Source organism: Carassius gibelio, chromosome A6 (genome assembly GCF_023724105.1).
Source record: "Carassius gibelio isolate Cgi1373 ecotype wild population from Czech Republic chromosome A6, carGib1.2-hapl.c, whole genome shotgun sequence".
Taxonomy (NCBI): domain Eukaryota; kingdom Metazoa; phylum Chordata; class Actinopteri; order Cypriniformes; family Cyprinidae; genus Carassius; species Carassius gibelio.
In genome coordinates, this window is record NC_068376.1 from 25,975,051 (window position 1) to 26,114,371 (window position 139,321).

The 139,321-nt window shown below is 36.1% G+C and overlaps 5 protein-coding genes, 1 long non-coding RNA gene and 2 pseudogenes across 13 annotated transcripts; 4 read left to right on the forward strand and 4 right to left on the reverse strand.

Moving 5' to 3' along the window:
* Positions 1-310: 310 nt before the first annotated feature.
* LOC128015163 (protein FAM107B-like) lies at positions 311-8,003 on the forward strand (annotated as a pseudogene).
* A 1,236-nt stretch (positions 8,004-9,239) lies between these two features.
* LOC128015876 (calcium/calmodulin-dependent protein kinase type 1-like) lies at positions 9,240-29,150 on the reverse strand. The gene is made up of 12 exons (XM_052600089.1): positions 29,028-29,150; positions 27,190-27,300; positions 19,459-19,590; positions 17,954-18,028; positions 17,676-17,814; positions 16,571-16,697; positions 16,276-16,351; positions 15,632-15,744; positions 15,337-15,415; positions 15,147-15,234; positions 13,775-13,946; positions 9,240-12,298 (listed from the first exon to the last, which is right to left on the reverse strand). The coding sequence occupies exons 2-12, from the start codon at positions 27,273-27,275 to the stop codon at positions 12,207-12,209; spliced, it is 1,179 nt and encodes a 392-aa protein (XP_052456049.1). The 5' UTR covers positions 27,276-27,300; positions 29,028-29,150; the 3' UTR covers positions 9,240-12,206.
* Positions 29,151-30,041: 891 nt separating this feature from the next.
* On the forward strand, positions 30,042-45,509 carry LOC128015877 (protein polybromo-1). 7 transcript variants are annotated; one of them, XM_052600090.1, is made up of 30 exons: positions 30,042-30,175; positions 31,015-31,160; positions 31,292-31,389; positions 32,163-32,310; positions 32,507-32,659; positions 32,811-32,927; positions 33,561-33,629; positions 33,970-34,068; positions 34,155-34,240; positions 34,317-34,408; positions 34,571-34,778; positions 34,877-35,018; positions 35,139-35,221; positions 35,320-35,599; positions 36,171-36,276; positions 36,391-37,054; positions 37,912-38,123; positions 38,270-38,464; positions 38,570-38,727; positions 38,838-39,080; positions 39,163-39,308; positions 39,432-39,589; positions 40,111-40,294; positions 40,488-40,695; positions 40,999-41,197; positions 42,030-42,194; positions 42,644-42,808; positions 43,468-43,535; positions 43,629-43,830; positions 44,738-45,509. In XM_052600090.1, exons 2-30 carry the CDS (start codon positions 31,026-31,028, stop codon positions 44,899-44,901), a joined length of 4,947 nt encoding a protein of 1,648 aa, XP_052456050.1. In that variant the 5' UTR covers positions 30,042-30,175; positions 31,015-31,025; the 3' UTR covers positions 44,902-45,509. The 7 variants fall into 7 exon arrangements, with proteins under 7 accessions (XP_052456050.1, XP_052456052.1, XP_052456054.1 ...); XM_052600092.1 differs by having other exon boundaries at positions 42,030-42,110; XM_052600093.1 differs by having other exon boundaries at positions 30,136-30,381; positions 42,030-42,110.
* A 264-nt stretch (positions 45,510-45,773) lies between these two features.
* LOC128015879 (double-stranded RNA-binding protein Staufen homolog 1) lies at positions 45,774-55,956 on the forward strand. Of its 2 annotated transcripts, none has more exons than XM_052600097.1 (15): positions 45,774-45,951; positions 46,989-47,334; positions 48,255-48,376; positions 48,470-48,650; positions 49,889-50,039; positions 50,172-50,343; positions 50,512-50,607; positions 50,753-50,965; positions 51,228-51,371; positions 51,562-51,708; positions 53,450-53,525; positions 53,668-53,990; positions 54,080-54,202; positions 54,792-54,871; positions 55,040-55,956. In XM_052600097.1, the coding sequence occupies exons 2-15, from the start codon at positions 47,145-47,147 to the stop codon at positions 55,125-55,127; spliced, it is 2,106 nt and encodes a 701-aa protein (XP_052456057.1). In that variant the 5' UTR covers positions 45,774-45,951; positions 46,989-47,144; the 3' UTR covers positions 55,128-55,956. The 2 variants fall into 2 exon arrangements, with proteins under 2 accessions (XP_052456057.1, XP_052456058.1); XM_052600098.1 differs by having other exon boundaries at positions 48,470-48,626.
* A 2,185-nt stretch (positions 55,957-58,141) lies between these two features.
* LOC128015182 (uncharacterized) lies at positions 58,142-60,397 on the reverse strand. The gene is made up of 3 exons (XR_008183816.1): positions 60,306-60,397; positions 58,616-58,740; positions 58,142-58,400 (listed from the first exon to the last, which is right to left on the reverse strand). It is a non-coding gene; the product is annotated as an uncharacterized LOC128015182 (long non-coding RNA).
* Positions 60,398-62,080: 1,683 nt separating this feature from the next.
* On the forward strand, positions 62,081-65,667 carry LOC128015196 (somatomedin-B and thrombospondin type-1 domain-containing protein-like; annotated as a pseudogene).
* A 3,580-nt stretch (positions 65,668-69,247) lies between these two features.
* On the reverse strand, positions 69,248-101,606 carry LOC128015880 (potassium voltage-gated channel subfamily B member 1-like). The gene is made up of 2 exons (XM_052600099.1): positions 101,024-101,606; positions 69,248-73,647 (listed from the first exon to the last, which is right to left on the reverse strand). The coding sequence occupies exons 1-2, from the start codon at positions 101,597-101,599 to the stop codon at positions 71,719-71,721; spliced, it is 2,505 nt and encodes an 834-aa protein (XP_052456059.1). The 5' UTR covers positions 101,600-101,606; the 3' UTR covers positions 69,248-71,718.
* A 2,899-nt stretch (positions 101,607-104,505) lies between these two features.
* LOC128015881 (prostacyclin synthase-like) lies at positions 104,506-112,765 on the reverse strand. Its single transcript, XM_052600100.1, has 10 exons — positions 112,599-112,765; positions 112,372-112,495; positions 111,093-111,268; positions 110,798-110,944; positions 110,062-110,186; positions 109,766-109,947; positions 106,908-107,046; positions 106,532-106,713; positions 105,287-105,438; positions 104,506-104,752 (listed from the first exon to the last, which is right to left on the reverse strand). The coding sequence occupies exons 1-10, from the start codon at positions 112,658-112,660 to the stop codon at positions 104,608-104,610; spliced, it is 1,434 nt and encodes a 477-aa protein (XP_052456060.1). The 5' UTR covers positions 112,661-112,765; the 3' UTR covers positions 104,506-104,607.
* Positions 112,766-139,321: the final 26,556 nt, after the last annotated feature.

Consider the following 139,321-nt stretch of genomic DNA (forward strand, 5'->3'; position numbering starts at 1 on the left):
TATAATAAATTACATAAATTGAAGTAAAGGCTGATGAAATATATACATTTATACACACACACACATACATTGCATACATTTTATCTATATATCTAAATAAAAATAGGCTCAGTATATATGACCCAAAGTAACTAGTAACTAACTACTTGAGTAGATTGTTTTATCCGATACTCTTTTACTCTTACTCAAGTAACTATTCAAGACTAGTACTTTTACTTTTACTTGAGTAAATATTTCTAGAAGTACTTTTGCTTTTACTTGAGTACAGTCTTTGGGTACTCTACCCACCTCTTGAGGCACTCATGGAATCATGGGTGTGACCCACGGAAAGAAAGTAAGGATATTTTTATCCAGTTTGAAGAACCTGTTTGTTGCTACTTTAGCAGTGTAAGTCATACACCTACTCTAAAGGTCTGACAAATGGATGATTGTAAATGGAAGTTATTCAAAAGTGTTGTAAGCTTAAAATTCTTGAATTTAACAGGTGAGAATGTTTCTTTTGTTTGATGCTATTTTCCTGTTTGTGTGACTTCAAATCAATGTTTGATCATGAAATAATTATTCTAAAATTAAATATACTTATGTATATGTATATGCTTAAAAGCGCACATTAAATTATGAGTTGAGTGTCTTTTAAGTTAATTTGGTTTCAGTTATTAGAAATATGTGTGAAATCAAGGTGCATCAGCAGTGTTGTTTTAGTATTATTTACATCATAGTTTTTATTAATTAGAATGAGCGTGAGTTTTTTTTTCATTTTGTTATGTGCCTTTTACATTATAATAATTGATTATATTTTAAATTAAAGTAATGTTATTGTTTCAACATTTCTTTGCCAGTTTTTCATAATATTTATAGTTTTATGTATTTTATAATTTTTATAGCATTTTATTTATATTGCAGCTTTATTTGAGTTAACAAAAATGTTTTTTAAATAGTTGTAGTTTTGTTAAAAAAAAATTATAATGCATATTTTATAAATATGTGGTTATTAAAAATAACCCTGTATTATAAAAGCTAAACTTAGATTCTTCTCAACTCTAGATGTCTCAATCTGTAGCTTTCATACCTTTTGAATTCTTTCAGTGTAAAAAAAAAGTATATATTTAGTTGCAATTTGTGACATTAACCTCATTTGAATACTTCCTTTCTGATTTTCTTTCCCGTGGTGATTTAGTCCAAGGACTCCTCGTGACATTCCTGACACAATCACATTCTAGAAAGCATACAGATTATAAAGGGAAAATTTGTTTGGGAGGGCCAGTAATGAGGTGGCTAAATGCCAGCTGGTCCCAAAATGATTTTAGTCCAATATGATCAACCCAGCATGGTGTTAACGTGTGCATACACACACACACACACACACACACACACACACACTCACACTCAATACCTCCCTTGTGTTAGTTTAAATATCTCTAAACACACAGGGCTATTGTCCTCTTCATCAAAAGCTTTAGAGATTTAGTTTGGATGGATGGATGGAAACAATAATAGTGATATTATGGTTTTTGTAAACTACTATGATGGTAATATGTTAATCATATACAGTGCCATGATAATATGCTGTCACTATAGCACATCACTATGAAAAGCAGAGGAAATATGCTAAAGTAAAATAAAGATTTTGTTTTAAGATTAGTTTTTTTGTATTTTGCCTTGTGGTGAAAATACAATGACTCGTATCCATTTCCTTTCACAGGCAGATCATAATCATCAAAGTCATAATTCCACTTGTGGTCAGCCACTTATTGGACCCGGTGAATCAGGTTTTCTATGTTCCTTTCATATTATTTGATGTAGTTACATTGATTAATTGTGCTTTTCATTATTATTACTCATGCTTTTTTGAACAAAGGTGCATCTGTTGCTACAGTCATGTGAGGTGTCCTATGATTTTTCTATGTGAATGAACTTCCTGGTGGATGCTATTATCTGTTTTTATGTTTTAAGTCCACCTAAAATTTTAATTTGCTGAAAGATTCACCCCCAGGCCATCAAATAAGTTTGTTTTCTACACTGAAAGAGATTTGGAGAATTACATCACTTGCTCACAAATGGATCCTCTGCAGTGAATGGGTGCCCTTGTCAGTTGAAGTGAAATTTTATATCCAGTGAAAAACGAAATCTTGTCTGAATCAGGAGAGAAATATGCACAGATCAAGCACAATTTATAAGCAAAAACAGTTTTTTAAAGTCCAGTGACTACAGGGAAATTACATTTTCACTGGAGGAAGCATCATTATGGATTATGGACTGGTATTTTGGATCAAAAGTGATTCATTATAGAATTTTTCAATACAAACATGCTTCTTTTTGCTTCACAAGATATTAATTGATGGACTGGAGTCGTGTGTGTTCCTTTAATAGAATGCTCTCTCTTGCTCTTCTCCATTTCTTAGATTCAGTCTCTGTGATAGACCCTGAGCAGAGGTGGGGCAGAGAAGAGGATTTAGACCAGAGCAAGCTACTTCCTGAGCAAACGGACAGCGGTTACTATGAAGAGCTCATCCGGCCTAAAAAGCTCCACAATCCCATCAAAACATCCAAGAGCCACCGGGAACTCCAGAGAGAGCTGATTATTACACACAAAAGGTGCACACTGGCAAAGAATTTGAGTTTGAAACAATTTTAAACCACGAACAATTTTAGTTGCAGCCTTAATTTATCACCTGACCCAATTCCTAATCTCACTTCAAACACGGTTTAAATCTCCATTGTATGTACAAGTTTTGTCCAACAGAGGGCAGTAAAGCCAAAGTTGTGTATATTCAGATTGTATAAAGAGCCCCTGGCGGAGTTTTCCTCTTGTGGATACATTAAATAATAATAATAATAATAATAATAATGATAATAATAATAATAATAATAATAATAAAAGTCCCAATGTATTTTCTTATGAATTATCTGTTGCTAGATATGGTGTTTTTGAAGTGAGACAACTGAAATCAAAATCTACCCTATTTGCTTTCGTAAATACACTCCCCTTGTAGTGAACTATCCATCAATGCATATGGTTAAAACACACACACACACACACACGTTTGTTTTTGTGAAAAGTGGGGACATCCCTTAGACGTAACGGTTTTTATACTGTAGAAACTGTATTTTCTATCGTCCTACATCAACCCTACCCCTAACCCTAACCCTCACAGGAAACTTTGTGCATTTTTACTTTCTCAAAAAAACTCATTCTGTATGATTTATAAGCATTTTGAAAAAAGGAGACATGGGTTATGTCCTCATAAATCACCCTCTCCCTGTAATACCTGTGTCATACCCATGTCATTATACAGAGTTGTGTCCTGATATGTCAAAAAAACATGTCACAATTTCTATTATATGTGATACAAAGACACTTATCTCATCTATCAGAGGAGCAGTGCTGGAGGAGAAGCCAGAGCTGCAGAGAGTTCTGCAACAGAGAAACAGATCTCAAGCTCTGAGACGAGACAGAAAACAGGACGAAGAGAAATCACCACTGGAGCAGGAGTTACTGAAGAGATAGATGAGGTTAGAGAAGGTAAAACCTGACATACCTTTCCTTAAACCATATAGAAATTAGTATTTATATACAATGTCAGTTTTGGATGGACAATATTGTTTTATTGTTCAAATTACACAAAATGCTCCCTTATTTTGGTTATTTTTACATCTCAAGACCAGAACACATTGATCTCGGGTTCCAAAAAATGTGCCGTCAACCATAATGTAGGGAAGATCAGGGGCACTTGTAACATTTTTTACATTTTCCTTCATAAATCACAGACTACTTGAGATACTATCATCTTTTGATACAAGAAACAAATATAGGTACACTTGTCACAGTGTCTGGGTTGTTGTTCCCTGGGGTTCCACTAGATGTCCTTCTTGCTCACGGTGTCTGTCACCAGATCACTTCCTCCTCCCTTATTTGGTCACCTTCCTCCTTGTTGTGTAATTGATTGTCCCCCACCATTCTCTTGTTCCCTCATTATCCTTCTGTCTATTTATACCCAGTCTGTCTTAGTCAGTGTTACGGAGTCCTTGATTAATGTCAGAGTATTATTCATGTTCGTCAATTCTTGCCTTGTCTTGCCTTGTGTTCGTGTCTTGTTTATGTGGATTGATGTTTTGGTTTCGACCCCTGCCTGGACTGTTACCCCTCTGGATTATCCCTTAAATAAATCATACTTATGAGCCAGCGCCTCAGCACAAGATGGCCGTCAACCCAGTGCCACAGCTCAAGATGGCCACCAACCCAGCGCCACAGCACAAGATGGCTGCTGAGCCAGCGCCTCAGCACAAAATGGCCGCCAGCCCAGCGCCACAGCACAAGTTGGCCGCCAGCCCAGCGCCACAGCACAAGATGGTTGCTGAGCCAGCGCCTCAGCACAAGATGGCCGCCAACCCAGCGCCACAGCACAAGAGGACCGCCAGCCCAGTGCCACAGCACAAGATGGCCGCCAGCCCAGCGCCACAGCACAAGATGGCCGCTAGCCCAGTGCCACAGCACAAGATGGCCGCCAGCCCAGCGCCACAGCACAAGATGGCCGCCAGCTTAGAGCCACAGCACAAGATGGCCGCCTGCCCAGTGCCACAGCACAAGATGGCCAACTCAACGCCTGAGTCGCCAGTCCAGGTGCCACCGACTCGCCATCATAGAGGACGGAGGACGAGGAGACGGGCGCCTACCGTTCCTCAAGGCCTGGAGAACGTTCCCGACCGGGCCGCTGTCGTCCAGAAGGACGTTCCCAAGCGGGCCGCTGCCGTCCAGGAGGACATTCCCGAGCGGACCGCTGCCGTCCCCGAGACGGTGCCCGAGGTGGTGCCCGATGCTTTTCCGGTGACCGAGGTGGTGTCCGATGCCGAGACGGTGCCCGAGGCTGTTCCTGAGGCCGAGGTGGTGCCTGATGCCGAGGCGGAACCCAATGCTGTTCCAGAGGTCGAGGTGGTGCCCGATGCGGTGCCCGATGCTGTTCTGGAGGCCGAGACGCTGACCGATGCTGTTCTGGAGGCCGAGAAGGTGACCGATGCTGTTCCGAAGGCCGAAGTGGTGCTCGATACCGAGGCGGTGCCTGAGGCCGTTCCCGATGCAGTGTCCGAGGTCGCTCACGATGCCTTGACCGAGGCGGTGCTCGAGACCGTTCCAGAGACAGTGCCCGAAGCCAAGGCACCTCGGGTCTTCACAGACAGTCTAGAGTGTAGTCAGATTCCCGTGGACTCTCCGGAGTCGGGTCAGGTTCCGGTGGACTCTCCGGAGTCAGGTCAGGGTCCGGTGGACTCTCCGGAGTCGAGTCAGGTTTCGGTGGACTCTCCGGAGTCGAGTCAGGTTCCGGTGGACTCTCCGGAGTCGAGTCAGGTTCCGGTGGACTCTCCGGAGTCGAGTCATGTTCCAGTGGACTCTCCGGAGGCGAGTCAGACTCCCATGGACTCTCCGGAGTCGGGTCAAGTTCCGGTGGACTCTCCGGAGTCGAGTCATGATCCAGTGGAATCTCAGGAGTCGAGTCAGGTTCCGGTGGACTCTCACGAGTCGAGTCAGGTTCCCGTAGACTCTCAGGAGTCGAGTCAGGTTCCCGCAGACTCTCAGGAGTCGAGTCAGGTTCCCGTAGACTCTCAGGAGTCGAGTCAGGTTCCGGTGGACTCTCAGGAGTCGAGTCAGGTTCCGGTGGACCCTCCGGAGTCGAGTCAGGTGCCGGTGGACCCTCCGGAGTCGAGTCAGGTGCCGGTGGACCCTCCGGAGTCGAGTCAGGTGCCGGTGGACCCTCCGGAGTCGAGTCAGGTGCCAGTGGACCCTCCGGAGTCGAGTCAGGTGCCGGTGGACCCTCCGGAGCCGAGTCAGGAGTACGATGATCCTCCGGAGCCGAGTCAGGAGTACGATGATCCTCCGGAGCCAGGGCTAGTCACCGCTGACTCTCCAGAGTCAGGTCAAGTCACCGATCTTCTCTGGGGATGACCGGCTACTATAGAGGTTTTTGTAAAAACTTTGCCTCTGTAGTTTCCCCACTTACAGACCTTCTTAGTACCTCTAAGAAATTTGCTTGGACTCCAGAATGTCCTCATGCTTTTAATGCTGCCAAGGATATTTTGTGTAATGCACCAGTGTTGTCTGCTCCAAATTTTGCCCTCCCGTTTAAACTACAGGTGGATGCAAGCGCTGTTGGAGCTGGAGCAGTGCTGTTACAGGAGGACCGTGATGGAATTGACCACCCCGTGTGCTATTACTCAAAGAAGTTTTCAAAGTGCCAGCAGAGGTATAGCACTATTGAAAAGGAGGCATTGGCACTGTTACTAGCCTTGCAGCACTTTGAAGTGTACTTGGGAGATCACAGTAACCCAGTCATCGTTTACACTGACCATAACCCCCTGGTTTTCCTGTCCCAAATGGCTAATTCCAACCAGATGTTGATGCGGTGGTCCTTGATGGTGCAGGGATACCATCTGGATATTCGCCATAAGAAAGGCTCAGAGAATGTTGTGGCCGATGCCCTGTCCAGGGTCCATTCAGTGGAAAACTAAGTGTACTAATGGGTTGGGGGGGTTGTTTACAAACTTTTTGTTAGTTTGAAATCTCGTGGTGGGGGTGTTACGTCCCAGGGCTTACTTAATTGGGACTGTCTCTTGTGTATGTGCCTTGTGTTCTTTTCTCTCGCCCTCTCAAGTGCTGACAAGGACTAACAGGTGAAGACCAATTAGTGGATGATTCTTCTGATGATTGGCCCACAAGAGGAAATGCTTGAAGATAAAAGACAGAGTTGCGATGTCTGGAGGGTGGGAATTTGGAGCGAGAGTACCTTCTGCTGATGTCACCAGAGTTTGTAGCTGATTTTGTTGTGATTAGAAGTTTGTTGATGAATTTCTAGTGGTCCTCTTGTGGGAGGATTTATTCAGCCCAAACGTGAGTTATTTTCTTTTGTTGTTAGAACTAAGGTTTATTTTTGTTTTCCTTTGTTTTCATGGGAAGCTGTAGGGAAGTGGTTGCTATTTATTTTGATTATGCTTTTTCTCCTGTTTAAGATCAGTTAGGGAGTTAGGGTAATCTTTTGTATTTTGTTTTCTTTTTATTTTGTAGGTTAGTTAGGTTTGTTTTTGGGAGTTAGTAGGTTTTGTTTGTTATGTTGGCCTGGACCCCTCCTGAAGTTATATTTGCTTCCTTGTGTTTAATAAATTCTATTCTGTTTTCACGTTACTTGCGTGGCTGTGTGAGTCAGTAGAAGGAAAAAACTCCCTCCATTTTTCCTCCATTTTCTTTATTACTCCCTCCCATCCCCTAGACTGGGGAGGTATGTAATACTATTTATACCCAGTCTGTCTTAGTCTGTGTTACGGAGTCCTTGTTTAATGTCAGAGTATTATTCATGTCCGTCAATTCCTGCCTTGTCTTGCCTTGTGTTCGTGTCTTGTTTATGTGGATTGATGTTTTGGTTTCGACCCCTGCCTGGACTGTTACCCCTCTGGATTATCCCTTAAATAAATCATACTTACCTGCAATTGGTTCCTTCTCTCGTTCCTGTAACACCGTACGTGACAGCACTAATGAATAATATAATTTTCACTAATAAGGATAAGACTATTTAATTGAATGCAATAAGTCAGATTGTTACAACTGCCCCTTGGTGGGGGCGATTAAGTGTTTATTTTTTAAGATGTAGTCATATATGTTCAAAAAGCAAAAGTCTGTACATCCGAAGTAACTTTCATACCTCAAAATCAGTATTTTGTTATAAACTTCTGCCGAGTTAAAATGATTGTGCTCTTTTTCACAGGCAGAGAGAGAATCCTGCTGAGCGTGTGTAGATTTATTGTTATCATTTAGCTCCCGTCTCTTCTGCACACTAGGTACTATAACTTATAAACCAACACCTCCATTCAGAACTGATTTAGCCCTAATAATTTCTTTTTCTCAGTCTGAGAGAGAGACCGAAGAGCAGAGAGAAAGGTCAAAGTGTGCACCTGAGTTCATCAGGGTCAAAGAGAGCCTGAAGAGGACAGTGATCACAAGTGCTGTGGAGAAAGAGCTGTAATCATGCATCACCTTACAACACTGATCTACAGAAGTGTTGATACTCCTCCAGCTGCTGATTTGATCAGTTCTTTAGTTGTATTTAGAAAGCTTGGGGTTTGGATTTTGAATAATGCTATGTCAGTGTTAAGACATGTAAAGCACTTGAAATGGTCTAATAAGAGTTCACTTTAATTGCTGATTAAGTGGCTGTAATTTGCAGCAGTGAGAGAAACACACAAAAACAGAATAACTCTAATGTACTGGAACTGTTTCTAATATTTTTGAACTTGGTATATGAACATGGTTCAAATCATTTGATGGTATCAAATATGCATACTAGTTTTGGATACAGTGCACTAGTATATTTAACAAAATGTGCAGTGTGAAAAGAAAATAGGGAACACTGTATCCCATAATGCAGTTTCAGATTAGATTTTTCATTTAGTTTGACAAATGAACTGACAAATTGTAGCATCTCTTTTCCTTGACTTATTTGATTCGACAGACAATCTGAATTATTTAAAATAACATACATAATGCATACTTTCCCTACAAATTGTTTTTAAACAAAATCAATTATCACACAGTATGATAAAATTATCCTTTACAGATAAGATATTAATGTATACTGCCTCTGCCTGTGTAAGTGGCTTTTTTACTTAAAGGAATAGTTTGTTTTTTAAACAGACTTTATGAAATTTAGCATTACATCACTTGCTCATCAGTGGATCCTCTGCAGTGAATGGGTGCCATCAGAAAGAGAGTCCAAACAGCTGATAAAAACGTCTCAATAGTCCACACCACTCCAGTCCACCATTTAACATCTGGTGAAGTGAAAAGCTGCATGTTCTAATAAACAAATCCGCCATTAAGGAGTTTTCACTTAAAACAGACTAAAGTCATGTGGATTATTGTTACTGTTTGGACTCTTATTCTGACGGCACCCATTCACTGCAGAGGATCTATTGGTGAGAAAGCGATGTAATGCTAAATATTTTTTCAAATCTTTTCTTATGAAGAAACAATCTATGTCTTGGATGACCTGACGGTGAGTACATTTCAGCCAGTTTACATTTTTGAGTGAACTATTCCTTTAAGAGCATTTCCACTTATACAGTGTTAACATAATGAATTTGATCTCATATTTCAGCTAACATTTCAGCTTAGTGTTTTGTAAATATCTTTTGTACATAAAGGGATGTTGACATTTTACAGTTAAGAGTATATCATTTGAAAATATCAACCACAGTCTGCCTTTGCATAGCACTCTGATGTGAACTTTATTTGCACTGTACACAAAGATTTTACTGCACACACAATGCATAGACAAGGAGTGTTTATTCATAACGTGCTACTAACTGTATATTTGAAGGGTATAAATCATTGGCTCTTCATAACTCCATTAATAACACATGATGCATTGCATCCATACATTTGTAGCTTTTACAAAAAAGATATACAATATATGTATACATCATGTTTATGTATAATACACATACTGTATTTGTGTCTCCTCTTCACTTTCTGAAGTGTGCACATTTCCATGTGAAAAAAAATGTCATAATTGATTGAACTACTACTAAAGGGAGGAATTAACTACCCAATAACAGAGGTGTAACTTCCTATAGTACTTTTCAAAGCCAAAGTAAGTCATAGATGACTCTTAATGATATTTAATCCGACCTTCTGAAGCAGTTTGCATAATTACCATAATGAACTGATTGCTGAACTGCTCGTTAGACTGTTGCATTTTTACACGAATTACATCATTGATTGCACTTGGGTTTGACTCAGTTCTAAAATGAAATATTTTAATTATATATGTACTTAATATTTTAGAATTTAATTTAATTTAATATATATATCAAAAAAAGAAAGAAAAGATTTTACATAAAAATTAAAATGCTGTTACATTGACCACACTTATAAATAAATGATAAATAATCAATAAATAATAAAGACACAAGACTAATCATTCATATGTTTAAAAGGAAAAAGTATTTAGTATTAGGGGTCCATTAGCAAAACAAAATACTTGATATTTTATATATTGTTGGCTTCAAGTAAGCAATGTGCTCAAATTGGCACTGATATGATATACTGATGAAACAAGGTGATAAATGTTCTTGCATTGTTCTTTTTGCATTAATCAAAAAGGCCAGTACTGAGGTCTCAGCAATCAGCAATTTTGACTTAAAACATAACATCTATATTTTATAAAGAAAAAGAAACAGATTAATTGTCAAAATTTCTTGTGCCTCCGATCTCACAATGACATTTTGACACAGTTTGCAATTAGTATTGTAGTAAAGATATGAATTTGATCATCGCTCTTGTAAACATATTTTTACGAGGTTATGCAAACATTAGATGTCTTCTGCACAGAAGAACAGTAAAGATTATGGCCAGCGACCCAAACAAAAGAATCTTAACAATCAACCAATCAGCTCACACAACATGCACAACATTAAAAAATTGATTTCTTTTACGGTTGCAAAACTTAACCAGCGTTGCGACACAAAGTAGTTAATCAGCATTTGTTCCAGTAAGCTTAAATAATGCCTCTCGTGTGAAGCACATACGAAACTCGACTCACAATTGATTGCAACAGAATTTGATGCAGGCATACTTGAAAAAGCATAAATCTAAATAGCTCACACAAATATTGGGTTAAATAGTCAGTATTTTTTCTAATACTTTTAAATATTTAGATAAATATATTTACTAAAGTTGTTGCACTGCATCATGAGATTGCTTTCAAAGTAAAGAATTCACTCTACCATATATTTTTGGCTAAAATAAGGTGTCTTAAAAAGCGGCATGATGTTGCAGCATAGCGGGAGTGTGCCTTCTCACTACACTTAGGCCGAAATTTAAGGTTTATATATTTGAATTGCTCACAATATTTCCATCCATTTGGATTGCACAGTTTTAGTATAAACAAAGTAAACTTAATGTGATGCATATTTGTCTGTCACGCATAAATAAAACATAAGATTTTGCATTGAATTACATATTTTATTGTTAACTATTTGCATATTTCATTTAAATATAATCAAATAATCAAAATGCATTAACTTAAACTGCCTGGAAACAGCATAAATCTGGTAATTGTGAAAACAAGCATATTTATTCAGTTAAAAACAAAAGTATGAACGGTTAAAATATGGCTAGCTGTGGAGCAGGCAATATTAATTTAGATGTATGAGACTGAAACAAATTGGATTTATTGAGGATAAATATACAAACTGGTTATTGTGTATATAAAACACATTTAGTTTATTAGTAATATTGTAGAAATCTTCCCTGTTTCATTAATTCATGGCAGTATGAATGACAAATATGCATTACATTAATTTATTAGTTTAGGTTAAAAACTGTAATTCAAATGGCTGGATATTTTATATGCAATTCAAATATATACATCTTATTATATTCAGTAGCTATAGACTACTTTCGCCCCATAAATTCTAAAACTCAGAAACTTTATTTAAAACGGAGATTATCTAGGTTTGATATTGCATTTAATCTAGGTGTAAAAAGAAAAAAAAAAGCATTGGACTGTGTCTCAAATCTCTTAAACTCATCAGTCACATGCTTCAAATGATGGTTTACACCCACAATGAGATCATGTGATCTCTGTAACAGCTTGGAGATACTCTTCTTTTATACCTGTCTGAACTAGATCACAAAATCAATCACATGGATAATTACCAAACAGAACAAAGCTACAATGGATTAAGGCGTGGAAATGTCTTAAAGATATGACCATCTTGTTTCGTCATGAATTTATTGCCTGAGCAAGTGGGGCTTAAGACATGAATATTTATTAAGACTTTGTATAACTAGTGGCTTTCTGAGACCAAATTGCTACGGGGTACACACCTGAACGTTTTCTTTAAAAAATAATAAAATAAATAAATAAACCTTACATAAAAGTACAAATTAAACATACTGTCATCTTTGGTTGGGGTACAGAAATATTAATCAGACAAAATTAAATGATAGAGAAGTTACATATCTGTCAATGATATACCCAAGTCTGAACGTCTGGAACAATGATGCTCTCCTTCTCAAGTCCGTCCGTCCCACCAGCAGCACTAGCTCCATCTAGTGCATGTTACCAGGAAAGCTCTGTGTTCCGGGTCAGACGGGTGCGGTGGACGTGCATGTGTGGGTTCCCCTGGGTTCCTCTAGGTTCTGCTGGGCTCAGAGTTCTGCTTCAGATCCTGCTGGTTGGACGGCAGCAGTAAGCACAGCTTCTGAGACTGTCCCGATCAGCACTGCCTCGACGGCCGTCCCCACTCGGGGAACCTAAACATTAAAGTTTATGTGAAAATGAACAGCAACAGGATCTTCTAGTATATAAAACAGCATTTGGCCCAGTGTTGTTATTGTTCACTAAAACTAGAACTATAAAAAAATATAAGAAATATTATTTGCACAAAGATTAGAAATGTAGCCTAACTATAACTTCCCACTAAATGTAGTGGCCTAATGGTCAGAGAGTCGGGCTCGCAATTGAAAGGTTGTGAGTTCGAGTCTCGGGCCGGCAGGAATTGTGGGTGGGGGGAGTGCATGTACAGTTCTCTCTCCACCTTCAATACCATGACTTAGGTGCCCATGAGCAAGGCATCGAACCCCCAACTGCTCTATATATATATATATATATATATATATATTATTTATATATATATATATATATATATTTCAAATTTATTTCATAAATAATTATAGTTAAAATCTATTAAAATATTTACTGACATATTGCTTGAGACTTATTGATATAAAATGTATAATTACATTTTTTTTTTAGAATACTAATTATGCACAATGCACATTTCGTATTATGGGGCCTTAATGCCACTATTGAGAAGTACTGTATGGTCTTTGAATAATATTGGTCTTTAAATGCAAGATATTTAAAGTGTACCTAAAGTAAACTTGTAATAGTTCCACTTTAGCACAATCAAATTTACTTCAGAATATCTATGGTTGGACATTGGTGTAGTATACTAAAAAGTTTGGTATACTAAAAGCACAACTGCAGTGTATTTTTATCAAGTACATAAATATGTTAATGTATTTGTTTTATGCTTAGCATGAAATAAATGTATTTCAAATACATTTTAATATATTTTTTATTCAATAGGGTAGCAAAACAACTGAAATAAGTTTAAGTACTAAAATGACTAAAACCAGAATAAAAAAATAAAATAAATTAAATCTAAAAAAAATAAAAATAAATTAAAGCTAAAAATAAATTAAAAATTACCAAAGCCCTTAAAACTTCTAAAAATAACAGCTAACTAAAAATATGAATAAATACACATATATAAAAACACATGGCAAATCTTTTCCTGTATATCAAATAATTTTAAAATAAGAATCATGCTTTAGACATTTTTTTTTATAATAAAACTTTACAGCATTGCAATTAATAATATATAAGAAATTTTCATTTTTATATTTATCAATAATTCTTTACAAAACGACTAAACATTCTAAATAAATAAATGAACAAATGAACAAACATTGAAATCTGAACCCGAAATCGAGACAGTCCAGTAAATAATGCTTCAAACACGTTACTTTACTCATTACCTTATCGATTTTAGGTTCATTCATTTAATACAACAACAAAAAGTCTAATGAAATCCATCACAAACTCCTTCATGCTCATGCTTTCTTAATGGGTTGTATGAACTAAAATTAGGATCCTAATAATTCCTGCATTGTATTTGGGATGGATAATATGTAACTTTCATTTGAGAATGTTCTTAGACATACTGTTGTCATCTTCCTCCTCGTCCTCGTCCTCCTCGTGGTCCAGCTCTTTGGCGGGCAGGAGCAGGTGTCTGTGGTAAGGGCTGGTGCTGGTAATTTGGCTCGGACCCTCAAGGCTGGTGCTCAGCTGCAGTCTCCGCATGTGTCTGACCACTGCTGTCGCATTGAATGCTTGCTACAGGGACGAGAACAAGAAATACCATACCTCTAAAATATGTTTACAACCATCTTTGGGAACATTTCTGAGATTAATGAGAAAACCCTATAACAATCCTAAAATGTCTCTCTCTCTCTCTCTCTCTCTCTCTCTCTCTATATATATATATATATATATATATATATATATATATATATATATATATATATATATAATAGTGGTGGGTCGTTATCAGCGTTAACGTGCTGCATTAACGGGAAACTCTTATCGGGCGATAAAAAAAATATCGCCGTTAATCTATTCTCAAAGTTGGGTTGGGAGCTGGGTCTATACTAGGTGAGCTAAGATGACTTTCACGTTGATATTGTAGCATGGATGTATACCTAGCCAAATCTGTAGGGGGCGAGAATGAGTCTTTAAACCTGTGTGTATGCCTACTGTGAAATTACCACATCAAACATGACGTGCTAACATGGATGCAGCTAAAATGCCGCCGGGTTTGCTTCAGGGAATTTTTTTTTTTTAGAAGCTTCCCAATGGAAACCTCGATAAGACTCATGCCTGTTTCACACATACTCCATCTGCAGTGCATATGCAGTCCGTGTTCGTTACGTATGTGGTGCAGAAGCAGCACGGACTCATACTCATTGTGCTTTCACACAGGACGGCTTTGCAGTCCGCTACTTGGTACGTAAACGATCGCACCATTCCTGGAACGCACTGACGGATCGCAACCGCGTGAACGCTGGAATCCATTAACATGGGTGTGTAAAAAATATGAAACGCATACGCACTGTAGACGGATTATGTGTGAAACAGGCGTAAGGTTGTTTGCACCTTGTGCAATGTGGAATTCGTTTAAAGCTTTCTCAAGCAGTTTGTGATGCATTTTGGAAACAGGAGATGAGCCCCTGGTCTTATGCACCACCTGTCTTGAGAAACCCCTTCTTAACTTAACGTTACTTTTAGTCATTATTTTATTTGGGTAGCACACATATTCTGAATGCCTTTGGCAGAATTCAAATGAGCCATTTTAATCTAGATTAATTCCAAGATTACAGTGAGATTAATCTAGATTTAAAAATATATATATATATATTTAATATATATATATATAGCAAGTTGCTCATGACAGAACAAGTAAGTCATATTTGAAGAACTTCACGCAGATCTGCAAAATGTGAAAAAACAAAAAGGATGATGTAGTGGGATTCTCACCTTCCATTTACTTTTAGCAAAGTTCTTCTTGATCTGAGCGCTGACGGACTCATGAATGTTCCTGTCGAGAGCCGTGTCTCCAGAAATCCTTCAAAATCAGAGATGGGTGATGAGTTACTAATACAATTTTGGTCAAAAGAAGAACAAGATATTAGGACCATAGGATCACTTATTTTTAGGTAACCCCTACCATGGGTGCTGTAAAGCCTGCTCACATGTGTATCTCAGAGACGGATCTTTCTCCATCAAGTGACTGATGAAATCCTTGGCTAGGATGGGATGTGATCAACAATATGTTTGTCAAACAATATTCAAGCATTAAGAAAATATAAATGCCCAGGATAGAGCTCAACAGTGGTTTCAGAAGGTTTTTATTCACTGCATTCCTACTAAGAGACATTATATAAAAATGAACTTGGCTCAACACTGAAACATCACTCACTAGGTGTGGTCTTTTGTATCAAGAACATCTAAAAATTATCTACCTGAGTCAGAGATGTCGTCCCAGTATGGAGAGTCAAACTCATACTCTGCTTTGAGAATCTGCTCGAACAGCTTGGAATCATTTTCATCGTAAAACGGAGGGTAGCCACATAGACTGCAAAAGACAGCTTTGTAATGACCAACTGACTGTTATTTATCCCTCTTATTATTCGGTTCAAGCAAACAAACAAATAAATAAAATATTGATTTTACTCATTTTAAATATTTTAAATAATGCATTTCTTTTAAAATCCTACAAGAATTGACCATAAACAAACAAACAAATAATATAACAAAAATGAAAAACATACCAGAAATGACCAATAAAAAAAATAAATAAAAAAATCCTAAAAAAAAACTGACAAACATAAATAAATATGCACAAACCAAATATTTGACATGACAAATAAAATAAATGAATATTTATATAATCATATATGTGTGTGTGTGTGTGTATATATATATATATATATATATATCGTATATATATATATATATATATACGATATATATATATATATATATATATATATATATATATATATACGATATATATATATAAATTGACAGCGAATTAATAAATAAATAATTACAATTAAATATGCAGAATTTATGACATGACAGATGCAGATCAAGGAATACTTACAGAATATAAGAAATCACTCCTATGGACCAACAGTCTACAGCTTTACTGTATGGTTTTTGTGCCAAGACCTCTGGAGCTGATTGAGAGAGCGAGAGAGCGAGAAGCTTTCAGCGTTTCTTTTTTTCTGTTTAGTTCACTTTCCCTTTGAACTTTGTAGAGAATGAGGACAGCATTAAAGAGGCACGTTAAAGAAGCTAACACTTGACACTGTGCAGCATTTCAAACGACTGAGAGCCTCTAAAAACCTACACATTCCTGACCATAGACAGTGGGGAAGAATAGTCCTCATTCATACCTACATATCCAGGTGTTCCACAGGCAGTTGACATCACACTTCCTGAGTCCTCGATCTTAGACAGGCCAAAGTCGCTGATCATGATATTGGAGTCCTCCTCCATACTGTAGTACAACAGATTCTCTGGCTGCACAGAAAGAAAATAAATTAACATAACGTAATTTCCCCTCAATCACATTAAATCAAGTCATATCTTGCTACATTTTATGGACAGCCATTGGTGAACTTTCTTCATATATGTAACACCATGTTGTAATCAGATCTGACAAATGTTTTTCTCATGACAATCCATGACAAATAGCATGCAACAGGGCATTTTATTGGACATTTGGGCTATGTCTGGAATACAATAGTACTATAAAACTCCAAAATGTGCAATATACACAAAAGTTTAGGGTCAGCAAATTTTTTTAAGATATTAATACTTTGGCAAGGATGCATTAAATCGATCAAAAGTCAGAGTTAAGACATTTAAAATGTCACAAAGATTATATTTCAACTTCTTTTGAAGTTTCTATTTATAAAAGAATCCTAAATTGAAAAATGTAGCACGGTTTCTGCAAGAATCTTAAGAAAAACAATTTTTAACAGTAAAGTCTGTGCAAAGCTATATTTAATGTTTTCTGAGTTTGTCACACCATAGAAAAATCGGTTATTAACTACCAAGCCAAATTTGAATAATAATAATAATAATAATAATAATAATAATTATATATTATATATATATATATATATATATATATATATATATATATATATATATATATATATATATATATATATATATATATATATATATATATATATATATATATATATATATATTAGAAAAACAGGCATCAGTATACCGTGCAGCATGCAGTAATATAAGTAATACACTTGTATTCTATTCCAAACAGCCTATTTCTGTCAAGTTATGTAGCACTGGTCTGATTTTCAGTCCCACACAGCTGAGTATTAAACATTAAATATTTTTGTCAATGATTTTGTCCCTTCGTGGCAGCATTTGGCTTTCAGCGAGGACAGAAAAAAGATTGCACGCTGAATAATTTGTCACATTGCGCCAGGTTAGAAAGGCACAGCGTAATTATAGGGAAGAGCATACCTTCAGGTCTCTGTGCACAATGTTCATATCATGCAGATACTTCACTGCATCTAAAATCTGCCGAATGAGTTTGCTGGCATCTCTCTCGGTGTAGAAGCCCTTTTCTACAATCCTGTCAAAGAGCTCTCCCCCCGATACGCTGGGAAGACCCACACAAACAAACTACAATTAACACTTCTACTACAACGACACAAGAATTAATTTGACACTGCAAATTAAACCAACATTAACCAGTATCTCAGTAAAGTATGTTGTTGTGAATGCTGAGAAAAACTCACAGCTGCATGACCAAATACAAATGCGACTGACTTTCGAAGATGTCTTCCAGTGAAACAATATTCTCATGTTTTATTCTGAAAAAGAAATAAAAACACCAATGATTAGATCATAAATTGGCTATTGGTTAGGGTTATTATTTCCGACTTATTATTTCTGCTGAAGCACAGTAAAATTCCCTTACATTATTTAGGGACAAGAACATCAGAAAGTTTTTCTTGTAGGATTCAACTTGCACAGGCTGCAATTCATACTTTACATTGTGTGTTTGTTGATTTACTTTACTATAAGGCAGTAACTGTACAAATATTTTGAATTAGTTTTAGTAATTTTTTATATGTATTATTTTTTATATTTTTATGTAATTATTTTATTTCAGTTTTGTTTGAGTAATTTTAGTACTTCAGCTTATTTTTTTAATTTCTATTTTTAATTTCAAGTCTTTTAAATGTAAATTTTTTGATAATTGCATTTAATGAATTAATGTGTTTTATGTGCACAAACATTACATTACATTAAATTACACTAATTGTAATTGTATTTAATTTAATTTGGATTTAATTTAACATTTTCTAATCTATTATCAGCTTTATTTCAATTATGAAAACTATTTTTAATCATTTTAATTTTTGCTAACAATAACTAGACTGCTGTTAGGAAATGTAATATGAGTGTTAATGCTATTGCATTGCTGTAAAGTTCTTTTCATGCTCGATTCACGATGGCTTTCCTTCCCTCTTTCCTATTTTTAATGCACTTTCTCAGTCTGTACACCAGCTATACTCAAATCAAACATTAATAACATTTTGCTCCATCTCCATTTGACTTCCACTCTTTTGGTTTCCTGCTACAGTTTTTCACACCAGCGGTGGGATTCTCTCTCTCTATAATCTATTCCTATTCCTCCTCTTTGGTCCCTTCCTTCCTCTCTTTCACTGCTACAGGGAACCTCCATACCATCTCAGCCTCCGTGTGTGTGTGTGTGCTGTTGCCCAGGCAACAGAGACACTAAAAATAGGACGATCTCCAGTACTCTTGACATTTCCGGTGCACACTTCTACAATTTCTAAAGCTATAGCACATTTTTTATGGCACAGCTCATTTACAAGAGCTTTTCTTCTCTCAAAGAGCAATCTGGTTTTCAAGAGGAAAAGGAAGAGAGCTTTCAGCATCTTGACTGCCATTTATTCTTAACACAACCTCACAAAGAGTAAGGCTCTTATATCTCTATATCTGAACACAAATCATGACATGGTTTCGCTTGATCTCAAACAGTGTCATCTGTTATTGGTCCTGTAATCAAGGAGTTCAGTACCCTGCAGACTATAGGTTTCCTCTGTTTGGCTTTCTCCATGAAAAACATATCCTGTCCTGTATAAAAAATTAACAGCTTAATCCAGCCTAAGGCCAAGTTGGTCCTTAGCTGGTTTAGATGGTTGATCCGCTGGCTCCATCCTGACTAGCCAGTTTAGGCAGTATTTTTAATCATTAGAGAGTCAGTTCTGACCTGTGTAGCACAGCAATCTCATTCTCAATGCTGTTTTCCTTGCCCTCCAATGCTTTCTTAGGGATGCATTTGATGGCCACGAGTCGCTGGGTCTTCTTCTCCTCAGCCAGGAACACCTCAGAGAACGCCCCCCTGGAGGAGAGGAAAGGTGGAGTTAGTGCTATACTGGATATTTAACTTCCCCGCTTTTGCTTAGACATTAACCAGTATATTGACCAGACCTGGAAGTACCCCAAAGTAAATACACCCACCATCTCTATGACCTACTTGGGCTAATTAATTGACCACTAACTTAAGATAATTAACATTAGCCAGTAAGCTGTAATTATAATATATATATATATATATATATATATCTGTAAGATGTTTTTTCAAAGAAGTTTCTTATTATTGCTTATATATAATAAAATAAATGAAGCCTTAATATATATATATATATATATATATATATATATATATATATATATATCTTTTGATGAGTTTAATTCATCCTTGCTGAATAAAAGTATTATTTCATTTAAAAATCAAAAAAATCTTGGTAGGCCTAGTGTAACTCTGCACAGCTTGAAAAGTTAATGTACTTATATTTGGAGTGGAAAAACTGATGGAGAAACTAAAAAAGGTGATTTTTTTCCCCCTTCAGTGTTAATTCAACCCTGACTGTAGTGTAACACAACACAGAAGGTAAATAAACAGTGACACCTTTTCCAGAGTATTTTTCTTTTTGTGCAATAGAATTATTGTGAACGGCTGATATTTTATCAGGTCAGGCAGGGAAAGATGAAACAGTGTGCTGCAAGTCTGCCAGAAAAAGACAAACAGCACAAGCTGTTTAATCATCCAAGGAATGTTTCCATGTGTTTAGGCATCTGGGTGTCTGTTTGTCCTATTTCCAGCATCCTTTAAGGTTTTTACAGGTTTGTAGACAAAAAACATTAATTCTCGTTCTCTTTCTTAAACACGAAGCCTGTGTGTTAAATCGAGCACTGTCATGTATAATCTAGCTGTCCCAAACACACACTCCCTAAACTGCCTTCTTAATCACAGAGGGAGCAATTAAAAACATACAATTTGCCACTAAGGAAAAGAGAAATAAACAAGTCAGAGAATAAATGACATTAGAGGAAATTTATTTTCCTTACATCCGAGACTAAATTTCTTATAGTGTTAAAAGGCTAATTATCATTTCAAACACTTCATTCTACTTTTAGATGTTTCTTAAACTATTTAAAAATAGCATTTAAATATGAATACAGATACAGAAAAAAGAAATTTTGTACCCATTAAGATATGGAAATGTTATTTCTGAGGTTCTTTGTACATTCAAAAAGTCCTATTTTTTAAATGTAAAAAAAAAAAAAAAAAAAATGGTTGAATGATTGTTAAAGGAATATTCCATTAAATCATTTCACAAACATCATTGGATTATTACTGATGAACGTTCTCTGAATGTTCTGAAATGAGTAGAAACATAAAAAAACTGACAGACAAACATCAAAATGAAACATATCTGAAAATAAGTTCCATGAATGATGTATAAATAACGTTTTTGTTGTAATGTTTTGAGAACATTATAACTTTGAATGACATTCTAATCATGTTACTGGAAGAACATTGGTTCATAACTTTGAGAGAACATTTAAAAAATAATAATAATATTAAAATTTGACTTAATATTTAAAACTCTTTCAAAACATGTGTCAAACAAGTGAACATGCAAGTAGAGAATAACAGGAAATTTGGGCTCAGCCATTATGTTTGTATACAATTTTCTGAAATCAAAGAAGGCAGTTTTTTATATATGTATTCTTGCAAGCGTGTCTGTTTGCATGAGCACAATTTCAATTAAAATGACCTTATGATATGTTGTTGTTGAGATAATAATAATGAAACAGAAATCTCCAATGACCTGGAAGCCATGCTAGTGAGTCATGATCACAGCAGGGTTGTTCAGTGAGAGAGAACAGCTCATACAGTGCTGCAGCTGTCAACAAACTTTCTTCTGGACTCGTATCACAGAATTATAAGACTGCCTTAAGTGGAAAGGGGGAGGTGCGGGGGCAAAATGGAGGTCGGGAAGAAAGAATGAAGGAAAGAAAGAGTGACAGAGAGGAAATGAAGAGAGCAAGAGCTGTGCTGTTGCCGTGAGACGTGGTGTAATTAAGGCCTCCCATGGCTTCCTGTGGGTAAAGGAGGAGGAAGAAGAAAGAGAGAATGAAGATTAGGAAATGATACAAGACAGCCATGTGGGTGTTTGGGTCTGTAAATAAGAAAATTGTTTCGCAGAGACATATTACAAGGCCAATCATTTCCCAACAGCAGCTCTGTGCACTTAAATAGATTAACAAAATGCTCATGGTGTGTTTCTCTAGTGAGGGGTTCAGAATCAATATGACAGGAAAAATTGCAAACATATACATTCATGTTTATATTACATTACACTGTTTATGTTACATAAAATGTTTAAATGTCGTACAGTGGTGCTGAGAGACTTTTACTGGTCTCTGAAAGCATTATTAGATTAGCTAAAAATATTTACATTTTACCTAAAATTTATTTAAAACTCAAAATATGTTCAAAACCATGAGGAGGGACAATAAAGTAACATGCAAGTGTATTTTGAGAAATATAGGAAATGTGTTTGAATGTGTGGGCTTGGCCATTATGTCAATTTTCCGATATTATAAAAGAAAGTATTTTAAAAATGTTTTTGCTGTTGCATTATACTTACTGTTAATCCCCTGTTTTAATAACTTTAATAAGTCATTTAACAATAATTTAATTAACAAAAGTTTAAGATTCTCTCTCTGAACTCTCTCTCTCTCTCTCAGACACACACACACACACACAAACACCTTTTAGAATGTCTAGGAGAGTATTTCATTTAACCAATGTACCTGACCTGGAAAATAATCTGTGAAGCAATAATCCAATCATTTCAAAGATTTAGTGCCAGAACACTAGACATCTCTCATTATTATTTTAACTCCAGAAACAAATCAACTTTTATCTATTATGCATTCATCTGTCACAATGAATTATCAAAAAAAAAAAAAAATATATATATATATATTTAAAAAAAAAAAAAAAAAAAAAAAAAAAAAACATTTCAGCAAATATTGATCAAACTGATTTATAGAACTGGTAAAAAGTCGTTTAAAAACCTGCTCTGAATCACACAGACTCACCCTAACAAGCTGTGATTAATAATTGAACAAAAATGCAGCATGAGTGGCCCTGATTTCTTTTTTTATTGATGTCTTTTAAAAAGAGACAAACAAAAAATCTTGTTTGGGGAGTTTTTCCTGCAATTTCAAAACACCTTTCTCATTTTGTTTAGGAAGGTTGGGAGTTTAAATCAACAAAAAAAGCTTCCAGACAAAAACAGCTCAGCAGGCTCATTCATCTTTCTTTTGTGACACTCACATAAACATAAACTTTAGTCTAAAACTAAAATATCATGTCGCCATAGCAACCAGTCCACTTTGACCTCAAAACAGTAAAGTCAAAATGATGTTTGAATTCTGTAAGATTTGAAAGAGCACAAATATAAACAGTCAATGTTGTTTCCTAAATATCACCATTTTTAAAACAGCAACGATAAAACAAAATACTGAAAAACGATCACAAATTTCAAATACTAACCTCTTGTCTTACAAAAACAGACCTTCTTCTTCTTACAGAAACAAGATAAGCAAACTGTTATTTGTGTATATTAGTAATCGTAATGATTTAAGCATTTACACACAACATTTCATAACAATGTCTCCAAAGTACCACCGGTTCCTCATTATAAGTTAACAGCCATGTGCTTTTGTATAAACTGTATAAATTGCAATATGGAAAGCAAGCAGGATAATGAATAATGCTTACAGTCACAAATAACTGTTAGCACAACTCGTTTATCTTTTTAGAGCTACAAACTCAAACATTAGATACAGTCTCTCAATACACCGTAACAAATCCTACAGTTTGCTAAAATTGAAAACTCCCAAGTGTCCAATTGTGAACCATTTTCCAGGTTTTTAATCAAAATCCAGGTCCGCAGCTAGATAAGCCGGAGTAAATTCCCCAGAATAAATCAATTGACTCCACTCGAATAATTCATAGATAAACCAATTCTATAATCTACTTGAGAAAAGAAGCTTTCTGTCAACATATCCAGTTAAATCCTCCGAACGCCTTACTGGCAAACTAGTCAAAACCGCATCACACTGTGCAAACAAAGCTAGGTTACAGATTTGCCTTTATGCAGAGAAACTATTCCATTTTCTGTCTATAGTTGCATTAATGGGAGATTAATTGAGCAGAACAGACACAGACCCCTTTTTGATTTATGACCATACAGTATGTGGGCTACGAGTACAGAATAACAGAAATATTTTGAGCCATCTTTTTAAAGATTAGCAGGCTAACTTTTTCCATAATATTAACAGATTGCTTCTGCATTGCTAATGGTACAACATAGAACTTCCTCTAGGTTTTGGACTTTTGCCATGATTTATGACCCTCTTACTCTCTGGTTATTTCTGCTGATGGGGCAGCAATCTTGCCTACTACACAGTGTGCTACAGTTCATTCAGCTCTCTGTAGAATTCATGTTTGCTGACAAAAGAAAACAAGCCTTGCCCGTGCCTCTCATCACAAAGCTAAAATTGCTCATTGAAATTGATAGTTCTATTGTAGCACTTACAATTAACTGCACTGTTCCAGTCTAAAGCAGGATATTTAATACAATTATAGTTATGTATGTATTTATGTATATATGTATGTATGTATGTATGTATGTATGTATGTATATATATATATATATATATATGTATATATATTGTCACGGGAGGAGCACAAGACAGACACAGTGGGCGTGGCGTCAGGCCTCGGAGAGGCTTTTATTAACAGAAATCATAAAAACAAAGGGAATAAAAGTGGCCAAAGGGGGAAAGTGTCCAAAATAACAGGGAATCTGGTGTCCTCGTCGTGCTGCGGGATTTGTGTAGGTCGGGCAGTGTTCATCAAGGAAGGGTCCAGGCAAGGGGCGGAGTCCGGCGGCCGCACGCGCTCCCCTCCTTGGTCCGGGGCGCGAGGGGCGGCGGCTTCCTCTAGCGGCCGCATCTCTCTCGTCGGCCGCGGCGCTGGTAGGGGATGGACGGCCCGGCATCCTGGCCCGTCGGCCGTGTAAACGGGTGCGGTTCTCCTCCGGATCGCGGGTCCGGCTGCTCACGTCTTGGTGGCGCGGGAGTCCCTCAACGCACCCTTCCTGGACCCACGAGGACACCAGTGTGCATGCACGGGGAAGAGACCGGTCTCCTGAGGAGAGGCGCGTTGGGCTTTTAAACAGCGGCGGTAATGAGGCTCCACTTCCTTCAGGTGTGCCCCATCACACGCCGCCAGCCCTGACTCGTCCAGCGCCCCTCCTCTCACACACCCACTCCAGTCGGGAGCCTGGTGAAGGGCGGCGATTTAGGACGGGGTGCCGGTGATAATCAGGGAGGAGGCAGCTGACTCGTCACAATATATATATATATGTATGTATGTATGTATGTATGTATGTATGTATATATATATATATATAGTGTCCAGTGTTCCCTGAACATGAATGGATGTGACAAGCAAGTGTCTGCCAAATGTTTAAATATAAATGTCTTGTACAGTAATGCTATACAACTTATCAGTTCACCAAGAAACAATGTTTGCAAGGTACAACAGGCTTCATTTATGAAATGAATTGTGTAAACCCATTCTACCATGAATTGTCACATTCAATTCAATGCAACACTTTATGTAACACCATGTCTACATTAGAATTGATGGACATCACATTACTTAAAACTGTCAGCACTAGAAATGACGAAGCATACTGTACATTAAATGGATAGATCACACAAAAATTAAAATTCCGTCATAATTTACTCACCCAAAACTGAGTCCAGAAGAATGTGTGTAAACAAACAGTTTATGGTCCCCATTCACTTTCACAGTATTTTTTCCCCCCAAAGTCAAATGAATGAATTTCTTTCAAGGAAAAAATCTCACTGACCTCAACCTTTTTAACAGTGTGTTTACAATTCATAGAAATCAATTCAGGATATTTGTAAATAGAGTAAAACTAAAAAAAAAAATATTTAAAAAAATTATATATATATTCATGTTAAAAGGGAAAATAAAGTGGAAAGAAAACAGAAAAAACTGTTATGAAATGCAAACTTTATGCTGACAGTCACACACAAAGATATTAAGGACTGAGGTTTTCGGTACAGCAAAGGTCAAGATTGACAATTGCTCCACACACAGTGATGCTAAGAATGTATCTCTGGTGATTGTGTAGCATGCACAGCTCCAAAGAAGGGGATTTAACATGAGGCTGGCCATGTGAACTCAAGCTGAAGTAAGCATGCCCAAATGATTATGTTATGCTATCTGAAATAGCAGTCATTCTGGCTGCAGGAGGGGAGAGACACTCGAAACAACCCCCTGATGAATATTATATGCTTGTGTATGTGTCTATGTGTGTGCGTGACTGAAGGTTTCATCACAGCTCTATGCTAGTGACTTTCCCCTCAGCTGTGCCTCGGAGGATGGCGATGTGCTTCCCAACCAGCATTCACCGTCCTGCTTCTCACGTGCAAGATTTTGTTTGAGTGTGGCTAATATTCGGCATGGCAGATCGGTCTGTCCATCTGTTTATCCCTCTCTCTGGCACTAGTCCTCAGTCATGTCACCCAAAATGCGAAGAACGTGACAGTCAAATGTACACACTCTGCCCACGCACTATAAATATATCTAAAAAAGGCAGCATAAAAAGGCTATTGCACTTAGGCTATTGACGAACGCTCTCTTGTCCTCTACTACGACTGAGTCCATGAATAATAGAAGCATTGCCAGGTCTACAAGACTTCAAAACAAACTGAAATTTTGTTGTTGCTTTTGTAAGAAAGCATCTGGAAATGTAACTAATTCCCAGTATTGACTGCTAATGAAAGCCATGCTGCGTGCCACATTGAGGTGTCATTAATCACACCCGGCAAAGTGAGAAAAAGAGGCAACTGCTCCAACAGAAAATGGATGAGATCTGTTTCTGGCACCACTCAGTGCCAATATATTCTGAATATTGTTTTCATTATGCCAACATGACATATTGTTATTCATCTAAAACAAATGATGGTGATCTACAGAGCTACAGAAGAAGATTATGAAGAACACTTGTTGATACGGTATAGTTGCAGGTGTGATTCAATGGTCTGTTTTCTATGCAGCGCAAAACACTGTAAAGACCTGATTTTCCTCTCATCATGAGTTCTGTGAGGTTTTGATGTCCTTTTATTACAGAAGGTATGAAATCACTCAAACCATTATTATTACTGTTAGATAAAATTAAAGATATAAAAAAATGTTGTTAATTGAAATAAATTATTAGATGGAAAAACAATTGCTTTAGCAATAAATCCAGAATAGGTTTAAGTTGAAGCACAAAAAATACTAAATGAAAATTAATAAAAATTGAAACTGAAAGAAGAATAAATTAACCCTAAATATTAATAACATTTATATAAAAAATAATAAAAATGCAAAAAGCACAATAAAAAATTATTATTATTATTATTATTATAGTATATAAATAATACTTAAATAACACTTGACTCAAACTCAATAAATAAATAAATGTGAGATTAATCAAACCATGCTCTGCCCACTTTCATTGTAAATCAAGCAATTAATTTATCAAACACTCACGTCCCCAAGACCTCCTTGAAATCATAATTTTCCTTGATATCTGTTGTCTTCTTTTTCCATCCATTTTCATCCTCTCCTAAAGGCATTGTATAGTTGATTTCCACTCAGGAACTAAACAAGACATAATTAGAGGTCAATTTAATAAGTCAATGATTAAGAAAATGTATCACTTTAATAAAAAATTTGACAGACACAAAACAGAGAAAACTAATTTGCAACAAAGAAAACTGTTTGTATTGAAGAACAGTGTTTTCAGTTATTCGGCTATGATTAAACTGCAATAATGTCATTGTTCAGGTGTGCATTACCACACCACACCGCTACTGAAGCCTGCATGTGCGAATGCCGTCATCATGTTACTCTTTTCAGAGCAGAGGAAGATGGGCAAAACCAATAGTTTGTGGTGGCATAAGACATTGTATTTAGCCTAAGCATCTGTAGGGACTGCTTGAGCACATTGTCATCTGTAAACCAATGACCAGTTTTGATATTTATAGATTTTAGGATTACATTTTTATAGGCAAACTCTAATGACTGTTATCAAGATGATAAAAAAGGAAATAAAGTAAAGCATATTAAAAACATTGAAACTCTTTTGTCATGTAAAATATTTATTTAAAACTAAAGTATCCACAGTACTTAACTCCATAAATCCTTTAGTCTTCAAGAACTAAAGAGAGGATCAGTGTGATTTGCATCACTATTAATGCACATCACTATTATACACTTATATAATGACAATGCAGGACTACTGGACTACACATTAATTTTAACATAATATATTGGATTGATCTTCATCACACATTAATAAATAAAATACATACAAAATAAATACAAAAATCTTCTCAATTTGATTACACAAATTTAAAGTTATTAAATAAATTATCAAACAAATATTTTAAAGGTCATGCAACCTGTTATTATCTTGTTAGAATATTTCTAAAGAGTATTTTTAAAGTAATAAATTGATAAAAAATGACACTTTTACATTATATTCATTTTTATTAGAAAGCACCTAAATTTTGTTTTGTAATTTTGATTAGACATATATTTTTATTTTAGATGGCACAATTATCATTTATTATTATTATTAGTATTATTATTATTATTATTATTTATTATATATCTTTCATTGTTATAAAGAAATTTTTTTTTTTTGATCTGTGCAACGAAGTACAAAAAGTACTTTTATTATATTACTTTTGGACCATGGTAATGCCATAGTGTTTCAACACCAGTATCAAATTCCATGTTATTATATATACCATGGAATATGAATGTGATAATCATTCAGTACCATGCTATAAGATCAGTATACCATAGTAGTACCCCATTATTTTAGCAAAAGATTACACATAGGCTACAACAAAGCAATAAATATTAACTATGATCTTAGAAGAACGGCAGTTCCAAAGACAAATTGTAAACATGCAATGCTCAAAACCTCTTACCACTATCTGAAAGTGTTCTGCATCTCAAGTCATTGAACAAGCAATGCACTATGTCAGTGGACGCATATTGTTCGTGTATAAGTGTGCGTGTGTATTCAGACACTGCGCATAGATGCGCATTCAGGAGTCTGTTGCCACCTGCACTAACAATCCTCTAGGAACAGACAACGAAGAATTAACATGAATTGATTGAAAACGGATCAAATATTTGATTTTAATCGACGTAATCTTACATAGACTCCTACTATGCAACATGGACTACAGTTTACTGCCCACATCATGCATGAAAGCTTGCAGTGGCATTGTAGAAGATTTTGCTACTACATTTAAATCAGTTCATACACTTCATCCGCTGACTTCGAGGAAAACTTAAAATAAATGCAATACCTGATCGTCTGTTCGTACGGACGGATGGTCCTCTTCTGCCTCTTTATCTATCCGCAATTCCCTTTCTATGCAATAATTGCGGGATCTACCCTGACGTCAAGAAGCGACTGGAGGAGGCGTCCTTCATTTGACAATAATGATACAGTCCGGATACTATGATACTATTCCCGAGTGCCATTCACAGAGCCCTATAGATTTAAATAAGATATTAGTTTTGTAAGTAGACCACCATTCCAAATGACAGGACATTAACAATTTACAATTAATACATTAAACAAATAAATAATTATCCCTCGATATAATCCTAAATATTTTAAACCACGCAGGCCACATTTGTTTGACCTTTTTGCACTTTTAATTTTGTATGTAGTGATTTGCTATGCTATGTTTTTTTTAAGTTAGTGTGATTATTATTTTTTAATCTTTTTAAATTAATTACTTCATGTATTATTAATTACACAGCATGTTCATTTTGTGGCCTAAAACCCGGAAGAGAATTTGCGTTTTCAAGCAAATATGCAAATAATGGGCTCCCTTGATAATTTCCAATAATAGTGTAGCGTTTTATTACAATCTTTTAAAATTATAGTTATTTTTATTTGAAGATACAAAAAAATAGTTGTGCTCTATTTTTTTTTTAAATGTAATTTTGTTGTAATAATTTGTAAATTGTAATAGTATGTTAATTGTAAGTCGTGGCAGTATATTTATGTAAATTAAAAAGTATATATTTTTAATTATATTATTATTATATCTGTTTTTTTTATATTTGTATTTATTTATTCGGCTCGATTACTTTGCTTTTATATCATTATTTTGTCATACTTAATTCATTGTAATCTTCGTCGTCTATAAATACCTTTAAAACAGATAACGTTAGGCCGTTGTTGGGATCCTAAAATAAAACATTTAATCTGTTGTGAATGTAATTTTAGTAAGGAGAAGAGAATATTCAGTATTTAATTTTTTATATTCCTACATTTTTCGGAAGTAAGGAAGGGCTACTTAAATATACTTCCGGTTTCGTATGAGAAAGAAGGCGGGACTTTGTTAGCCATCAACTCTACTTGCTGGCTAACAGTTTGCAGCTCTGTTGTTACTGAAAGATAATCACTAACTCCTCCAGTGAAGTCGCGATTTTAATACGGGTAGGTCAGCATATTTATAATATATTCCGAGTACGTTTATAAACCTCAGCAAGATTAATATAAAAAAACCGAAGTGTGCTTATCAAGAGAAGTGAGTGAGCACGAGAGCACGCCGCGAGACCGCTCTTTTGTTTGACTAAAACACGGAGCATCGATTGGCTGTTGGCGTTTAGGGATTGTTTACCGGAAGATTAGCACGCGGCTAAGTATGCTATTCCACATAACACTGTAGATGCATATAGTCAAAGACTATAGAATACACTATAATGACTTTGATATAGTCCAATGAATAATTGCTTCTGTATAAGCTTATTTCAAAGTTGGTGTATATGGGTGTTGATTTAATGTCTAAACGTTCCTTTGTTCTCCATTAAGCAGGTCAGCTGTAACTTAGTTTGTTAATAACTAGTAGCTCATATAGATATTGTAAACAACATTTATTATGGGATAATGGTATATGGTGATCCACAAAATCTACAGTCTTGTGATACCGTCTTTAAAGTCATGAAAATATTTGATAGTTATTTCAGGACTTCCTTATAATGTAACGTTACTACTCTAAAATATTCCACTTTCTCTTGAGCAATTCATAGTTTTGCATTCAGGTATAATGAAGACGTTTTTGATCTAACTGCTGATATTTGTTTAGTAAAAAGTAAAAGAATGCAAATGTATAGATATTAAAGATTGTTACCTAACATGCCAATGTTATTTATCGCCATTAAATGATTCCTGAGAATCCACATTATTTTATCATATCCACTACAAAAACCTGTGACAATTAATTAGTCAAAAGTGCCAGAAGCCATGTGTCAAAAAGGATGTTTGTTGGTCAACAGGTACCATTTCAATGGGCTCCAAGAGAAGACGAGCCACCTCTCCTTCCAGCAGTGCCAGCGGAGGAGACTTTGATGATGCTGCCTCATCCACCCCAGTCAGTGGGTGGAAGAGGAGGAGAGCTTCCACCGCTCCTTCTGCTGATCATGTGAGTACATGGGGTTCAGTTCAGTATATCCAAAAGTCTTGCTTTAGCTCATAAATTGGTCATATATCAGTTTAGATCATAACACTAATGTAATCTCATCAGTTGACCTTGTCTTTTTTTCTTGTCTTTAGATTGCCTTGTGCCATGAATTGTACAACACTGTCAGAGATTACAAAGATGACCAAGGCAGACAGATCTGTGAGCTCTTTGTTCGTGCACCAAAGAGGAGGTACGAGTATATTCCTTGTCTTTTAATGAACACTATCAGTCAAATGTTTCGACACACCTGTGTTGTTTTTATTAATTTTTTTTATTACATAACTATTTTACACTTTACTAAATGGAGAAAATCCATAAAACTGAATGCTGGACTGTCACTGTCTGCTTTTACTTTATTGTCTAGTCCCGCTCAGGGTTATTGTAGTCAAATACAACTAAAACCATAAAATGTTCTTTACCTGTAATAAAATATACTTTACCGGAAGTAAAGAAGAGTGTAAAAAAATGATTGATTAATTAAAAATGATACTTGTATTGCATCACAGTTATTACAATTATATTTATTAGAAAATAACTTTCTTTAATTTATTAATAGTCTAATATATAAAAACAAAATCATAAGCATTTTTGTTACATAAAATAAAATAAACATTAACTATAATAAAATAGAATGTTAAACAAAAGACAACATTTATTAACAATAAATGTTATTTAACATATAAAAAATAATAATACTAATCAAAATGGGGGGGGGGGCAAAAAACAATAATAGTATCTAACTGATACTAAAATATCACTTGCTCAACTCATTCATCGTATAAAGTAATGCTTGCAGAAAAGTAAAAGTAATATTCACACTTTTTGTTTTTTAAAGCAATTAATTCTGTGTATTTCTTTTTTAAATGAATCTCACTATGTGATGAAATAAGCCATACCGAGTTTAATGCATGCAATAGACACTAACCTGTGCCTCAACCTCTGTTCTTCTTTTTCCTGTTTTAGGAATCAGCCTGAATATTATGAAGTGGTGAGCCAGCCCATAGACATGACAAAAATGCAGCAGAAGCTCAGAGCAGAGGAATACCAGGATGTAGAGCAGTTCTCAGCTGACTTTCATCTGCTTATTAATAACGCCAAAGCATACTACCAAGTGAGTTTGCATTTACACATTTAAATTAATTTAACACTGAAGTTTCTGGCACATGAATCAGCTCAGTCTGCCCGTTATTTTAAACTACTGGTTAGATGCATAGATGCAGTCGACGTAGCTTTTGCACAATCAAAACTGTTCAGCATCACAGCCACTGTCTACTCAGAAATTCACTCCTGTGGGTCTCTTACAACAGGCTGAAAGTGCAGAATACAGAGCTGCCTGTAGGCTTTTGAACGTCTTCCTGACTACCAAGAATGAACTACTACAGGGAGCCGAAGGAGAGGAGGCTGAGGACGAAGAGGAAGGTGAAGATGCAGAAAACCCAAGTGCTTCCATGGAGGAGGAGGTAAGGAGTGTTTTTTTTCTGTTTATGTTTAAGGATTTTTAGTAGGTGTTGTTATTTATAATTATTGTTTATTATTATATATTTTTATTATTATTAATATGCACATCCAGACTGATATCATTTTTCTCCTCTGTACACCTTTGTCCAACAGAGACCTCCAAGCTATCTAAAAGCCATACTGGAGCAGCTCTTGGAGGCCATGGTATCATGCACTGATTCCTCAGGGAGGCTTGTTAGCGAGCTATTCCAAAAACTTCCCTCCAAATTGGTGAGACCCACATTTGTGTAGTCACATATGGCGCTTTTCCACTTCGTGGTACGACTCTGCTCGGTTCAGTATGGCATGGCTTGCGTGGTCTAGAGTAGGTGGGATTATTCACATGTTTTTATTGTTGCACAGCCGTACCTCGTGAAAAACTTTTTAATTATGCGTCGCCCCATGAAGTTCTCGCTGGATCCGCACCTCTGCTATCAACTAGAGGAACATCTGTACTTCCTCAACAGACAATGAAAAACCCATTTTTGGGTTGTTAAAAAAGGTGTGCTCATTCAAAACTCTTGCGTTCGCTCCTTCGCTGGCCGTGTTGATTTAAATCTAGCGGTTCTTTTGTGTTTGAGTCACAAGTTCAGTGATGCAGGTAGTGAGTGACAACTCTCTCTTGCCAAACCGTGATCAGCAGAGTTTCCACGTAATGTTCTCGTAACAGTACGGTTCACTTAGAACCTCAACCGAGCTGGTAGTAAAAAAAGTACCAGGTAATGTACCCAGTGGAAAAAAAACCCCTATCGTATCGAATCGTACCTTTCTGTACCATGCAGTGGAAATGCGCCATTAGTGTGGATAATAATGTCAGACTAGTTTGTTAATCAAAACTGGCTTTTCCCATTCCTTCCTTTCCAGCATTATCCAGACTATTATGCTGTAATAAAAGACCCAATAGATCTGCGCACTGTGGCTCAGAGGATACAGGTATGTGGTGCTTTAAAAATATGCTAGCGGACTATAGCAATCAAAGTGTGCAATGGTGTGTATTTAGAGCTTTGTTATAATAATTTCAGCTGTGACGAGGATATTATATATATATATATATATATATATATATATATATATATATATATATATATATATATATATATTAGTATATGTGTGTGTGTGTGTGTGTGTGTGTTTGTGTATACACACTTATTTTAAAACACACATAGTTTTACCATGTACTGCACTTTGTTACTCTTCTAGATATATTTACTCAGTGAATCAGAAATCTCTAATATTGACATGAAATGGCTTACTTCCCGTGTTCTGTTTTTAGGCAGGACATTACAAATCCATCAGTGCCATGGCCAAGGACATTGATCTCTTGACAAAAAATGCCAAAACATACAATGAGCCAGGGTCACAAGTTTTCAAGGTTTGTATTCTTTATATACACTTGCTGTCTATTCATCAACTATAACTCCTTGTATACAACACAAACTAATTTTTGTCTTTTTAAAGGATGCAAACACAATTAAGAAGGTATTTGCCCAGAGAAGGACTGAGATTGAGCAGGCTGAACCCACTAAATCTAGCCTCCGCATCAGGTATGTCTTCTTTTCCTCAACTGGTTGCTTTGAATATGCATATGTTTTCGTCAGTAACATGCTGTTTTTTTCCTAGAAATCGGAGGTCTGCTCAGGGTGACCGGCTGTCTGCCATCACTATGGCTCTTCAAGCTGGATCTGAAAGTGATGAAGACTCCATTCTCACAGGTACATATATATTCCCTATGTCTAGGATTCGTCTGTAGCAATCCATTTAAGAGAGTCTGCCAACTCTACTTATTCAAAAATACATTGGCATGGTCTGCAACTTAATATATCTGAAGGATTGTTCTTTGAAGTAACTTTGTCTATCCTTATACTTTGTCTCAGGCACTGTACGTTATGACACTGGAGAATCGGAGGGCGATTGCGGTCTCAGTGCAGGTGACCCAATCTTCTTGTTGTACCAGTCAGTGCGAGGAGCCCGAAGTGTTCAGGGGCTGCTTCTCGCTGAACCCTTCCTCCAACTGCCCGCACGAAAGGAATACCCGGACTACTACCATCAGATCAAAAACCCCATTTCGCTACAAAAGATCAGGTGTGGATAACCCACATGATAAATCAGCTTATTTGAATCGCGAAGTTTGAAAACGGTAAACATTTACACCCTCTTTTCATTTTTTATATTCTTTATAGGGATAAAATGAAGAATGGGGATTATGAAGGAGTCGAGCAGATTGAGGCTGACCTCACGTTAATGTTTGAGAATGCTAAACGCTACAACATGCCCAACTCCACCATATACAAACGTGCTCAGAGGTTACAGCAAATAATGCAGGTCAGTAAAACTAAAGCTCTTCTCCAAAACCTAGTGGGGAAACCTATTGCAGGAATGTCCTAGTGTTTCAGGGAAATGAGAGAAAGAGGCTTATTTTGGTTGGTTGAATTTGTGTTCTAGCAAAAGAAAAGAGAGCGCCGAGATGACGATGAAGGAGACACCTCTACTGCAAATTCAGATGTGGGAAGTGTTAAAAGGAAAAGGTGATTTTTAAATCACTTGTATAATTTTTCACCCATATGCAATCCGATTTTTTATTTTACATTCTTTTCTTTTTCCTACCATAATCTGGTTCTTAAAGCCACAAGAAGAACACCAAGAAAAACCGAATGAAGATGCTGTATGCCGCAGTGACTGAGGCACGTGAGGCAGGCACTGGACGGCGCCTCTGTGATCTCTTCATGGTGAAGCCCTCTAAGAAGGATTACCCAGACTACTACCAGATCATCCAAGATCCAATGGACCTGCGTACCATTGAGAACAATATCCGCACTGAGCGTTATAACAATGAGGAAGCACTTATGGATGACATGAAACTTATGTTTCGCAATGCCCGCCACTATAATGAGGAAGGATCTCAGGTGGGCATCATAACTGTACTCATACCGAAAGCTAAATTATAATACACTACTGTTTAAAATTTGGGGTCCAGTTCTTTAGAATTTTCAAAGTGAAAGTGACGTGACATACAGCTAAGTATGGTGACCCATACTCTGAATGCGTGCTCTGTTTTTAACCCATCCAAAGTGCACACACACAGCAGTGAACACACACACCCGGAGAAAAAAAGATTGTTCTTTTTATTCATCAAAAAAAAAAAGTCATGGTTTCCACAAAAATGTAAGCAACAAAAATATTTTTTAATGCTGATAATAATTAATAAATGTTTCTTGAGCGGCAAATTTAGCATATTAGAATTATTTCTGAAGTATCATTTGTCACTGAAGACTGGAGTAATGAGGCTGAAAATTCAGCTTTGCATCACAGGAATAAGTTGCATCTTAAAATATGTTAAAATATTTAAAAAATGTATATGATTAGAATGAGATTTACAGCAGGTTTAAAGGAACAGTCCATCCAGAAAATAATATTGCTTCATTGTTTAATTGTGTGGGTCCAAACCAGAATGTGTTTTTTTTTTTTAAATTGCAGGTTTATAATGATGCAAACATCTTGGAGAAGATAGTTAAGGATAAACATAAGGAACTCGGCCCTCCCCCCGAGGATGATGACATGGGCTCTCCCAAACTCAAGCTTCGTATGTTTTTGGCTAAAATTGGACACCTTAATGCACTAATTAAGAAACTAATGAATAAATACATTTTATATTTAACAGTTTATTATTTTACTAAATTCCTTTCTTTTTTCCTAGGCCGTAGTGGAGTTGCTGCCTCCCCTAAAAAGGCCCGCACCCAGACCACACCACTCCAGCAAAAGCTTTCTGATCTCTACGAAGCTGTGCGCAACTTCACAGACAATCGTGGGCGACGTCTCAGCACCGTCTTCCAGCGGCTGCCTTCACGTTCTGAGCTGCCTGACTATTATGCTGCCATTAAACGTCCTATTGACATGGAGCGTATACGCAGCTACATGGTGCAGGGACGCTACCAAGACGTCGACTCGCTAGCAGAGGATTTCATCCTTATGTTCAACAACGCCTGCACCTACAACGAGCCAGAGTCTTTAATATACCGAGATGCACTTCTGCTCCATCGAGCCTTTCTGGAAGCCCGTCGACAGATGGAGGATGAAGAGGATGGAGATGAAGGTGTACTGGGTGGTTTGTCAGTTGCCTCTCTCGTGCATGAGCTTATCCGGAACCTCTTCGTTTCGATGATGGGGCACCAGGATGACGAAGGCCGCTGCTATAGTGACTCTTTGGCGGAGGTTCCCGCCATTGACCCTGCTAACCCAGAGGACCCGCCCCTCACTTTAGAGATTATTCGTAATAATGTGGATCGTGGTCGCTATCGGAGACTGGATGTGTTCCAGGAGCATGTGTTTGAGGTGCTGGAGAAAGCAAGACGTCTCAACAGGTAAACCAGGAAGAGAGTGAAAATCAGATATTCTTGACGTCATTAAAGAAACGGGACTTCAAAAGATGCCACTTTCTATAAAATTAACAGGAATGGCGCTAGGCTTTAAAAACAACAAGAAAAAAAACACTATAAAAGTATGACTTGCTCTATGTGCTACTGTTTTCTCTTCTCTTCATTGTGTCTTTCTCAAACCCTGATTCTTCAATTTAGATTATGAGTGAGTCATGTAGGACAACTTTTATGATACATTTATTATGCATATTTCATTATGTAAGAGTTCCTATGCAGTATGGAAAAGTAGGACCTTAGATTTTAGTCATTTCCAGGTCAGGATTAGTATAGTGTAAAAAAAAAAGTCTTTTCTAAAATATAGAATAGGGAATTTTCTATAGCAAATTCTACCATAAGAGTATTTTTCATGATGTTTAGAGTAGGTATAGTAAAAGTATAGTGATCATTTAACATGTATATTCATTACACAAATTATTTCCATTATTTGAAAATATTTTCCAAATAAATGTGGTCAGTGACAACATTATTTTAAAACTTGAAATATGACTTTAAAATATTTAAAATGTATGCCGTCTGTGAAAGTATATCAAAGGTAATCCTGTAGTTTAGCTTTTCAATTTTAATAAAATGCTTTGCATTGAACAATGGCATATTTGGCAACATAATGGCAATAGTCAATTTTGGAATGACTTAAGTGAATAATGAGAAAATCTTCATGAATAATTCCATTGAGCTCCATTCAAGTCCAACAGAGTGAAGTTTGATGGTAGAGTCATCATGAATAGAAGTCAAGTTTAGAAACCGTAATCTCAGAATTCATTACAGCTGTTGTGCGCTTTCAGGACCGATTCTGAGATCTTTGAGGATTCGGTAGAGCTACAGCATTTCTTTGTGAAGATCCGTGACGAGCTGTGCAAGAATGGTGAAATCTTGCTGACCCCAGCACTGAGCTACACGTCCAAACATCTGCATGCTGACATAGATCAAGAGAAGCGAGAGAAACTGCCCCAGGAAATTGAGGAAGATCTGCTGAAACGCGAGGAAGACAAAAAAGGTTCTTTTCGCTTGATGTTTTCAGAAATTGCTTCTAGCATTTTTAAAGTTATGTAACACCTTGGGATACCCTTCAAAGTCTTGCTGCTCTAGTGACTGTCTGTTATAGAAGTGTAATAATGTGCACTTTGCTTTTATGATTAATAGCTCTTCCAGAAGAGGACAAAGCAGAAGGTGCTGCAGGAAGCCAGTGGCCGTCTGGTCCTCAAAGCTCATATAGTCAGGACTGCAACTTTGAGAACAACACTTACAGTGTGGGAGATTGTGTGTATGTTCAGCCTTCAGAAGCAAATTTGCAGCCTCACATTGTCTGCATTGAGAAACTCTGGAAGGACGAAGCTGGTGTGCACATTCTCACTTTTTCTTTATTGCTGTTGCTTAGTTCTCTATTGCTTTTTTGCTGCCATATCACCTTCATTTGTCCACATTTTCTTGTATTGACTGCAGGCGAGCAATGGATGTACGGATGTTGGTTTTATCGTCCAGGGGAAACTTTCCATCTGGCAACGCGTAAGTTTCTGGAGAAGGAAGTATTCAAGAGCGACTACTATAACCGTGTGCCTTTCAGCAAGATCTTGGGGAAATGCGTTGTGTTGTTCGTAAAGGTGAGTAAGTATGATGTTAAGTATGTATGTATATATTTTCATATATGTTCCTCACAAGCTCTTTATGTATGTTTCATTAAATTTTCTTGAGCATGGGATTATTGTTTTAGGAATATTTTAAGTCGCAACCGGAAGGCTTTAAACCCGAAGACGTCTATGTCTGTGAATCCCGCTACACTGCCAGGACCAAAACCTTCAAGAAGATCAAAGTATGGTCGATGCCGCCAAGCTCTGTCAAGCTAGTCCCTCGGGAGGTTCTCTTACCCGTAGTCAGAGTTGCCTCCATGTTTGTCAGTGCTAAAGACAAAGTGTCTGATCTTCCTGATGGAGAGAACGGGAGCTTCATCGAGAAGGTATGAAGGAAATGATTGATTTTGAGCACTTTTGTTTTTTTTCCTTAATCATATAACATCATTTTGCACCTACTCTCCATAGGAGCGAGAAGACGTTCCAGTTGAAGTTGCCAATGGGGAGCCTGGATGCCAGTACTATGAACAGCTCCGCTACAATGACATGTGGCTTAAATTGGGTGACTGTGTCTACATACGCTCCCACAGGCTGGTGCGACCTCGAGTTGGCAGGTGGGCAAGATCATGCTTATTTTACAGACATAACTCATTATGAAAGTACACATTGATCACAAAGATTGGACTGTAATATATGCCTACAGCAATAGTCTGAGTTGTTTTGGTTGATATGGACAGAATCGAGAAGATGTGGATGCGGGATGGAGCAGCATTCTTCTTTGGACCCATCTTCATCCACCCAGAGGAGACCGAACATGAGCCAACAAAGATGTTCTACAAACGTGAGGTGTTCCTCAGCGGCCTGGAGGAGACCTGTCCTATGACCTGCATCTTAGGTATGGGCACTGCATGAATTAATATATTGTAATTGTATTGAAATCCTAGTTTCATATCAGTTTGCTGTCCATCCAGAACTCATAACCAGCCAATTTTATCACCAGCTGTGATAAAAAAAATTTTCCAACCATTCTTGTCACATGGTGATGCCTTTGGGATCATTAACATGCTGAGACACTTTTCATTTCACAAAGACACTGGAAATACAATTTAAGCAGTGATTTTATAGTATAAAACTAGCCACCTCAGAACCCTGAATGCATAATTGAATCAGTGCGGGATCACTTGGCTCAAAAAAAAGCAACCAAGTGAAATAAATTATTGCAGATCCAGCTGCAAATTTCTCATGTTGAAACTCATAAGACTGCATTCCCACAAATGGGATTTATACAGTGGATTAAGTACTTGGACATTTTCTGTTCTCTTCTTTGCTTCCCAACCTTGTATTTGAAAAAACTCTTGACTCTGTCTGAAAACTTACCATAGGCCAAATTGTAAGTCCTTCTCTTTCTTTTCACAGGGAAATGTGTGGTCTCTTCTTTTAAGGACTTCCTGTCCTGCAGACCAACTGAGTATCCAGAGGAAGACATGCTCTTGTTTGAAAGTCGCTACATTGAGAGTGAAAAGCAGATGAAGAAGTTTAAAGCTCTTAAACGCTTCTCCCTCTCAGCCAAAGTGGTTGATGATGAGATCTTCTACTTTAGGTGCTTTTTACTCTCCTGCCTTGCTCTTTGTGAGCAGTATGTGTTACATCCAGAGTGTGTTTATGTGAATATGTTAAGAGGTTATTCAAAAACGTATTGCTGTTATTAATAATTAATGTGCCAGACTTCAAACTTATTCTAGAAATTGTTGATTGGGTTTAGCAACTAACTGATGCTCTAAATTAATTTTCAGAAAACCCATCGTGCCCCAGAAGGTGCCGTCCCCCCTGCTGGATAAGAAGATTGAGGAGCTAGAGGCAAAATTTGCAGACATGGAGGATCTGGATGAAGATATGGATGACCTGGACGAAGATGACGATGAAGCGGTAGCGACGCCCTCAATGCCACCCAGTCAGGCATCCACAACCAGTGACGTGGACATGCCTTATACACCACCACAGGTGCTCCAATCTCCAGAGAAATCAGTCATTACCCATCCTGTCCAGATTTACATGCACAAACGTATTCAGATATTAATCATTTTACAATTATGCGTACATCATAACTAGTGAATTTTAGCAAATATGAATAAATATGAACTTGTATTGCGGACATTATATAGTTATTATCATAAATCTATTGTTTTCTGGTAGCTAGTTATCAAATTCAATATACAATCAATTTATACATCATCAAATCTTCAACTGTTTAGTTTTAATTTGATCAGCTTCTATTTTCCTGACACCCCTGTTTGCTATGCACAGTCCACACCAAAGATTAAGGGTATGTCCAAAAAGGAAGGAGCCAAGCGCAAGATCAACATGAGTGGCTACATCCTGTTTAGCAGTGAAGTGAGGGCTATTATAAAAGCTCGTCACCCTGATTTCTCTTTTGGAGAACTGAGCCGACTGGTGGGCACAGAATGGAGGAACTTGGAAACTTCTAAGAAGGCAGAATATGAAGGTACGTTCTCAAACTTCCACATGATCCAAGATGTAGATGAGATTGTTTCTTAATGGGACAGATTTGGAAAAATTGAGCACCACCAGTTGATCCCTCTGAATGGGTGTCATCAGAATGAGAGTCCAAACAGCTGATAGAAACATCACAGTAATCCACATGACTCCAGTACATCAATTAACAAATTTTGAAGTGAAAAGCTGTGTATTTGTACTAAATCCAACATTAAGATGTTTTTAACTTCAAACCATTGCTTTTGGCTAAAATACGAGTCCACTATCCACAACATTGCTGTCTCTAATGGAAAAGTCATCTCATCCGACAGGGATATCCACACAGGTCAAGTGCCGTTTACAAGCGAAAACAGTCCAAAATAGTTCTAAACACATATTTCGGTGGATTTTGATATGAGAGGACAATAGGGGATGGACTGTAGGAAACATTTATTATTAAGGTATTTTGGCTAGAATTGATGGTTTGAAGTTAAAATTGATTTGTTTCTTGCGAGCACACAGCTTTTCACTTTACAAGACAATAACTGATGTCGATTTGTTGTTGATGTACTGTGATGATCAGCTGTTTGAACTCTCATTCTGATGGAACCTGTCGCTAAATTTATCCAAATCTGTTTTGAAAGAAGAAAAATCCTCATTTTCATTTTAAGGTAAAATATTTCATTAAGATAAATATCCAGTCATACTCGAATAAAGCAAAACATTTTTACAAGACACTGCTATGAACAGAACCAATTCATTTGTTTGGGTTGAATTGGTTTGTTTGGGATCTCACATCTGAATGTCTGCTTGAATGTCGTTATCTTGTTATGTTTTCCCAGAACGGGCAGCTAAACTGGTAGAGCATCAAGAACGGGAGAGGGTCCTTCAGCAGCAGCAGCAGCAGGCTTCCCCAAGAGCAGGTACCCCAGTCAGCTCAATGATGGGGGTGGTTCCTCCCCCAAGCGCTATGGGGATGCTAAACCAGGCCATGCCACCTGTGCCAGGTAACGCCAAATTGCCCCACCCATGCTGAAAGAGACAGACGCAGAATCTGGGCACCCTCCAACAATCTATTTAAACCATCTAAAACCTCAACCCATCAATCATGTCTCTATCTTCCCCGTACCAAAAGTGTGCCCCAGTAGTGATGATTCAGTTCATTTGACTAAATACCTTTTGTTTGTTTGTAAAATTTTGGTCTTGTCTTGTTTTTAAATATTGCCATATTCTTTGTTTCACATTTACCATGTTATTTTTGCATGACAACCTTTATTTTTTTATTAACTCTTTAATATGTAGAGCTCTTTTTTTAACATGCCTGGATTAACCCGGTTTAAACATTCACACTTTCTTTGACATTGATATGACTATTATCTTGTAGTTGCATGACTTTTTAGACAACTGCATGTCATCAATGCATGGATCTTTTTGTGCTATCTCCTCCTCACCCAAGGCATGATGGGAAATTATGGCCCGCCCTACATGCCTATGCAGGGTCCTTCTGAGGGCATGATGGGCATGGGTGGCACACCACCTCATCCTATGGGGGTGCCCCAGCTGCCTTCCCAGCACTACCTTCTACCAGGCATGGCCGGGTACCCTGGTATGCCCCATCCGGGTAAGAAGCACCCCGATCAGACAGAAACCACACCTGAAGATCTTCTGACCAGCTCCGATCCAAAAAAAAAAAAAAAAAAATATATATATATATATATATATATATATATATATATATATATATATATATATATATATATATAATAAATATATATATATATATATATATATATATATATATATATTTTTTTTTTTTATTTCTTGTTTCCAAAATCTAGTGTTCTGCCTGGACAGCAAAGGCAGCTTATTTGGTTTTGAAACAGTCTATTCTTGTGTGTACATTGTTTTAGTGAATAAAGAAATGCTTTTTATCACTAGATAATATCTGTATTTCTGCATAGTCTAATTTTAGTCGGATCTGATTCATCGAGTGGGAATATTCAAACAAAACCACTAACATGCTAATGTTTGTTTTTTCCCAAATGTCTCACCTCACACTTTCTTAATCTAATTTCTACACTTGATTTGTCACCTGCACTTTTCCACGGACTGACTCCACTGAATCTTTGTTTTACACAAACAGTATTTTCTTCTGGAAAGTGTAACTCATAGTAACAATATTTATGTATTCAATATGTATATATTATTTGCAGGCTTATTCATTGATGTTAAGAGTTAAACTTAACTCAAGATTTAAACTATTTTTGCGTCCCTACTCAGGTGTGATGGGCCCAGGAATGAACGGTATGGCTGGAAGTCCTGGTCCTGGAAACCATTATGGCATGCAGGTGAAGTACAAGTTCATGCAGCTTTCGCCAGTGATGCTAAAGTAGAATCAGGTTGTCATCTCTCTTTACTTTTCTCTTTCTTTGTCCTCTCAGATGGGTGGATATGGGCCAGGACAAGCTCCTCCACCATATCCAGGTCAAGGTCAACCAGGCCAGCAGCAGTTAGCTCCGCCTATTTTTGTTGCCCCACCTCCAAAACCTCAGCGTCTTCTGCATTCAGAAGCTTATTTGAAGTACATCGAGGGCCTCAGTGCTGAATCCTCCACTATTAGCAAGTGGGACCAGAGCCTTAAGGGTAAAGATGATTTTCAAGTGAATGGCATATGAGAGTTCTTTTATGTATTCCGTTTGAAGTTATGTACAGATACACTACTGTTCACAAGTTTGAGGTCATTAAGATTAAAGATTAATCTGAGACTTTATTCAGCAATGATGCATTAAATTGATCAAAATTGACAGTAAAGACATAATAACCTAAAAAAAAAAATGAAGAAAAAATCCTATAATTTCGAACTTGTGAAAAAAATGTATCATGGTTTTATGAAATTATTAAACAGCACAGATGTTTTCAACATTGTTTATAGTAAGAAATGTTTCTTGAGCTCAAAATCAGCATATTAGAATGATTTCTGAAGGATCATGTGACACTAAAGACTGGAGGAATGGCTGCTGAGATTTCAGCTTTGCCCTCAGATTTTCAAATTACATTTAAAAATGTTAAATTAGAAAAAAATTGTTAGTTTAAATTGCAATTATATTTTACTGTATTACTATTTTAACTGTATGTTTGGTCAAATACTGTAAATGCAGTCTTGGTGAATTTAAGAGACTTGTTTCAAAAACATTAAGAAGTGTTACCGACACCAAAACCTTTGAATAGTAGCGTTTACTAAATAATTACTAAATTATTTTTTCTTGTTAAAGCAATTGTTTTCTGATATTTCCTTATACCACTATTTTGTAGCACTTTTACTTGTATCATGTAATATAGAGTGTAGGATATTATAACACAATGTTATACATGGTGGCATAATAAACTTTAATAATTTAGTAATTTAAATGATATTTTTTCATGAATTCTTCTGTGAAGTTTCAGTCAAAAATGTCTCTGAATGACCCATTTTTGATGCTCTGTTTTAGTGGCCTTGTCCCAAATTATACATGTTTTAACAATGTTTTCTTCCTAATTTTCATTCCTTCAGCACAAAGAAAAGACTGTCGGCTCACCAGGGAGCAGGAGAGCCGTCTCCCTTCTCACTGGCTGAAAAGCAAGGGTGCTCACACCACGATGGCTGACGCATTATGGAGACTCCGAGACCTAATGATGAAAGACACGCTCAATATCCGACAGGCATACAACCTTTAAACCTTTGTTTTACCCTCGACTCTCAGGACTCTAATTTATGCAAGCCTTCTCCTACCAAATCTGTCCTATCACAGTGTGATAAAGTATTATGTACTGTTGGAAATGCTTCAGCAATAATCTCCTAGTTGTGTGTGTATATGTGTGTGTGAGAAATGTGGTTTTAGCCACATTTAGGTACGCAAGACGCACTGGAATTAAGTCAATCATGCATCGATTCATAACTACTGACATGGATTTGAAATATTATGTCATTTTGGCTGTTACTTTAGATGGATTTTGGTTGAGTTTATGATGTTGAACCACATTATTTTTATATTACTAATTCCATCACCTCAGATGATGACATCACCAGTCCTCACAAAGTTCTCTGGCTATGGCCACTCTTTACAAAAAGACTTCAAATGGGCAAAAGTTTTAAAAGAACACCGTAGCATTTTATAAATCTATTTTCCTTTTTATACATAGGCAAAATAAGCTGAGTTCTTTTTTTTAATGATAATGTATTTTTGTTTTGTTTTTTGATGATCTACAGAAAAAATGCTTGAAAACAGTTGCATTAAAAAAAATTGTCCCAATTACACCAATAAACAGCATTTCAAAAGGATAAAGTGTGCTTCAAGTATGTACAAAACATGTTTGTGAGAGGATTGGGTTTCCAGCCCCTCCACCCAACAACCACTGTAACAGAAGGCCTGCCAAACCAGGCCACTAACCTCTGCAAATGCAGATTAAATTATCAATGCGACTAGTTAAAAAGTTGAATAGTAAATGAATGTATGAATCGATTACAAAAAAAAAAAAAAAAAACATTTTTCATCGTTTTTACCCCACAAATTACTGGCGTGATGTCATTTCCTGGCAGGGGCGGAAAATATCGGGCTATTCTCTTTAGTGTTTGCCCTGTCTACACTCACCCTCTCTACCTCTTCCCCGTGTTTTCATACTAAACCAGTACAAAACCCCATTTAAACAGGACGAAACCGAACAGACACTACAGTTTAACATAGTAACTCATGGAGTAAATCACAACAGGGGAGAAATTAAGCTGAGGTGAGCTTTATTGAGCCGGCGTTTGTGTTACGTTAGATGCGCGAGCTGCTAGTGTGTTAGCTCGAGCCATTCATATTGATCTCTGGATCTTACCGTATACTGCTATAGCATATTTTCCCAAGAAAACGCATAATATTATATAAACAGGCCTGATTTGTTTATGTCGTGCTTTTATGTGTATAGTGCTTGTATGTGTATAACGCAGGCTTTGATACTTGTGCAAGGGTAGGAGGAGTCTTGACCGTTGATATTTATTTTTCTGTGCATATTTCCAGCTTTAAGTTCGCTTAAAACAAATACAGTAGACAGAGCATGTTGAAGTGCAGTAGGTCAAATAATATTGTACATACCATTTATGTTCAAGCTGTACAAGTTAATTTATAAAACAACCAGTTTAATGTTAGTGACAGTGCAATGTTAATGCATAATTTATTTTGTAACAACTTTTTTTGAAAGGACGATGTCTTTTAATATTTTGCTCTTAATCAGGCTTCCAGGAATTTTTAGCCAATAAGGACTTGTGTCTATGTTACTGTAATATGATGTTTTTCCATCTTGACATTTGGCATCGTTTCATTAACCCCGTAAAGCCTGCAGGCTTTATTATTTCTAAGGCTTTTGAATGATCGATATGATCAAAACCTTACTGGGGGGAAAACTGTTGTGTACAATCCACTTCCTGCCTTCAGTCGTCTGCTTTATAGGCTAGTTCATATTTTTTTAAGCAATCAAAAATAATTATAAAATCATTTTATAATTTAAAAACATGTCTGCCTTCAGTTCAAACGTAAGAATAACTTTTTTATATTCTAAGTAATATTTTAAGTCAAACATTTACTGGACTAAAGCAGCTTAGGTTTACTTGATTATCCATACATCTAAATCTAAGCTTACCAAATTCTTTATTTATATTATTATTTTGCTTTAGCACTGGTCTTCTTTTTTGGAAATGCAAATGAAGATTAATCTTTTGGTTACTTAAGCACAACATAGCTATGATAACTGATCATAATCCTTTTCATTATTCTTCTCTTCAGGTTGAGCTTTGCAGTCGTCCTTCATTCTACAAATCTCACACGGTGTCAATCTCTGTGTTCCACATACAACCCTTCTTTGTGAAGTTCTCTTCCTTCCTGACTGCAAAGTCTTTACCTGCTCATTTAAACAACCCACCTTCCTACCAGCCAATCAGAATGTCACAGCTTCAGTTCCAGGCACCTGCCAACCCTGCACCCAGTGCTGCCCCTCTACAGCTGGCCCCGCCCCAACCTGGGTTCAGCATTCCCTGCGGCGCCGCTCCTTTACCCTCAGAGAGTGCGAGTCACCCGCTTCGAAACTCCGCCCTGCCTTCCGCCTCTGCCACGCCCTTCTGCAACCCCACAGGTGGGTGGAACTTTGCTCTGAGCATTAGACAAAAAGCATCATCTAGGACGCGACAATTTGTGCATTCAAGTTATTGGGTTATGCCCATTACCATATAGAAATAAAATATGAAAAGTTATTAATAACATAAAATCTCAGAACATTCTGAATAAAAAACCATACCATTCAAAATGTGTAGTCGTTAAGAAACATGATGGTAAATGCAAAATATTTATGTTTCAAAGAAATACTTCCTTCCTATTCACCAAAAATATTGAGCAGCACAACTGCTGTCAATATCAGTAACAAAATTGGCAATAAAGTCTGATAACAGTGGTATAAAAAAAAGTGTCTTTTTTTATATTAAACAAGCTGAACAAATTTATAATTAAAATTAAAACTTTTATTCAGCCAGGATGCATAATATTGATCTTATTACAAAATATTTCTATTTTTAATAAATGCTGTTCTTTTTAACTTAATTTTGACTAAAGATATTTAGCAGCACACCTATTATCAACATGAATGATAATAAGAAATGTTTTTTTGAGCAGCAAATACGAATATTACAATGATTTCTGAAGGATTATGTGACACTGATGACGGTAACTGTGACTGTGAGTAATGATGCTGGAAATTCAGCTTTGCATCTCAGCAATAAATTAAATTTTCAAATATATTAAAATAGAAAATGGTTATTTTAAACTGTAATAATGTTTCACAGTGTTACTGTTTTACTAAAAAAAAATGATCAAATAAATGCTGCCTTGGTGAGCATTAGTCTTTTTCAAAAACATAAAAAATAAATAAATACATTTATTGACTCCAAACTTTTGAATAATCTGGGCCTAGTTATGCCCTGATAAGAAATTTTTTTTATTGGATTGTAAAAGTTGTCAAATATTTCCTTCTTCACTTAACCTTTCAATGTTGTCCTCTAGAATCTAACATGGCAAACCCTAAAGAGAAGACCCCTATGTGTCTGGTAAATGAGTTAGCCCGTTACAATAAGATCCAACCTGAATACAAACTACTCAGTGAACAAGGACCAGCCCACTCCAAGGTAAGACATGGCACTTTACTGTATACGCAAACACACAAAACCATCTCATCCCACACCTGCCTGAACTTTCTGATGTTGTGATGTGTTGGTCAGATTTTCTCAGTGCGGTTAACTCTGGGGGATCAGCACTGGGATGCAGAGGGGACCAGTATCAAAAAAGCCCAGCACTCAGCAGCAACATGTGCTCTCACCCAAACTAATCTCCCCAAACCTAATCACAGAAGCCCCCGCCACCCAGGCAAGAACCCAGGTGGGATCTACAAGGGCTCAGAGTGTATGTCCAATTTTTCCCTTTATCTTCTTAATTGAACATTTTCTCATCCTCACATATGTTCCTTTAGCTCAATTGGTAGAGCATAGCCTGAACAAGCGCAAGGTTGGGAGTTCGATTCCCATCTGACTGTACGTTCAACAGATGAAGCAAACGCTGTTACTGGACAGTTCAGTTCTAGATTAGATTTGTACATTTTGGTTTTATTTTAACCTTGAGGACATCCATTGGGTTTAATTTGTGTTTATGATGGGGTGTACAGTATATCATAGTTTTTGTGCATTTACAGTACCATTCAAAATAGGTCAGTAAGATAAAAAATAATATTAAATAAATAATGAATGAACGAAATAAAATACTAAATAAATATTTTATTCATCAAGCACACAATACATATTTCAAAAGTTATTTTTAAGACATTTACAGTGTTACAGGATTTTTAGGTTACACTTTATGTTAGGGTTACACTTTACAATAAAGTTAATTTGTTAACTTTAATAATTTCATTAGTAAACATGAACTAACAATGAAAAATACTTTTAAAGCATTTAAGGTTACACTTTACAATAAGGTGTCATTTGTTAACATTAGTTAATGTGTTAACTAACATGCACAAACAATGAACAATACATTTGTTACAGTATTTATTAATCTTTGTAAATGTTAGTTAATGACAACATTGTTCATTTTAGTTCACTCTGCATTAAATAATGTTGACATACATCTTTTGATTTTAATAATGTATTAGTATCCTTAATGTTCAAATTAATTTACTAAGATCAATTAATGCTATAGAAGTGTAGTTCCTGCTTAGTTCATGTTACCTAATGCAGTTAACTAATGAATCTTATTGTAAAGTATTTATTAATCTTAATGTTAATTTCAACATTTACTACTAAATTATTGAAATCAAAATGTGTACATTGTTATTATTATATAATGTAATAAATACAAATGTTTTGCTCAGTGTTAACATTAAGCAGTGCATTAACATTGATAATAATAGGAAATGTTTCTTGAGCAGCAAATCAGCATATTAGAATGATTTCTGAAGGATCAAGTGGCACTGAAGACTGGAGTTGCAAAGATAAAATTTTACGTTTTTAAATATATTAAAATAGAAAAAGGCTGTCTTAAACTGCAATAATATTTTACAATAATAATGTTTTTACAGTAATAAGTTGAGCCTTGTGAAAGTTAGCAGTGCAAGCAGCTGTTTGACTTGCTTCTCTCTCATTCAGATAATGTAACCCACACTGTGGAGCTTAATGCACTTTGTATGAAGTTGGGCAAGAAGCCCATCTACAAACCTATAGATGCCTACCAGGGGATGAGACCAGCATTCAACTACAACATCAGAGCACCAGGCCCTTATGCACGCCCCATGCAGCAGTATGCACTCTCTGTTTATTCCTATTTTATCCATTCTTTTTGCTTACTGAATTATGCGCAATATATTTTGTTTTATATGATAGCCTTTTGTGAGTGATTATATACTGTTTTGTTTAATTTTCTCTTGATCAGTTATTACTACCCATTTCCTCCTGTGGGGCCAGTACTGTATCATATGGAGCTGTCTATCGGTGGACAACAGTTCCACGGCAAGGGCCGCACACGTCAAGCAGCCAAACATGACGCTGCGGCTAAAGCTATCAAATATCTGCAGAAAGAGCCAGTAATGCAGCAAATAGCTGAGGTGAGAGTTCATGCTACTAACATGATGAATGGGCTGTTAGTAATTTATTCTTCCAAAAGAGCTGCTGTAAAATCTCGAACCTTATCTAGTAAATACAAGCAAAATACATTCATCTAATCTGTATTATTAAATTGTGAACTGAAAATGCATGTAACGTTCAACCTGTAGATGAAAGAAGAGCCAGTACAGGAAAACCTTAACAAATCAGAGATCAGCCAAGTGTTTGAGATTGCACTGAAGCGCAACATGTCTGTGAATTTTGAGGTATGCCATGATCCCATTATGCATAAGCTGCATATATATATATATATATATAATTCAAATTGAAATTCCATGCTCCTGCATATAGATTTGTGATATCTCACAGTAATGCTGTTGACTTTTCTTTAATTGTCCTCATTATATACAGGTGCTTAAAGAGACTGGCTCTCCTCACTTGAAGAGTTTTGTGGTGCGGGTAACAGTGGGCGAGTTTTCAGGGGAGGGTGAGGGCAAAAGCAAGAAGATCGCCAAAAAACTAGCCGCCATCGCTGTCCTGGAGGAGCTCCACAAACTGCCTCAACTACCTGTCATCGACAAGATACCACTACGCATTAAAAAGAAAAGCAAGTCCATTATTAAGGTAGACGATAGCTTTGGCTGAGTTAGTTTGTTGGCTAGATTGTTGTGCTGATTTAGAACTCAGAAACGGATCAGGTCTTTGCTAATAAATATTTAAAGTAATAGATTTTTAATAGTTTGGATTAAAATGTTACAACATTAATGTATTTAATAAAGTAACACATTTAAGGTTTCTTTGTTTTGACAGTCCAAAAGATCATTCATGTATGTGTATGTATGTATGTTGATTTTTTTTTTTTTATGAATCTTGCACCCACTTTCAGCTGCAGACCAGTCCCGAGTACGGTCAGGGCATGAACCCCATCAGCAGACTGGCTCAGATCCAGCAGGCTAAGAAAGAAAAAGAGCCAGAGTACACTATAGTGACAGAGAGAGGACTGCCTCGACGCAGAGAGTTTGTCATGCAGGTACTCCATCAGAAAGAACACTGTTCTCTGACTCAGCATTTTTATAACAGTTCAGTGCAGATTTTGTGTGAAGGTCATGTTCTTCTGGCTATCATTTTCTTCTACAGCCTTCAAAATTGCTTCTTGTCAGAAGTGTTCCTGAAGAAGTAATGTGTCCCCTATTACTTTCTGGTTTTTTTTTCTTACTCAGGTGTCAGTTGCAGGTCAGAATGCGGAAGGAATGGGACCTAGTAAAAAAGTGGCCAAGAGAAATGCAGCCGAGAAGATGCTGGAGTTTCTGGGCTTCAAAGTGCCTCAGCCACAGCCACCCAAACCGGCTCTGAAAACCGATGAGAAGGTGAGCGCCTACATATTAACAGCAGGTCTTTGTATTGAAAACATGGCTGAAGTGGTTTCATCGAGTGGAGTCCAGGGCTGATTAGAAGGTTAATGAAAAGAAAAAAAGATTTTACAAAATGTTTTTTTAGGGCTGTCAAAGGTAAGGTGTGTACTTAATACATTAATGCAACATGTGTAATGTAATGCTTTTTTAAATTTAAATTAAATGTAAAATTAAATTAAATTTAAAATTAAATTAAATTAAATTTATGCATTTAGCAGACACTTTTATCCAAAGCGACTTACAATGCATTCAGGCTATCAATCTTTACATATCATGTGTTCCCGGGAAATCGAACCCTAACCTTGCGCTTGCTTGCTTGCTAGCGCAGTGCTCTACCAGTTGAGCTACAGGAACACTAAAAATATTCAAAAAAATTTTTTTTAAACATTCACCAAATTTGATAATATTACTATTACAGGGCTGTCAAAGCTAAAGGGACAGTTCACCCCAAAATAAAAAATGACCCTATAATTTACTCACCCTCAAGCCATCCTAGGTGTATATGACTTTCTTCTTTCAGATGAATACGAACGGAGTTATATTTAAAAATCTCCTGGCTCTTCCAAGCTTTAGCATGGAAGTGAATGGCTGATATTCAATAGTCCAGTTGAAGTCCAATAAACTGTGTCCATCCATCCATAAAAAGGTGCTCCAAATGGCTCCAGGGGGTTAATAAAGGCCTCCTGAAGCGAATCTGTATTTAAAACATTATAAACCTTAATCTCTAAGCACGTTCACAAGAGAGTGGGGTTCCAGTAGTACGTAGGCGTAGTGTACTCCAGTGAGAAGTGACGAACGTGGAAGTGCAGAAGAAAGAGCAAAACAAAACCCCGGTTACAAATTAGTTACAAAATGTCCTACATCATCTGCTAGAGTGAGAGATTATGTTTTATAAAGTTTTAAATATGGATGCTTTTTTTATAAAATCTTATCGATTCAATTCAGGAGGCGTTTATTAACCCCTGGAGCCCTGTGGAGCACTTTTTTTTAATGATGGCTGGACGCCATTTATTGGAATTTTATTGGACTATTGAATATCAGTCATTCACTGCCATTATAAAGCTTGGAAGAGTCAGGACATTTTTTACACCTTAAATGGCTTGATGGTGAGTAAAATATGGGGTAAATAGAATTTTTGGGTAAACTATCCATTTAAGATGTGTACTTAATATATTAATGCAAGGTGTTTTTTTTTGTTTTGTTTTTTTTACATTTGCCAATTTTTATATTACTATTTCAGCTTTGAAGATAGTGGTCAGTTATTTCTATATAAAAAATACAGAACTAGTTTTTAACAATGAGCAAACACAATATAGTTTAGTGTTAAAAATATATTTTCTAGATAATTTTAAAACTATTTGTTTAACAAAAAAAAAGGTAGAAATATTATAAAAACCTAGTATTTAATTTGTATTTTATAATATTGCACCTGCTAATTTTATCACCCAGCAGAAATGATTCTGTTCTATTATATTCATTCATATCTATTTTCTGGAAGGAGATCGCTCAAAAGGGGAACGTCATATTTTGGTTACTTTGGCATCAAAAATCTCTTTCACCGAAAAAGGAACATTAACTAATTTTCATGTTACAGATCTTCTAAAACTTTCTTTCCAAGATACATTCTAATAATTATTTCATGTTGAAGTCCTAGTGTAACTGGTAAACTACTTGTTTTATTTATCTTTTTGTGAAGACTCCTGCTAAGAAGCCTGGAGATGGACGTAAAGTGACCTTCTTTGAGCCAGGCTCTGTGGAGAAGGCTGGTCTGGGTATGTGTCAGTTTTCATATTCAGCTGTCATAAATATATTCACTTTTTATATGTATGTGGTCCTTGTATTGTATTAAAAGCTCATTGTTAATTTTAGTAAGTATTTCCTGCTTGCAATTGATTCTTATATTTCTCAAACCAGTCAATAAGGAGGAAGATTTCCGAATTCCCTTTCTCAGCCATCAGCAGCTTCCTGCTGGCATTTTACCCATGGTGCCTGAGGTGGCACAGGCAGTGGGTGCCAACCAGGGACCCCATGCCAAAGACTACGGTCGCACAGCTGCCCCCAACCCAGCCAAGACCACTGTAACTGCCATTATTGCCAATGAGCTGCTGTTTGCTGGGACGTCCCCGACCGCGGAGGGTATACTGAAGACCAACAACAGCTTGGCACACAGACCCCACGGACCCCTTACCAGACCGTCCGAACAGCTCAGCTACCTGGCCACTGTACAGGGCTTACAGGTATTGAATATAACAATGAACACGCACTTATCTAACCCAATGGTGTTGCTCAACCAATCTGTATCTTTTTTTTGCTTTTCTCTCTACAGGTTGAATACAAAGACTTTCCCAAAAATAACAAGAACGAGCTTGTGTCTCTGATCAACTGCTCCTCTCAGCCCCCTCTCATCAGCCACGGCATCGGCAAGGATGTGGAGTCCTGCCATGACATGGTAGGTACTATAATAATAATAATATTTGCCAAATCATATTATATATAACAATATTTATTTATTTTTTTATTCAGCAAGAATGCATTAAAAAGATTAAAAGTGACAGTGTTAATATATAATGATTTCAATAAAATGTTGTTCTTAGAACTGTTCATCAAAAGACCCCCCCCCCCCTACAATTTCTTCTTTTCAGTTTTTACAAAAATATGAAGCAGTTTTCAACAATGATACTAGATTATTCTTATTAAAATAATACATTTTTGAAGGTTCGTGTGCAGTTATTTTAGTGTCATTAATACACTATAGTTTTTAATAGTTTGAATTCACTTATTTTTGTTTTTTCTGCTTTTAATTTTAGTTACAATAGTATTTTTATTTTTGTATAATTTTGTTGTTTTTAAATGTCTACTCGTTTTTATTTTTAAGTTGTAGTTTTTTTTAGTACATTGTGTTAAACTTGAAAAAAAAAAAAGAAAAAAAAAAATATCTTACTGATTCCAGACTTTTGAACGTTGTGTGTTTGTATGTGTATATATCTATCTATTTACTTGTATCTTGTTTAATGCAATGCATCTTTGTTTCATGACAGGCTGCTCTGAACATCCTGAAGCTCCTGTCAGAACTTGACCAGCAGTCTAATGAGCGCACAGCTAATGGACCAATGACAGGGTCAGTCTCAAATATTAAATATTATTGCTTTAAAATATTGATTAGTTGTATAAATGTTGGCATACAAGTGTCTGTTAATAAAGCACATAGCTAAAGATAGAGCTGATAAAAGAGTCTTATTAACTGTATACATTGCAATTAATTTCTCACGTGTTTCCCACTCCATAGGTGCAACAAACAAGACCTCGAGGGCGATGCATTATTAAAACCGGCTAACTCAAGCACCATCAGAAAGACACTGGATGGCACAGTGTAAAATTGACTGTTTGATTGGTCGTTTTATTTGCGAAACACTAGAGAAATGTCGGAAGCAGAGTTTTGATTGGCTGCTCATAAAGGCCTTTGCGTAATTCTTAATCGATCTTCGAGTATTTAAAACAGTTAAACAAGGTCAAGAGATGTTGATGCTGTTAAATTGTTCACATGCAGTGATACATTTTTAAACGCTAAAGCTTTGGAAAAGTCGCCTCATCATATCCAGTGAAGTGGTGGTTTTGTTTTCGTTGTTAAATTGTAAAACGATTATTGTGAAGTTGACTCGAGTAGACTGGCTTTTCTTTGTTGCTCCAAGGAAGTCATGTTTTCAGTGTCATGATTTTGTTTGTTCTCGCTTTTATTTTTGCATTTATTTTTAACGTTGTATTATAGGAACCCAGCCAGGTTGTTGTGTTAGCGCTGTTGTGAAGTGCATTATAAAACCCCACAAAGGATATGATGAAGCTTTCAGATCCGTCTCTGCTGTGGTGGATTTTCTCCAGTGCTTTTTAGAGTTACAATGACGACCATTAACACTCTCTCACACACACACGCATACAAAATTAAGTTTAGTCTACATTTTCATGTAGGCCTGGGAATGTTGTTGTGACTTCAGTGTAGAGTGTGTGGTGGTGTTTTTTGTTATGTGTATGGGAGCAAGTGAGTGAATGTGTTTCAAGCAGGATAATCTTCAGTCATGTCAGTTAAACTGATGCATTCTTCTGTCAGTGTTGACCTGGCCCATCCTCCTCCAGTTGCATCCTGTTTTCCTCATGGTATATGAGTAAAAATGATGTGCCTCTTGCACAAATAAAAACATGGTGTGTGTGTGTGTGTGTCTACTGAAAAAATTATATTCTCAGGGATTCCTGTTATAGAAAACCTGTAAAGATAAGGGAATTTTTAAATTGATTTAAAGACCTAAAAAAAGGTGTTTCTTTCTTCTTCTTTTTTTTTTTTTGTTGTAAATAAGATTTTATTCTAGTAATTTTATTAATTAAAATGTAAGAATAAAATAACTAAATATTAAATATCAAAATAAAGATATTTAATAAATCTAAGAAATATTTTGTTTATATATAGTTATATTTTATATAAATGTAATTAAGTGTAAATACAGATTTTTAGATATTATAAATAATTTTTATATGTATGTATGTGTATATATATATATATATATATATATATATATATATATATATATATATTAGATGTTTGTGTAATTTAAAACATTGATTAACCCACACATACATAGTAATATAAACTAAGCAACATTAAAAGGAATATCACACATTGGTTGCTGCAGCTGTTCAGAAAAGACCAGTCAGATCTGTAGTGTTCCAGATGATTAAGCAGCCTTTCTGGCACCATTGGTTGCTCTTTTCTTCCTCGTGCTCTCCGTGAATGAGTACATGGTTGTCTAAACACTGAAAGTGATATGTCAACGCACTGGATTCCCATGGAAACAGCCTGCTAAGACAACAAATATGTAATTTATGTGAAATACTGATGAGTAGGGCATTAAGATATGCTCTTTTAAAAATAACATGAATGTGTGGTGCCATAAATGTGGCAAAATTGTATTTAGTGTGGTGCTGATGTGAATGGAAATAAGAGTGTAAGTCAAGCATGTTGATGTTGGTCTGTGCTCATGCTTATGCTGTGGTCAGGGGCAGGTAGGTCAGTCTGGGGACGGCGTTTATGGCCTGTGTCAGGGCTCCAGTGGAGGCATGATCAGTTCAGCCTCCTCCCTGCAGGAGTAGAAAAACAAGAGTCAAGTACTATAAAGGGTTATTTACTGTAATGTTCACTTTCAGTGTAGTGATTTACCCTACACTTAATTATCTTAGTGTGACTTTACAATGCAATTACAATACAATGCAATATATTTACTAAAAATTATATAAACGTACGCATTACTGTTATATTTTTGATATACTCTGCAAAATGCAACTAAGTAATAATGTTCAAAGGTTTGGAATTCTTAAGACTTTATTTTAAAATAAATAAATACTTTTATTCAACGAGGATGCATTAGATACTATTATTAATGTTAATCAGCAAATATGTTTAATGTGCTCATTAAAGTTTTATAAAGGTAAAAAATATAGTTATATTTATGCTATGAATTATAAAATACACTACTGTTCAAAAGTTTGGGATTAATGCCTTTAAAAAAACATTCATTAATAATGCATTCAAATGATCAAAAGATTTCTATAAAAAGAGAGTTTTCTACGCAAGATTTCAGTTTCAAATAAATGCTTTCATTTTCAACATTCTGTTCATCATAAAATATTTAAACAAATGTATAACAGTTTCCACCAAAATGGAAAAATCTGCAGAACTGTTTTCAAAAAAATGTTTATTGAGCAGCAAATCGGTATATTAGAATGATTTCTGAAAGATCATTTCACACTGAAGACTGGAGTGATGATGCTGAAAATTCAGCTTTGCATCAAGAATAAATTACATTTTAAAATGAATTAAAACAGAAAATTATTAATTAAAATTGTAAATAACATTTCACAATACTGTAGTTTTAATCACATAAATGCAACCTTTGTTGAGCATAAGAGACTTATTTCAAAAACATTTAAAAATCTTACCAACCCCAAACTTTTGAACATTAGTGTATAGACATTGTGGGAGTTTTCCAAATTTATTCTTATGGTACTTAATGGTTGTCCATGTTGTATATTTTTCTAGTATGTTAAAGTTTTCTTAACAAAATTACAATTATAAAATACATTTTCAAACGCTCGAATGATAAATCAAAGGCTAACATGTAATTCCATGTCCTCATTTAGGGTAGCATTACTATAAGTAAAAGTAAGCTCAGCATAACCCTTAAAACTATACTTCAATATTCAAATAATAGATCAAATACTAGCACTGCCAATGCCATGGATTTGATTCTCTGGGATAAAAAGTAGATGTACTGTAAGCTGTATTGTGTAAAAATGTCTGCCAGTTGAAGGCATCCAAATGCAAAGAACCATACTTAAATACATCTTTCTTTCCTTTATTATCCAAGTGGAAATTTATTTTTGGCTTCACAACTCATCAAAACAAGCATGGTAGAATAAAAAAAACACTCCACACAACAACCCTAATAATGTAATGATGTAATGAAGAAACAAACTCATCTACATCTTGGAAGTTGGATGGACTGAGGATGAGTATCTTTTCAGCACATTTTTCACATTAAACTCTGCAGGACAGTGGCCCTCCAGGAGCAGGAATGGACACCCCTGTGACTACATCTGGACACCTGTGTGAAAAAATACTCTAGAAAACACATTGGGACAAGTAAAAAAACATTCCAAAAATTACTAGCCTATATCATTTGTTTGAACTTTGAAGATCCCATTTCTGATAAGCTATTTTGTTTCCGACTTCTTACCCAGAAGAGAGAGTGGTTGTTTACTTTCAGAGTAACCTACACCACAGGTTTTCTAACTTATCCTGTATATTTTGTATGTTTACCTTATCAGGGAGGTCCTCTAAATTGTATTGCCAGTTATTAGCACCAACTCAGTGGCTATGGGCTTCGTACGTTGCCTCAGCACAATCCGCAGAAGAAAGCGCAGGACTACGCCCAGAAGCATCATCTGTAAATCCATTAGATCATGGTGTTAAGGTAGAGTTATTTTTTTTTTCTTGTTTAAGGGAGTGAGTGAGACAACCAGACTGCTCTGTCTCTAAACTAGCCAAGCTATTTCCCCCAGAGGCTGTTTAAAATAGAAACTCCCGTCCTCAGAATTAGGTGAAAACACTTTGTCTGTGAGACTTCAAGACAGTGCAGAGCCCCAAAGGGGACATGGTGATGGTGTAAAAATGATATGCAAGGAAAATATATATTTTTTAACAATTTAGCATTTTCTAGTAAATGAATTGCATTCCCCAATATTGTGTAGCCGGTTTTTTTTTTTTTTTTTTTTTTTTTTTTACAAGTCATAGCTTGTTATTTCCATTATTAAATTTTGGTGAAACAAAAATGTTTTATCAGAGAATGCAAAAGCATTGAACTATAATTCCCCATTCTTTATTTAATCTTTATGTATTTTATATACAATTTTTATGTAAATATGGTAGAGCAGACACATCGAAAAGCAATGGTGGACAGTAATTTTTTTACTTTGTTTAAGCCTACAGTAGCTACGTACTTAATGGTATTTGGGAAATCTAAAATGATAAAAAGGAGGCTCGATAGCTCTGTCTGATTCATGAACAAATTATTGCAGTCATGGCCTAGTGGTTAGATAGTTTGACTCCTAACCGGGTTGTGGGTTTGAGTCTTGGGCTGGCAATACCATGACTTAGGTGCCCTTGAGTAAGGCACTGAACCCCCAACTGCTCCCTGGGCACTGCTGCATAAATGGCTGCCCACTGCTCTGGGTGTGTGTTCATGTGTGTGTGCACTGAGTATGGGTCACCATACTTGGCTATACACATACACGGAGCAGTGGACAGCCATTTTTTTGGCACCTCAGTCGTGGTATTGCCAGGCCAAGTCTCGAACCCCCAAACGCAATATAACATACATTACTATGTTTTCAGAGGTGTATAAAGTCCTTACTTAATGAAACGTTATGTTTTTATTACCTTAGATTGAGCGATTTTTACATTTACATTTATTCATTTAGCAGACGCTTTTATCCAAAGTGACTTACAGATGAAGACGCAATTATATATAGCTAAGTGCTATAACAAGTCTCAGTTAGGTTAACACAGTACATGTATGGGATTTTAAATAATATAATAAATAAAAAGAAAATGGATAGAATAAAAAAAAGAATAGAGCAAGCTAGTTAGAGGTCTTTACACATACACACATATATATAATTGCATAATAAATGAAAAGAAAAATAGAATATAAAAAGATTAGAAAGGTAGTTAGATTTTTAAAGAATAGAATTAGAATATTGAGTGATAAAGTTAAAGGGTCAAATAAAGATGAAAGAGATGTGTTTTAAGCCGATTCTTGAAGATGGCTAAGGACTCTGTAAACTCGCTAAGCTGCTCGGATTGAGTTGGGAAGGTCATTCCACCAGGAGGGAACATTTAACACTTTGTTGTTCTTACGAATAAAACACGGACACAATGAATAGTAACGTTACATTAACATTTGCAATAACATCTTGAATGATTAAGTAAATATAATTCCTTAATTTACCTGTGTAAAGACGACATCTTTACTTGTGTCGGCCACCGTGGCTTCTCGGGAGGGGTGAGCGGTGGACTGAGCCATTGGTTGCAATTCGCAACCTCACCGCTAGATGCCGCTCAAATTTACACACCACACCTTTAAAGGAAAAGTTAAAGGAACATTTGCTGAAGTTTTACTTACCATCAGGCCATCCAAGATGAGAAAAATTGTTTCTTTATCAGAACAGATTTGGAGAAATGTAGAATTATCACTTGCTGGATCCTCTGCAGTAAATAGGTGCCAAACAGCTGATTAAAACATCACAAAAATCCACAAGTTATCCACGTGACTCCAGTCCATCAATTAACAGTGAAAAGCTGCATGTTTTGTATACAAATCCATCAAGACGTTTTTAACTTCGAGTCATTTCTTCCGACTATATTCTGTCCATACTGTTGCTGCAGAGAAAAAGCAGTGGTGTACAGTAATAAAGTATTTTTTGCTTTGTTACAGATAAGTTACTTGAAAAACTCTTATTTCACTACATTCCAAAGATCGTACTTTTTTAACGTTACATTTAAAACAACAACAACAACAACAACAAAATACAGTTACTGCTTTGAAATGAAGAAATCATCACGTGTCCCGAGAGGCAAAAGCGGTGGTCGAGCCATGAACGAACTGATTATTTTTAATTAACGCTAACCTGTTAACTCGGTTCACAAATCGCACCAAACGATTAATTCACAAATTCCACTGATCCGATCGCAGTTGCTCTCGAGTCAACAACTCACTGATTCAATTGATTCATTCAGAGCGAGTCTCTAATGAGTGAACTGGATTCACAAGTCTCTGAAAACAGCCGGGGAGGGATCCCCCTGAGGTGCCGCGAAAAGTAAGTTACTAAAGTTCAATTTTAGGATTGTTGTAACTGAAAGACAGGCAGGGTAAAATACCGCCACTCTGACAAAACAATTTGCTTTATACATTTGGAGCAAAATCATATTTCAAAAAATACATATAATCGCCAACAGGCCTTATTCTCATATTATAGCGATGTTCTGCCAAACGACAAGCTTTAAAACACATTTTTTTCGTACTGCTGAAAATTAGATCATTGATAGTACAACTTTCCCTCTCTCAGGAAACATTAACTTGCATGCAGTGTAAGCTTCACGGTGAACATTTCTACATCACTCTTGTCAAAGTAGTCTATAGCGAAGAAGAAAAAAAAAAAACAGTAGCAGTGGGTTACATAAAATCAAAATCAAAATTCATCAATCTGGACTTTTTAATTAAGTACATTAAAAAATCAAGTAGCTACTTTTGTACTTACACTAAAGTAAAATTAGAAGTAAAAAAAGAGTACTTTATATTTTTTTACTGGAGTAATATTTTATTATGCATAGCCTATCTGTTCTTTAGTGAAGTACTTGATTACTGTACTTCGACCACCTCTGTGAAAAAGAAATTCATCTGACCCAGTTCAACATGCACAGATCACAAGCAAAAACAGTCCAAAACATTTGTAGACAAATATGTTGGTAGATTTTGATGTGAGAGCAAACAAGGGGATGGACTTTTCCCACTTAAGGAAGTGTTATGGATTATGGACTGATATTTTGACAATAGTTGATGGTATAACCCCACTAAATGATGTATTTGATTCTTACAGCCTTGCAGTTTGTCAAAATTGTCAAACCAAGATCTCAGACTGAGTGCAGCATGTCTTCTAAAAGAGGCCCAGTAAATGTCACAGCCCAGCTCAGAGGTGCAGTAAGATGTAGAAGTCAATTACATGCATGAGTTCTTCAGATGAGGGGAGCAACATATTCAGGCTGCTCATTATCATGTCAGCGTGCAGCTCCAGACACTCATGGATGTTTTTTTACTCCGCTCTGCTGGTAACGCTGGTGTCCCAGAGCAAAGGAAGTTGTCAGGATATGGGGCTGTGTTGCATTGGACAAAATCAGTCATGTATTACCGAAGACTTGAGGAAAAATCGCTCCTATGGGGAATGTTACTGCGACCAGGCAAGATGACATCAGACTTTTGTCACGACTATGACCTTGCCTGTCGAGGTTTCTATAATTCTATCTTTTTCAGATGCTATATTTTATTAGATTTTATCCAGAGCTATTTATTTAAACCCTTTTTTCCTGAAAATATAATATTATATATATATATATATATATATATATATATATATATATATATATATATATATATAAATCCTGAAAACTCATTTAACATCAAAACAGTTTTGCATATCTTTTATGTAATATTTTAAGACATATTAAGAGTTTTAGTGTTTTTTTTTAAGAAGTGTTTTCTCTTTGAAAATATTTTACATTTTAATTTAATTTATTCCTTTGATGGCAAAGCAGAATTTTTAGCAGCCATTACTCCTTTCCTCAGTGTCACATGATATTTTAGAAGTCATTTTATGCTGATTTGCTGCTGCTTAATATTTTGAGGCAACCATGATACACAGAAAAACAACATTTATTTGAAATATATTATTTTGTAATATTGTAAATGTATTATAAATAAGTTTTTAAACAGATAAATACATCATTGTTGAATTAGAGTATTAGTTTTCAAAAAAAAAAAAAAGATTTTATATCAGTGCATTTGGGAAAGTATATATTTTAGGTGCTGCAGCAGTTTATTATATCCCTTGTTTCCCAATTTTACTTTACTTTAGTCTTGTGAGTAATTGATGTTTAAATAAATCTTAATTGTGAGCAATGATATACATTTAGTACAAAATGTGAAAAGTGTTGTGAGCAATAAACTGTTGCATGCATCAATGCAAAAGAAAGTATCTGGGCTTTGAAAACTTCTCACTGTAGTACCTTACAAATGTGTCTGCTTTTTTATTATTTAACACACTGGAGGACAAAAGCTTTCAAACATATTTTTAGTGGAGATTGTTCTGTGATCCTGTCACAGTGTAATGTGTAATGGTTCAGTTAAAAACTACACTGGAGACACTAAAGCTCATTTAACATGCAAGGAAGCCTTAAAGGCACAACAGCAACAGCAAAAAAGACTGTGTAGTTTAAAATTTCAGAGGGAGGGTGGAGAAAAGTCACGAAAACCTAGACTTGTGTGAAACAAATATAAAAAATTGAGTGAAAATTAAATTTATGTTACAAACCCTTTATTTCTCTTGCTGCTGATTATCATATTTGTGGATTTCATCGCTTTAGCTGCCACTATGAGCGAATGGAGCATGTGTTCCTGCTGTCTGGAGCCGTGTAAACCCACAATACGCACCAGACAGAGACAGGTGATTCAGGAAGCACGTGATGAAAGTGTACCCTGTCCCTCTCTGCATCGGACCGCAGGCTGTGTGGAGTATCACGACCAGCACGGTCCCTGTCTACAATCACTAGGTATGGCAATCTACAGCACTACGAGATGTCCTTAAGCAACGCAATTTGCCATCCATCAAAACAAATGTAACATTTCATAATCAACAATGGATAGTATCTCAGTAAGTCTGAGGTCAACCCTTATACCCGTAATAAAAGCACCTGGTAGTCACACAGATGTATTTAAAATGATTTATACAACCATTATTTTTCCATCGAATTGTTACTCTTGGATGAACTCCACAGAACACATTACATCCCGTTTATCTGAGGGAATATTTATCTTATATAATCACATTATCAGTAGATAGACTGGTTCTGACTGTAATCAAAGGATGAACTGTAATCATCTTCGTCAGTGCATATTCTCTAGGCACTAAAGCGGCAATCTAAATGTCGCCTGTTATCCTGGGCAACCGTGTGCCTTTGAAAATGAGTTGAACTTTCTTATGAGACTGCAGGTGAAGTATGGGGGCACATATGCATTAAAATCTCTTTTCCATAATCTTTGACCTACTCCGTCTTATTATTTTACAGTCCCAGCTCTCATCACCATGGGTGACTATGGAAGTGCAAGGAAAAAGAGGAAGATTTTTGACAACATCACAGGGTAAGATGTGACAATCCAACACTGAAAGTAAAAAAAAAAAAACACGGTTTTCTTTTACTATCTTTTTTTTTTTTTTTTTACATGTGAAAGATATCACAAATCACAGCAATAAAGTAAAATGATTAATATTGTGAAACTAATAAATTTGAACTGTTTTCGATTAATAACATTTCAATAAAAGCAGTAATATTGTTAAATATTATTTTATTAAAAAAATAGTTTTCATTTTGAATTTTGAAATGTAATTTATCCCTGTGACGCAAAGCTGAAGTTTCAGCAGCCTTCAGTGTCACATGATCCCTCAGAAATCATTCTAATATGCTTATTTGGTGCTTTAAGAAACTACTAGTGTCACTTTCAATCAATTTAATGCATCATTGCTGAATAAATGTATTGATTTCACTAAGTATTTGAACTGTAGTTGACAAGATGTAGCTTTATCATTAGGTACTTTAGCTGTATATCGAGCGGTTATTCATTATGTAATAGATTACAAGCTAAAAAAATATAAATACTAAGACAAGCCATTAAAAACATATTGTGACAAGTCTAAAATCTTTTAATGAAGTAGGCCAGGCTTTTCCAAGTAATTTAAGGTCTCAAGACTAGATCTTGGCCACTAGAGGGAACCATGACACATCTATAAATATTCAAAAGCTTGTGTATAAAACATCTTGTACTGCTTTAAGACTTGTGCACTCATTTGGAGCACTCTAGAGCCTTTTAGTAAAAAAGAGAGCAACTGCCTGTTTTATCTAGGTTAAATAAAATTTTTAGTAATACTATAATTATATTTTATAGTACCAACACATAAAATGAGCCGTAGCCTTGTATAGTGTTCCATACAAGGAATTTGTGCCCTGCATTTAACTCATCCAAGTGCACACACAGCAGTGAGTAGTGAACACACCTACACACACACACACACTCAGAGCATTGGGCAGCCTTTTTTTTTCGGTGCCGGGGAGCAGTTAGGGGTTCGGTGCTTTGCTCAAGGGTCTCACCTCAGTCATGGTATTGAGAGTGGAAGAGAGCACTGGTCATTCACTCCCCCCACCTACAATCTCTACTGGTACCAAGACTTGAGCCCGCAACCTCTGGGTACAAGTCAGAATCTCTAACCATTAGGCTACGACTGCCTGTATTAATGCTTGTATTAATTATAATGTAGGGTTGAAACTGTTAACCTAGCTCAAGGACAGCAGCCAGAGTGATACCCATTACTCTATCTTCCTTCCTCTATCATCTTTTCCCATCACATTCGCACTCTTTCACTCTTAGGAGCATGTCTCTGCACTGGCAGGCCATGGGGAATTCTCAAAGCAGAGGGCTGTGGAAACGGGTCCGTCGACGAGACTCCTGTTCCTGTCCTACTGTACACCATTTTCTCTGGATCTAACTTGCACACTTCAATCAGGCTAAACGAGGTCATGAAATTTCACATTTAAAGTAGTGAGCAGAATATGCTGAAACTATTTTGGTATCTCAAATCAGCTCTAGGCTTGTATGCCAAATGATTCAGTTGATACCTTATTACAGTTCATTATCAAGAAAAAAATGCAATATTAGTCACAGTCAGTTCCCATTTTTTCATAAAAGATTAATGGTAATGGCAATCATAGATTAAAGCAATAGTTCAATCACAAAATTATTATTTTCTGACAATTTACTCACCCTCAGGCCACCCAAGATGTAGATGGGTTTGTTTCTTCATCAAATTTGGAGAAAATTAGCATTGCTTAATTTGCTCACCAATGGATCCTCTGCAGTGAATGGGTGCCGTCAGAATGAGAGTCCAAACAGCTGATAAAAATACCTCAATAATCCACAAAAAATATCCACATCTTGTGAATAACATCATGTGAAGAGAAAAAGGTTCTAAACAAATATTATTGTGATGCTTTTATCAGCTGTTTGGACTCTTATTCTGATGGCACCCATTCACTGTACAGTGGATCCATTGGTGAGCAGTGATGTAGTGCTCCAAATCTATCCACATCAATTCATTTTTTTTGGGTGAATTATTCCTTTCAGCATTAGTAATGAATTTTAATCAGTAATTATCCAGTGTTTAAATAAAAAAGAAGGAATTTCATGGCATCACTTTACATAGCAGAGATTACTTTTGATTTTCTTTAGAACAAATTACTTTTTTAAGTGTGTGTTAGGTTTCTGGTTTTTAGGGGCCTGTAGGGATACACCATTCAAAGTCATGTGAATAAACACAGAATAATAGGTCAAATTAATCATCTGTATCATTTATTTGATTTCCAGCCAACCAGGGGGGAGAGGGATCTCTTCTTCAGACTGCAGAAATCTAAAGATTTCAGGACATTTTGACACATTTTTGGCTCTTTTTCCTATACAAGACAAGAAACTGGCTTTTTGTCACATATAGAACAAGTTACAGCTTCAGAGGTACAACATGCATTGAACAACATAACACATACAGAAACAACGGCATAGAAAGTCAACAGGTAGAAAGATTACAAAACAAACAGCCTTTAGACCTACAAACAACATTATAGAAGATTTTGGGAAAGGGAGGGATTGTAAACAGTGCTCTCTTTGTTTAGTTCCCTGGAAATTCTATACGTTTACAGTAATATATTTTAATCATGAAATACTTCCTAAATTTCATACTTCTAGTTACCATTGTTATTGTACAATTTCATAAGAAAACAAGAAAAATCGAATAAATCTTATTTGTGCTTTCTTGTTGAAATTAGTTACATAAATCCTCTCATTAATAATCAACTGAATTAAAAGTCAAAGTGCTGATTATTTAATAATACATGTTACTGTAAAAAAAAAAAACATTTAATTTTCAAACAGTGTCACTGTATGCTGGAAGCATCATCAGGTCATCACAGTTTGACACGTTTGTGAGGAAATTTTAATATCACTTAATTTGAAGGATTTTATAAATGTACCATGATCTATTGAAACCTGCACTGTTGTGTGGGTGGGTATTTTAGACAAAACACCTTTAATTCCATCAAGCCATACAATAAGACACTGACATTGGACTAAAATTACTGATTGTCATCACTGTTTGTAGACTGGTGTCAAAAAATATCCCCAAAATAATCACTAATATATAATTTGCTCTCATCTCTGTAACTGCTCTGTGCACACTGCAATGCAAGTGTTTCTGTGGGACTTTACAGAATGACATATGCAGAACATATATCAACATATGCTAATCTCTGATTGAGCAATTAACAATGACTATATGGGGGTGAATCTCACAAAACCTGTCATGGACATGTCTGGCATGTATTTCAACAAAAATCAATAAATAAAAAAATATACATATTGCATAAAAAATATGAAACCAGTATTATCAACTAGTAAGATTTTTTTTGGATTGAAACATGTTTTACATTACAAATTTCCCCCTGACTTTTATACCCCAAAATGTATCTATTTTATATTTTCCCCTTAATTTTTAGTATGGTATTGGTATTTATGTAGGGTGAAATCGTTCTATTTTTATTGTGACTTTAATTACAAATTAATTTTGTGTGTGTGTATGTATATGTGTACAGAAAATTCACTATTTCTCCCAGAAAACTGTTGCAATTACCAAATGCTTTGGTATTCTTGTGTTTATTTATTTTGTTTGTATTGGAACGACAAAAAAAAAAAAAAAAAAAGCAAAGAAAAAAAGTCAAACCTAAGACATTCTACACAAAGCTCCACAAAAAGGATCGGACAAAATTATTGTCACCTTTTCAGAATCTTCAGAAATAATTGTATTTCAAGCATGTTATGCTCCTTTTATTTGTAGTTAAACTCACCTGTATCAATTCACAGGTGCTGGCAATATACAGTATAAATCACACTTACAACCAGTTAAAATATCATACTATTCATCGCCATCTGAATGAAAAGGGACACTATTGTAGGAGACCCAGAAGGATCGTGCTGCTGACACAGAAACATAAAAAAAGCCAGATTGGAGTTTGCCAAAACATACCTGAGGAAGCCAAAATCCTTCTGAGAGAATGTCCTGTGAACAGATGAGACTAAAATAGAGCGTTTTGGTAAAGCACATCATTCTACTGTCTTCAGAAAATGAAATGAGGCCTTCAAAGATAAGAACCCTGTCCCTACAGTCAAAAATGGTGGAGGTTCACTGATATTTTGGGTTTGCTGTCTCGGGCACTGGAAGTCTTGACTGTGTTCATGGCATTATGAAATCTGAAGACTACCAAAGAATTCTGGGGCACAATGTAGGGCCCATTGTCAGAAAGCTGGATCTCCGTCAGAGGTAATGGGTCTTTCAGCGGGACAATGACCCAAAGCATGTTTCAAAAAGCACCCCAAAAATGGTTTAAGACAAAGCGCTGGAGAGTTCTGAAGTTACCAGCAATGACTCCAGATATAAGTCCTATAGAGCACCTGTGGAGATATCTCAAAACAGCAGCTGGGAGAAGAAGCCCTTTGAATCTGAAAGACCTGGAGCAGTTAGCAAAAGTAGAGTTTTATAAAATTCCAGTAGAGAGTTGTAAGAAACTCATTGATGGTTACAGGAAGTCATTTTTTTTTTCCAAAGGGTGTGCTACCAAATATTAAGTTGAGGGTGTCAATTTTGTCCAGTCCATTTTAAGAGTTCTGTGTAGAATGTCTCAGATTTGGCTTTTTTCTGTCTGCTCTTTTGTGTTGTTCCAATACAAATAAAGAAATACACATGAGAAAGCATTTTTAATTACAACAATTTTCTGGAAGAAGTAGTGCATTATTGGAGAGAAATGCAGGAGTATTTTAATATTTTTGTCCATCACTGTATGCATATATATATATATATATATATATATATATATATACTGAATATATACAAAGAAACCATGAAGATATATTGTAGTATTGAACATTTTGGGGAAAAAAAATTCAATATAGATTTTTGAATGCATGAAAATCTGCTCCAAATCATTAAAAAAATGCATATATTAAAGTATTTTTTTGGGTGAAATATGTCATTTCTTTGTGAGATTCACCCATGGATCATTACAAAAAGACAGGGTTGACATTGACCTTAGGGCACAGCCTAACAGATAAAGGAAAGACATTTTTCAATGGCTTAAGTAAAGTCACATTTTAGCACTAATGTTCTCTCCATATGAATCTACTGAATGAATAGAGCATAAAATGTGGACCATACACCCGATAGATCATGGATATTATATAATATCCACATAAAAGACCACAAGTAGAGCAAGGGACTTTAGCACTCAGAAAGCAGCTTCCTTTCCCACCATTACAGTAAGCAGTGCACATTCATAGATGATTCTTTATTGAGGGGAGAGTAAAGATCCCTCTAATTTTTTTCCATCTTCCTCCCATACACGCCCTCCTCCCGCTCTCTTGCAGAAATTGGTATTCCGTTCACACCTCAGTTCAACTCAGCTAAAATCGTTGAGACAAGGATGGAAGCATACACACACTCACAAGTCTTAGGAGAGGCAGAGTTTCCCCCATTATTTTTGCACTCCCCAGATAACACATGCACACACATACATGTTCTAAGAGACAAGTATATTCTGACAATGTGACTTTTAGTGATGGTATTTGTTGACACAGATGCAATTGAGTGCATGATTTTGATCTAATTTAGCCCTCACTATCCTGGTTTTCAAATTGGATATGAGCACTAGCAGGGAGGGCTTGTGGTCACCATGGAAACTGGATATAGTCATCTTCAGGACATTGTCTACATACCTGTGAATACATGCTGGGCTATGTGTATGTATATGGTTACAGAATGATGAGGATGGCAATGTTAGAGATAAGGATCTAATCTTTCAAGGGTATTAAGTTTGTGCAGTGTGAAAGGATTGTATCAAATTTGGAGTTAAACCTGGCCATGCATTATGTACTGTATTACAGAGCTCTCTATCAAAAGGATAAATGCTTGGGATTAACTGGTGGTCTTAGTGTGGTCACATAATGTGTGTTGAGCCTGAATAACAACTAAGGACACAAAAGGTCCCATAAAACCTTTAATCAAATCAAATAATTTAAAATAAACATTCTCCATAGACCATCTCCCTCACTTTGTATGATCATCTAGAAAATATTTTAGAAATATATATTTATTCTTATATTCAGAAATATTTATGTTTGACACAGCAGCTACTTCTATGAAATTGGTAATTCTAACTGAAATGTTAAATTGACCTGACGTATTTCTGTAAGTTCTATCTTGGTCAGATTTATTCTAGCCTTCCATCATATACTAATATCTGGTTACAACAGGGTGAGGTATGCCAATACGCATGTGCTACATACTTTTTTACATAATAAAAAAAAAAGCAATAATAAACATATTTTGCAAGAAAATATTACACTTGTAAGCACAGCATGAAGTGCATCTTCTGTCATTTTCTTTAATAACACTTTTTGAACTTTAAAAGGAGTTAACCCAAAAAATAAAATTCTGTCATTTACTCACCCTCTTATTGTTCCAGACATGTATGTATTTCTTTATTCTACGGAACACAAAAGACAATATTTTGAAGAATATTTGGGTCAAAACAACACACATATTTCAAAATATTATTTTTTGTGTGTTACACAATAAAAAGAGCACACTGGAACGAAATTAGACAAAGAATACAATGACAGAGATTTAAAGATGAAACAAGTAAATGAGGGGAGGTAAATTTAAACTCTTCTGATGAAACAATTAACAGTTTATTCTAACTGGTGAATATGACAAGAAAAATGTGTGACAGTATTCTACTGATAATGTTCATGTCTATATAAAAATAAATCGTTCAAAAAGAATCACACACCAATATATTTTGAAGAGTGAGCTTGTGTGCAGGAATGTTAATTATTTTATACGTGCGCATTATACCATCAGCCCTCCCTATTTCAAATATGCTTGCACATAAACACTCATACTGTATGCAGATCCATAACTGCAGTTAAGTAAGGCCAGTTTATTAGGAGACAGGGTATGGGTGCACTAGTAAACAGGGTATAAGATGTCTCTAATGCTAATCTTTAAGAGTTGGGCCCTGGACAGTGACTAGCTGATGTGGGCAGTGGCGGACTGTCCCCCTTGATTTACCTTGATTTTAACACATCTGCGCTTAAATATCTGTTAAGTTTTCAGCCTCAAGCTATTTATGCTTCAGCAACTGTAGACCAGATCTACTCTGGCTGATCTTACCCCTGCAATGCACCAATGCAGGCTTGTTAGAAGAGGAAAAGGGGCAAGAGGTGTAGGCAGTGGTACATCCTCAAGATCCTGTTCCTTAAAGATGTAATATGACCACTGTCTTCCAGTGAACCTTCCCGCATAAAGTCACCAGGGTTGGCCCCCTGGTTAGGTGCCTGGAAAATTATTCTTCAATGTATATTAGTCTTCGCTTTCTTCAAAGTCCTTGACTGAACTTGGCCTTCTTTCCTCTGGAGTCCAGCTCACGACCCTGAGGCCTCAGAGGCCCTTATCAAAAATGTTGGAATGTCCCCTGTCCCCTTTAGGCCTTCGTGAGTTCTCTGAAGCCACATGGTTTTCATGGCCAGCACTTGGGCTACTTCCCAGTGGGAATAGGCAGTTTTGACCTAGCAGCCTTTGGGCAGCTTCCAAGTGGTTGGTTGCCCCCTGGTAACCACTGAGCCTAGGCTTAGAGCTCAGGCCACCCAGTAGACACTCTGATGGGCCACCTTCACGCAAGAGCTCCTCATCATCTGTGTCAGCATCGATGTACTTGCTGATAGATGAGTCATGAAAAGTGAAGACTGTAGGGGTGAGTGCCTTTCTCTCGGGTGTCTTAGGTGGAGTCCTGCTGCTGGCTGTTGTGTAGACTGACACCTCTGGGCTTAGGATGGAGTGGTCAGATAGAATAGAGCAATCAGACAGAGCACCACCTGATGGGCTGGCCTCCCCACAATTGCGATAATTCACCCTAACCGAATGCATTTTCTGAGAGTTTCCAAGAAGTCCTTGTTGCCGTAAACCCTCGTTGTTGAGAGGTTTAGCACCAGAACATGGTGGTGTGAGCATAGTCTCATGCTCCAAGGTGGTCTGCAGGCTTGGATTGGCACTGACCCGACCAGAGAGGCCAGAAACAGAGCTGTGGGAGAACCGAGAGCTTTCTGGGAAGGATAGACCTCCTGCCGAACTGTAGGGGAATCGTGGGTTCTCTTGGAAGTCTGTTGCACAGCTGATATAACTGTCAATACTTGACAAACTTTTCATGTCTACCACCCCTTCACGACCCCCAATCAGTGGGTCAACTCCTTGACCTGGCAAGGCTTCCAGTTCAATTTCATCCCTTCTACGGCCTGCTCTGGATGAGTTTCTGTCTTTGGTGTTCAAGTTGGGCTGTGACTGAGTCTTTGCCATCTGGTTGTACATCTCTTCTAGTTTCTGTGCATTAAGCCTTTGTGGACTAGAAGCTCTCGCCTTGCTAGGAGAACCTTGGTCTGGGTTGAAGGACCGATTAGAACTGGTTTCTGAAGCTGCCCGCTTGGATGACCATTTCCATCGACTGGGTGAGAGATGGTTGTCCTGGGTTCTCTCACCCTTGTCCTTGACCACCACATCTAGAAGCTCTGCACCACGGGAAAATGCCTCTCTTACATTCATGGACACTATGCTGCCATTGCGTTTGGCTCGTTCTAGAGCTTCACGTCTCTTTATGGCCTTCTCTTGGCGTTTCTGCTCCTTGTAGAATTCAGAGAAGTTGTTGACGATGATGGGAATGGGTAGGGCAATAACTAAAACTCCTGCTATGCAGCAGAGACCACCAATGATCTTACCCAGAAGTGTCTTGGGGTAAATGTCCCCATATCCTACAGTGGTCATGGTAATAGTGGCCCACCAGAAGGAGGCAGGGATGCTCTTAAACTTGGTGTCATCCTCGTCCTTCTCTGCAAAGAAAACTAGACTTGAAAAGATCATGATTCCCATTGCTAAGAATAGGATAAGCAGGCCCAGCTCATTGTAACTCCGTCGTAGTGTGAAGCCCAGAGACTGCAAACCAGTGGAGTGACGTGCCAACTTGAGAATGCGCAAAATCCGCATGATTCGAAAGATTTGCACCACTCGTCGTACATTTTGAAACTGCAGCACACTTTTGTTAGACTCTGTCAAGAATATGGTGACATAATATGGTAGGATGGCCAGCAAGTCAATGACATTGAGAGGACCTTTAAAGAATTTCCATTTGTTTGGTGAGGAAAGGAAGCGAAGAAGATATTCCATGGTGAACCAAGCGATGCACACCGCCTCCACATGGGCCAGCTGGGGATTATCAGTTGTCTGACCAAACTCGTCTGTGTCTTGCAGCTCTGGGAGGGTGTTAAGAGACAAAGCGATAGTGGAAAGCACGATGAATAGAATAGAAATGATGGCCAAGATCTGAAAAACAAAAAGGAAACAAGAAATCCACCATTATAAAATAAGCCAACACTGGTACTTAAACCAAGACATCTGCACTAAAAGTCTGATGAAATGCACAGTGGCACTGTATATAAAGTTTCCACTAAGGAGTCCTTCTTTAATTTATACTGTAGGTGCATAGTCAGGATTAATTAAAGTAAGGCCAACAGAGAATGAGCTTGAAAAAAAAGTGATGAGTCAGGTCTAAGTAAATCATAGCGACTGACGATACATTTTTATCTGTGACTGTGAGGAGGAGATAATACCACTGTTGTAATTAGCTTAAATGCTTGTAGAAACATGCTTTACACCAGAAAACCTGGTTATATGACTACATTGTCAGCCAAATCATCTACATACAATCTAAACCTTTATACTTACTGCTGAGTAGTGAATGTCAGGATATTGCATAATAATGGCTTTACCTGTGTTGCTAGGTCAAGAAGGCAGTATAAAGTAGTAAATGAATGAGTAATGCTGAGAGGGCTGAGGGTTGTTGAGAAATACAGAAATGTTGTGGAACATGTCATGCAATAACCAGTAAAACAAGAAGTTGGTAAGACAAATGCCTCTTAAAAATCCCAAACAAAAAAAAGTAAAAAAATAACTTGCAAATTAATAAAACTAACAGCTAAACAATTAAATTGGGTATTTGAATATCTTTAGAAATGAAGAATCAAAGAACACTTGAGTCAGGTTTAGGTAAAGCATAATGACTGACTTGTGATTTGTGACTGTGAGAAGGAGATTGTAATTTGTAATTTGCTAAAACCCTTTGTGGAAACATGCTTCCCACAGAACAATATAAATCTGTTACAAAAAATGGCAAAAAAACATGGTACAGTCCTAACTCTACCAAGCCAACTAAGAGGCTTTCGTACCAAATAACTCAACAAGAAGGACAATTGTCAGAGAAATGAACAAAACCTAAACAGTGATCGAGTTGCGGAGCTCTATGGCTGAGAAAGAGAAACCTGGACAAAGCAACTCTCAAAAATCTCTTCATAGACTCCTTGGGGGAGTAGAAAGAAGGACACGTATGGTAAAAGCCTGGAGTAACTCAGTTCAGTATTGGCAATGTGACTAAAACATTATATTGAAAGATTGCATTTTGAATTTTTCTAAAGCAAAGCATAGTAGTGGCAACAAGTTGTGAGCCAGTTTTGGGTATTACAATGAAGTATGCCTAAAGGGTTACTCCACCCCCAAATGAAAATTTTGTCATTAATCACTTAGCCCCATGTTATTTTTTTTTTTATTCACGGACAAAAAATATTTTTTGTTGCTTCATAATGTCACGGTTGAACCACTGATGGCAGATGGACTATTCTGACGATGCTTTTCATACTTTTCTGGACCTTGACAGTGTTATTTACTTGACAGTCTATGTCTTAAATTGTGTTCCGAAGATGAACAAGGCTTTTATGGGTTTGGAACAGCATGGGGGTAAGTGATTAATGACAAAATTTTCATTTTGGTGTGGAGTATCCTTTTAAATATTACATAAATGTTGTCTCATATACACACTATTTGTGAAAGAGAAACTGGTCACTTACATCCACACTGTTGTTGTGAAGCTAAGACATGACAGAATAACTTTTTCCTTTATCTTCTTATTTTAGCCTGCTAATCTCTTTTTGTCAGCATTATCAAATGACTCGCCTTCATATGAATAGTATGGAAAATCATTTGTGACTCATTGCATTTGTAGGTGTTTTTCTGTGTGTATTAATATGTCTAAGAAGAGATGATACCCTGCAGTCACGTGAGTCATGAGGGTAAGTTGAAAACAGTAAGAAGATTAAAAACAGCCCATAACCTATAAACAACAAAGATTAGCCTTTTATTTAAGCTTGCCAGAGCTTCAACAGCACTATTTACACACCAGTATCAGCAACCACAATCTCCAAGTCACACTGGAGCTCCCATCCCCCTTCTGTTTTAACCTCACTGTCTGATAAAAGGCAATAATATTGGCTGGATATTTGTGATGTCATTAGCATGCATTCTGTTGCTATAAAGTTTTTTATGGGTCAGAACTGGTAAGCATTGTAGTTCTTGTAATTAAATCTCCTCTATAAAAAACAAATGATTAGAGTAGAACAAAGTGAAAATTCCCTTAAGGAAAATGACATGCATTGTCTTTAATATCTCAGTTTTTCTTCTACAGAGCAATAATATTAAATCCTGTGGAAGACTGTAGTTATCTCATTCGTTTCCTTTAGATTTCAGACAAGATCTCATCATTGTCATGTTTTTGCAGTCAAAAGACAGATATTTGAATATGTTTAGTTTCAACTCAAACAATTCTCCTCTATTATTTCGGGAGCCAAATGGAGACAAATTGTTGACCTAAATTAAAGACACATATGCGGCAAGTCCATTACGTCTCCTGAGTTATGAAAGAGCAACCACTGAGCAACAACAATTTACTACAGCTCTGAGATTCTGAACCCTGAAGCTATGAAATCCTTTTTAGGTCATTTTCTTGGCCTTTTACAGTATGTCAAACGTGTGCAGGTGCATAAAAAATTATTCTTAATGTTAAAAAGTGAAAGGGGCAACTAAAAAAATACAGTCCGCTTCAGTGACAATGAATCTTAAATGGGGAATACATTTAAAAAAAAGGCTTCAGCACAAATTCTCAGTGTGCAATCAATTGAGTCATTGACCAAGTGATAATCTGTAAATAATGCCTGTACACACTCAAGCTGAGGAAGGCATAACAGGTTCAACTCCCTGTTTAGAGATGGCTAAGGATACACAGGGAGAAAATCTCGGGTGAGCAGCTCATTATCACATCCAGTGGGGTGCTCCTATGAGCATGTACAAATTATGTTCTCTTGAGACACACAACAAATAAACTCATGCATACAAACACGCGCATACACAAACAAGCGTATGGAGGGTTCAAAAGCTGCTGTTCACTGCAGGTCATGCCATAAAGGGGATTTAAGCAGCCTCCTAAGATATAGTTTGGGTAACATGCATAGAACAGGTATACTGTACCATTAGTTTAGACGTACCTAAGACATATAGTCTTCGTAGCGCACTAAGAGACAGCATTATAGGAAATGCAGCCTTCATCTTAAAAGAGTCATATCCTCTGGGTCTGAGTGCAATTATTGGATTACAATAACTTTATATTGTAGAGATTATTGTTGAGATTAAAACACGCTGCTACAATAAAAACGATAATGCTGAAATACATTTAAAATTATTTATTTCTTTTATCCCTCCTGCAGTAACTTCAGCATCGTACAGATCCTTTATCTCAGTACTGTGGTCACAGCAATGGTTGGGTGGTGGTTAAAGTAATGCCCAAAGTGACCATGTGACGCAATGACCATATCAAAACCCAAAATATTTATTTTCCATATCTAAAATACATAATTTACAGTCACTGTTATGCATATTGATCATAAACACCGTTAACCCACAGGGGAAAATCAACCGATGGCAACAGTTTAATAGTAGCCCAATTATAAGGGAAAAAGAAAACAAAACTTGACAACCCTGCATCCAAGACGAGCTGTAGGAGTCAGATTTCACTGATCACGGGTTGAGAGGAGAGATGGCTGACAAGATCATAATGGAGGATTTGATGGTAAACAGATCCTGAGCTCACTGACAAATATCAGATCTTCATTTACAAAGAGCGTGTGTGATTGCGAAATCGAAAGTGAAAGTAAACAGCGAGCGCTCATTCAAAAGAGATTTTAAAAGCCTACTCCGCATTTTGAGAGCGACGCTTTTAGTTTCATAATAAAAACACAATTTATATTTTTCTATTTTAAAAATGTACAGTGTAAAGTAAGTAAAGTTAGATTTAAAAAAGATACAGTTTTCTATATATGTAAACTGGCAGCCCAGCTCAGATTCTCTTATTTTTTAACTGTCTGCCAAATCCTAATCTGTGCAGTATAGGAAGTCAATCATGTGTCGTGACACAAAAATAGTATTCTAAAAATAATTGTAGATATTTAGAAGATTCATAGTTCATAGGAGTTCGTAGGGTTTCGTAGGGTTCGTAGGGTTCGAAGGTGTGTCCAAACTTTAGGTCTGTACTGTATATATATATATATATATATATATATATATATATATATATATATATTTTTTTTTTTTTTTTTTTTTTTTTTTTTTTTTTGTGTGTTTGTGTATTTTCTTTTTTATTATTTTTTTTAGAGAATTTCTGTACACCAAAGTACTCTTTACTTAATGGTTACTTGACAACTGAGAGCCATTTATGATGCAAACTCTGCACTTGTTTTGTTTTTTAAAGAGACAAAGTTGCCTTGAGTGTTTTTCTAGACCACATACTAATTTATCATTATATTTATTTATCACAATTTTTAAATATAAGCCTGCATAATATACTCGTGCAGACGTTTCTGTGACTCTTAAGTGAAAACTTCTTCTTTGACCTTGACCGCTGACATTCAACCACTGCTGCAGCATTGTCATGGCAACCTTCTTCAAGCTCGGCAGGAGGCAGTCACATGAAGAGGTTTGCTTGAAAAGTGTAGAAGTCTCTGGCCCTCTTATCATCAGCATCAACACCATGCCATACTGGTTGCCTCAAACAAACATACAGTGGTCTGAAGAAGGGAAATGACAGCTGCCAGTCCTGTACTTATCGATTTTGTAATTTTAATTCATACTGGGTAAATTCATAAATCTTTTTTTTTTTTTTTTTTTTTTTTTAAGGTTATGGGTTTGTCCTCTTGGAAGATTTAACAACCTGTGCTGTTTCTTTTTTGGCCTTTAGTATACTACTGGAACTAGAATGGGAAATTATGTGGAACAAAATGGAAAATGTCACAAGCCAGATTTGAACTTGCACTACTCAATGTGCCAGTCAGAGCATGTGCTATAAATGTTAGGCCATGGCTCCAATAACAATATATCCCATTGACATCAGTGATTGATTTTGAGTGTATGGCAGTTATCACTGTGAACAACCCCCTAACCTTAAGTACTTGTGTGTAATTCACCCTGCACCATTACTGCTCAGGACATGAATGATACCACAAATCATACTTAAAGAAAGGTATCATATTAATATTACAGGCCATCAAACTTCTGCTTTATCAGACGATAAATCTAACTTTAACCTATACTGAAAGAGGGACCCAAACTATTGGTTGGTTTGAATTCTTGACTTAAGTTTTGAAAAAGTTCTGAAGTGCATATTAGTGCCCGCTCACTAACTCATTGGTTGGTGTTGGTTCCTGAAGGTTTTTTTTTTTTTTTTCACAGGGACTTAAAAAAGAAGACTTGATTTGAAGCGTTATAAAGCATGAACCAATCCAACTAGTCATGAGGTGAATGATAGCATTACAAACATGTATTTAAAGCAAAAAAGTATTTAAATATCTGACAAAAAGACAAAAGTAAGTCGGTGTACTTGGAAGGAAGCAATTAAAATCCCATGAAGCATTGAAAATTACAATCTAATTTAAAAACTATCCATTTAAAGCTGCGGTAGGGAACTTTTGACGCTCTAGCAGTTAATAAACAGAACTGCTTGCGTCTTGTGGAAGAACATCGTAGCCGGAACTACTTCTCTCTGTTTATGTCTATGAAGAATCACAAAGGTACTGGGTTACTCCGCCGCGGTACGGTACCCCCGATGCAATCTAAAATAGTCCGAATATAAACACTTATTATAGGTGCACCCTAGTGATTCAGGACAAGCTAAAAACACGGTTTGGAAAATGGATTCATGGTGTACTCGCTTATTATATAAATTTTTCTACATTTTGAACACAAACAAAGTTACGGACCGCAGCTCTGATTGGTTATTTTTTTTACCGGGAGCGATGGAGTTTCTGCAAATGGCAATAGGACCACTGGGAGGAGCCAGAGGAGCTTGATTTTTTTCACAGATTATCTGTCTCATATTCTACAGTCAGGACATAATGGCAGGTTTAAGAAATATGTAAAAAATATTTTTTTACAAAAGTTCCCTACAGCACCTTTAAGACTGTTGAATATATATATGTAGGTAGCAATGATTTTGACCTAGCATCATGGCTAGGAGTTTTTCTTCTAGTTAGTTCTAGCAGAAAGACTCGGGGAGGTGATACGATTCGAAATCATTTATTTTACAAAACCAAGACATAAAAAACTGAATTCTTTGGTGTAGACCCAATCTGTAGGTTGAAGATTTGGCTATTACTGGCGAGAAAAAGGGAGGTGCGGAACCTACCCCTTGTATGGACAGAGCCAATGTGGTGGTGGAGAGTATGGAAGGGAACGTCAATCTAATCTAAAATAGATCTAATTCTAATGCGTGACATAGCATTAAGTCTTCCTACTTAAACTTCTGCTTAAGTTTCCATTTCCATTCCTTCATTATCAGTTATGTGATTGTGAACAATCATTTAAAAAATGCAACAATGTGTGAATCCAGACAGACCCAGACTTGCCGTTGTTGTGGGTTGTTGTAAGGGGAGCGGGGAAAAGATGAGCTTCTGATAGAGTTGCCGAACACGCCTTCACGTCCCTCTGAAAGTGACACTGTCACCATGGTTACCAGAAGACACCATGTCTTCTACAGTTTCCACCAAACGATGGCATGACAAAGCACTCAAATGCACGCACACATATCAATGCAAGACAAATAATTAAAAAATGCTTTATGAATCGTTCCGTTTTAAGTTACTGCCCTTGAAGAATCGTCCTTGTCTCCTGTTTGTCTCTTGGAACAGCTTTGACCTGAGCTGGAAGACAAGGTTCGGCTGTATCTGTGAAGCCCTTGAGATTCATCGGCAACAGCTGTGTCCTCGTGTGTGTGCATAAAGACACAGAGCTAGATGACCTGAGTGACTGGTCCTTGGCAGAGCCCTATTTTTTTTTCGTTCATTATTCATTTGGCTGCAATGAGAGGGAAAATCCAGTCGCCAAGTCTATATATAAACCTGCCCAGCCCCTGACATAGTTATTAATAGCTATAGACGGGCAGCTTTGGGAATCGTACAGGAGTCCTCTCTTAGAATACACAGGAACACACACTTCTCAGACGACAATCCAGCAGACAGCATGTGGGAATATTTCATGCTCCAATTTTTGTTTTAATTATGTTACATTTCATTGTAGGCAATTAGGAAAAAGCATTAGATTTCAGCATTTTTTTATATTGCCTGTGCAAATGTCATTTCCATGAAGCCAAGATGTTGTAGGTGGTTTCCAGGTCATTGCTGTGGTGTTCTGAGTTTTTTCTTTTTTTTTTTTTTTTGCAATGCATTTTCTAGAGAGTTCTTGTGGTTGTAAGGTGGCTGCTCACTGACCCATAAGTCTGTATGATGTTCAGGTCACTACTTTTGCCTTTAGTTTCTCCTTTGATGTGTGGCTATGAAATATTTTTGTCTATTTTAATGTGAAATCCTAAATCTGATTGCTTTGAAACTTAACAGCAGACCTCTCTTCCGCAAGCCGGATTATTTGTAGTTAAACCAGCGCAGGATGAATTACACAGTGAAATGCAATACTTAAAGGGATAGTTCACCCAAAGAATAATACATTTTGAAGAATTTTGGTAACCAAACAGTTTTGACTCTCATTTTATTTTTTGATCATACAAACCATATATTGGTCTGGTTGTCAACATCCTTCAGAATATCTTCTTTTGTGTTCCACCGAAAGACTGGAATGAATTGAGGGTGAGTAAACCATGACAGAATTGTCATCTTGTCTTTAACAATTAGGTCCCTAAACCAAGTATGAGCAATACGAATAGTTCGGCCAAATATATCTCATCTCTCATTTGTGTGTCATTCAGGAACATCAAATGATGAGAAATCAGACACATGTCTATCACAAACACAGTTTTGCATCGCTCAGTTGTCACACACCCGACCACACAAATGTATTCATACAATTCACATACGATGCTGTCACAAAGAATCAAACACAAAGCAAAAAACAGCGGTATACAAAGTGAACACATACACACGCCACTGCTTATCCTGGCAGAGACAGCTGTGCGTTCAAGCGTCGCACAAGACACAGTTGCTATGGTGACAGTGACGACACACTTTTTAACATTGCAGGGATGGGAGAGAGAAAAGAATGCATGTGTGTGTGCGCGCACGTGTGTCTCAATGGAAAAGCAGACAGTGGTGAAGGCATGTACGAAAACAAAAACGCAACAAGGTGAAGATGAAAAGTTAAGTGGAGAGCAGCAACACATCCTAATGTAAAAAGACTAAACCCTGGACAAGACGTGCAGTTGGTGTGTACACTCCCAAAAGTCAGCTAGCAGCACAAGTTAACATGTAATTTGACTCTTGACCTGAATGTTTAAAGTTTAAAGGCAGTGACACCTTGCAACAAAGAGATAGTGTTCAGGATTACACTTAGGTCAAGGGAAAAGGTAATTAAGAGAGGCACACCACAGCATTCACATTATTTTTTAATGCATCTCCGAGATGAGTCTCAGTTATTTTCCACATGGAACCTACATAAGCGCTTACACAAGCATAACTAAGGCTCATTTACAGGAAACTGACATTTGCTGATATTTAATGTATAACTTATAGTATACGGAATGCAGTCGCAGTATTAAATCGCTTTGACATAGCTTAGTGTGTAATGCAAAAAAAAAAAAAAGAAATTGTCTGTCATGTTTGCTTAATGTCATGCATCCTTTTTGAAAAACATCATTGATTTTTTTAAGAAATAAAAATCTTTCTGGCCCCCAAATTTTGAGCGGTAAGCACAAGAGTCACTGTTTTCCAAGAACATTCTGTACAATGTCTAACAGTTGTAAAATATAAAGACCTTCTTTCATTTGTGAGTCTGGTTCTAGTCAAATTCTTTGATGGTCATTCGCTCTTGCATATGCCTTAGAATCACATACTGGTTTTGATAAACGTTTCCCATCCTTGAGTGCCATTTTATTTAATTTTTTTACCCCTGTCCTTTGCTTCCCTGTCAAATCCATTCCAGTGGCAATCCAATCTCTGACACCCAGAGAAGGGTCTGCACTAAAGATGCCCTATGTGCTTCAATAGGCCTTGTGTAGTGTGTCTTACAGTCATTTCTATTGATTGCACTGACTGTAATGTAGCACAGTGAGAGCTACCTGTCACTATAAACATGACAAGCCAAGTGGCAGGGACAGAATCAAATGATTACATGGGATGGGAAACTGTTGAACCCCATTCTCTTTCTATTTGCCATTCCTGTGATTTGTTAGCCCGTCGCCCATTTGAATGGAATTTCTGTGCAATAGAAAAAGAAATGGGTTTTCTTAGGTCCCGTTTACACTTGTGCGTTTTCGTTTTAAAATGCCGTCTTAGAATTAAAAAATTCCACATTTACACTGGCGTTTCAGTTGCGTTTCAGAAACGATTTCCGTCTACACTACATAACCCGAAAACGCATGTCACGTGACCATTCATGCAAACTGGGCATGCGCGTAAATCACTGGCAGGTTCAACAATGAGCATGACGGCGAGGATGTCTTTGTGTGGACAGATGATGAGGTGGAATTGTTGCTCAAAGTAAGTAAAGTAACATATTATCATTTTAAAAACATTGCAAGAATTAGATGTTTTGTTTCCAGCTAAGACCTGGAGAAACTTGTTCATGCCTTTTTCACCAGCAGGGTTGACTATTGTAATGGGCTCCTCACCGGCCTTCCCAAAAAGACCATTAGACAGCTGCAGCTCATCCAGAACGCTGCTGCCAGGATTCTGACTAGAACCAGAAAATCTGAGCATCAGGTCCTTACACTGGCTTCCAGTTACATTCAGGATTGATTTTAAAGTACTTTTACTGGTCTATAAGTCACTTAATGACCTAGGACCAAAATACATTGCAGATATGTTCACTGAATATAAACCTAACAGACCACTCCGATCACTAGGATCGAGTCAGTTAGAAATACCAAGGGTTCACACAAAACAAGGGGAGTCCGCCTTTAGTTACTATGCTGCCCGCATTTGGAATCAGCTTCCAGAAGAGATCAGATGTGCTAAAACACTAGTCACATTTAAATCTAGACTAAAAACCCATCTGTTTAGCTGTGCATTTGTTGAATGAGCACTGTGAGATGTCCGAACTGATTGCACTGTATTTTACGTATTCACTTTATTTAAATGTAAAATAATTTTCTATTTCTACTTGTTTTAAATTAATTTTAAATTAGTCAATTTCTAAATCATTTCCATTTTTTTACTTACTTTCTTTTATGTAAAGCACTTTGAATTACGATTATGTACGAAATGTGCTATATAAATAAACTTGCCTTGCCTTGCCTAATGATTACAAGGCTGCTGAAAATGTCGATTGGGAGTCATGCCAAAACAAATACAGCGACATACTGTAATTGACATAATCAAGTATACATAGAGATCACGTGGGCAGCCACGTCATCATTTCCGAAAGTCTCTGTTTTGGTCTGTTTACACTGAAATGCAACCACTGAGTTTTCAAACTAAAACAGGGTCAAGTGGCGTCTCATTTTCAAACGTGGAAAACGCAGGAGTAGTGTAAACGCTAGGCGTAACCGTAGCAAAAGTTATGTGTTTTAAAATGAAATAGTGTAAACTGGGCCTTAAACAGTAGATACTAAAGAATTCATATTATGAATCCCCCCCACACACACACGTAGGCCTACACCTTCCTCTGTTTATCACACACTTACAGTCTGTTCCTGTTTCAGTCAAGCTCATGTCTCAATAGAGTATTAATGGCCTGGGAAAGACATCAGTAGAATGAGACACCATGTTCCTCTGTGATACACTGACTGAAACCACTTTGATTATCTCTCCCTAGATTAGCCTACTCTTGTATTCCGGAACTTTCTGATCATTTCATAATCGCTGACATACAAGATGTGTCTGCTAATATACCCGGTTCACATTAAAAGAAGAGCACTGAGCTCTTCTATATAGCTTTTTCAAACCTTGTGAGGTGCCTTACATGTATAATTTGCAGAAAAGGCAATACAAAAATACATTGTGAATAGCAGAATTTGTTGATAATGTATATAAATGTATGAATGAAAATTAGATTGAGGAATGTAAATTATATTATGAAAATATTAAATAATTTTCACTAAAATAAAAATTATATATTTTTTTCTATTAATATATATTAAAATAGTTTTTTTCTTTTATATATTAAATGAATGGATATATATATTAAATGTATAACAATAAAGATGATCATTATTTTTTTACACTACAAAATGCTCAATATTCCATACTGTTCTACCTCTAAACGACATATACAACATATTGACGAGGCTAAACTGTATACCAACATAATACCTTTTTGGGTAGGATCATGAAGGCCAGTAAAGGGACTCTTTAGATTTTCTTAATGCATCAACATCACATAGACCTTATGTCTAATGTCATATGAAAAGTAAACAAGATTGTGAGAAAACAACATTTAAGCATGCTACAGAAAGCCCTTTAAATTTATTGTAGGTCTTCTATTACATATTGCTCTTGACAGTAATATACAGTAGCTTTTTGTGTGCACAAAAATATCACTCATCAAAGCTGTGCATCTGTATTGGATTTGCTGGTTCTGTTTATTTTCAAGGGTGATTTTACACACCACAAAAAAAAAAAAAACTATTATGCATTATGCAAGTTCTCACATTTCTGGAGGTGGCAGATAGGCAATTAAGGCGTACGCTGTAGGCGTTTTTTTTTTTTTTTTTTAGAATATCACGTGAATTGTCCCTTCTACCTGACAGATATCACTCAAATAGGTGTCCTGAGAAATCAGAGCTGTATTAGGGTGTATTCACATTTGGTCATTTTGTTATGTTCATATTTAATTTGAACTGCACCAGAGTTCATTTGGAAGCGGACTAAGACCCATCGTATGGCAGTGAACCGCACTAACAGAGCAATCACACCAGAGTTAGTTTTAATCGAACCAAACGTGACAAGGGTGAACACACCCTTAGTGACAGCCCTAGGCTCTGTAAACAGCAATAAATAGTTCGGATGGAGGCCTGCAGTTCTTTAGCCGATCAAAAACTCTCTTTCTGCCTGCCAATTTAAGCTTTTGGGATTGCTTTCATCAGCTGACATGTCTCTGGAGGGAGGGCTTTGGGGAGTGTGAATGAAGTTAGTCAGGCAAAACCTTTTGAAGAACCTTCTTTGAAAAATTTAGAGAGTGCCATGTGTTCACTTGGAACGATTTAGCTTTCAGCAGTTTAATACATGCACTGGGAAGCGCAGTAGTGATGCTGTGAAAAGATATGTGTAAAGTTAGACTTGAGTATTACATTTTAGCTCGTGCATCATGTAAACTAACAATCAAATGACTGGCACGGTATTCCATATATTCACATTTGGTTCCTTGCTACTCAGCAAATTTTAATGAGAGAAAAAAAACAAAGCAGTACTGGAAACAGTCTGACAGGTTGTGTTGTCCTTGGGCATTGCAGATGCTCGAAAAGAAATCATGAGCCCAGCCCAGATGACAGAGATAGGGCAGTATATAGAGACAGTATTGACATATTGTCTCTAGGGACACATAGCACAGGGCGACAAGGGCTGATTGTGAACATGAGCCGATTCAGTCTATCTTAATTTGTTGTGTATTGGTATAACGATGCTATACAGCACAGTATCATACCCTGTACATGTATATGTTGTGAAGACTTGGTAGTCTCGGTATTTATTTTTTTCTCTCTTTTTGTTAGTTTTTTGGTACTTATACTGCAGTGATCACATATTTATAGCGATCAAAAGAATATAAAAGAAAAATAAAATGTGTCCAGCAAGTCCGCGAGAAAACTTTCCTAACGTATCCTGTCCGTGATGTAAAAAAGGTTGGAGACCTCTGCTGAAGAATTAATAGACATTGTATTGATCTAAGTGATCTTACAAATGTAAGCACTTACAAGGTTAGTGACTATGTAGTATGTAGAACGGGTCAGTACCTATATTTAATGATATAGAGAAATTAATTAAATCATAAATAATCTACAAAAAAAAAAAAAAAATTCCAATATGCTTGCTATAGTTTCCAAAATCCCATTATAGCAAACAAACTGAGTCCGCTAAGCATGCTGGTCAAACTTGCAAATTTCAATAAGGAAATCAATGTAAGCTTCATTATGTACTCACTGCACACTACATACACTTTCTTCAACACAGAGACACAAGCCATTGCCCTGGAAACCAATGGGGTTTGCCATGGCAACAGAGGCTCTGCTGCCATTTGTGTAGGTGAATGGGAATGCTGTGATTAGGGATGGATTAACACTAACTGTATGTAGAACTTTCGGGAGTTTACAATTTATCAGAAAATGTATCCGGTGCGTCCAAAATCATGTACTAATGCACTATTCTATGTAGTATAAACAGTGCAAGTAGTGCATTCACACTGAATGTTCCAAAAAGAAAAAGTGCATTTTAAATACCCGGATGATGCACTTAAATAAATGTGGGATGTTGGACACTTCAACTGTTGCAGCTGTAGAGTAATTATGTAGTGAATGGGTAAGGGTTATCAGACTCAGATTATGAATGACAAAATAACCTTATATAATTCATACTCTACATAGTTAAGTACATAAGCATATAGTGTATAGTACATAGTGTTTTATTGTGTCACTTGGGATGCAGCTATTGTTTTTTAAATTGCTATTTTGCTACTTTTGCATATGGATTAAAACAGTCACATTGCTGCTTTAAAGATTTGATTATGTAAAGTTATGCATAAAAAGGCAAACAAACACATGTTTGCAAAGAATCTAAATGTACAATTCTGCAGTATAGGTCAAACTGCCAGGCTTAATGCCAGTGCCTTTAGTTAAACATTTCATTTAAAAATCTAAATCCTGTCATAATTTACTACAAACCCGATTCCAAAAACATTGGGACACTGTACAAATTGTGAGTAAAAAAGGAATGGAATAATTTACAAATCTCATAAACGTATATTCAGTGGTGGACAGTAACGGAGTAGCTTTACTTCGTTACTGTACTTAAGTACATTTTTCAAGTATCTGTACTTTACTGGAGTAGTTTTATTTTGAGTGACTTTTACTTTTACTTCACTACATTCCAAAGCATAAAATCGTACTTTTTACTTCACTACATTTCATAAAACACATCGTTACTCCCTATATCACGTGCTCCGACACTCAGAAGCGGTGTCTGATTCATCATGAACGAACTGAGTCTTTTCAAAATAAACCTTTAAATCGGATCGCGAATCGCACCAAACGATTCGTTTACGAATTAGAATGATCCGATTGCAGCTGTTCTGGAGTCGACCACTCACTGATTCAAATGAACCATTTAGTGCGAGTCACCAGAAGTAAGAACCGGGAGATCTTGTGAGCGCGCGTGCGTCTAATGTTGCTTAAAGTAAGTTATTAATGTCGAAATTTAGGATTAATTATTGTAACTGAAAATCATATTTAGGTCAAAACTGTCAGTTGTTTGGGAACTAAATCCGTTGTAAAGAGAGATCTATTTAAGCCCACTCAAATGCTCGAGTGCAGACGATGCAGACACATCAATTTTAGGTAAAAAAAACAACAACAACAACAAAAAAACCTTAAAACAACACAGATTAAATACAATAACTCATGCATGTTCAAGTTCACCGCTGCCGTAATGTTAACAGTTTAATTAAAATGTCCTTTGTGACGTCTGTTTTTATATTGTTTATCGACAGTAACGTTATGTATATTGTTTGGATTAACTAGACGAGTAGACAGACATGAATGTTCATCGTACTGAAAATAAGTAAATATTGTTAGCTAATGCTAACTGTCTAGCTAACAAGCTTGTTGGTGCTAAGTTGATGTAATTTTTATAAATGTCCAAATATTTTTATTCAGCAACATATATATATATAGATAGATAGATTACATCTGGTTAGAAAAGAAAGGATGTGATGTTCAGAACATGGTAACTACAGTAATTATCAAAGTGGGAGGAGATGCACCCCGTTTGGCTAGGGGTGTTTTTAAACCACAGACAAGATTTGAGAAGGAAAAAATCATTATAAAATTTTTTTTAATTATTTTGTTCCTTAAAATGTTCTTCCTAACTTCAGGCCTTATTATCATGTCATATATACAGTTCAGACCAAAAGTTTGGACACACCTTCTCATTCAAAGAGTTTTCTTTATTTTCATGACTATGAAAATTGTAGATTCACACTGAAGGCATCAAAACTATGAATTAACACGTGGAATTATATATGGAATTATATGCATAACAAAAAAGTGTGAAACAACTGAAAATATGTCATATTGTAGGTTCTTCAAAGTAGCCACCTTTTGCTTTGATTACTGCTTTGCACACTCTTGGCATTCTCTTGATGAGCTTCAAGAGGTAGTCACCCTTTTGCCTTCTGTCTGTGGTCCAGCTCACCCCTAAACCATCTGGATTTGGTTCAGGTCCGGTGACTGTGGAGGCCAGGTCATCTGGAGCAGCACCCCATCACTCTCCTTCTTGGTCAAATAGCCCTTGATGCCTTCAGTGTGACTCTACAATCTTCATAGTCATGAAAATAAAGAAAACTCTTTGTATGAGTTTTCCAAACTTTTGGTCTGTACTGTAACTTTGATGTTCTGTAAAACAACTAACTTTAAAATACTTTTTTCTTACTGGTGAAAATCAGATGGTCATCTCTGTTTTCTCTCAGGTACATCACAGTGTAAGCTTCACAGTGAACATTACTCTCATCAGCGTAGTCCATATCAACAACAAAAATATATCTTGATTCCATATAGTGGTTATTTTGGAAAAAATCCCAGGTATTTTGAGCAGTAGGATTATAAAAAAATTTGCTAATATAAAATTAAATTAAGTAGCCTATGTAAAATTGCAAACATCTATCTTGCAGTACTTTTTTACTTAAGTACATAAAAAATTGAGTACTTTTGTACTTTCACTTGAGTAAAATTGAAAAAGGAGTACTTTTACTTTTACTGGAGTAATATTTTACCATATGTATCTGTACTTTTACTCAAGTACTTGATTTGTGTACTTCGTCCACCACTGTATGTGACGTCTGTTTTTATATTGTTTATCAACAGTAACGTTATACATATGTATATTGTTTGGATTAACTAGAAGAGTAGACAGACATAAATGTTTATTCATAACCGTACTGAAAATAAGTAAATATTGTTAGCTGATGCTAACTGTCTAGCTAAGATTTTTAATTTTTTATAATGTCCAAATATTTTTATTCAATCACCTATATATATATATATGTAGATTACACCTGGGTAGAAAAGAAAGGATGTGATGTTCAGAACATGGTAACTACAGTAATTATCAAAGTGGGAAGAGATGCACCCCGTTTGGCCAGGGGTGTTTTTAAACCACAGACAAGGTTTGAGAAAGAAAAAATCATTATGAAAATATAATTATATTTTCCTTAATGTTCTTCCTAACTTCAGGCCTTATTATCATGTCATATATAGAGTTACAGTACAGACCAAAAGTTTGGACACACCTTCTCATTCAAAGAGTTTTCTTTATTTTCATGACTATGAAAATTGTAGATTCACACTGAAGGCATCAAAACTATGAATTAACACATGTGGAATTATATACATAACAAAAAAGTGTGAAACAACTGAAAATATGTCATATTGTAGGTTCTTCAAAGTAGCCACCTTTTGCTTTGATTACTGCTTTGCACACTCTTGGCATTCTCTTGATGAGCTTCAAGAGGTAGTCACCTGAAATGGTCTTCCAACAATCTTGAAGGAGTTCCCTGAGATATGCTTAGCACTTGTTGGCCCTTTTGCCTTCTGTCTGCGGTCCAGCTCACCCCTAAACCATCTGGATTGGGTTCAGGTCCGGTGACTGTGGAGGCCAGGTCATCTGGCACAGCACCCCATCACTCTCCTTCTTGCTCAAATAGCCCTTGATGCCTTCAGTGTGACTCTACAATTTTCATAGTCATGAAAATAAAGAAACCTCTTTGAATGAGAAGGTGTGTCCAAACTTTTGGTCTGTACTGTAACTTTGATGTTCTGTAAAACAACAAACTTTAAAATACTTTGTTCTTACTGGTGAAAATCAGATGGTCATCTCTGTTTTCTCTCAGGTACATCACAGTGTAAGCTTCACAGTTAACATCACTCTCATCAGCGTAGTCCATATCAACAACAAAAATATATCTTGACTCCATATAGTGGTTATTTTGGAAAAAACCCCGGGTATTTTGAGCAGTAGGATTATAAAAAGAATATGTGCTAATATAAAATTAAATTAAGTAGCCTATATAAAATTGCAAACATCTATCTTTCAGTACTTTTTTACTTAAGTACATAAAAAATCGAGTACTTTTGTACTTTCACTTGAGTAAGATTGAAAAAGGAGTACTTTTACTCTTACTGGAGTAATATTTTATTATATGTATCTGTACTTTTACTCAAGTACTTGACTTGTGTACTTCGTCCACCACTGCGTATATTTTATTCACAATAGACTATAGATAACATATCAAATGTTGAAAGTGAGACATTTTGAAATGGCATGCCAAAAATTGGCTCATTTTGGATTTCATGAGAGCTACACATACCAAAAAATTTGGGACAGGTAGCAATAAGAGGCCGGAAAAGTTAAATTTACATATAAGGAACAGCTGGAGGACCAATTTGCAACTTGTTAGGTCAATTGGCAACATGACTGGGTATAAAAGAGCCTCTTACAGTGGCAGTGTCTCTCACCAATTCCCCCAATTCTGCGGCTAAAAATAGTGAAGCAATATCAGAAAGGAGTTTCTCAGAGAAAAATTGCAAAGAGTTTTAAGTTATTATCATCTACACTGCATAATATCATCCGAAGATTCAGAGAATCGTAAGGGTCAAGGCCGGAAAACCATACTGTATGCCCATGATCATCGGGCTCTTAGACGGCCCAGCATCACATACAGGAATGCTGCTGGACCACAATCCACCGTGCCATTTGCCATTGCCGGCTAAAACTCTACAGGTCAAAAAAGAAACCATATCTAAACATGATCCAGACGCAAATCAAAATTTGAAGTTCTTTTTGGAAAACTTGGACACCATGTCATCCGGACTAAAGAGGACAAGGACATCCCAAGTCACTATCAGCTCTCAGTTCAGAAGCCTGCACCTCTGATGGTATGGGGTTGCATGAGTGCGTGTGGAAAGGCACCATCAATGCTGAAAGGTATATCCAAGTTCTAGAACAACATATTCTCCCATCCAGACATCTTCTCTTTCAGGGAAGACCTTGTATTTTTCAACATGACAATGCCAGACCACATACTGCATCAAATACAACATCATGGCTGCGTAAAAGAAGGATGTAAAACAAGGAACTGAAATGGCCTGCCTGCAGTCCAGAAAACATTTGGCGCATCATAAAGAGTATAGGGGTGGTGAAAAAAATCGATTATTGATTAATCGCGAGTATGTTATGGACGAGTATGAATCGATTATTAAATTTTCAAAAATCGATTTTTTTTTTTTTTTTTTTTTTTTTTTTTTGCATTATTTTATTTTGTAAAAAAAAAATATACCGGGAGTTGAACGTCACGAACGCGCCCAGTTCCAGTTAGCAAGCAGCCAGAACAGGTGTGTAAAATGGAAAAGCCAGGAGCGAGCAACCAACCGAACCACCCAGCTCCATCTGGGCTCAAAGCAAGCGTGTGGATTTATTTTGGTTTTCATGGCAGGAGCTCTAACCCTCTTGGCACCATGGTCGAGTTTACTCGACAAGATGCGGCACTGAATAAAACGGCCGATTTTGTCAAATAGGGTGTCAAATTTCACGCGACCTCCCCTGCACCAGATAGCAGACATGTAATTCTTAATCTCTGACTCAAAAAAACGTAATGCTCCTTAACAAAATATTCGAGAGCGCATTGAATCAGTGCGAAAAAAAAGCGGAGCTAGTGTGAGAGTGAGCCATTTTATCTGACCAATGTTGTCAACGTCAGCGAGTATTGGCATTAGATTATTATTATTATTATCATTATTATTTTTATTATTATCTAATGGCATCAATAAGGCTTCAATAAACCCGCAATGAAGTGTTGGGACTTCTATTTGCGGACACTGATTCTGAAGGGGAATATCTGCATTCAGAAGATGACGGTGATACTGAAAGTGAAAGTACACCAAGCACAAACGGTGAATCCTTTGCCCAATGTAAATGGTCCTTTGCCAAATGTCAGAGGTGTGAACAATGTTTGCAGGGGTCGGAGTGTTCATTGCGAAATTAGCAGGCGTGTTAGTGTTGCAGGGAACAAGCGGGAGATTTTTTCCGCGCTTGACGTGTATATTTGTCTTCTGACCGCACCTCTCCGCAATCGCGGCGACAGTATTGTAGTGGAAACTTTGTCTAATGCCTCTGGGTATGTTAGACGAGGTCGAAGTATTCATAGGACAGTTAGGAGGCAAGGTGGGGAGTCGCAATGACCCTGACAGTAGTCCGAGCTGTGCACACTCGGCGCGTGCGCGAGGCAGATCTGGCCGCGCTGCTCATAGCAGAAGCAGAGGCGATGTGACACGGGGCATAGATTTTGAACTAAAAAGGTCTTGTCTACTTGTGTTTGTGTGTCATATGAATAATATATATGTGCCCCATACATGGAATCAGAGTGCCTGCTGCATGTAGTAAACTGAAAATCCCAACCGCTACATGCATTCGGTTTGTTTCTACCATTTATTAGTAATGATTTACACAGTTTGTTTACTACTTACTGTTGTGAAATGGAAAATCAATAATCGTTAATCGAGAATCGTTAATAATCGAAAATCGACTGTAATCGAATCGGGACTTCAATAATCGTAATCGAATCGAATCGGGAAATCAGACAGATTAACCACCCCTAAAAGAGTAAGATGCGACAAAGACCTAAGACAGCTGAGCAACTAGGGACATGGAATGGGACAACATTCCTATTCCTAAACTTGAGCAACTTGTCTCCTCAGTCCCCAGACGTTTGCAGACTTTTAGAAAGAAGAGGGGATGCCACACTTTTTTTGAGATGTGTTGATGCCATGAAATTTAAAACCAACTTATTTTTCCCTTAAAATGATACATTTTCTCAGTTTAAACTTTTGATATGTCATCTATATTGTATTCTGAATAAAATATTGAAATATGAAACTTCCACATCATTGCATTCTGTTTTTAATCACAATTTGTACAGTGTCCCAACTTTTTTTGGAATCGGCTTTGTAACTCTTGTGTCGTTCTAAACCTGTATGGCAACAGACAACAAACTTAAAGACTTCATTCTCTTCCATGCTTCAACGATGAATATGAACTAAAGTCTTCCGAACTTCTGTCTGTTTTTAAAGTTATCACATTGATTCCAAAGACTTTGGAAGTTTTTCCCCTCAATATTTTATCTTATTCCACAAATAAAAATAACCTCAGATTTGGAATGAGATGAGAGTGAGTATATGACAAAAATTTCATTTTTGTATGAACTCTTTCTTTAACTGTAGCACAAACCTGTTTTCTAATGTCAAAGCAAGACACGCTGCTCCAGAAAAGTCGCTTATGTTCATGCAGAAACACAGACATTAGTCTCTTGTATTTCTGACTTGCGGCATGTTTTCAGTAGTTGTGTGTGTGAGTGAAAAGAGCTAGACTTAGCCCAGGTTGAAAACAACCTTCTGATGCATAACTATTTTGCAGAGATAAGCAATTAGTGGATGATGGTAAATGTCTCTAGAGCTCAGCAGTCACATCTCATTTCAAAAACTTACATTGATGGGTCTGAAAAAATAATTACACTTCTCTATTCATTAGATTCCAAGACTGCCTAGCCTCCTAAATGCAACAAATCACCTCCTAATGAGGTTTAATTAAAGAATGATTAATTATATATGCAGAAATATGGGCTGCTATTAATAAGATGGGGCCCAAGCTTCAACGAATGTCATCTACTTAAAAAAACAACACCATATTTTTTCTCTTAATGCTTGCCAATGCATAAACCTAATTGGGGCCAGTTTAAAGTGTTATTCTTTATGAGATCACGTCACATCATATCTTACCAAAGAAGTGTCCAGTTCAACAACGAAGGACACTTTACTTGACCCACTTTCATAAATAAGGTGAATGCGATGCGACAGAAAGGCGATTAGGCCTGATTGCACAATAACAAGCCACATGGCTTCTAGCATTTAGATATAAAGCTCACCAAGCATTAGATGATTCATAACACATTGTTGTGATTCATGAGTATGTGAATCTCAAGAAAAAGTCTGCATCCTAACTTCTGTGTCACAGGTAATTAGGCGATAGTAACTGCAGCAAACCACAGGTTAAGACCCTTGTATCATGATGGACAGAAGCACAAAAACTGCAGAGCACCTTCTAATAATACATGAGTGTTCAAGTTACATGGCAAAATAATTTATTTATATTCGTTTTTCATACATTAACTCTCAGTGTTTACTGAAGTACAAAATTAAAATAATGTACAATTAATGGTATTCTCTGGAAGTGGCATTGGAATGACAGGACGAGGAATTTACAAATTTTAATTGAAAGAAATGCAACACATTCTGGATGTTTTCATCCATCTGTGTGTCCATCCTGGTCCAAACAAATATGATGAAATAAACAAACAAATGTCACTGAGAAGACCAGGCTGAGTATAGCATATATACTGTGAATTATTTATTTGTTTATTAAATTCTGTTTTATTCCTGAACCAACAAGTCAGTGTTGGGTCGTGAAGAGAAAAAGTAATCCAATACACAACAGCAGAATCAGAGTGGCTGACGAAGTTGCTAAATTAACTTTTTTAAATTCCAACATCAAAGTCTATAACTAAACACAGTGAAGCTGACCAAAACTTTCACCACTTTCTCCAATATTTGTCCAACACAAAAAAATGCATGTCAAAATACAGTAAAACCTAAACATTTATGTACAATCTTGTCATTATATTAAACAATTATATACACTTAATAACTTAAAGGGGTAGCCCGCCCTTATTTACTCTTCCATAATGTTGTTCCTATATGAATTCAAAATATTTTATGTTCCCCTGAAGCAAGAAATGTATGCAGGTTTGCAAAGACAATGGTGAGCAGGTTACTCTTTCTGGAACTGACTCATCGATTCAACTGATTCTTTCAAAAACTGTGATTCAATCAGTAATGAAATAATACTGATGTTTATTGATCAATTTTGAAACGGCTGTGCTTCGGTTTTGTTTGGAACTATTTTCAGGTTACTAATATTGTGGCTAAACACTTAAAGCTGCTGTAGGTAACTTTTGTAAATATATATTTTTTACATATTTGTTAAACCTGTCATTATGCCCTGACAGTAGAATATGAGACAGATAATCTGTGAAAAAAATCAAGCTCCTCTGGCTCCTCCCAGTGGTCCTATTGCCATTTGCAGTTACGGATCGCTCCCGGTAAGAAATCAACCAATCAGAGCTGCGGTCCGTAACTTTGTTTGTGTTCACAATGTAGAAAAACGTATATAATAAGCGAGTACACCATGAATCCATTTTCCAAACCGTGTTTTTAGCTTGTCCTGAATCACTAGGGTGCACCTATAATAAGTGTTTATTTTAGGACTATTTTAGTTTGTTCTATGTTCTTCATAGACATAAAAAGAGAGAGAAGTAGTTCCGGCTACGATGTTTATTCCGCAAGACGCAAGCAGTTCTGTTTATTAACCGCTAGAGCATCAAAAGTTCCCTACCGCAGCTTCAACTTCTTTTTTATAGAACTGTTGTATTGAAGCAGTGTAGCTAGTTGTTTAAAAGTGTTCTAATATCATCTAAGATCATTCTGAGCAGAGCTAATGTTTTTAAATCCAAAAATAGTATTTCAGTACATACATGATGCTGTTTTTGTGGTTAAATCTGAAGTTGAAACTGTATGTAATATTTACAGTGCATTATACCAGTTATCACTTTCAGCAGTGTTCAAATCATGTTACATCAAACCCAGCTATAGTTCTAATTTTGATACCAGGACCTATTATTAAATAAACCTCTTACACAAAAACAGTGAAGTTTAATAAATCCCACAAATTACTCATTTGCCATTGTTTGATTACTGGATTAATGGTACAGAGTGGAGCTTTAGAAATATTATCAGGAATGTCAAATTCATTTCACTTCATTCAGTCCTATCAGTTAATGCAGTGAGATATAATTTTAACTTTTATAAGCTGAACTGTCTAAAGGAATTGATTCCAGCCCTGGTCACAAAAAGTGGTGTCTTTTCGTTGATTTCTATTTTTGGGTTAGCCACCCTGACATTAAACACCTTTACAGGCACTAGTCAGATATCCTCATAAATGTTGCATTGATAGAATGGATGGCTTATTATCTGTATCTCTCATAAGAATTAATGTCCCTTGAACATAATATTTATGTTCACATAATGCATAAATGCATGTTCATACATAATGCATAAACAGTTGCAGTAGTATTAACTAAAACAGGGAAAAAGTTGTCTTTCTCACAATAAACAGGGTCACCTTCAAACGTTTTTTTAATGTGCCATATGTTTTTATTTTATTTATTTTTTAATAAGTCATTGTTATATTAGACCTGCGTAAATGTCCCGTATCTACTCTCTAGTATCACTGAAGGCTTTGCAAACTAGAAGGTAACTGCCATTATCTCAATGCTGCAAGGGCTTCTGGAAGGACATTGGCTGTACCTGACCACATCCAGTAAGTGATTACTTCCCTTTATATGAAATGGAGATAGTAAATAAGGTTGGTGTTTTGTGACATCTTTGAGAATCAGGAAATATCCACATCCTCAGGCAGAGGGCTGGGTCACAACTGTGGGTCTTCCATATACGTGATGGGCTAAATCATAAATGAGACTTTTTGAAAAGAGCATTTGCTAAGTACTCCATCTTGACCTGTTTCGGCTTATAGCATGAACTCACAGCACCACCTGTAACTGGAATTAATCTTGGATGATTTGTAATTCCTTACATGTGGAAAATATTCTAATATCAGCAGACTGTCTGTCTGGGTCCTTCAGGCACAACAATTACAACAATATACTGTAATATTCATACGCTGTTATCTTTTAAAATTTCAGTTAAAATCCTTATGAATTTAAAAGGGAAATACAATTATGTCATCATTCTAATTTTCATGCTATATATATATATGTAAAGCAAAAGGAAAAGAACATTTAGGACATTCACTGTTTATGAACATTTACTTAAATCTTCAAATAAAAAATACGGAAAATATCTGTGAAAAATAAATGTATAAAATTCCATCATATTACCCTTTTTTTTTTTACAGACTATGAATATTACAGCTATTTTTTTTTTTGACATTGTGGCATCTATGCACATATTGAACACTTGTGTTAAAAATGCATAGATTACAGATGCATAACCTAGATTTACAGTGTAGTTTGTCAATACCAGTTATAAATGGCACTGAATAGAGAGCCTATTACGTGATAAACTGCATGTACAGTTGAATCAAAAACAACATTTACTTACTCAGCATTCTTGTCTGAAGCTAAATACAAGGTCCTTAACTTAATGCAAATGCCATCTTCTATTTTTTTAAACACCATCAATTAGTACACTACTATCATCCACTAAATAGCATGGTAATGCAGGACTTCAATGCCAAAAAGGTGAAGTCTAGCTATGAAATATGACCAGGCGGTAATTTGCAATGATATGACAGCGGTCTGACATAATCTTATTGTGTGGTTGGGCCATGCAGCAAAATCTGATTTGAGACAGACGTAGACAGAGCCTGTTCGAGTGAGAATAGAGGGAGAAAAGGAGGGGCTTAAAACAGAATGGGACACAAAGTCTCATGGAGGATAATTAATGTGACATTTCCCTGACATTTAGCCAGAGGTGCAGTGAAGGAGCTTGAAGACAGAGGGAGGGAGAGACAGAAGAGGAAAAAGCCAAAAAGCCTGACTCTTTGTTCAGTTCTTGTTTGAATACAGTGGTGTAATGTAATGAAGTAATAATTCTTCTTTAAAGTACTTGTGGATTTTCTTTTTGGGAGAATCTGTACTTAAGTTTTTATATTTAAATTTTGCCAATGAAAATTGTTCCAAACAAAGATCTCAGTACTATTTTGCATCTCTGAGCAACACACAGGATAGTGTTTATTTATTGAATGAATCAGCTTTTTGAGTGAATCGGTTGGATGAGTGATTCAGTGACTCACTCATTACTATTCAATACTATTCTGGAGTGCGTTTTCCAAAAAGCACTGTTAACTAACTATGGTCGCAAGTTCCATTGTTACCAACATAGTTCAACGATTCAGTGTTTCCCGAAACCATATTTCAAACGAACATTCGCAAACAGCATCGCAAACATACGTGGTAGGAACTACAGCTCTCAGCCTGTGGTTAAAAATAGTTTCTTGTTACTGTAGTTAGAAATATGGTCTTAAATAAATTATACTTTTGGGCACAATAAGCAAGCTAACATGCAACAATACATTTGAAACAATACATTTTATCGCGTCCTCGATATGCTCCGTTTTTGAAGAGTGTGGGAAACCCAGAGTATGACATAAGAGGAAACCCAAGATGAATCAAACATCAAATAAAGCAAAATGACAGGGGGAAAAAACTGTAAATTAGTCATCAGGTGACATGTTCAGTACAACAGCATCTCAGAAATCTCGAAACAATTAATTAGCAGAAGTTATTACTCCACCACATGCGTGTGATGTCATTAACAATGGCCCTAAATTGTTGAACTAATGGGGTTCAAACGATGGAGATGCGACCGTGTTCTGGAAACAGTTGTGACTGACTAGTTAGTTTCCATAACAATGTATTGTACTATGGTGGTTAATCAGTGAGTTACGTCGTTGTACTAGAAATGCACCCCGGAATACCTAACTTTGACTCAAGTAATATTCTAATCAGTGACTTCAACTTCTACCAAAGTCATTTTCAGGTAAGATATCTGTACTTGTACTTAACTGTGGCTTTCAGGTACTTCATCCTCCACTGTTTGAATACAAATATATATGTGCAAGTGTACCAAAACAATGGTCTACATCAGCTACATCAGCCAGGGGGTTATGCTTTCAAAGTGATAGAGTCATCTCTCTGTTGCCTGGTAACAGGAAGGACAGTCACTGAACTGTCCCTCCCAATCCCATGTGACTATATATAAGCACAGGTACACAATTATGGAATTAGAGCAAGTAAAATAGACTGCCACTGGTGAGGGAAAACCGAAGTTTAAAGATAGGCACTGCATCTCTAACAATACCATGCAACCAAGATGCTTTTCTTATTGATTTTAGACCAAAGATGTCAAGCATAAACCATTTTAGACACAAATAAGTGTCAAACCTGCACCTGTGATTGATGAATGTTTACATGGAAATTTTACATTTTGAATTATCTGAGAGGCACGGCAGTGCCACTCTGTTGTGATTGATTACACGACTGCCACAACTTGGTTAGAGTCCAGAGGCTTGAACTGCACTTTTTACATTTCCCTTTTAAGCTAATTGAGTGTTGATATATGCTTATGTGAAGGTTGTTGGGGGTTTTTTTCTTGGCAGATGAAGATGTTTGATGCACAATGTTAAATGCTACTGGAAAGCTATTGTTTCTGACACTTCTGATTACACTGCACTGCATCATATTTGTTGTATGAAATCCAGTATGATTATTAATAATTTTGGGGTGCTGATTTGATTTGTTTTAGCATGTCACACTTTCTTACAAAATATGTGCATTTCATTGCATTTTTGCTTTTGGACAATCATTTGTAAGGTGAAGGAGTCTTGTATTCTTGTATCCTGTCTTCCTCTGAGCCTTACATATATCCATCCAATTCTCAGCCAATATTCAAATATATGAATTATTCTGAAGATATTTATGCCTAATCCTGATTTTAATGTTTTGGCCAGTTACAATGACCCAGATGTTTTCTTATACATCTGTAGGTGTTTTACCATATCCAAATAGTGACCGAAAATGGAAGATTTTGCGGAAAAAAAAAACAAAAACGTATTTATAAACTTGAGTTTCTGGAAAGTTTTTACTTTTTATTAGGCATTATAACTTTTTTTCATTCCATTTTCAGTTCGTCATTTAAATGATAAATTCGGAAATATTATTATTAACTTTTGACGTTCGACTGCTTTTATTATTTTGCTAAGTGCATTAAGGCTAATATGTAAAGCATATTTAATTTGGGGGAAAATAGTTTTATTAAGACTTTTTTGCCAACCAGCTTCTTCTTTTTTTAAGATGTGTAATTTATAATAGCTGGAATTAAGAACGGGTCTCCTTTTCTCTCTGAACTAATGCATAATATTGTAGAAGTTGGCCTGAAAATGTGTCTTAGCCTATTAATCAGTCTGATAAGATGCTGTCTATAGTGCTGTACCTTGGCTGCTACAGATGAGCCTGGTTTCTCTAGTAGATCCCACAGTTTCCTCCTTTTCTCTGAACAACAAGTATTATCGAATTCTTCGCCCTCCTGGTCCTTCAGAGTATCAGCTTCCCTTTTGAGCTCCTCGTTCATCTGCTCTTTCTTTTGATGGTACCGCGCCTGGCAACAGGACTCCAGGTAGATCTCATCCACCCCCCAGTAGTCCAGCTCCTGGCTGAAGGACAGGGCACACATTTCCTCCATCATGTGCAACTTCCCAGTGCGGTAGAAGTTCAATATAGACGTGAATGCTCCAGGATGCCGGTCAAAAAAGTACTCGTTGTCCTCTAGGTTGTAGTCGTCGCATACGTCCATGAGTGATTCATGAGTTTTGCAGTCTCGTAACTTTCCCAGTCGTGTGCGCGGCAGTCGGTCCAGGGTTCTCCACAGGACCTCATGCGGCAGACCCCCTACGTTCAGTTTGACACGCCGGTAGCACGACATACTCCGGATTATATCCACAGGCTCTGGGGGCAGAGAGGCTGTCGAGCGAGAACCAACTTTACTCATTCCTGCGGAGGGTTTATCCATTTTGTTTTTGTTTTCTGTGCAGACTACCTTATGAATTTGGCCATGGGACAAGCGGTGTTACCAGTGGTTCTCTGGGCTGTTTCTTTTTATTTGGGCTGTTGAAGAGGAAAAGAGAAACAAGAAATGAGCTGCATGTTTTATGATGTGTGTTAAGTGCTCTGTTAAGGTTTATCCCTGCAAAACAAATAAATTCTTAAATCTGCCACTAGCAGAAGCATATTTTATTAAAAGTCTGGCTGATGAATAGGGTTGGGAACCAAAAATCATGAAAATAATTAAAAAAACAATCAGTATTTTATTTCAGTTAAGAATACCTGAGTGATTTGCATCAATTTGGATTCTGATAAGGGCTCCTGATCGTGCTAGTGTTGACATCGAATCTACATCCTGATCGGTATTTGGTTCCCAAACGAATGACTCTTATGAGCCGGTTCTTTTTACTGAATCAAAAACATGTAGCACCACCAGTGTAATCTGATTCCCTAACAAATGACTTCCACCAGCCGGTTCTTTTCAGCGAATCATTAATAGCACGACTAATATAGGTTCAAATCCTAAATGAATTACTTTATAGTCGGTTATTTTCATTGATTCAGTAACGTAGCGCAACCAATGTAGTCTGAGCTGGTTCTTTTTAGGGAATCCAAAATATATAGTCCGAGCATTTACTGTGTTGTATTTATGCCGAAAAGTCATAAACAGGCCTATTTGGCAACATATTGTTAAGGGCAGTAAATGCAATTATATTTTTAAATAATAGGCTACTTAATGAATCTGAAGTGCTAATTTAAACGTTAAGGAACCAGAATCGTTTAGATTTATCTCAGTAATTCACTTCCTTACAAATCCCAAAGCCCGACAAGTCGCTGTCCACTATCGTGGTGCTGAATCGCCTGCTGCTGTCCTGACTGGCAATTTTTGAACGCCCGTTTGTCTCTATAAACTCCCAAAAGATAACAAAAACATTTGAATCCAAATATAGGCTATTGGAACGTACGCGATCCACCTGTAAAAGGAACATACTATCTAATCATCAACATTCAGTATCTCTGCCGTTAATATCCATGTTGTTGTGCAGAAGATTAAAAGACCCCATCAACTATTCAGTAAAAGACTAAAAGCTTATATTGAATTTCCATACCTTGTAACTAAAGTGTTAACTGTAACGTCGGCTGGACCCCGACCGTACAGCTGCAGCAACAACAACATGCAAAACAAGAGGAACATAATAGACATTTTGGTTAAGCCTTTATTATACTGCGAAGCTAATTAAAATGGATTTTTATGAGCGTCGCACGTCTTTTTTGGGATAAAATGTTACTAATTGCATCAGGCGGTCACCACAGACATCAATGTATCAATGCAGCTGCGCTTATGATGTGATTCATTGATCGTCTTGAAGGAAAAAGTGACGCTAATTACGCAAAGCGGGGACTATAATAGATTACATATTCAAAACATATAAACAAAGTGCTATTCTAAAGACATTCAAATATAATTTAAACGTTGTAGGGATGGCATCCACTAGTATTGATCCTGCATCATGTATAGAAAAAAAGGCATGTTTAGACATGTTAACGGCACAAAACAACATTACAACCTCAATGCAACTGTTATTATTTGTATGGCATGTGTAAGTGCAATTCAGTATTATTTAGTAAAAGCTTATAGCTTATCTGCACATGTCACACTTTTCCAATTAGATTTTCGGTAGAAATGTTCAAAACGATCAATAATACCTAAGGATACGGTAAAAAAGAAGAAAAAAAAAATAGGTAGAATAATAAATCTATAAAAACCACCCACCTTAATTTGTGAAGACTCATTGCTGGCAGCGGTGTGAAGTTAAGCAATTAAATTTGGGAAAACGCAGAAACGTCGCCGTTTTAATAAAGCCAGTAGACTGCAGCTCGTTCTTCTCCAGACTTAAACATGTCTCTCCGCTTTTTGTTTATGGAAACAAATCAACAAGTATTGGCGTGAATCCACACTGTTTTCGTTCACTTATGTCTAACGTCTCTTGCGTGAAACGACAGCTGCTTTCCATGCAGATGGCTGGCTCTCCGTAGTCTCACCGCCCAATGGCAGAGAGACGGCGCGTTTAACCCTTGCCACCCAGCACCAAGAGGCTCTTGGAGCAGTTCCTTCTGTCGTTACGAGTAACCTGTGTAAAAATGGCGTCTGAAGAGTGGACATTACAGAAAACTAGCCCCTTTTTTCATATGCGTTTTGAAACACATCCGCTTTTTAGAGCAGTGCTCAAAGAAACCTCTGAGTCAGTTCAGCCATAGCTGTAGCTCCTTGAATTTATGAGTTTAATTTAATATTTTACCATGGTGAAGCACAGCAGCTGTACTGAGATGCTCACATTCTTTGGTCTATAGTTATCACATTTCAGAAGGCCTTGTATTGAATTTCAGGCAATCTTTCATAGTTATTTTAAGGGTACATTTGAACTACATGATCTGTTGAGACCGACTTGTCTGTCTTTTAAATTCTATCTATCTATCTATCTATCTATCTATCTATCTATCTATCTATCTATCTATCTATCTATCTATCTATCTATCTATCTATCTATCTATCTATCTATCTATCTTAAATTGAAGAATTATATCTAATTAGATTTTAGATATTTGGGGGGGTTGGGATCATGGTTTAACCTATGTGTCTTTGACCAAGTAAAAACAAGTGTGTGCAATTGTGTATTTTTCATGGGATTTAAAACATATTGAATTGCATTTGAATTAGGCAGTTATTTCAGGCCTTTGAGTCTCTCAACCCCCCAAAAAAAACAAACAAAAAAAACTTCAGAAAAGTGGTAAATATTCAGAAAAGTAAGGATAATAAAAACCTCAAAACCTAAAAATGACATCAGGTCGAGAGAGAAATGAATAAAACCAGAGTTTAAAAAATACTATATTTATTGTTGCGATAAGTATTCAAGACACTGTGGTAAAAAAAGCCTATTGCTATCTGTACAGTTTCCTTTAGATTTGGTGTATTAATCAAGATCTTATTCTGTAGCGTATCTCTAGATCGCCAGCAGGTTGGAGAATGCCAAAGCCATATCGGCTAGGGTCTACCAATGGCAGCTTTGCATTCTTGTCACACAGTTCCAGGTCAAAACGAGTCAAGATCGTGGACACAAGCCTAAAGGGATTGGAAAAATAATAATCACAAATGTCATTATACTTTAGTTGCTAACAGACACATAAAATTGGTTGAATAAATGGATGTATTTAAAGCATAACACAAGGACTAAAAATGCGGTCACATTAGTGAAATTTTGGTAATAAATTCACAGACAAAAAGATTCTTTGATCATATGCTTTAGGGTAGCACCATATTTAATTTTTAGACAGGAATGAAAATGAGGCTGTGAGGGAATGGTGCATTCAATGGACTGTACTGTTGTTTAACAACAACAATTGTTTAGCTGATGAAACATATTTCTGGAAAAAAACTTTTTAGTAGAGAAAAACTCAATGAAACATTTGTAAAAATCATCTAGGACTTTTATACAATGCATGCCATTGTAAAGACAGCAAGTTTTTCCTTCATTTTCATCCATGTTATATTTAGTATGGCATGTGATTAATCTGTAAATGTATGAAGCTTCTTATTATTGGGTTTTGCAATGGTAAATGTGACCGCACCTTAGAAGTTTAATGCTATTATACGCACTCTTTAATTGCACTAATTGCAAATTGGCGTCCTGGACACAGGTTGTCTTTGGTCCCCCAGGGCACGGAGGGACACTTAACCCTCACCCCTTCCTTAAAGAAGTCCTTCTTCTCGGTCCCATCTGCATTGAGGAAGCGGTCAAACTGAAACATCTGTAACATTACGAGAAGACAAGCAGAATTTGCATTTTTATTATTGTGTCTTTTGGTGAAAATTAATGCCTTGATGAAACACTGAAAAGCAAGAAACTGCGCTCTTGTGATATGTCTGTGAGACACATTTAATGTTTGCTTGCAGGAACAACATCTCAGTGTGCTGTTAATCAAATCACTATTAATCAGTGTGCTTGACATGGAAGCTTGGATCAGATCTTTAGTTCACAGTGATAATACACAGCACTACGGTATGCAATGTCAGCATTTCGGCCTACAAAGCCTTGTGTATGGTGTGAGCATCTGTTTCTCACAGATAGTAGGAGCAGTGAGTATAAACTGTGAGCCCCTTCCCCCTGTTTGTCTTTGTGCCAGTGACAGCATTTGAATGGCTAATCCCAGATATCTAACTAGATTAACCCTTGGACCTGTGCAGAAATTAATTCAAGCTTGATCGTAATGGTGGAGGTTTATAAATTTCAAGCTAAGTAGGGTTTGGGTTATAACAACAAGTGACGTGTTAATAAAACAATGAACTAAGCATTGAATTGTACTTTTTTTTTAAATTTTAACTTAATTAAATTATAAATATATTAAATTGATCTTATAAATGATAAAATAAAAAATTATGTTATAATTGATGTGTGTGTGTGTTTGTGTGTGTGTATAATTCATATTACAAATTGAAAACTCAACAACATGATAGGGTTGTTGCTATGTGGTTGATAAAGTGTGAAAAGTTAAATATATTTTTTATAATTTGAATTTTTTTTTTCATTTTCTGATAGCAAATGTGTTAAATTAAATTACATTTAAATATACTGTGTAAAATTTTATTTAGTTATTTATATATATTCATTTTCTGATTGTTATTTGCCCGTGGAAAGTTATTATATACTAGATGTGGCTTGGTACCTTTAATGTAAGTCTATGGAAATTTTTGGGGCCGTTACATAATGCAGTGTAAGTTAAGTGCTTGATTCTATTTCAATTCCACCTATTTTTGACAAAGTTAAAAAATCAATACACATTTCAAATTTATGTAAAATCTGCCCAGATTCTTCATGTAATGAAATGATTTCTGAAAATGCACCTCTGGCTGTTGGTGGATATGTGGGTCCATTTGAGGGCTGATGAAGGGGAAAACACACAGCCGATCGCCCCGTCGGAGCTGGTATTCTTGCCCATTGCTTAAATGAATCTTCTTATCTTGCTTCACTTCTCTAGTGATGAGAGCAGCTGCAGTTAGACGCAGTGTCTCACTAAGAACGCTGTCTGTAAAAACAGATTTCAGAATTTTTTTTTCATCTCACTGAAATATGATGGAATTGGTTTTGTAATTGCCATCTTGAGATATATATGGGTCTGTCTGCAGGATTTAGGATGTTAGAAAAAATTATAGCACAAATACACAAGATTTTCTGTAAATATTACATGATGATATAAATAATTTCTCTTATGTGACCTACCAAATACTGGAGTGTTTTTCCGTCTCTCTTCTGGACAGAGGTGCTTGCCACCTTGGATTTCCTCTATCACAGCCCTTAGAGCTTCAGGGTGGGTGAGTAAGTAGCCCAGTACCCAAAATGCAGCAGGGCCTGCATTTCCCTGAGGACAAAAACATTCCTTAAATTACAGTCAAACCTAAATATGCTAAATTAAATTATATATATATTAGGGCCGGGACTTTAACGCGTTAATTGAGATTAATTAATTACACAAAAAATAACGCGTTAACTAAGATTAATTAATTACAGAAAAAAAATCCCGCATTTTTAATAACTTATTTTTGCACCGCGGAACGTTTCTCACTGGATGAGTTTCGGCGGACCGATTATACTGGACCACCAACTAGCGTTCGCACATCACCGCATCATCGAGCCTCAAGTATCACCTCAATGCAAAACATATAGCAGCTAGTGTGGACTTTACACTTTATGTTGAACTATGTATTAGTTTGTTGGTGCAACAGTTTATGTTGGAATCTTTATTGTTTTGGCCAAGGTTATTGAGAGTTGGACTTAGTATGTTATGGCCTCTGAAGCAACAGAGAGATGTTTTCTAATAGTCAGTGTTTCCAATGTTCTGAATGTAATTGACAGTATTGTGTTTTACTTAACACTTTACAGAAGGTTCCAGCACCTATAAGCTTCCTGAATTTCTGAAATGTACTATTTCTAAATTGTTTGTAAATATGCTATTGCTACACTTAATGGCAAAAATTGCACTGGTCTGCTAGACTTGGTTGAACAAAAATAAACAATATTTTGTTGCTTAAGCTTATGTATTCAGTCATTATTCAATGGTATACTATAAATCCATGTGAAAAAAAATTACTTCTCACTGTTCTCAGGTCAAATATTTATATGCGATTAAAATGCGATTAATTTCGATTAATTAATTACAAAGCCTCTAATTAATTAGATTAATTTTTTTAATCGAGTCCCGGCCCTAATATATATCAAAGCATAATACTTATTGGTAGTGGTTTATTCAAATCCTTAACCTTAAATATGAGAAACAATCATATAAGCATTAATTATGCACTGAAGCTGTTTCTCTAATAGTTATACTGCTCTCATGTGGTTTAAACAGAGAATTGCTGCATGATGGCTTTAGATATATAAATCTTACTCAAAATGTAAAAAAAAAATGAAGGAATCGTTGCAATTCAAGCAATTTTATATTATACAGTATTACAATTTTTTTTCTTAATTTTAAATGTCATTTCAAACCCTTTCAATTTATCTTTGTAGTCATATAAACTATTATTGTTGAGTGAATTAATCCCTTTTATTATGCCTCATGGTGTTTAGAGAGACATTTTATATGTGATGGCGTTAACAAGCTTGATTCAAATTTCTCTAATATGCGTGTAATAATTCTGTCAAATGCACTGTATATGTATTAGGGATGCTTCCACACCTGCGTTGCCTAATTCCCTTCAGTTACAAAGGAATCATTCAGTAGGTGTTGTTTGGCCTCAGGCTATGGCGTCTCAGGTGTGCTTTGAGCAGCTCGTCATGTTCTGTGGAACTGGAGTGAAATCACACACTCACTCATTCCAGAGATGACAGAGTCTTTTGTTTAGAGTGAGATCACTAGGTGAAAACAGCCTATTCCTATGTCAACCTCGACGTATCACTGTGTCACTACTATGTAGTTTTGAGTGATTAAGCATGCTATCAGACAAAAGGAATTTTTAAAGGAAAAGTATACCCTAATGTTCATGATGATGAACTACTACTTTACAGAATAGTTTCTATTGTTTCAACCCTATATTATTTTTCAGTTTTCACTGTGAATTACAAAACGAGGTCATTTATATTGCTGAGCTCCAAAATAGACAAAAAAGCACTATAAGCCTTCTGAATCCATAAGGTTTATTGTCTATTTTGGGGCATGGCAGTATAAATGATTTTCCACTTTTCCTGAAAAAGAACAGGAAAATTTTGAAGTACATAACCATTCAAAAGTATAGGATCAATAAAGACATTTTACAAAAGAATTCTATTTCAAATAAATGCTATTCTGTTCAAAAAAAAAAAAAAAAAAATTGTGGTTTCCACAAATATGTAAGCATCAACTGTTATAAATTGATAATAAAAAGAAATATTTCTTGAGCACCAAATCAATATAATTAGAATGATTTCTAAATGATCATGTGACACTGATGACTTGAGTATTGGCTGCTGAAAATTACATTTTACATTTTTAAAAAGTGTTATATTTCACAATATTACCATTTTTTCTGTAGTTTTATATCAAATTAATGCAGCCTTGGTGAGCATAAATATTTATCTTAATAACATCTTACCAACTTGAACTTTTGAATGATAGTGTATGTTTATTTTCACGTCATCCTGGATTTTTTTTTTTTTCGCAATGCATTTTATGTTTTTTTTGCCAGTACCGTATTTTCCGGACTATAAGTCACATTTTTTTTCATAGTTTGGCTGGTCCTGCGACTTATAGTAAGGTGCGACTTATTTATCAAAATTAATTTGACATGAACCGAGAGAAATGAACCAAGAGAAATGAACCAATAGAAAACATTACCGTCTCCAGCCGCGAGAGGGCGCTCTATGCTGCTCAGTGTTCCTGTAGTCTACACTGAAGACATAGAGCGCCCTCTCGTGGCTGTAGACGGTAATGTTTTCTCTTGGTTCTTGGTTCGAAATAAATGCGACTTATAGTTCAGTGTGACTTATATATGTTTTTTTTCCTCATCATGACGTATTTTTGGACTGATGCGACTTATACTCAGGTGCGACTTATAGTCCGAAAAATACGATATGTGTTGTGAAAGGACAACTAGGTGACTCACCTGCGTGACCCATAGCTGAAGCAGTACGGCTCTCCTCTGAGTCTCAGCATCAACGCCTTCATCCTGCAGTTGCTGTACATAGTTCCCCAACCATGACTGGTGTTCTGACTTTCTATTTAAACATGTAGGAGTCAGCCATTTCCACAGTTTTTCTCGTGCTGAACTTGCAATTAGTTTCTCCTCTAATGCATGTATATAAAAGAAACACAGGTTAGTTATATGAATAACATCTAATGAAAATGAATGAATGAACATCTGTTTTTCTAAGCAATTTCTTTCAAATTAAACAGAATTACCTTTGTTTACAGTAGTTCGAGCCAGTTTAGGCAAAATCTTGTCAAACTGGCGAAATGCCTCAAACATTTCTGCTAGTTCTGCGCTATTGTTTTTCTCTGTGGCGAACACAGTGAGATAGCCAGTCCTGTAGATAAAAATGAAATGCATAAAGAGGAATGAGGTTATACAGCATTAAAAAAAAATTTCCCCATGAAATCAAGTTTTTCCAGAATTTAAAAAATTGTAGTACAATGTTCAAGCCTTTACTTTTCACCACTGTCACAAAATACCATGTTGCATGACCTGAAGGCATTCATGAGATAACCAATCTGCTCCTAGTGGAGACATGACATCAGGTCTTATCTGTACAATAGTGAGTCATAATTATTGTTCCAGCTTTTGGGTGGGACATTCTCGGCTTGTTGATGGGTACAGAATGAATGCCAAACAAAATATTAACCCTACATACTCATAAGTGCATAAGTGAAGCATTTGTGTATCTGTTTCATAACAGTTAATGCTCTACATTAAGTACTAGCTCCAATTACGGCCATACAGTAAATTATGAAACGGTTATCAGTAAGTGACAACTGAGATTTAGAGTTCAGCTTAATAAGTGTGAGAAAATTAGCCTCAGCTCTGAAGCTGTACTTGCAGTTGTGGTGAATTCTGTAATCTGATAATAATTTCTTGTGAGAAACAGCTCTTTCAGATTTCAGAGGGTTTCTAGCATGTTGATTTTAGAGATTGGCGTACTTAAACAGCAAGCTGTAGCAAAAATGGAAGAGTCCATCTTTTTTCCACTCAGATACTTTGAGGCCCATTTCTGAAGGGGTCACAAGGTGCTGGAGGTTGTTCTGCATTGTGCTGCAGAGTTGGGTCAAAGCTGTCCCCTGAAAATGCCTAGTCAAACACACACAGACACATTTATATATGGTTCAAATGAATTGATATGTCAGCCTTGATGTTACCAAAGGATCTATTCAGTATCTTAAAAAGATTTAAAACAAATTCTCAAGATGACAGAGATTTATCATAATTAGAAACCTACGTTTCTGCCCTTCTCTTCTCAGATTCAGGGTTGTGACTGGGCAGATTCAGACTAAAGATTCTCTTCATTAGGACCTGAGCATAGCTGGTCTGGTCAAGCAAGACCACATCGGACAGGACAGCATCATAGCAGTTTGAGTCCAGTAGAACAGTGATATATTGTCCAGCTGCACGCACCTGCTTCACATTAGATTATTGTGGTTAGTGCTGAAAAAACGTCAAAGGAAGTTGGCACAGGAAATGAAATGATTGAGAGCAAGATTGTGATCTTAACCATTATACAGTTGCAATATCTAGATAAATATGTAAAAAGAATACAGCCTAATAAGGGTATGTTAAAGGCTAGGGCTGCATTTCCCAATACCATTGTAAGCGTGTGTAGAATCACTGCCCCTAATGGTCCCCACCATCTACTTAGCTCACAATGCATTTGAGAAACACAGCTCAGGACATTTCCTCAGTACTTCGGATTGTCAAGGGCCTCAAGTTAAGAGGGCTGAAGTGGCCCAACACTAACAGACCAACTAGCGGTTGCCAAGGGGGAATCATTCCTACTTTTCCAATACAAATAAGACCAATCTACCGTTTCATAAATGAATTAAAAATGTTATGACCAGTCTCAAAGAAAAAAAAATTAGATGAATTACTTTTTAAGATTAGTCTAAACATGCAACCGGCCACTGGAATAATTGCTTTAGCTACATTGTGTTCATTCTTATAAATGTGATGTTTACTAGTTTATTATATTCTATTAATATTAATATTCTGCAGACCCTATATTCAGTTCCTAATCAGCACCAATGCATCAGTAAAATGTACCATTAGGAGAAGCTGTAGCTGTAAATCTTAGCTGCAAGTATGAACATATAAAGTCAAAGTACTAATATTGGAACTCACAGTTGCAGAATTGTGACAACAAGAATGTCATAAGTCATCCTTGCAGTCATAAGTCATGACTGCATGAAAAATCATATTATAGATAATAATATTCAATATTTAATGCAAATGTATTAAGTTATACATAATTTAGGTCAAATTAGAATATATATATATTCTTCTAATCTGACCTAAATGGAGAGAAAATGTATAAAATATTTGTACTTTTAACTATTTAAGCAAACTCCAAAGTACACACACACACACACACACAGTATACAATAATTTTAAATATTTCCCAAACTTCCCCTTAAGAGAACAAGCTGCACATTATGGCTGGCTGCTGATTTAATTAATGCTCGTGTTATTTTACTCGACCAAAACGTGACTTAACAAGAACTCACGGTAAAAATGTCGCCGTGCTTCTGTTTCATTCGTGTCAGGAATTTAGCAGCATCTTTTCCAAACTCAAGCGCGTGACCGAGCCAAGGAATCATTCCCTTATCAAGAGGAGGTTCATTTCTTCGTCTGCAAAAAACGACATGTTTAATTCGTAATTATTTAGCCGTCTTTGTAAAGCTGAAGTGTCGTCTGTCAGCCTCAGGAGCTGGTCGGACTGGTTCGGACTCACCTCGTGCGTCTCGTGCATAGCAACAGAACAGCGAGTCCCAGCAGGAGAAGCGCGGTCCACATCCTGACGAGAGTGTGTGATGAGCTGCCCTAGTTTACAGAAGTTAAATACTCAACTGAAACCCTAACATACGTCACTTCTCATTACGAAATTGAAAACTACAGTCAAAGTGCCGTAGAAATAGCTGAAAATGACTTAACCTGACGATGACTATAAGCAGTTTCTGTTTACGGAAACAACATGACGGCTCGTCATGACGATTAATGGATCAGTCAGATCAAAATCTCAACCCGTTCTAAAACTAAAGTAACTTTTTTTTTAAATCTAAAATTTACAATATTTAAAAAGGTCGTTGGTAATATAGCCTATAACAATGTTGCAAATGTTTAGTCAAATACACCGCCAGATGCAGATCCTTAAAGGGTTAGTTCACCCTAAAAGGAAAACTCTGTCATTATTTACTCATCCTCAAGTTGTTCCAAACATGTCTGAGTCTCTTTCGTTTGTTTACAGTAAAAAAGAAGATAAACAAAAGTATGTATTTTGAAGAATGCTGGTCACCAAACAGTTGACGGAAGTTGACCTTTTTGTGGTTACAAATTTAAACATATATAAGAATAGTTATAGAAAGAATAAACAAATATTGTGAAACCGTACTAAATATAAAGACTAAAAATACCTAAAACCACTGTCTCAAAGAGTCTAAAATGCAGAAGTTTCTTAATATGTTTTGAAATAGTTCAAAATATTGCCAGCAAATTAATAATCTGAAAAGTAGATGTCAAACACTGGACAGTTCCCCTAAATACAAAATACTTCCCTTTTTTTCACTCATCAGACAATGTTTACATACATTTAATATATGTCGCTTAATAATTTTCTGGAATTGACTATGTGTTAGAATGCTCAGAGACGTCAATCATGTGAATCATGTTAGGTGTATCTTTTATTGCTCAGTCATTTTTAGAGATCAAGGGTGTGTTTGTGTGTGTGCGTGTGTGTGATGTCTTCATGTTAATTTCTGATGACGAAGTATACATCATTGTAGACGTGTTTGCCAAATGACAGGTGGGGCACTAAAGCTATTCAACTTGATCTATGTCTTTTAAATATAAGAATGAAGGTGATATACACAATTTTGCTTTATGGGTATTTAGATTCAATAATAACAACAATGACAGTTTGTCGTGATGATTATTGACAAAGCATGCAAGGAAAACTTTTAATTAAATGAATATATGCTACAAATATATAGAAATATAAAATATCCAAATATATTATAAATACGAAACAATAAATATAATACATATTTAGAGTGTTATTAATAATTACTTCAAATCTAAGGCCTGTCAATTCCTGACTGTCTATATCTCATACCCACATGTTGGCCAAAGAGGCTGATTTCTATGCCAAGAGTATTTGTGTTAAAGCTCATTGTCAGGGAACGCAAAAGCTTTTACGTAAGGATTATGCCTATTAATTTTCAGAGTGAATGGCTGACTAAAGTCAGCTGATGAGCTTTACAAAGACTGCTGCATGAAACAGTCCATAAGGTGGCGACCGAGTCTCAGTGATCCTGAGTTTCTTCTATACTCCAATGTTCCAAGAGGTCCTCATACCACTTCTCAGAATTGCTGTTTTTATTTCAGTGTTCCTTATGCTGTTGAGGTATGTAGGCTTTATTTCTGTATCATTAAAAAAAAATTGTTTTGTGGTATGTAATTTGAGAGTTTGTGTTGGAAAGAATTCCTTTGTGCTAGTTACGTAACTGGAAGAAAGAATGTACTCTGTTGTCATACTTCAATACCTATTATCTAAGTTTAACAGGCACTGAAGAATGTAACATTAAAGAGTCATTTCATTTGCCATATGAAATATTAGACATCCCAAGGCTTAAATGCAAAAGCACACAGTAACAAAACAAATAAACCCTTAGTACATTTTGATTAAATGTAATGAAATAGCCTACAACGTTATATTCATGCTCACGTCATGGAACTCTTAATGGAATATTGCACAATATTTCATACTTCATTCTATGCCTTTTTTCATCTTGTCTGCCAGTTAACTCTGAGAAGATTTAGTGGCTTAAATACCCCCCCCCCCCCCCCCCCAAAAAAAAGAAAAAAAGAAAAGAAAAAAAAACCGGGCCACCTTTGTAACAATGGACTGTCATGTCTTTTGGTCCCAGCAGTTCAAAGGCCACTCAAACTAATGAGGCATTATGCACAGGACTGCACTAATCAATATGACAAAGGCATCATTTGACTGCCAGGATCGCTCTAAAGGAAAAAAATAACAATTTCACCATGAATTAGCAGAAAAAAAGCTAACATCTTGGCACAACGTGTTATATTCACTACTTAGTGTCTAAATCTATAATGTCACTATTTATGGCTTCGAAAAAAAAAAAGAATTTGGCCACACACTTTGACCAGTTCTGGCCAGACTTGAAATATATGAATGCCACTGACTTCATGGCAAAATATCAAGTCCTAGCCTAAGTTAAAGGAAGTTTTGAAAAGTTTTGACAGAATAATTTTAGTAAAATGACACTGCCATTTCTCAAGGTGTTTTAATGGAGTGTTGGCTGAAATTGTGTAATTATGCCCAGCAGTTGTTTCTTAGAGAGAAAGTGTTAGAGCAGACATTCTCAGAAAAACTCTTACTCTTATAGCTCACACGACTGTTTTGGTCGAAACTTTAGTCAGTTATTCACAATCGTGTCATTTCAAACTATCTGTATATCTATATGGGATGTATCTAAAAAACCTTCAAAAGTCAAGAGCTGACATGTTTACTCCGTGCCCATATAAAAGTTCCTGTTTTTCAGTTATTCAAGTGTCCTCTCAACTTTCCTCTGAAGAATTTCCACTGCCTCAACAAACTAACGAATAAATAAAGTAACTGGCAGATATGCATCTCGTAGGCAAGGAACTCATTTATATTTGTCACAATAATAACATCAAAGCCAGGGCATTTAGATCCAAGGTACAGATATAACTTTTTTTCCAGGCCCATGAACAGTATATCACTGATTAAATCATCTGTTGTTGTCTACAGCTAAATCATAGATTACATAAAACAAAGATGGTACTGATTTATGCAGTTTAGCACAAATTTTACAATGGATAATTATTATATTGACTTTGTAAATGTATTACACATTATTTGTCCTTTCTTTCAACATCCTTCTTTGTGTTTTTGTTTTGTTCAGTTAGGACCTGACAGCATGACAGAAATCCTGTTGATGTCTCTGTTCTGTAATTGACTCCTTACTGTGGTTATGCCCTCTAGCACTCTATTTTGCAAGACTTATCTTTTTTTTCTGGTATCAGAATCAAGCAAAGTAAATGTAGTTTCTCCAGGTTGTCAGTACATGCAATATGACCATTTAACTTTAATATATCAGTTACATTATTGAGTAAGCACTCTAAAATAAAATGGATTCCTGTTAAAACCGGTAATTTATTATTCTACACTTATATAATATCACATAATTTATATATTTATTTGAATAGTCCAAAATAGTTTAATACCAACCCAGACCTTAAAACTACAATAATTTAAACAATTAATGCATGGAATTACAGGAATTGTTCACTGAAAATGAACATTTTAAATGAAAATGTACTCACCCTCAGGATATCCAAGATGTAGACGAGTTTGTTTCTTCACCAACAGATTTGGAGAAATGTAACATTACATCACTTGCTCACCAATGGATCATTTGCAGTGAATGGGTGCCGTCAGAATGAGAGTCCAAACAGCTGATAAAAACATCACAGTAATCCACAAGTAATCCACATTACTCCTGTCCATCAGTTAACATCTTGTGAAAAGCTGTGTATTTGTAAACAAATTGATCATTAAGATCAAGCACCATTTACAAACTAAAACAGTTCTAAACAAATATGTTTGATGTATTTTGAAATGAGAGCACAACAGGAAATTGACTTTTTCACAGTCTGAAGCATTATTGTGTATTATGGACTGGTTTTTTGGCTAGAAGCAATGGTTTAAAGTTAAAACACCCTAATTATGGATTTGTTTCTCACAAATATGCAGCTTCTCACTTCCTGTCATGCAGAACAAAAGTTATGGCCATATTTGATTTTCCACTTCCAGTTTGTAGATTCCTTGGTATGGCTGACTATTAACGTCATTTTGGACACAATTTTTCTTATTACTCACACATAACCCAGCATGAATACTCATTTTGTTTGATTTAGTGTGAGGCAGCTAAAGGGCCTCAACAGCTCACACTCAATGATAATTTAGTTATTGGATAAGTCAATTAAAAACATCATTAGTTTCACCACATTGTGCACTGAAATCAGCATGCAGACAATAAAGCAATCAAACAATTTGCTTCCAAAACGATAAATTATGTGAAAATAACACATTGCATAAGAATACCCACTGCACAATCACACGTGAACGCCTAGGCTTCATCAGACATGAAAAACATTTCCTCATTAGGTCTAGATATAGGAAGGCTCCCCGAGGAGAATAGAATAGAGAGAGAGAGAGAGAGAGAGAGAGAGAGAGAGCTGGTCTTTTAATCCTGATAATTAAATCAGAGGACACAAGAAATGGTGGGGAAAGTCTGACCTGACACTTTCTGTAAGAATCAATGTGCCCACTTTTACCCTGAAAGGGCTAATATTCTTGACTGACGTTATGTGTGTGATTGTGTGTGTATGTATATGTTTCCTCACAAAAAAATCTAATTAAAAACAAAAACTTACAGTATCTGTTTTCATGATAAAAAGCACCCTTGTACTTTGTACATCACAAGCATGCATCTTTTCTCAGCTCCTGTATTATTTGGCCAAAGTTCACATTCTCCTATCATTCTGGATATCCAGTAAGCTGTTGACGACAGATATTAGATATTGGATCTCTTGCAATGCTGCAGTCACTTCTTAATGCTAATAAGGGTTGATGGGTGAAAAAAGAAGTGTAAAATGTAAAGTTTGTCTGTGCTGTATTTCAGCCCAGATTGCTATGCTGATATATTGTGATCATTTCTCAATTTCAGACAGTTTCTAAATATTTTTGACCAGTTAATACTCACCCAGCAGTTCAAGCTACCACTGCTTGCATGTCACATCGAAGCAATGTAGCAGCTTCTCCTGTTGGATATTTCTCATTTAATAAAATAAAACAATACCCTCAGAATAAAATAAATAATTTAAAGCACTGCCAGTTGTAATCAACAAATTGCAGTGTCTTTTTGACTGTGCAGGTTTATTTAAAAAAATCAAAGCATTTTAGATTATCAGGGATGAAAGACCAGCCTACAGAGAGCATTAAAGCAACAGTTCATTAAAAAATGAAAATTGTTATTATTGATGTTCCAAAGCCATATATGGTTATTTTTTCTCCATGAATTTCCTTGAAGCTCCAAGCACAAAACTTCTATGACGAGAGAGGGAGAGAGAGAGAGAGAGAGATAGAGAATAAAAAGAGAATAAGACTGATAATCTGCAGCAAAGTGGAAGATTTTCAATTAATATTTTACAGTATGCTTTGTTTCTTACATAAAGCTATGCATGCGTTTTACACAACCTCAGGGTGAATAAATAATAAAATTGGCTTGTTTTACATAAATTGTTAAACATACACGTGTTCAGTATAATTATAGTATCCCATTAAATTAAGAGTGATTAGCAGAACAGAGTATGGAAAAAAGTTATAGTACCTCAATTAATGTGCAATGCAGGTGCAAGAAAGACATTTTAGAGATTGTATTTATTTTTTTTATTTTTATTTTTTGTGATGATGAAAAACTGGGATCTCTCCTTTGCCCTGAACAGTTTCTGTGAGGATGTTAAAAATTCAGCTACAGCTTTTATGACTTTTAGATTACAACTTTTTTTAATGTTACTTCCTGTTCTAAAGACATTTCAGCCATTGTAACTCCCTATTCATTCATATTTACTCTCTCTCTTCACTTTTCCTCTCCTACTAACTCTCCTCATCTTTCAAAATTTGTCTCCATCAGTCCCAGGTCATGCATAGTTTAATAACTATAGTAATATACCTGAAATTTACTTCCTTTGAAGCAGGATGACACACAGTCACCTTTGGGTCATTAATGGACTGCCGGCAAGAAAAAGAGTCCTTTGTCTGTGTGACCTGCTGAAAGACTGACTTAAGACCTGTGAAAATGCTGACATGGATCAAAGCTTCCTCTCCAAAAGCACAAAAATCAATGCACAAATAATAAATTGTATCATTTAAAATATATATATTTGTCATGTGTTGTTAGGATAGCAAAATAAACAGAAAATGCGAATGGAATTGATTAATAAACACAAATAAAGTTTTTCTGTTTTGTACCACAGGTGTCAGAACAACATTTTAGCATTCTGGCCCCAATGAAGATGTTTTATCATGAGTTTCACAAAATCCTGGAAATTATTTGGTTACTGGGGAGAAAACATCTTGTGCCAAAGTAACTTGAGGTCAAACGGACACAAATTGTATTTGTTAGTCATGGATAATAGACCATTTAAAATATCAGTTGCATTTGCGTGAAGGCCTTGTAAGCAACTGGCATATGGATTGAGTTTCTTTTTTTTAGAAAGTACTCTGTAATTCCCTTTTTTTTTTTTAAACCAGGGTCCACAGTTCTTGTTGGCCAATGGCCATTTCATTTCTTGGTTGTAATTTTCTCTCTGTTATCAAATGCAGATGACCCTGCTGTTTTCCCACATCAGACTGGGAATTCTGCAGGCTTAAAGAAACATGTATTTGTTTATGTTGTTGTCATAGAGTGCTCTTTTCCTGTGTTGCCATGCCTGCGAAGACTGATGGGTTGTTGGTCCCACAGTTTTGAGGAAGGAAGCTGAAGATATACTTTGTGTGTTTTAGTAGTTGCAGAAACACACACTGGCATATACACATCTGCACACACACAGACCCACATGCTGACTAACTACTACTGTAACCATGGTAACCATTTGTAAACATGCACAATTTACAGCCTAAGGGTATTTATCTAATAATATTTATGTTTATTACAACATTTATTCTGAATTTTGTCCTCTAGGACTAAATATCTTGGATAATCTCACAATAACAAAAAAAAAGTTTTTAGACAATAACAAAAAAAAGTTTTAGTTTTTGAGCAAAGGAAATGTGTATATACTTATTCTTTAGTATGTGTGTTTTTATACACACACATCAAAATTATTATTTTTTTGTTTAAAATTAAATCTTGGACATTCTTGTAGATGGATTTAGAATGACATGAGGATGGTTAAACTTTTAATGTTTTAGCTATCATCCAAATGTGCAAATTGTATTTCCTTATCTATTCTGAGCTCTTTTCACAATTCTAGCTTAATTGGCCTGCTTATGGAGCTTTGCAATTATAAAGACTCTGCATATTCTTTGTGAACACCTTAAGTAATCTCATTTATTTAGATCTGATTAGTCATCTGGAAGTTAAGCTTGTAGTCATGGGATGCCTATTTTAATCTGAATTCCACAATTTTCAAACCTTCCTAAAGCTTGTATACTTACTAAAGATGTTTTTCACTCTATCCTCACACCCATGTATTCATCTCATTCTTGAGATTTGTCACATTCCAGAGTCAATGAAAGAAGACCTGTTTAAAAGCAAAAGACAATCAGATAAACAACAATGCAAATTTCTTGTTCAGTTCACCTCTCAGTTTGATGGAGTGAGCAATTCTTACTTCATAATCACAGCACTGCATCCTCGAGTTTGTTTCTGTGACATAGAATACTATGTATTACTTTAAATGAGAACAAAACAAGCAACAAACAACACTGAGCAAGTATAAGAAGTAATGAAATGAATAGAAGCTGTGAGACACCGTTATGCTTAAAAAAATTTCAAGATGAAAACACCATTGTTTTCAAATTGATGAAGATGCTTTCTTTATTTGTTGGTGCTTTTTCTGTTTGCATGTGTTGTCTTAAGTGGCAGCGCGTTGAACTCTCTCGGCCACCATAGTAATTGCTTGTCGGTGGAGTCTAAACTAATTATTAGGACACTGTAACTGTAGAGCAGGGATTCTCAAATCTGGCCCACAAGATCCACTTTCCTGCAGAGTTGAGCTCTTACACTACCCACATACAGAAATGTTCAGGATCGCCAAAGTAGGTTTAATTATGCACTCAATACTTGGTTGGGGCTCCTTTTGTATGAATTACTGCTTCAGTGCGGCGTGGTATGGAGGCGATCAGCCTGTGGTACTGCTGAAGGCGTTACTGAAGCCCAGGTTGCTTTGATAGCGGCCTTTAGCTCCTCTGTATTGTGTGTCAGATGTTACTTTTCTTCCTCATAGATTCTCTGTAAGGTTCAGGTCAGGTGACTTGGCTGGCCAATCAAGAACAGTAATATGATGGTCATCAAACCCGTTTGGAAGTGGTTTTACCACTGTCGGCAGGTGCTAAAGTCCTGCTGCAAAATGAAATAAGCATAAATCTCCATAAAAACTTGTCAGCAGATGGAAGCATAAAGTGCTCCAAAATCTCCTGGTATATGGCTGCATTGACTTTGATAAATGGAGTTGATGAAACACAATGGACCAACACCAGCGGACGTCACAGCACCCAAATCATCACTGACTTCAGAAACCTTACACTGGACTTTGGATTCTGTGCCTCTCCAGTCTTCCTCCAGACTCCAGACCTTGATTTCCAAATAAAATGCTAAATTTACTCTCATCTGAAAAGAGGACTGTGGACCACTGAGCAACAGTCCAGGTTTTTTTTCACCCCAGGTGAAATGCTTCTGATATTTGTTTCTGGTTCAGGAGTGGCTTGGTTCTAGGAATGTGACACCTGTAGCCCTTTTCCTGAAGACGTCTGAGCGTGGTGATTCTTGCGCTGACTCCGGCTTCAGTCCACTCCTTGTGATGCTCTCCCAAGTTCTTGAATCGTCTTTTCCTGACAATCTTCCCAAGGCTGTGGTCATCCCTTTTGCTTGTGCACTTTTTCCTGTGACACTTTTTCCTTCCAGTCAACTTTCTATGAATATATTTTAATACAGCACTCTGTGAACAGCCAGCCCTTTCAGCAATGATCTTCTGGACAACTGTCAAGTCAGTGGTCTTTCCCATAATTGTGGTTGCATGTTCTAAACTAGCCCAAGGGGTACACTAAATAACACCCTTATCGATTGACACACTTTACTTGCTTACATGACCTGGGCCCTTTTGTCCACAGATTAAATTATGTAATCTGATGTAGCCTAATAAATAATTAGACAGTTATCCAGAAAAAGAAAAAAAAATCCACTAATAGCTAATAGCTTTTATTGAAGGACTGCACCATTTCAAGAAAACAAAGTGCATCTATTTCTTTATTAACAATTAGACTGATTGCCAACAGCAATAAAAATTATTTTGCTAGCTAATAAATTTGATTAGTATAAGCAGACAGAAATGGTTTAACCTCTGTTCAGATGTAAACTACAGTGTATGACTTATTTTCCAGGCTAAAATATTTTAGATGAAATGCAGAATGTTTTAAATTTCAGTTTTTTTTATATACATTTAGTCATTTAGCAGACACTTTTATCCAAAGCAGCTTACAAATGAGGACAATGGAAGCAATCAAAATCATCAAAAGAGCAATGATATACAAGTGCTATAACAAGTATTTTTTTATAGAAAATAAATTTATTGAAAGAGATTCTGTTTATTGAGAATATCATTATGCAGTTTGTTGGTCATTTGCATGTGGTATTATGTATCGTTGATGGAATGGATTGTAATGATAGGTGAATGGGTCAGATTGTTTAACACCCTATCAGCCCTTTTTCATTTCCTGTGAGCAAAAGACATAAGGTTTAAAGTGCCAGCGGAGATTGTTTTTCATTGATATGGGCAGAGATAAGGAGTAGATGATAAAATCTGTTTAATTGGCTGTCCAAGGCTCATCCAAGATGTCTTGCATACTAAGCAGGGCTAAACTTTGAGTATTTCTGTGACAGGCTCTTGTGAGTAGTTCATCTTTCATGGAGATGTTTATCCAGTGACCCTCCTCTTGTTTTTAAGCTAATTCAATGTAAAAGCCATTAAAATGAGAACAAACTCTTATGGGTCTTTTTGGAAAAGAGTTAGGATGATGTATTACAACAGTATGTTAAGGGTTTTATTTTAGCTTCTCGGTGTCACAGTAACAAATAGCACTAATGCATTAGTAAAAGGTTGTGTATTGGTTCTTTTGTGCTAGAGTATTCCAGCCACAAGATTGTGTTTGAGGTACTGTGACTCATTCTCTGAAGAGGAAGATTGATCACCCAGGTTGGTATTGATTTATGTGATACGAACAAAATAGCCCAACATATAAACAAACAACTTAGGTAGCCGAACATTTTGTTAGGCATTGTGGTTCATTCATTGACGCATAAGTTTCTATACGGTGAAAGTCAGTGGGGTTCACTGTTGTTTTGGACCCTATACTGACTTTCACACTATGGACAAACAGTTTCTTTTATTTATTTGTTAATTATAAAGAACATTTTCTTTTGTGGTGCACTGAATAAAGAATCTCACACAGGTTTGAATTGATTTGAAGGTGAGTAAATGATGATTAATTAATGATTCATTTAAGGAAATGCAAAGCCTGTCAAGCAGTTGCTTTGGAGATCATTTACAGAACCATATAGACTTTTCAGAGAAATCAAGCGACAAATGCCATGCTCTGCAGCAAAGCTGGGATATTTTAACAATGAAAAAACTTGAAGTGTTTCACTGATAATGTTTCTCTCTATGGAACCTCTCCAATTTTATTAACTGTTCCTTTGATGCTCCAATGCAAACATTGGTTCTGTCAATTAATTACATCGCAGATTTGAAAATCATGATCAGAAATTAGATTTAAGCAAAGGGGATATTGATCCGTTCCTCACAAAAAGCCATTATTGAAATAAAATAAAATAAAAATTAACATTTTATAAAAATGTAACAATAACAGTGCCTTATCATTTTTTTTTCCTTAGAAATTTTATTGACTTTTAATGCTTGGTTTTATGATTAATAAAAATAAAAAAATCATGAAACTGTGTAAATGCATAAAGTGGATGTAAAATTGTGTGATATTTCTATTATTATTGTTATTGTTACTTTGATGTACATTCTTCTGTACAATAGTGATATTTCTGTAATAATTTATTTAAGTTAAAACTGATCTCTTATTATGGTGCTGTATAGTGAAGATCTTTACATTTCTCTTTGTATCTGACAATAGTTTTATAAAATGGTATCTTGAAATGCTCACAAAGTGAACTGTGCAGCTTTAAAGATGATGTTCATGTGGTGTTTTCTCATAGTGAGACAGCAGATGCAAAAAATGCTAAATTCCATGCAAAGTTTGCCAAATAACCTGACATTCCACATAATACAGTACAAATCTTTTTTTTTTTCTTTTTTTTTTACTGAATTCCGACTGAAATAATTATTTTACTGAATTATTTCTACTATCCATAAATTGCATGGCCCTACATAAGTAATTTTTTTTTTTTTTTTTTTTTTTTTTTACATTTTAATACAGTGGATGAGTAGTATGGATTTCTTTTGATACTTTTGTGGTGCTTTTTGTTGTCCTTGCCAGTATTGTAAACACAGAGGAAAAACAGAAGCTCTTCCCCATGAGATAGTGTATCACCTTTTATGTTTTACAGAGGAAAGAAAATAATGTGAGACAGGAATGACGAAATATTAATGTTTAATGAACTGTTGCTTTAAATCAGATATATTAAAAGTCACTTTCATAATCCCTCTCATTTATCACTGTCTACAGTTTTGAATAGATTTGAGTAAATGTATAAATCATAAACTGTATTTCTGAAGTAGGACTATTTTAGTGGATGTTACTTTAGTGAATGTTAAGCATTCTTCTAATCATCTTTGTCATGCATCTGATGATGAGATATAACTATATATGCATAGCTTTTTTAGTCAGCAAAGATATGCAAATGCTTACCTATTAAATGTATTACTTTTTAATTGCAAAAGAGCTGCCGGTAGTGTGGTTTGTGTGTGTGGCTTCAGTTCTTTTACATCTACCGTTTGTCCTGCAATGAGTGGCCCGACGGCAGGGGTTTTGGTCTGGAGATTAAATCCACTGTGACTCGATTCAGCCATATATTGACATTCTATCAGGGACAGCAGCATGCAGGGGAAGACTGATGAGCTCTTAGCCACCGCATCTCATTTATCCCAATTACAAAGAAGACTGTTTGTCCCTGGCCTAGGGGAGCTAACCCTGCTGCCTGCTATTTAACATAACTTTGCTATAAGCAACAGGTTTTGTTTTATATATATATATATATATATATTTTTTTTTTTATATATAATTTGGATGCCGTCTCATAACAAGCATTCTATGACAAACTCTTCCATTTTAAGCTTTTTGTAAACAAACAGTGAATATCTTGGAGAAACAGTGTTGCACAGGCATGTTTCACAAGTTAATCTCCTTTTAGATTGGACCAGACAAAGTGGGGCCATATTGTTCATCCTTCTCAACAGATCAATGAAACGTTATGTAAAGGGTCAAATTTCATATCAAGATCAAATATGCAGCCCAAAGTGCAGTACAGTCACTACGACACTAAGCCTCATTAAAAAACAAACAAAAAAACCCTCATATTTAGGTCTCAATATTTAAGATTCAAAAGCAAAGATATAAAAGTGCTTCTTGAAAGCTGTTTTAAAAGCTATCAGAGAAGAGGCAGAGTGAATGGCTGGCGGTATTTTATTGCATAACAGAGGTCAAGCCATAGCAAAAGCCCGAGTCACCTTTTTGCTTGAGTATGGACCGCAGTACCTGGAGCAATAACTTATCAGCAGATCTCAGAACAAGATGCCATTTAATGCCATTTTTCTCCTTACCCCAGGTGAAATGCTTCTGATTTTTTTTTCTGGTTCAGGAGTGTCTTGCTTCTAGCAATGTGACAGCTGTAGCCATTTTCCTAAAGATGTCCGAGCGTGGTGACTCTTGATGTGCTGACTCCGGCTTCAGTCCACTCCTTGTGAAGCTCTCCCAAGTTCGTTGAATCTGTTCTTCCTGACAATCTTCCCAAGGCTGTGGTCATTTCCCATAATTGTGGTTGCATATTCTAAGCTAGCCCAAGAGGTAGCCCAAGAGGTACCCAGTATTTATACTCAAAATTAAAGGGACAATAAGTAACTTTTTAGGTATTTTATTATCTAAAATAAATATTTTTATTCATAAATATGCCCTCAATGGTGTACAAATACCTATGCCAATGTTTAAACTAATCCTTGTAAATGAAGAATTTATTATCTTTATATACATGGGACGGGTAGGTCGACGGAGGCTTCCATGTAGTTCCGCCATCTTGCAAAACTATAATAGCAGAGAGGGACAAAAAGTACTAAGCCAACGCGTTTCCACAGCGCGTTTTCGGTCAGAGCCAGAAACGCAGGTGCAGAGCAGTGAGAGGCGCTTGAAACTGCACCGGCAAGTTTAAAAGTCTGGATTGCATTCTTATTATGGACCATACATATGCCGCGCCACAGGAGAAGAAAACATAGTCGCCAAAACAGTAAAAAATAGAACGTAAAAGGAAACGTGACCGTAGATTACAGAAAACAAGAGTTAATGTCGGGGAAGCTTTTTCTAGGTGGAAAGAGCTAATGCTTGATAAAGATTTCAAAAGAGAAGCTGAAGTGGCCAGTTTTCTTCTCGACAGGTAAGTCAGTGTTACAATCTATATTATAATATTTTCTTTATATCTAACAATGCATATAATTCAGAAAATATAACGAATAAATTAGACATAACTACTAATTACAATATTTCATGTTTTCCACAGTCAGTAATTCATACTGTAACATTCGTTTGTTAGTTGTCATGTTGCAGTTTGTTTGAAATAACACACCTGTTCACCTGAAGGAAACCTGACGAAGTGCTATTAGAAGACATCCTGTCAAAGCTTTTTGGTACATATCTCCTACCGTAGATGCAACGCGCATTTAAAAAAAGCGAGGCGCTGGAGAGCAAAATTAGTTTGAATGCAAAATACAATTTCACCACTAGATGGGAGTAATTCCTACTTAGTGTCCCTTTAATCTAACTAAACAAGCTCAAAATGGAGTTGTTTTGAGATACTGAATTTTTATTTTGCTAAGCTGTAAGTTGTTAGCCTGGTAATACCAGACTCTGCTACTTCACTTTGCTTCGTAGACAGAGTACAGAAGCTAAATGAAATTGAGTGGAAGTAGGAAGTCTGACGTAGTCAGGCTAGTAAGTTGTAACCTTCAGAATGAAAAAAAACAACTCTTGAAATATTTCATTTAATCTAGAATATAAGAAAGTTAGCTTTTTTCAATTAAATTACAAATAAATAAATAAAGACCCTTTCCATGATATTCAAATTTTTTTAGATGGACCTGTATACCTAGGATGACTTCAGACTGAGTAATTTATGGCTTAATTTTAAATTTTGGGTGAACTATGCCTTTAAACAAAACACACGCAATTGTTCTCTCAATAATGCATTCAAACAAATGTAATCTTACAGTGCTGCTTTATCTGTATCGGATTTTGAACGAGCAGAAACCTATAAGAAAAGCATCGATCTGTAGGTAAAATAACTGACGAAAACACACTGTTACAAAATTTGCACTGCAAAAAGCACTAATTATACCTTTTAATGCTGACAACCATGTCAGCTTGTCAGGTGGTAGGAAAAAAAGTTTGCACACTAGTGTTCCAATAAGCCATATAAGTTCAAGTCCAATAATGCACAACCCCTTCCGCTCACCTAGAGGCAAATATGGAAGCATTACATTAAACAAGACATATTATCAGACAAACAGCTTTTCTCAATACTGATATTACATACTGGAAGGCCAGAAGATTTATAAGATCAATAGTGTGTCCATGAACATGAGTAGGACCATTAATGTGTTGGATGAGGTCAAATGAGTCAATGAGTTGTATATACTCCTTCAAGTAATTGGAAGGGCAACAGACATGAATTAGTTAATTAGATAAATTAGTAATTTATCCACAGTAGAGACTATATTAGAAGCGTCCTGATCTCATGAATACAGTCCTTAATATATTTTGGGTGGCCTATAAATAAGGGCACAAGTCACAGGACTGGATAGTTGATAGGTGACAATAATTGCAACTCAAATGTAAGAAATTCATGAGTGGAAGGTACAAGTTTTTAAAATCTATAGCCAAACCACCACCACGTCCCATTAATATGAGAGATTTAAAATAATCACAGTCATCTGGTGTTAAGTCTACTAATGAATCCAACTCACCAGTATAATGTAAAAAAAAAAAAAAAGACCAAAGATTCAGAAAATATACAACCTCTTAGCATATCGATATTTTAATGATTGGCAAAAGGGGTTGATGAATCTGTAAGACTGGAACAAGATCGAAGGATCCATGAGTTATAGAAGTGGTCCTTAATCGGGATATGTCTGCAGTGGTCTATGATAGGGAGACATAAATCAAAAAGAGCAATTCTAGGTAAACAACTGGTGGTTTCTACTACAAACAGCCATATCACCCATAACAATATAGAAAACAACTGACATGGGTTGCAACGGCAAGCCAGCAAACCACCCGGTGCCATCCTGAATGCAAAACATTCCTTTAGCAATTGGCATAGTACCAATTAGAAAAGATAATACTTTGTACTTTTTTGATCCATTGTTGTTTTTGAATAAAAAATGGTTCCAATATTACTTTTTGAGAAACCTAAAACATTTAGAATGCAGACTTCACATATCTGACAACAAGGAAGCAAACTGCTGAACGTTTTAGTCATTTTCCCCTCCTTGGATGAAAACATAGCTCGTCAACGTCTTCCCATAAGAAAACTGCTGCCTGCCTAGTTTCCAATTACACATGAAAATCATTTTCCCAGGAGGTTTAAACTATATCAAATGTACTGCGGATGCTCTGTTGTTAAAAAAAAGATTTAGTCACACAGATGAAGGACAATACATGCAATGTGTACGAAGTATGCTTGTCGTGACTTCTTATCTCAGCCGTTCCTACTTCTCCTAACAAACCAGATATGTTTCTATAATACTTCTCAAATCCCGTCTTGATTGAAATTAAATGGGACCCCATGTGAGTGTTTTGTATCTTATTGCTCAAGTTTTCCAATTTTGTATGCTAAGCTTTCAAAAGATCACAAAGATACTGAAATCTCATGAAAATGAATTATAAAATGAAGCGTGGAAACTACAGTCAGATCTGTGGGGTTTCACCTCTGCTGGAGCGGTGCAAAAAGGATCAAATCTGGTCCGAGGAGAGCTTAGCTGGAAGGGAAAGCCCTGGAGTTTATTTCAAACAAATCTTTGTGCACACAAAGTGTCTAAATACAGACTTCCGTGTATCATCAATTCGATAGGGTGAGATTAGGATGTGGGAATGATGATCGTGAAGGTTGGTGGTTTGTGCAAGAATGTGAGAACCACATGTAGACTTTTATATTTAACTTTATGCACCTTTCAAACTTGTCAATGTCCAATAAATTGCCACAAATAATAAAATTAGTATTATTATTAACATTTTTTTATTCCCATGTATTTTTTAAAAAAAAGTAATAGTAGTATATATATATATATATATACAATCTCATATATTTTATTTGCCTAACCACAGACTGTTTATCATTGTTATTTTTTAAGGGCTTCAAATTTGATTTAAAACTTTCCATTTAATAAATAATGAATAATAAATGAGAATTTGATGCAGTTCTGGATTTTCAAGAAGGACGGGAGGAATAACAAAAACCAGATGAAAAGTCTCAATCATGGCAAACTTTGTCAGTTTTAGGAACTACTTATCTTAGCCTAAATCTGCTGAACTGGCTAATAGCTAAATAAATCAGTCTGGAGTGATTACTTACGTTTGACGCCTAAATAACAGTCAGTTATTTTCAGTATGCCCAGTATACACTCTGAAATGCCTATGAAATGTTACCCTTAACAATTTTTTATTTTTATATAAATAATAGATAATATTTCTGTTCAACTGTTGCTCTAGCTCAGAAGTCAGGTAGAGTAGTGATGAACTGGTCTTGACCACCATGTACCATGTGATTTTTCTGGCTCATTGAATCTTCCATAGGAATATCTTCTCTCCTTCAGGATAATTTGACTTGATTTTCTTTATGCACCGATGAAGCAACATGTTGTAAGGTCAAGTACTAGAACTAATTTGGGTATGCATTGTCAGCACTGACCTCTCAGACCTCTCAAGTTTCTTTTTGCTCAGTTTACCATGGTTTATACCACACAAACTTCTCGTTTGATTTCCACTTCATAGGTCACAAACATTTCAACGTGTCTGAGCACAAATGATGGAGTAAAACAGGATTTGAAATCTAGAAAGCACTGAGCAAATTTGATGTGGTTTTAAATGAAAATTAAAAGTGAAGTGAAAGTGACATGTATCCAAGTTTGGTGTCCCATACTTGGAATTTGTGCTCTGCATTTATCCCATTTATCTCATCATTTTTTTTCTGTGATGCCCGGGGACAACTTGGGGGTTCGGTGCCTTGCTCAAGGGTCTCACCTCGGTTGTGGTATTGAGGGTGGAAGAGAGCGCAGTGTAAACATCTGAAGCATGTTCTTCATTACTTTGATTTCCTCAGTAAACGTTTGAAAGGCTGCAAGAAAGCTATGGTTTGTGTTACCGTCAATCAATCAATATATATATATATATATATATATATATATATATATATATATATATATATATATATATATATATATATATATAGTAAATAAATAATTATATATGCATGCAATTTACTGAACATAATTACTTCTTACACAGATTTAAAATTAAAAATGTTAAGTTAACAATTTGTTTAATGCTGCATAATAATTGTATTATGTACAATATGTAATTAATTTCAAAATATAATATATATAAAAATTATTTATATTTGTAATATATATCATTATATTTGTTTATAATTATAATTATTATATATTTTTTTATTAATCACACTAAATTAACCTGCGGCGTTGACCACTCTGGCAAATTGTAATTCAGTTTTTAGACTTGAGATTTTTTTAATTGATTATTCTCATGTAAATTAACATAAAATGGCATTGCACTTTTATCAGCCTTGTTGCATTAATCCACATTTAAAACCATCTTGTGTCAGACATATCTCCAAAGACAAATGATTGCAATAAAATGAGGTGTAGAGTAGACATTTCTTTCTTCATCAGCATGATAGATCTCTTGGTTTATTGTGATAATTTTAATTCGATTTGATAAATGATCAGTTGTTTTAATATTAGCTGAATGAAAACTGAAAACTGCTGACTTTTGCTCACTACATATGTTGTGTTATACATATGAGTATGAGGGGGTCGAGCAGGTTGAATGACATCACACTCCTGTTTGAGAATGGTAAACATGCTCAGACACTAACAGCAGATAATGTGAGTTGGAGGCAGATAATTAAGTTAATTTATAATTTATTATCCACTAAATATCTGTATAATAGATACAATCTAATTATTTATACCCTATATATAAAAATGTATGTAGATGTAGTTAATCTATCTAATCCTACCCAATTTGCATGAAATCAATCGATATGAGACATTTTAAATCATCAGTAAGATTTCTTGAGATTTTTCTAGGTGCAGTGGTATGTTGGCATTTGGGGTGTTGTCCTTAAAAAGCAAGATGACGGAAAGTGGAGCACTGAACAGCAGGTTGGAAGAGTGCAGATTATTGAGGAGTGCTTTAGAAAGACATATAAGTCACATTTTAACAATGTGACTGAAGGTTATGCATGACGTATAATATTTGCAGAAATGGAAAAAGATAGGCTCTTGACATTTGAAGATGATTGTTGAACACACATCTCAGGTTAAAATCGGTGGTACTGCCAGAGAAGACAGAGTAAAGTAAGTATTAACTTCATGAGTCATATGAAGGATTCTCTTCTGAATGACGGTTTTGGCTTAAACAAGGATTACGTGTTATTTTAAATAATTGTTTAATTAAGTTTTTTTTTTCAGACCACTGTAGAGAACCAGCAAAGATGCAATATATTTTACAAATTAAGTTTCCGCCAAAATCAGTATTGTATCTGTTCGGTACTGAAAAGTAAATGTTTTATTTTATGCAAAATGCGATATTCTCAGAGTTATTAGGTCATGTTTTCTCCCTTTTTTTCCCAAACCTCGACAAATGGCAGTCTCCATTTTTTGCAGAATGCAGTATATCATCTCAACCAATCACAGCGCACCATTCCATACACTCTAGATAGTAATTTCTGTGCTTTGAATACACCCAGCATCCTAGTTTTCCTCATCTACTTTGTACTTTGTGATCAACAACAAGGCCTGCACGATAAATCGTATGTGACTGCCATGCACATCTCATCAGTAAAGCCCGGTTCTGTGATTAATAGTGCCGGTAAATCTCCAGTATGTGCTTTCAGATGGATATTATTCAGATACACAGAACCGTAGGTCACTGACAAGTTATGCTATATCATACTCATTAGATGAATCGCATTTGATTATGAACGTGATATTGCATAGCATGTCAGTGTCATTTCTGTTTTTGTTAATACAGCACATAGCACTAGTCAACTAAATTAATGTAACATGGCAAAGATGAATGCACTTTTGGAAGTTGAATGTAAGGGAAATACAATTTTCATGTCACATTTTCTATTGTGATGATGTTCATGTTCTTGTTCATGATGAAAATTTATTTTGTTGCTGTAATACATTTTTAGCATTAACAACCTGTTGAATTCACTTTGGAAGCAATGACTAATGAATGTATTTTTAGTCCAGTGCCTATATATAAGATATGTATTGACTAAGTTCAGAAGCTGTCAGGATCAACTTACTATGTTGGGTATTTTCATCGAGAACTTTCATATTGATTCAATGGATTTATTGCATTTTGAGTAAAAAAAAAAAGTATCATGGATTTATTGCATTTTGGGAAGAATAAAAATTAAATGTTATAATAAATCTGTGAAAATTAAAACCTGGATTTCAAATTTTAACGTTATTAAAACCTAAAGATGCTATGTGAAAGCTTGAAACAAAAAATAGTGGTTTTTGCAGGACAAATTTGGGTTTTGTCCTCATTGATCTGGATCATTTTAAAATCATTTTCTCTATGTTTTGGCATTTTATCCACACTGACATTGTTTTTTGTCCTGCAAAAAAAAACAAAAAACAGCCTTTTTCTTGTGTCACTAAAAGAAAATTTAATGTCTTAAATTTTCACTTTTATATGCTGTAGATGGAAACCTTAACATTTTGGATGCAAAAAAAACTTTTCTACCACTATTGCTCAGAAAAGAAAAATAGCTTTTTGTGACAATATGCCCCAGTAGTGGCACATGTGGTTGTGGAGGTTTTCTCAGTGACAAGCCATTAAATAGGCCTTTTTTCTTTCTTTTTGTGCTAGAAAAGCAAGCTGTACATTACCTTTCAAATTAAGATCCTCATGTGGCACAGATGAACCAGCGGTGAATGCACCAGTGATTTCAGGCAGTTAAGAAGTACATGAGATGCTAAATTACAGTTGAAAATGGAAGATGAGTGCCACATTAGCATTTAGAAGCCACTTGTGTATGGGTTAAGATTCATGTTGCTGTGTGACTGAGTGAACAAGTTCAATGAGTTCCTGCTGTTTTCCCATTCATTACAATATTTCAGTTAATACAAGATCCTCTCATTGCTAAATGAGGGAAATGGCAGACTAATCTTCATTCCTAGTATTTTTCCACTCAACCTAAAACCTGCAAATGGGAGATAAAAGGTTCATTAAAAGTCTAGGGCTCTGCTTGTACTTGTTCATTGGTTTCACTCATTGTACTCACTATAAACTTATGCTATGATGCCACAACATAAAGAAATAACCAAGTAGGAAAGTAAGCATTAGATTTAAATTATTTCATGTATGCATTGTCTGATAAATCTCATTGTAACACAAAACGAGAAATGTTTAGGATTGGTTTTTGTAAACTATATTCCTATATATACCAAGTGGTTGAAAATGTAACAGTCTGAATGTCAAAAAACAAAGAGAGTCTCCATCGTGCTGTAAGCAACCTATTTTACTGCAATGATTAGCAAATACTTGCTAATAATAAACGAATTACTATAGGACTCACATACTGGACAAAAATGCTCATTTAGAAATAAACTATGCTATGTTGCATATGATAACATTTTAAATAAGCCCAAGACATTGTTTTTGTTTCATTAATATTCAGCCCCAGTTGTTGACAGCAGAACATCTTGGATGATAGCATCTGCAGCTGAGACCAGTTAGCATGAATGATGTGTATATATAAGGTACAGGATAACCTGCTCTGCACCTCTCTGAACATGTGCGTGTACATTAACTAGTGTAGGTGTCCTTTTGTGTTTATAATTATAGTATTCAGGAATTGTCTTTGGTCACCTGGCAAAGTCTGCTGATGCTGGCACCATGGTTATTATTGTAAAACAAAAGCATACACACACACACACACACATGTATATATATACCACTGATGCCTATCATAATATTGGTGCATGCCTCCCTATTCATGCCTCCTAAAGTCATTGCACCCTTGAGCCAGATCAGTTGGCCAACAGGGAATTGTCTTTGGATTTTTCTGTCTGTTAAATGACACAACAAAGTAATATTAATGGACTTTTGCTGGACTAAATTGATGGTGTACAGTCTTTGGCTGCTCAAATTCACCTTGGGTGTGTTCTGAATTACAGCTGCAAATAGTATAGCATCTATTTTGAAGCAATCATTCAGAGCAAAACAAGCTTTTAGATATGAAATATGTCTTGCAAAACCAACTGTTACAAAAAATGTTGTTAGTTATCCATGAGACTACAGGGTATTGAAGAAAAAAAAACACGTTTTTGAAGTTGTAAATAAAAGATAATTTTAATATGTTTTACAGAAAAAATACTATTTCAGTCCTAATAGTTAAAACGACACCAAATTATAGGAATATTTTTTTGTCTTCTAATGGAAACTAACTTGTTTCGACTGCTAGGCTAGCAGACATTGTTTGGTTTCTAAGTAACATTTTTCACTTGTAATTGAACCAGAGCTGTCATAAATGTCCTTTGTAGAACTAAGTTTGGCTTTATTTCACTTTTAGTTGAATTTGTGAAGTATGTCTCAGCAGGCAGAGTGAGTCATCAAACTGGCCTTTGGTGATAAACGACATGAATCAAATGTGATGATGACAAAGATGTTTTACACCACTTTTAAACAGTTTAAAGTTGGCCTTGAATCCAAATGTGTATATCAATCAGATCTTTTGACACATCTCTTCAGCATTGTAAATCGTCAGACCACCATGACCAAAATCCCGCTGGCAGATGGCAGCAAAAAGGCGGATTTGTTATACTCATTAAGAGTGATTTGAATTTATTGAATTTACATTAAAAAAAAAAAAAGTTCACTTACACAGATGAACCATGTATGGTACTCAAAAGCATAATCGTGGCTGTTTTACCAGTTTGAAGTTAAAAAATAGTTTTAATGGTGGATTTGTTTGTAACAAACATGTAGCTCTTCACTTCACAAAACATTGAGTTGTGTGGATTACTTGTGGATTATTGAGATATTTTTAACAACTAAAATAACAAATTCGTACGAATAAGCCACCTCGTAAAATACGTACGAATTGGTCATGAGATAGCGTTGCAACGAGTGCTTGAGCAGATCATCTACGGGATAATTGGTCTTAATATTTAAAGAGGACCTGAATCACATCTAGGGCCCTATTTTAACGATCTTTAATGAGCGCACGGTGCAGTTACCTTCAGGGCGTGTCCAAATCCACTTTTGCTATTTTAACGATGAAAAACCGGTCCGTCCATTTTATGGAATGTGTTGTCCCAATTCTCTTAATGAGTGATGGGCGTAACGTTCAATAAACCAATCAGAGTGTCATCTCCCATTCCCTTTAAGAGCGAGATGCGATCGCGCATTGGCGAATCGCAATTTACATGGCAGAATTTGTTGGCGGAAAAGCTTAACGCTTCTCAAGTGAAGAAACCGATCTGCCAACCCGATCTCACAGCAATTCGTACATTCTTCACGAGTTTGCTTATTCGTACGAATTCGTACGACCCCACTCGTACAAATTCATACGATTTTTGCCAAATTGCATGTATTTTTTGAGTTGCAGAATTTCTATGAATTTGTACGAATGACCTACACCTAACCCCGCCCCTAAACCTAACCGTCACTGGGGTTTAGACAAATCATATAAAATTGTACGAGTGAGGTCGTACAAATTCGTACGAATAAGCCACCTCGTAAAATACGTACGAATTGGTCATGAGATAGCGTTGCAACGAGTGCTTGAGCAGATCATCTACGGGATAAGCAGAAATCCACCAAAGCTTCCTGAGGTGAAGAAGGCGTGGGATGAAGTAGAATTTCATTCATCATTATAAGTAGTAATAGGCTGAATTGCAAATAAGTAGCCTAATTCTAATACACGCAATGACTATCCATCATTACATTTGTATATTTATGTAGCCTACACAATAATATTCTTTTACAGTGTAATCCTTTTGTTTTTAATATTTGATGCGCATCCCTGAGTGTAATAAGCAAAGCCAACGCACACTGTGGACCAGCCCAGAGGCGCATTATCTACCAACGCGCTCTTTAAATTAACAAAAAAATATTGCGCCATTGACTTTATACTTTAGACCAGGTTTTTTAGACGAGCACACCCATGGGCGCACAAATGGGCGCAAATGCATTTGCTAATTAAACGACGTAGCACTGAAACTGAAACTAGCAAACACACTTGCGTTGTGCCTTGCGTCGCATTGCACGGGTGTATGATAGGGCCCCTAGAGTCTAAATAATCATGGGAAAGCAGGAAAGTCCCAAATAGTTTTTTGTTAGCTATTGATTTATAGATGCTTCAAATAAGTATAAGCAATGTCTACAAATGGTCAACTGCATCTTACTTCATTCCATTTTCTTCTGGTGCAGTATGACTCTCAATTTGTCGTTTGCTGTTTGGCATCATTCACTCACATCTACCACTCTACATTATTAGGATATATCACTTCTGTCATTGCTTAGACTCTGGCAGAAATACACACATCTTCATTTTGTTCTCCAATACATTTAACTGATGATAGAAAGTGTTGTCATTGCTTGAAGTCTGTCTGTCTAAATGTCTGATGCAAATCTCAAATGATGAATCTCTGAGAAGATTGATTTAATGTGTCTGTGGAAAAGCAAGAAAGGATCAGCATTGATTTTCATTTTAGATACTTGGCAGGAAATAAAGTGGAGGATTTCATGTCCCTTTTTTCCTGAAATAAAAACTAAAAAATGACCTGAAATGTAATTGGAGGCCTGTGGGATGAGGTGCATGTCAAAACACAAATGCTTGTAAGGTCTAAAATGGACATCAAAGCTTTTAATAATCAAAGTGAAGTCTGATGTTATTCAGGTGACAGTGTTCAGCTTCACATAAGGTCTTTAGCCAGTTTTGTGGATAATCCAGACATTGGCTGAAGTTTGCATATTTGCACGGACTCAAAGTTTTTATTGTGGTGATCTTCCAGCCTGATCTCACAGCAATTCATATATATTTTAGGAGGTGGCTAATTTGTATGAATTTGTACGACCTCATTCTTCATATTCATAAGATTTTTGCTAAACCGTACATATTTTACGAGTTGTACAATTCGTATTAATTAATTTTTATGAATGACATATACCTAATCCCACCCCTAAACCATCACTGGGGTTTATCTAATCTGTTTATTTTTAAATCCCACTTTAGAAAACTAACGTCTGTATTACCTGCAGCTACAGATAGCATTTGCAAAAGGTCACATTGTTACCTCTTCCTGTGAGTTAGGAAACACGTTTATGGATCTTAAACAGATTACAGCACATAAAATGGCCAGATGAGATAACGGTCCACCATTACTCTGAGCAAATGCTAGTAGCTGCTCATAAAGGCTGATGTTTTCTTCCGTCTACAAATTCAAAAGAACTCAAAAGAAAGTAGCACAGATGTGTGAAATGAATGCATTGCTAGAAACTATTAAGATTACAAATGTACTCATAGGCTGATGATACACAGGGCAACATTTGAGCAATACTTTTTTTGAGCAGTGTTTCTTGGGCACTTTCCTATTGAGAGTGGGTAACAAATTTCTGTCTGGATACTGTGTCTGTACATTTCTATCTGTGTGAACACGGTTCATCGGTGTGCACTTCTGCACGTGGACACCATCTACTGCTTTTACTGCTCATTCGCACATGTAATACACAGCTCTGGTGCACTAGTTGACCTCTCACACACATTGGACAGTCTCTGCCGGGCTTTAAGCTTAATCCAATTAGCACAGTATGTGTTTCAGCTTCAGATCTGTGCATTACACTCAAACGCAGACTTAGTTTTTTAAAATAGCATTTATCATGGGGATTCCACAAGCTTTTCCAACATTAAATTTTTCTCTTTCAAGGTAGTCCGTTGGTTTTTGATGGCTGATTTTTCTGTACCTTTATCTAACTGACTGATTTATCATTTGTACGTACAGCAACAGTAAAAACATCTTAAACCCAGCAGGATTATGAAGATGATGTAAATGTATTTGGAAAGGTCAAATTCTCCTAATTCTTCCTCTCTGGATATTCATCATCCGTGAAGCTCATTCAAACACAAGAGAGTCTGTAAAAGTTTGAGGCTGGTAATATTTTTATTATGTTTTTGAAAAGAGGGCCATCAAGGCTGCATTTATATGATCAAAAATACAGTAAAAAGAGTAATGCTGTGAAATATTACAACAATCTAAATAATTAATTTTCTATTTGAATATATTTTAAAATATACTTTACTTCTGTGATGGAATAGCTGAATTTTCAGCATCATTCTCCATTCTTCAGTGTCACATGATCCTTCAGAAATCATAACATGCCCATTTGTTTCTCAAGACGCTTTTTTTTATTATAATTCCCAATATTGAAAACACTTCTGCTTAATATTTTTGTGGAAAAATAATTTTTCCAGGATTTTTGGATGAATAGAAAGTTCAAAAGAACAGCATTTATATTACAGTAATAAGGTTACTGAAGTTTATTAAAATACGTCTCATTTTATTTATTTTACAAATCAAAAAAAAAAAAAAAAAAAAACATAGTTTACTATATGAAAACCAAAATTGTCATCCTAAAATGTCAGCCATGTTGAAAATGTAGGAACACAAAGCATGGGGTGCGCTTAGTTTTTCTTGTTTTTACATTACATGACAGCCTTGTGACTGTAATGTACATACTGTACAATCTAAAACAGAACACAACAGATGCCTCCTCAAACCCCAAACAGAAATCCATATGTATGCAATGAGGCCCAGATGGATCTGTCTTGTCCATCTTCAGCGGAGTTTCTCAAATATGATGAATACATGACACATTTCCCATGACATATTGTGTTTAATCTCTCTAGCTTGGTTAAATTTCATTCCTGTTGTTTTTTTTTTTTTTTTATAATCTTGCAAGCATGGACAAAAACCAGAGCTAAAAGGGACAATGAAGAACAGATTTGGTCCAGAAGGATACAGACCACTGAAAATTCAATGGACTTTATTGCTGTCATTAGTGGTGCTTGCTTGAGATATTTCAAAGGCCCTAATTTTAAGTATTAAACTTTGGAGCCTAACTGCTCCCTT

Excerpts from the sequence above, each read along its gene's own strand:
- LOC128015876 (XM_052600089.1), bottom strand. The coding sequence starts at position 27,275 with ATGCCTTTAGGAGAGGATGAAAATGGATGGAAAAAGAAGACAACAGAT. Across the intron at positions 19,591-27,189 it reads TTCAAGGAGGTCTTGGGGAC|GGGGGCGTTCTCTGAGGTGT; the intron begins GTGAGTGTTTGA and ends CCTCTCCTCCAG. Across the intron at positions 15,745-16,275 it reads GGAGTGATTTCTTATATTCT|TCTATGTGGCTACCCTCCGT; the intron begins GTAAGTATTCCT and ends TGTCTTTTGCAG.
- LOC128015881 (XM_052600100.1), bottom strand. The coding sequence starts at position 112,660 with ATGTGGACCGCGCTTCTCCTGCTGGGACTCGCTGTTCTGTTGCTATGC. Across the intron at positions 110,945-111,092 it reads GAGAAGAGAAGGGCAGAAAC|GCATTTTCAGGGGACAGCTT; the intron begins GTAGGTTTCTAA and ends GTGTTTGACTAG. Across the intron at positions 105,439-106,531 it reads ATATCCACCAACAGCCAGAG|ATGTTTCAGTTTGACCGCTT; the intron begins GTGCATTTTCAG and ends GTAATGTTACAG.
- LOC128015880 (XM_052600099.1), bottom strand. The coding sequence starts at position 101,599 with ATGGATAAACCCTCCGCAGGAATGAGTAAAGTTGGTTCTCGCTCGACA. Across the intron at positions 73,648-101,023 it reads GCTCATCTGTAGCAGCCAAG|ATCTTGGCCATCATTTCTAT; the intron begins GTACAGCACTAT and ends TTTGTTTTTCAG.
- LOC128015877 (XM_052600090.1), top strand. The coding sequence starts at position 31,026 with ATGGGCTCCAAGAGAAGACGAGCCACCTCTCCTTCCAGCAGTGCCAGC. Across the intron at positions 37,055-37,911 it reads AAAGCAAGACGTCTCAACAG|GACCGATTCTGAGATCTTTG; the intron begins GTAAACCAGGAA and ends GTGCGCTTTCAG. Across the intron at positions 40,696-40,998 it reads TGCCTTATACACCACCACAG|TCCACACCAAAGATTAAGGG; the intron begins GTGCTCCAATCT and ends TGCTATGCACAG.
- LOC128015879 (XM_052600097.1), top strand. The coding sequence starts at position 47,145 with ATGTCACAGCTTCAGTTCCAGGCACCTGCCAACCCTGCACCCAGTGCT. Across the intron at positions 48,377-48,469 it reads AAGGACCAGCCCACTCCAAG|ATTTTCTCAGTGCGGTTAAC; the intron begins GTAAGACATGGC and ends TGTGTTGGTCAG. Across the intron at positions 51,372-51,561 it reads GCAGAGAGTTTGTCATGCAG|GTGTCAGTTGCAGGTCAGAA; the intron begins GTACTCCATCAG and ends TTTCTTACTCAG.